The following is a 142404-nucleotide window of genomic DNA, read 5'->3' as shown; positions in this document are numbered from 1 at the left end:
CCTGGCAGGCTATAATCCATAGGGTTGCAAAGAGACAGACATGACTGAATGAATGAGCATTCATTCACACTCACTTTATACTTTAAACAATTAGGTGAGTTGTATTTAAAAAACATTGTGCAAATGTCAACTTTTATAAATAATTAATTGGGAAATGATTTTATATACTTACATTGTTGTTCTGTAGATAAAGTACTTTTAAGATAAGTTCACATCTGCTCCTGCTTAATTGCTTCAGTCATGCCTGACTCTGTGCGACGATATGGACTGTAGCCTGCCAGGCTCCTCTGTCCATGGGATTCTTCAGCCAAGAGTATCGGAGTTGGTTGCCACGCTCTCCTCCAGAGCATCTTCCCAACCCAGGGATCAAACCTGGGTCTCCTGCATGGCAGACAGATTCTTTACCAATGGACCAAGTTCACAGAGCATAATGCAAAATGATGCCATTACTCAATACATTGCATATTGGTTGTTAAGTTATTTGTGGAAATTATATCAGTATAGTAAAATGATTCTACTTCAGAGGCAGGTATAGAAAAGATTCCCAATATGATGAACAATATGTGAATTGAAACAGAAGAAAATATACATGGAATTGGGTACTAAGGAAATGTGTTTTTGTCAACATTCTATCCATATTGTTCTGAAATAAAGAACAGGTTCTTAAACATTAAAACACATGCACACAAACAAGGAGAATGACACAATCAATAAAACATGCAGAAGATATTCTTAAACATACACACACACTCAATCTGGCAGCAGCTGAAGACAACTAGACAAACTCTAGTGGGGAAGGCTTTCCATTTTCCCCAAGGAAAGGAACATTTCCTCCACTCCCCCACACCATCTGCATCCCTAACCTAGGTGCGGAGAGGGGAGGAACCTCCATGCTCACCAGTTTGTCTTTCTCATTTCAGGCGTGTCCCTGAGTTTTCAGGGGTAAGAGGACACGCTCAGGGGTGTGGTGGGGTGCTCGAGGCCAGGAGGGTGGCCTCAGGAGCAGCACTGCCACCTTGTGGCTGGGGATGGTCCCACTTCTGGATGTGCCACCCCCCCCCCCACCCCCAGGACCCTCAGTGGGGTTCCTTTAGACTCCTCAAAGGAACACACTCAGTAACTCAGCAGCATTCCTTCAAATTTCATTTTTATTGCTTTCTTAGTATAAAAGTAATTCACGTTCACCTTATAAATTTTAGAAAGTGGAAATAAAGTAAAAGAAAATAATAAAAATTATCTGTAAGCCCAACTCCCAGAGAGAAGCAAGATAAGGCCACTTGGGTGTATATTTCTCATTTTTCTTCTAATCTTGTTTTTTAAGAAAAAATGGCATTATACAGTACACACATATTTTTTTCATGAAGTAAATATGTTGTCCAAATATCTTTCCACTCATTGTTAAACATTGTTCTGGAACATTTTTTTTTCAATTAAGGAAAATTCCAAAAATGTAGGAAAGCAGAGAGCCTAGTATAATGTGCTTCTATATACAAATTACTCAGCTTCAGCTACTGTCAGCACATAGCTGACCCCACAATACTTTTGATGGCTGCATTATATTCCTTTCTTTGGCTGACTGGGCCATAGTTTATTTATACTACAGTACACTGTTAGTTGCTCAGTCATGTCCAACTCTTTGCGATCCCACGGAATGTAGCCCAACTGTCCATGGAATTCTTCAGGCAAGAATACTGGAGTGGGTAGCCATTCCCTTCTTCAGGGGATCAAACCTGGGTCTCCCACATTGTGGCAGATTCTTTGCCATCTGAGCCACCAGGCTCAGATAAATAAATAATAATAAATAATAATTTATTTAACCAACTTTTTATTGGTGAGCATTTAAATTATATCCAGTTTTACACTGACATACTGTTATACTGGGATGAACATCTTTATTGCTAAGTCTTTACAGAAATGCACGGTTATCTTATTGATTAAATTCCCAAGTCAAAGATGACATGAAGTTTTTAAGGTGTTTCTTATATTACCCAGATACTTTCCAGAGAGGCTGAATTGGGAACCTTTTTAAATATAAAAAAATTGAGGACATTTTCCCTCATATGATAGTGAAGAGAAATTGGTAGAGAAAATTTACAATAATAAAAAGAATCTACTACAAGTTCAGCAGTGTTTAAAAGGGAGTTTTATTTGTATTAATCACAATCACACCTACATAGTTTTCCTGCAAATTTTTTATTTAAAAAATCCAAAACCACAGAAAAGTTGAAAAAACAGTAATATGAGCACCCCTACACTTTCTACCAAGCTTTAACAAAGGTTACTATTTGATCATTTTGCTCTCTCTCTATATATATACATATATATATAAACACATTTTTTGCTGAACCTTTTGAAAATAAATTGCAAACATCACACCACTTCACTCCTAAATACATTAGCATGCATCTCCTAAAATAAGGGCATTTCCTTTCATAACTACAAACCACGTCACATCTAAGAAAACTAAGAATAATTCCATAATACAGCTAATACAAGTCTATATGGAAGTTTCCCCAATTGTCCCCAATTATAGCTTTAGGAAAAAAAATCAGATTGAATCCAAGCTTCTGAACTGTTGTATTATTTGATCTAGGTTAGCTACTCTTTTCTTTTCCAAGACATTGTCCTTTTCAAGACTGCAGGCCAGCTTTCTTACAAAATGTCCCACTCGCTGAATTTAACAATTGTTTGTTTCCTCTAGGTGTTGTTCAACTTGTTCCTCTACTCCCTGTGTTTTCCAGACTCCTCTACAATAGAGGTGGACTATACTTGATTATTATTTATTGGTTCTGACTGTATTCCATCCTTTCCTCTGAGGTGCCTGGCCTATACAGTACTCAAGTATTTGTTCGATTAATGAATGATTTGCTTGTATCTTTGTACAGTGATTTTCAAGAGCCAGTATATGGATCATTGATGACCTTGAAGATATATTCACTAGACAAGAGCAAAGAAGGCAACTAAGGACTCTAGAGAGAGATTTCCAAAAAGACAATTATATTTCATACAAAAAAACTTGCTAATTCACCTTACAAATTACTTAACAATTCCAAAGGAGAAAAGAGCAACATAACAGTGGAGAAACATAGTTGCCACCATTCTAACCATGTGATTAAAGTTAACATTTCTCAAAATAGGACAAACCAATGTCACTGTACTTCCTGCTGTGATATACCGAGGAGGGACACATCATTTCTGTGGTATTTTTCACAAAAATGCATTACCTGAATATAATCATGAGGAAACTTCAGACAAAGTCCAATGGAGGGACAGTCTACACAATGACTGGCCCGTATTTTAAAGAAAAAACAAAAAGCAGTGTCATGAAAGACAAAGAAAGGCTGAGGCGCTGTTCCAGACCGTAAGAGACTGAACAGACATGACAACTACGTGCAACATGTGATCCTGGGCTGGATCCTAGACCAGAGAAAAACACGAGCTCTTAGAAGGAGGAGGAGGAGAGGAAGGATGAGACCCACGGGGAGAGGGGGAGGAAAGAGGAGGAAGAGAGGAAGGAGACAGAGGAAAGAAAGAGGTGGGGGGTGGGGCTGCAGCAGTACCAGGGAGGGGAGGAGACATTACTGGGACAGCGGGCGAAAACTGAAGGTATGTAGATTAGATAACAGCATTGTGCCAAAGATGTCAAACTTCCTGATTTTGATAAGAGTATTGTGGTATTTCACGGTTAAGAGGTACTATATCTACAGCTTATTCTCAAACAGTTCCGTTAAGAAATTTGTGTATTAATAGCTACACTATTTTCTCTCTGTGTATGTGTGTCTGCGTGTGTGCGTGCGAGTGTATAAAATGACAAACCAAATAGGGCAAAATATTTGGTAACTGGCAAATCTCAGTGAAAAGTTCATTGTACTATTCTTGCAACTTTTTTGTAAGTTTGAAATCATTTCAAAACAAAAAGTAAAAAAAGCAAAATCTATTAGTAATCCTTCAATGATGTCATTCCCATATATTTAGAATTAAAAAAAGTTTGTTTATGAATGAAATGATAGTGATGGTAGATAGTAATTCTTATCAGTGAACTTCTTGGAACACTAAAAAGTTAGCCACTTCCTGTTGGCCCCTTCTCCAGCGTCTTTCCTGGTACAAAAAAAAAATGTCCTTAACTGTGAGAAGCACTATTTTAGTGTGTATCCCTGAAAGAACGGACTCCAGCCTTCATCCGGGGCAGGATACCCTGTGTTTTCAGTGTGAGCCAAAAAGAGCTCCGTGAGGCCACATGGGGCGTAAGAGACCTGCGCACACACGTCTTGAGCACTTATCCACAGCACACACATTCTGAGTGTCTCTGGAAATGGAAGTCCTGCCTCTTTTGGCATGTCCCTGGCTGTCCAGCCTAAGGTGTGATGGGGTGCTCCAGAGTTGACCAAAGGGGCAGAGTTAACATTACTGGCTATTTCTGGAGATTGCAAAGACAGAGCGAGAAAAAAATGGCAAGTTATAAGGGCTCTTAATTAAGCCCTCAGCCGCATGGAGATTGGACCTTGATGGAAAGGGTAGGATTTAGCCAAACCAGGGGACAGGGTGATGATCTTCCCTTACTACACTCAGCAGGTGCTCAGAAAGTGGCTATGTTGCCATCATCAACTTCAGGAAATGGGGCAGCTGAGACTCTGGATCAAACCAAACTTGCTTCCTTTACCAGTTCTCAGTGGAAATGTTTAGTTGACCAAAGAGGATCCCTTGATGTGCTGGGATGGTAAGCAAGCTCCCCTCCACTTTTATGGCAGGTGAGATTAAGAAACAGTGTTCCAAATATGCAGATGACACAATACTATATATAGAAAACCCTAAAGACTCCACACAAAAACTACTAGAACTGATAAATTCAGTAAGGTAGCAGGATACAAGATTAACATACAGAAATCAGTTGCATTTCTTTACACCAACAATGAAGTATCAGAAAGGGAATGCAAACAATCCCTTTTAAAATTGCAGCAAAAAATTAAAATACTTAGGAATAAACCTCACCAAGGACATGAAAGACATATACTGAGAACTACAAAACATTAATAAGTGAAAGTGAAGATGACTCAAAGAAATGGAAAGATATTCCATGCTCTTAGATGGGAAGAATTAATATTGCTAAAATGGCCATACTACTCAAAGCAATTTAATGCAATCCCTATCAAATTACTCATGACATTTTTCACAGAATTAGAACAAATAATTCTAAAATTTATATGGATCCATAAAAGACTCAGAATTGCCAAAGCAATCTTTAGGGAATAGAACAAAACAGGAAGCATAACCCTCCCAGATTTCAGACAATACTACAAAGCTACAGTAATCAAAACAATGTGATGTTGGCACAAAAGCAGACATATGAATCAATGGAATAGAACAGAGAGTCCAGAAATAAACCCACACACCTATGTACAGTGGATATTCAACAGAGGAGGCAAGAATATATAGTCTTGTATAAAGAGAAAAGACAGTCTCTTTACCAAGTGGTGTTGGGAAAGCTGGACAGCCTCATGTAAATCCATGAAGTTAGAACACATAACCACATCATACACAAAAACAAACTCAAAATAGTTTAAAGACAAACACAAGACATGACACTATAAAACTGCCAGAAGAGAACATGGGCAGAACATTCTCTGACCTAAATCATACCAATGTTTTCTTAGCTCAGTTCCTAAGGCAATAGAAATAAAAACAAAAATAAGCAAATGGGACATAAGCAAACTTACAAGTTTCTGTACAGCTAGGGAAACCATAAACAGAATTAAAAGACAACTTATGGACTGGGAGAAAATATTTGCAAATGATGCAACCAACGAGGGTCTAACTTCCAAAATATACAAACTACTCATACAACTCAATTACAAAAAAATAAACAACCCAATCAAAAAATAGGCAGCAAACCAAAAAAGACATTTCTCCAAAGACATACAGATGGTCAATAAGTACATGAAAAGATGCTCATTATTGCTAATTATGCTTAGCAGGTGGCACTAGAGGTAAAGAATCCACCTGCCAATGCAGGAGACATAAGAGACCTGGGTTTGGTTCTGGGTTGGGAAGATCCCATGGAGGAGGGCATGGCAACCCACTCCAGTGTTCTTGCCTGGAAAATCTATGGTCAGAGGAACTTGGTGAGCTATAGTCCATGGGGTCGTAAAGAATTACGACTCAAGTGACTTAGCACTGGATTGTTAATTATTAGAGAAATGCAAATCAAAACTACAATGAGGTACCACCTCACACCAGTCAGAATGGTAATCGTTAAAAAGTCTACAAATGAATTTTCCCTGTCAGTCCAGTGGTTAAGACTCTGCTTCTTATGAAGGGGGTGCAGATTTAATCCCTGGTTGAGGAACTAAGATCCCACATGCCACATGGTGCAGCCAATAAAATAAATAAATAAATTTTTAGAAAGTATACAAATAATAAATGTTAGAGAGGGTTTGGAGAAAAAGGAACCTTCTTACACTGTTGGTGGGAATGGAAATTGGTGCAGCCATTATGGAAAACAGTATGGAAGTTCCTCAAAAAACTAAAAATAGAGTTGCCATATGATCCACTAATCCTACTCCTGAGCACACAACCAAACAAAATTATAAGTTTTTGCATTTCAAAAAATACACGTACCTATGCTCATACACACGGCACTATTTACGATCATAGAAACAACCTTTATGTCCATCAACAGATGACTGGATAAAGAAGATGTGAGATATATATATACATTATATATGTATATATATGAAATGGAATATTATCCAGCCTTAAAAAAGAATGAAATAATGCCATTTGATTTGCAGGAACATGGGTGGACCAAGAGATTGTCACACTTAGTGAAATAACTCAGAGAAAGTCATATGCGCTATCATATCACTTCTATGTGGAGTCTAAAATATAAAACAAGGGCTTCCCTCATAGCTCAGTTGGTAAAGACTCTGACACCAATGCAGGAGACCGGGTTCGATTCCTGGATTGGGAAGATCCCCCGGTGAAGGAAATGGCAACCCACTCCAGTATTCTTGCCTGGAAAATCCCATGGACAGAGGAGCCTGACAGGCTACAGTCCATGGGGTTACAAGAGTTGAACATGACTTAGCCACTAAACCACCACCAAAATACAAAACAAATGAACACTTCTGCAAAGCAGAAACAGACTCACAGGAATAGAGAACAGACTTATGCTTGCCAAGGCGGATGGCAGATGGGGGAGGGAAGGATTGGGAATTGGGGATTAACAGATGCAAACTAGTATATATAGGAAGGATAAACAAGGTCCTCCTGTATAGCACGGCCTATGTTCAATATCATATTCAATATGTGATAAATAATGGAAAATAATATAAAAAAAGTATATATATGTATGTATATCTGAGTCACTTTGTTGTACAGCAGAAGTTAACACAACATTGTAAATTAACTATACTTCAATAAAATTAAGAAAGAAAGAAAAGAAATGGGGTTTCAAAATTTTGGCCACAAAAAGCAGGATCCTGAATGTGCTCTGTGGATCCTAGCAGGCCTGTTGGAAAAGAAGAGAAGACCCTGCCAGGCCTCTGGGCTCCACTGATAGCTCTGTGAGCAGAAGTGAGGGTACAGCTGGGAATAGAACCCAGAGCAGAACAAGAGCTGACGTCTCCCGTGGGGACACCAATGGGTCACATACATTCCATCAAGCTGGGTCATAAGTTCCTGTGCTGAACTTGGACAGTGATTCCAGATTCAAGGGAGGTGTGGTGGAGGCCTGAGTCAGGGACCATGATGATGGCTGGGGGAGGGCACAGTTTGGGGCACATGTTAAGGATGGGGATTAGTGGGGGGCGGGGGGGGGGGGGGGGGGGGAAATAGGGAGCCAGAAATAGCCACAGGGTTGTAAAAACTGGGAAACAGGAATCAGAATGGGGATGGGAGTTGACTACCTACTAGGATTATTGCTGAAGCTGCTGAGTGAGTGAGCTTGAGCTGTGATAACGGTCAGGGGTGGGGCTGAGGACGGATCTTGGGGAGACTGGGTCACTGGGGAAGACAAGGTGAAGTGAGGGGAGGGGCAGGGCAGGGTTGGAGGACAAAGAGGGCAACCCAGGTCCCTACAGATGCACACTCCACAGGAGAGGGTGTCAGAGCCAGGAGAGTTCACGGTGCTGTGCGTTGCTCAGTCACTTCAGCGTGTCCTACTCTTTGTGACCCCATGGGCTGTAACCCGCCAGGCTCCTCTGTCCACGGGATTCTTAAAGCAAGACTACTGGAGTAGGTTACCATGCCCTCCTCCAGGGGATTTTCTCCACCCAGTGATCGAACCCTTGTCTCTCCCGCCTCCTGCATCGGCAGGCAGCTTCTTTATGTAGTCCCAAAATAGAGGGGAGTAGAGGGGCGGGGCCAATGGCGGGTGGGATGCGACCACGGGGAGAGGTCAAGAACGCCTGACCTCCTCGGTGGGTGGAGAGCTGCTTTCCTGGGACCAGCCCGCAAAAAGCCTTGCCTCTTGTCACCAGCTGAGCTCACTACGGCCGCTGACCCTGTCTTACACACTCCTGTCCAATCCAAGCAACAGCCGGAGCGTCGTCTCAAACCTCCGGTCTAAAACACTGTCCCAACCCGGCAAAGCTTAGGCCCCAAGATAGACCCGGGTGGCCACCCAGCAGGCAGCCCCGCCCCTCCCGGCCTCCGGGTCCAGAGGGGCGCCCAGTCTCCGCCCTGTTGTCGGCAATGGAACCGGCAGTGCGAGATCCGCGCTGGAGCTGCCAGAAAGTTCCCGCCGGCTCAGCGCCAGAAGGCGGCGCTGCGAGCGGACAGGGCCGAGACCTTGACCCTGGCTCGGCCCCGGGGGAGAAGCGCGCGGGGCCGGGGAACAGGTCTGGGCGCACTCTCCGCCTCGCCCGGTGCGGAGTCTGGGCGGCTGGCGGGCGTGAGGCCAGAGTCAGGAGCAAGAGGCCGAAGCGCGGAAAGCTCGCGGAGCGCACAGGGGCCGGGCCACCCGCCAGATCCCAGAGCGGGACCTGGAGCTGCGCGGGGGCCGGGGAGAACGCACGCGAGTCACACCAGGCCGCTGCGGGGCGCGACAGCTGGGAGACTGCTCCGGGCTCACTGCCTAGCGCCTCCCACCAGCCTGAAGCTAAGCAGCAGAGAGTAATTTGCACCCCAAAGAGGGAGGTTTTGCTTGTCCGAGCAAAACAGGTGCCTGCTCTAGCCACATACCCACATTCGCGCGCCCACCCGAAGGCTCAAAGACACCTTTATTGTTAACGGAAACATTTGGGCTGGAGCGCTTACGCGACCCCACCGCGTGGAATCAGGCACGTTCTTCACCAGATGAGTACACACGCACAAAACGTGTGTCGTTTTTTAAGCGGGTAACCCAGATTTGAGTATTTGCAGACTGTCTTTCCTCCCTGTGCCACCCTTGAAGCAGGACTTAGCAATTACTCTAAGTTCTCTCAAAAAAGAAAGAAAAAAAATCCACTTACACAAGACCTTTAGTAAATCTTGCAGTGTTTTCTGTTGTTGTGACGGTTTATATGACAGACCAAGGAAAGAGGGGGTTTTACACATACAGCACAGGTGTAGAGTTTCACTGTCAGACATCTCTTCCCTTATTTGCCTTTTTGACTGTTCCTCATCCATTCTTTCTCTGAATCAATGAATGAAGTCGCTCAGTCATGTCCGACACTTTACTTTGCTACCCGGTGGACTGTAGCCCACCAGGCTCCACTGTCCATGGGATTCTCCAGGCAAGAATACTGGAGTGGGTTGCCATTTCCTGCCAACTCTTTCTCTGAGAGGCCTCTTAATCTTGCCCAGCACCAGGCACTCCCTCCAGGGTCTTCCCCTGGGCTTCTGCATCTTTTCTCCTTCCTCAGGCAGAGAACAGCTGGGTCATGCCTTCCCTAAACTGCTCATGGGAACACATGCTCTCACCCAGACCAGACAGCCTGCTCAACAAAGACCCTCTCATCACCAGCATTCATTCTCTGCAGAGATCAGCAACAATTTTTATCTCTGAAACATATGGCTTCTTCATCCAAAAATCCACATGGGGTTAGTATTTTTCCCATTTTACAGATAAGAAAACCGAGGTTTAGGAAGTTTAAGTAACTTCCTCAGTATCACATGTAATAGGAGCTGAGCCAGCATTCAAACCTAGGCAGTCAAGCTTTTTCTCTTGCCACAAGCAGCCTCTTAAAGGGGCAGTTTAAATAGCTACAGCTGATGTGACATCTTTTGGGGCATCTATCTCAGGTGGCACTAGTGGTAAAGAATCTGCGTGCCAATGCAGGAGATGTAAGACATGGGGATTTGATCCCTGGGTCAGGAAGATCCCCTGGAGGAGGGCATAGCAACCCACTCCAGTATTCTTGCCTGGCGAATCCCATGGACAGAGGAGCCTGGTAGACTATGGTCCACAGGGTCGCAAACAGTCAGACATGACTGAAGTGACTTAGCAAGCACACACGTGAGTATTTTTTGAAACTGTTGCGTATGTGGTGTCCCTTGCGTCATTCTGTGGTTATTTGATATGAGGACTTGAAGCAACGTTTCTCAGATATAGAAATTATGTCAGAAACTTCAATTGGATGACTGAGCTATCCACATTTATATTACTATGAATCACATACAAATGTAGCTGGGCAGCACAGCCCGTTTAATCCTCACAACTCCCTACAAGGTAGGGACAGTGGTAAAGTGATTCTACCTCCTCCAGTGTGAATTCCTTTATATCGAATTCTGTTGCCTCCAAATGCAACAGTCTCTTCTGGTGCTAAGGATGAATACCTGAACGAACTAGATGTCCTATACAGTAGCCATTACCCATGTTTGGCTGTCCAGCCCTTGTAACATGGCTGGTGTGACTGAAGAACCACATTTTAGATTCCATTTTATCTTATTCAATTTACAGGCAATGCAATTTGGATGCATTCCTTGGAAAACTATTTTTAAAGGGTTTTTTTGTTTTACTTATAATTTTTTGCTGTGCTGGGTCTTTTTTGCTGCACTTGGGCTTTCTCTAGTTGCAGCGAGCAGGAGCTACTCTTTACTGCAGTGCAAGGGCTTTTCACTTGCCGTGGCTTGCAGAGAATGGGCTCTAGGCACTCAGGCTTCATTGGTTGCGGCTCGAAGGCTCTAGAGCAGCAGCTCAGTTAGTTGTGATGCATGGGTACGGTTGCTGTGTCACATATGGGATCTTCCCAGACCAGGGATTGAACTGATATCCGCTGCGCCAGCAGGCAGATTCTTAACTACTTTAACACCTCGGAAGTCCTTCTTGAAAAACTTTAAAGCTTCTTTGGAGAAATTTAGATATGTGAACCTACTTTTTCAGCTGTATGTTTTTTAAAATCTAAATATAGATAAAATATTTGTAATGGAAATTTATCATACAAATTGAGATAATATAATGGCAAAATATACACAGAATTTAAGACATAAAAAAGAATATAAAAACTTGTTAATAAGTTAATATTGATTACATATTGAAATGAAGATGTTTTGGATATGTTGGGTTAAATAAAATATATTAATAAAGGAAAAAAAGAAAATTCTGACACATAGTACCTTACTTTTTTAAATTGGAGGATAATTGCTTTAAAATGCTGTGTTGATTTCTGTCCTATAACAAAGCGAATCAGTCAAAACTGTATATATGTCCCCTACCTCTTGAACTTCCCTCCCACATCCAGCCCCCAATTCCACATCTGTAGGTCATCACAGAGTGCCAGGCTGGGTCCCTGTGGGTATAACAGCTTCCCACTAGGTATCTATTTACACGCAGTAGTATATATATGACATGTAGTACTTTAAAATGTCTTTCCCATAATGCCACAGATATCAGGTTAATTATAAATACTATTTGTTGTTGTTCAGTCACTCAGTTGTGTCCAACTCTTTGTGACCCCATGGACTGCAGCACGCCAAGCTTCCCTGTCCGTCACTGTCTCCTGGAGTTTGCTCAAACTCATGTCCATTGAGTTGATGATGCTATCCAACCATCTCATCCTCTGTCACCCTCTTCTCCTCCTGCCCTCAGTCTTTCCCAGCATCAGGGTCTTTTCCAATGAGTCAGCTCTTTGCATCAGTGGTCAAAGTAAATGTTATATAAATACTACATGTATATACTACTACAAATGCTACATAAATACTCAAATGGCAATATTTATATACCAGGCATTTCTCTAAACACTTTACATACTCATTTAATAATTAAAACAATCTTGTAAGGTAGGTCCTATTATTTTTTCAAAGATATTAAAATTGAAGTTTAATTTACATAAAATAAAACATAAAAAATTTAAAGTACAATTGTATGATTTTTGATTAATATATATACTCATATAACCTTCACCTTAATCAAAATATAGAACATTTCCATCACTTCAGAAACTTCCTTCTGCCCTTCTCCATCTTTACCGTCCAAAGAAAACACTGTTCTGATTTCTCAGACCATAAATCCACTTTGTTTTTTCGAGAAACTTCCTATAAATGGAATCATAGTCTTGCTTATTTAGTATAACCCTTCTGAAATTCGCTCATGCTGAAGCATGTGTCAGGAGTTGTTCCTTTTATTGCTGAGTGGTATTCTGTTTTATGAATACATTACAATGTGTTTTCAGTTTCCTTGTCAATGGACATTCGAGTTGTTTCTAGTCTTTGGCTATTGTGAATTAAGCTGCTATGAATATTTGTAGACAAGCATTTCAGTGAATGCAGATTTTAGTTTCTCTTGAGCAAATACTTAGGAGTCAAATGGTGTATATTTAACTTTATAGGAAACTACCGAATAGTTTTCTAAAGGCTGTAAAGTTTGATATTACTATAAAAAAAGAGGAAACTGAGGCCCAACCAGATTAATCAATTGTTCCAGAATAGCTTGTCCAAGCGTATGTGTTCTAGAGTTTCTCCCATGGGGGATGAATTGAAGAAAGGGAACGCTGAGGCTGCGAGGAAACAGAATGCTAAACCCTGGGGATCCAGCCCAAAGCACAGTCTCTCTGCCCTGGTGGAGGGGCCGTGTACAGTCAGGGGCAGTGCTGTCCAGGCTGGGCTCTGGGGGTCCAGTCTGGGGGGTGTCAGATGACACCTTCCTCATCGCCCTTCTCAGCCCCGCTGGCCTGCACTGCTCGGCCAGACTCCCCCACCAGGAAGCAGCGGGCAGGCAGGGCAGTAAACTGCTATTTACACCGGCTCTCTCAGTTCTTGGGAAGCATGGGCTGGAATGCTTTGCCCAGGACAATTCTCTGTGGATCCTGTGGGTGGGGACCCGGATCCCAGGAGGCCCCTTAGCTAGTGGCGGGAGCCTTTCAAACTTGGTTTGCCCCTGCTGCTGCCAACCCCAGCAGTCAGCACAGCATGCTCTGGACTCTTCATGTCTTTTTCTCTTTGTTCCACTAAGTGATTTTTCAGGAAGCAGCTCACATGGAGAAGTGAGATCACATTTACATTGTAACAATCAAACATCTCAGCTGAATTATCTTCTGGCTGGAAAGACATCAACTTGCAGATTCTAACAATAGAGTTGTCGACATTGAAACAGGAGTGGAGGAAATAGACTTTTTATTATAGTGAGAAAATAAGATTTTTAAATGTTGGCATTTGACACAGACAGCCATCTGAACCAGAAAAATACCATCCAACATACAATAGGTAATTGACTGACTAGAAAGCAAACACATTTTCATCAGTGAGATGGAGACTGCCGTTTTTTTAAACCTGAAGATACACTCTCAGGAGGCCTAATTTACCTGGCAACTTCCTACTTGTCCTTTTGCTCTAATATTTTGATTTACTTGAAAGGAAGAAATGGAGACACACAACAGATGCTCATGACGAAAACAAATGAAAGCCAGGGATCTAATCAACTAGCACGTCTCCTCAGATTCTGAAGGGATACCTTGGTTAGATACTGTAGACGCTCAAGAAGAGGTGAGGACCATTAGTCACAATGGGGAGACAAGACTTGAGCGGAAGTCAGTGAGCCATACAAGACCATCTGTATCATACAGTTATGTCACTAGTCATGAAAATTCACATTTTCCTTAGACCACCATCATCCCACCAAAGCTGAATTAAAAGTTCACTGAGATCTTTTACTTCTAAAACTTTAACTTCTTGAATAGATAATACATTAACAAGGCTAAAACATCAGAAGATATCCGAAACGTTTTCACAAAAGTCTCCCTTCTGTGGCTTCTCTTAGTCTTCCGTTCCCATCCATTCTCCTCCACTGTTATTAGTCTGAGTTTCTTTACATGCCAATAAGCATTCAGGAATAATCTCTCTTTTACACAGTGTAGCATACTGTTCACACTGGTCTACATCTGACTTTTTCCTCTTAATATATAACTTGAGGATCTTTCTGTATCTGCTCATAGAGAGCTTCCTCATTAAAATTTTTTCCCCAAAATATGATAGTGTTGAGCCATAAATTAATTATCCAGTCCTCTTATCTATGAACATTTAGGTTGTTTCCAATACTTTTGCTATTACAAATAGTAATGGAATGAATGCATAGTGACAGTATACATGTCACTGTATGCATAAATGATATCTTTCAGGTAGACTTCTAGAAGTAGAATTGCTGGGTGGGAAGGTAAGTGCATTTTCAGTTTTGAGAGGTATTGTCAAGCTGCTCTCTGCAGATATTGTCCCATATTATCCTCCTAATTTTCCCCAGGCCCTTGCCTACAGAGTGTGTTATTGTAAGTTGAAAACCCTTAGTGAAATATGTTTTCAGTGTAGTTTTAATTTACACTTATTTTATGAATGAGGTTGAACATCTTTTCATATATTTTAAGGCCCATTGTGTTTCTTTTCTCTGGGTGGTCTTTTATATTCTTTGCTCATTTTTATTTTTTTTCTTTGCTCATTTTTATACTGGGTTATTAGTGGATTTTTCTTTTTGTTTTTATTTCTGAGTTCTTTATATAATAGGAAAATTAGCTTCCAGTTATATAAGTTGCAAATATATTTCCTCAAAGTTTACATTGTCTTTTGACTTTGTTTATAGTACTTTTGACATGTGGGAATATTTTCTTTTTAATGTTGCTAAATAGATCAGTCTTTTTGGTATGTATGGCTGTTGGAATTTACTCATAGTTAAAAATATTTTCCCACTTTGAGAGAGGAGCTTATTAAAACAGCTCAACATATTATATTTTTATGATTATTTACAAGACATTTACTGCATAAATTGATCTCCTCCCTCACCACACATTAGTACATTAGAGAAGCATGATATGATCAAAAGTGACTACTCTTTTTAAAAAATATTTGTTTTTTTTAATTACTTAGTTTATTTATTTGACTGTGCCACGTCTTGGTTGCAGCATGTGGGATCTAGTTCTCTGACTGGGGATTGAACCCCGGGCACTGTGCATTGGGAGCATGGAGCCTTAGCCACTGGACCACCAGGAAAGTCCTGTGACTACTCTTTTAAACAGAAAAATGTCCATATCCAGATATTTTTAGACATTTAAATTTCTTATATTCTAGTCTCGTATATAGAACAGAAAACCTTAACTGTCACATTCAAAGCTAGATAGCAGGTTCAGAACTAAAGACATGAAAGTGAAAGTGAAAGTCACTTAGTCGTGTCCAACTTTTTGTGACCCCATGGACTATACAGTCCATGGATTTCTCCAGGCCAGAATACTGGAATGGGTAGCCCTTCCCTTCTCCAGGGGATCTTTCTAACCCAGGGGTCAAACCCAGGCGGATTCTTTACCAACTAGCTATCAGGGAAGCCCAAAGACATGAAAAGATCTCAGTTTATTTTATTTTTTTAAACTTTTGATGTTTTATTTTTTCCCAATTATTTTTATTAGTTGGAGGCTAATTACTTTACAATATTGTAGTGGTTTTTGCCATACATTGACATGAATCAGCCATGGATTTACATGTGTTCCCTATCCTGAACCCCCCTCCCACCTCCCTCCCCATCCCATCCCTCTGGGTCATCCCAGCGCACCAGCCCCGAGCACTTGTCTCATGCATCCAACCTGGACTGGCGATCTGTTTCACACTTGATAATATACATGTTTCGATGCTGTTCTCTCAGATCATCCCACCCTCGCCTTCTCCCATAGAGTACAAAAGTCTGTTCTATACATCTAGTCTCTTTTTCTGTCTTGCATATAGGGTTATCATTACCATCTTTCTAAATTTCATATATATGTGTTAGTATACTGTATTGGTGTTTTTCTTTCTGGCTTACTTCGTTCTGTATAATGGGCTCCAGTTTCATCCACCTCATTAGAACTGATTCAAATGAATTCTTTTTAATGGCTAAGTAATATTCCATGGTGTATATGTACAACAGCTTTCTTATCCATTCATCTGCTGATGGGCATCTAGGTTGCTTCCATGTCCTGGCTATTATAAACAGTGCTGCGATGAACATTGGGGTACACGTGTCTCTTTCAGATCTGGTTTCCTCGGTGTGTATGCCCAGGAGTGGGATTGCTGGGTCACATGGCAGTTCTATTTCCAGTGAAAAGATCTCAATTTAGAGTACAATGCCCCCCTCAAAAAATTAAATTAAAGCACAAATAAGAGAATTCCCTCAGAGAAGGCAGTGGCACCCCACTCCAGTACTCTTGCCTGGAAAATCCCATGGACGGAGGAGCCTGGCAGGCTGCAGTCCATGAGGTTGCTAAGAGTCGGACACAACTGAGTGACTTCACTTTCACTTTTCACTTTCATGCATTGGAGAAGGAAATGGCACCCCACTCCAGTGTTCTTGCCTGGAGAATCCCAGGGACAGGGGAGCCTGGTGGGCTGCCATCTAAGGGGTCGCACAGAGTTGGACGTGACTGAAGTGGCGTAGCAGCGGCAGCAGCAAGGGAATTCCCTAGTGGTCCAGTGGTTAGGACTCTGCACTCTCATTGCTGAGGGCCCAAGTTCAATTCTGGTCAGGGAGTTAAGATCACAAAAGCCATGCAGCGTGGCAAGGAAAAAAACAAACTAAAAAAAATTTAAATGGGTTACATTTTCACATCAAAGGGAGAATTTCCATGAAGGGGATTGATGCCTATAATATATATATAAGTATTAAATATTTCAGAACTGAATACTCAGGTAAGGCAGTCATAACAAACTCTGGATCCACCTTAATCCATCAAAAATCAATACATATTTAGCAGGTTCCTGCTGTGGCATCACACTGCTAGGCACTGTGGGGAATATAAAGAAGTTGAGGGGTCATTGTTCATGTTTACTCTTCAACATTTCACATTATTTTTCACATATTTATGTGATCATTTAGGTATTAAGGTATATTTCTAAGGTATTTAGCTGGCAAGTCATCCAGAAACTTTGGCCAAGAGAGAGCAAATATGAGTAACCATGAGATTTTTGTTACTAAAATTAAAAAAAAAAGACAGTTGACATTTCACTTCTTCACAAACTTGAAGGGCATAAGAAGGAGACCAACTGCAGCCTCCCTTAAATTGATTTATCTTGTGCTTTCTCTTCAACTGTTCCCACAGTGCTCCACAGTGAAGAGAGGTAAAGTTTGGTCATCTTGCCACTCTACGCCTAACTCTTTCCATCTTAGGAATACAGTTTTATGATCATTGCCTTTGGTGCACTAGTATATTAATAGTATCCCTATAAAATGTAAAATGTAAATGTAAAATGGTTCTGCAGTATTTTTTTATTTCTATTATTTTATGCCATGCATTTTAAGTGACATCTAATGTGCTTGGGGGACAGTGATAATACATAAAAGTTTGTGAAGTCTGAAAATACATCTAGATTATTTACCATTTAGAAGATAGCAGAGATTGGGTACTTCCGGCCAGTGGCTAAGAGTCAGCCTTGTAATGCAGGGGACAAGGCTTGGATCCCCAGTTGGGGAACTAAGACCCCACATGCTGTGGAGGACCTAAGTTTGCGCACAGCAACTCTGAAGTCCACGTGCCGCAACTGAAGAGCCCATGAGCCATGACGGAAGATCTCAGATGATGCAGCAAATATCCCATGTGCCACAAGTACGACCTGATACAGCCAAATAAATAAATTAAAAGATAGGGAGCTGTAGACCTGACTTCAAGATCCTCTTTCATAGTGTAATATATTTCTAGGAAGGGCCTTCCCATCCTGGATCTGTATTTCCAGCTCCCCTTATGGGAGGGACTGTGTGCTGAATTTGCATTGGTGGAATATGAACAGAAGCTGTTGTATACCACTTTCAGGTCAGGTTTAAGAAATGTAGGTGCCATCTCCAAGTTCTCTCTTTGCTGATTGGCTGCAGAGAGTGACAAGGCCTTGGGAGATGGCAGAGCCATGGGAGGGGAGGAATCCCCTGGATCTGAATCACCAAAGGGAAGACAGATACCCACTGAGCAGGAACAGTAACACCAGGTTGTTATACGAGGAAGAAATACACTTCTGTTGTCTTTAAATCTCTGAAATGTTGGGGTTTATGTGTTATAGCAGGTAGTGTTACCCTAATTAAAAAAAAACCAAAACTTTCATATGTTTCATCTTTTTGTAATATAATTCCAGTATGGAATGTAGCTCACTCCTCTGTTTCAGCTATGTAAGTTTGGTCCCTCTGTCCTTATGGAGGTTATAATTTAGTGAACTGTTCTGTCTTTAGCCACGTTCTCATTTAGTGACCTGAATGAACAATAGGGCATCTAGAAAAAAACTTGCAGACAAAGCTGAAAGGGGTAGCATGATGTTCTTTGAGATACTCAAGATCCAGAATTTATCTGAACTGGTCAAAAGGAACAAGATGAAATTTAGGCATGCATTAAAATGATACACTTTCATAGACAGTGGTTTGAAACAATTGTAATGATTCAGACTTTATTATGAATTGGGATAGGTAATGTTTGATTAGTAATGGAAGAAAAAAGGAATGTGTAAGGAAAAAGTGATTCTTATGCTCTGAGCGATGCAGTTTACTCTCCAGTTATCTGAAAAAAAAAATCTGAGGCAGGTGTTAAATTGCCATCTATATACTTTAAGTGTATATGGCTCAGACATAGAGAGCTCCCTTCACTTGGAAAACCTTGCTTACTTGAAAACAACAATAAAGCACACATCAGAAAGACTGGATTTAAAAGATTAAAACCTACAGTTTTAAAAATTCATTGTGGCGGTAGTTCAGTCTCAAAGTCATGTCCGACTCTGAGAGACGCGTCTGTCAGGCTCCCCTGTCCATGGGATTCTCCAGGCAAGAATACTGGAGTGGGTTGCTATTTCCTTCTCCAGGGGATCTTCTTGATCTAGGAATCAAACCTAGGTCTCCTGCATTGCAGGCAGATTCTTTACCAAATGAGCTAACAGTCCATGGAATTCTCCAGGCCAGAATACTGGAGTGGGTAGTCTTTTCCTTCTCCAGGGGATCATCCCAACCCAAGGATCAAACCCAGGTCTCCCGCATTGCAGGCAGATTCTTTACCAGCTGAGCCACAAGGGAATCCCAAAAGTTCATTAGAACTCATGTTTACAGAAAAAAGGGGAACTCATTCTATGTCAGACTCTGTCTATCTAGGTGCTGACCTCAGCGGGGAAAAAAGAGTTCTGTGTGAAATTACCATAACAATAACCACTCATCTTTATAGTGCTCTAGAGCAGTTCTGTGTACTAGAAATATAAAGTGAGTCACATACGTACTTTTAATTTTTTAGCAGCCACATTAAAAAGAAAAAAGAAGCAGGTGAAATTAATTTTAGTAATAGACATTATTTAACTGGTCATCTCAACATATATTCCATATGCAAAGTTATTAATGAGATATTTTATTCTGTTTTCATGCCAAGTATTCAAAATCCAGTGTATATGTTACACTAGCAGCCCATCTCAGTTCACCAGACACATTCCAAGTATTAGTAGCCCCATGTGGCTAGGGGTTGTTGCATGAGCACAGTTCGAAAGAGTTCATTGCCTCATTTAATCTTCATAGAAACCCTCTTCCAAAGGTGTTATTATTCACATTTTACAGATTTAAAACTTTCACAGAAATTAAGTAATTACTCCAAGACACCCAGACATAATGGAAGAGTCAGGGCTGGAACCCACTTCCTGATGGGCAACGTGTCTTGGGTTAAGTGGGCTGACATGGAGTCAGATGGACTGGCTTCAGATCCTGACTCTGAAATTTGCTCAGCTCTGTTACTTCAGGCACATTTTTTTCACTCTGACATTTTATTTCATTAGCTGAAACCTGGTGATAATAAGAACACTTACCGGCTACTGTGGGGTTAAATAAGATGATGCCTGCAAAATGCTCAACGCAGCACCCACCCATGGCAAGGCTCCATGGAAGTTCATGGTTATCACCTTGAAAACAAGCCCAGTGCTCCTCTCTCCTTCCCACACTGCTTCCTGGAGCCTCACCTTCCATTCACCGAGGGTTGATTCTCAATGTGTGACTTCTACCAGGAACCAAGGTACTAAATGTTGGTTCTCACTCTACCAGCCTCTTCCCAATACATCACAGTTGCTTTGCTGTCATTTTTGCTGTTGTCATCTTCCAACAGCACAGGGTGAGATGGTTTAATAAACCCAGCAATGTTGGAAGCCAGCCACACAGTCTCATTCTGAGACCCCTCCAAAAATCCCCTCATGACTGCAGGGATTGCAGGAGTACCTGTCACTTGGTTAGGGACTGTCCCATCCCTTCTTCATGCCCTTTGAAATCTGCACAGCTGAAGGCAGGAGGTAGAATGTCCCCAAGCAGATGCTGGGGTGTTCACACAGTCTCCTCCCTCCCTGGCACTGGTATCCCCACTTATCTGCAGTGTTGTAACATGACCCCTTCCCCCAGAGCCAGGTTTAACTGCCCACAAGCCAGTAACAGTGTTTTTTTACCACCCTGAACGAAATACCTTAATAAAATATGAGGTTGGAGTATTGAACTCACAAGTAGTAATATTGTGGTGCTCACACATGAAATGCATGCTGGTTAGTGGCTGCCCTCCAAAGTGTTTTCTTGGTCATCAACGGGAATGGCTTTACTGAACACAGGCTCTCAAAAAATTGACACATAATGAAGTGAATCATAGTTCATTCACTCATTCAACAGATATTCACTGAGCCCCTACCATGGACCAGGTGTTGTGCAGGGTGCTGGGGAAGCTATGGTGGGCAGAAAAGAATTGCTGCCTTCAACGACCTTATCTTTAGAGGGGGATGTAGATAGAAATCAAATATAGAGTAACCCACTGTAGTAAGAGCTACAGATGAGAGGGAGCAAACCACAGAGAGATCTGATCTGGTCTGCAGGTCAGAGGAGACTGCCCTGAGAAAGTAAGGTCTGAGCTGAGGCAGCTTAGAGTAAGTGAGGGCCTGGAGGGATAGAGGAGGTGTCTTGGCAGAAGGGAAAGTGTAGCAAGGATTATGCTGGGGTCATCTCAGGTCTAGGATAACAGACTGGGTATCAAGACTCTCTATTAAACAAAGGTCCACTGTGTGTCCTACAGAAATGGCAAAGGGATTTTGGGATTCAAGGTTGGGCTCTGGAGTTTCCAAAATCAACTCTCCAAGGGAATTCCTGGCAGCTCAACGGCTGGACTCCGCACTTCCACTGTAGGGGATCCCATTCGATCCCTGGTCAGGGAACTAAGATCCTGCAAGCTGATTATCGTGGCCACGCCAAAAAAAAAAAAAAAAAAAAAAAATTCAACTCTCCTAAATAAGAAAGAGAAAAATGCTGTCCCAAACTTCTGAGAGAAGCAAGCTGGATGGGCAGGTAGGTGAGGGTTGGGCTACTTGGACACCATCCGGGGGCAGTGACTAGTCTCCTGCTCATAGGCCAGATCTTTCAGGTTTGTCCAGACTTGAGAAAACTGGACTTGGTATCAGTGGAGGAACCATCTTCCCACCCTTGCACTGATGGCAGCAAGAGCTGAAAGTCATGAGGGGCAGGGAGGTGGCTCTGGTCTCTTTTGTCAACAAGTGGCTGGAGCAATAAGGAAATAGCAGATATAGAACGTGGTAGGGGTGGCAAAGGCAAAGACAGCAAGGGCATCTTCCACTGAGTTTGAGGGAGTGGAGAGGGTGGATTGGGGTGCTGGGGTCTCACCCAGTGACTTCAATGTATTGGGGGCTTGTCACTAGAGACTACTGCATTTTTTAATGCCCATGTCTCGCCTCCAGGTTGTCAGGTTGTGAGCATATAAAGCTCAAAAAATGTCCAGATTTGGGACTTCCCTGGTGGCCCAGTGGTTGGGACTCCACAGTTCCACTGCAGAGTGACCAGGTTCAAGCCCTGATCTGGGAACTAAGATCCCAAAAGCCATGCTTCATGGCCTGCCACCCTCTGCCCCCGCCATCCAAAGAATGTCTAGACTTGGGAGCTGTGTCCCTCTTCTCCCCCCTTCTCTCTTCCTCTTCTCTTCCTTTCCCTTCCCTTCTCTTTTCTTCCTCCTCCTTCTTTTTCTTGGGGAAAAACCATGAGTTTTGGACACATTGAGTTGCAAGTGCCTTTGTAACATCCAAATGATGTTAATTAGCGGCTGGACAGGTAACTAGTTTGCAACTTAGAGGGGGAGACCTGGGTTAGAGATCTGTGTGTGAGCTCATCGACATACATAGTACTTGAAACACTAGGCATGAATGCAAGGTTGGGGGAGAAAGCAAGAGAGAAAGGGGTCCAGGAAAGACCTTGAAGAGCCTCAACATGCAACAGCTGAATGAAAATGAGTCCACAAGACAGCCAGAGCAGTAGGGTCAGACAGTGAGGAGAGACACACATAGAGGACGTTGTCCAGAAAGCTAAGGGAGGGTGTAGGAAAGAGAGTGTGGCTCCCCAGGGTTGAATGTTCCTAGGAAGTAAAAAATGGAGCCTGAAGATGCCCACTGGATCTAGTGGGTAATAGGTCATTTTTTATCTTGGCGGAAGATGTTTCTATGGAGCGATAGGGGCTAGAGGTTGGAAGTAAATAGTAAGTTGGGAAATGGAGACAACAGATATAAACAACTCTTTCCAGAAGCTTGATTATTCTGTTAGAGCTTGCAAATGTGAACTTGAATCCTGTGCATCAGGACTCACTAAAGCGAGTATCATATTTCAGTGGAAAGAGAGCCCTCGTTGGTCAATGGGAAATCCACATACTAACAGCACTAGTGTCCTTAATGAATATGTGGAGCATGGATTCTGGTGGGATTGCTCACTATATCGTGGCATCAAGACAAATGTTTTCATTTGGCGTATGCACCTGTAAACCTCAACAGCATGATCTGTACATGCAGATGGTTTTGTAAACAATTACTGATGGAGGGAGGTGTTTTTAGCCCATTGATCTACTAGGAACAGGAAGTGACAGGAAAAGAGACTAATCACAGTGACGGATGTGTGCATCAGAATTCCTGACTCACAGCATGCATCAGCACCCAGGTCTTACCACCACTGCCTATGACACTTCAAACAGCATCAAGCCCATCTTAAAGCCAAGGTGGGGGAGAGGGAGTCTGCTATGGAAACGCAGGCATGTGGCATTCATTCAACTCTGACGAATGTAAACTATAAGAGCAAGCGAGAATGTGGGACTAGATTTTTGGAAACTGAAACATTTACTAGAACCCACAGCTTTGATGCCTAAAGTCAAAGGCAGAGGATTATTTCAGTCATTTTGGACCCCAATACTTCAGACATTTTGACTCATTTGAAGACACTGACAACACTCACTTGGTTCAAAATCAGCATTTTTTTTTTTTTTTGATCTGTGTACATATGCCTCAAAACTCCTAACTCTAAATTCTGATACCCAAAGGCTCTGATTTAGAGGCAGATACTTGTTTTTATATTTTATCCTTTTTACCTGGAAAGAAGCAGATCCTGGAAAGTTGAGATACATGTCAGGAAAAGAGAGAATGTTTGAAACTTTCAAATCGGTGTTCATTAAGGCAAGTATCTTGACAGCACATCATATTGACAGCAGACATACCATACAGTGAGAACACTGGTACTCACTTAAAAACGGCTTCGGGCACACTTGAAACGTATTTATTCACAGAGCATGCATAAATTAAAGGGAAGGGTTTTCAAAAACAGTTATCTGACGGTGACAGTTATCTATGTTCAGACATCTGGTGCTTGTCTCTCAAGCCTGAGCTCCTCATTGGGTTTAAGAAAGATGCCAACACTGCCAAAATATCTCTTTCGCGCCACAATTCACTTTAATAAATACTGCTGTCTCCAAGTCTTCAGAGGAGGAGAACGAGGCAGGTGGGTGGAGGACTGTGTGGGCAGTGTCAGAGGACCCCCGGGGTCTCCTTATAACCAGGGAGAGGAGACAACCTCTTGCCTGGGGTGATTTTAGAGTGCCTGGGAAGGACCCTCAGGAAGGTGGGTGGGAATGATGATGAATTACGACCATAAAACTCCCCCACTGTGTAAGTCAGGAATCCCTCTAACAGGAGCTAGAGATAAAATGTAAATGCATATGGCTCTACAGGAGATAATTCAGAGATTTTAATTCACCCTCAGGTGGAAATGATGCTTCCAGAAAACCGACTGATCCTGAAGGAAGGAGCGTGGGAGAAAGACCAGGCAGGAGGGCAAGGGCTGCTTCAGGGACTGAGGTGTGAAGGAAGGCTGACAGGAGCTACATTCTGGCTTTGGTTCAGAACTGGGTCTGACTGGTAAAGAATCAGTCTGCCGTATGGGAGACCTGGGTTCGATCCTTGGGTTGGGAAGATCCCCTGGAGAAGGGAAAGGCTACCCACTCTACTCTTCTGGCCTGGAGAATTCCATGGACAGTGTAGTACATGGGTGCGCAAAGAGTCCGACACGACTGAGTGAACTTCACTTCGGGTCTGACTGGGAGGGAGGCACGGAGAGAGAGAAAGTGTGAGAGATGGGAGTGGGTTCTTTGTACTCTTGGGAGCAGGATGGTGGGCTTGTCAGAGAGCGGGCATTTCGAAAAGATACCACCCTTTGGCTGCCTTCTCTGCAAGCCTCAGGCACTTGGTTCACAAGGATGCCTCCAGTGTCTTTTCATCCATCTTGACAACTGCCACGTTGGCACAGGACCTTAAAATTTGCTGCAAGACACCGTTTTCGGATATGTTCAGAAGAATCAATCCTGTCCATCACCTTCACTTTCTGAGAAAATCAAAGTGATAGTTGGTGGGGACCAAACCAGATGTAGGGGAAGGACCCTGCTGAATTCTTCTATCTCTAGTTTAATAATATGGTTTTAACATTTGCACATATATTCTTAAACAACATTTGGATCTTAAGAGTTTGTATGTGTCTGGGTATACACGAACTTACCACGATTAGCTTAAGACTTTATTTCAAAAACAAAAACAAAAACAAAAACCCACTTTTTGGTGTGTGAGACACAACATAACCTAGTGTTTAAGGGAGTAGGTCCTGGAGCCAGATGGCCAGAGTTTAAATTCCAGTTCACCTGTCTGCTAGCTGTGTGACCCTGAGAAAATTACTAAACCTCTCTGTGCCTTACTTTCCTTATCTGTAAATTAGACATGACAATTATGCCTGCTTCCTAGGGTTGTTATGAAGATGAAGTGAAATCATACTTGGAAAGTCAGGCCAATATCTAGCATGTACTAGCACCCAATAAGTGTCAGCCACTTCTGTTGGTGGTTTAAGGTTTTGTTTCCTATGCTGCCGGTTCCCTAAGCCACAGTTCAAGACGTTCCTCTGTCTTCTGTACTTCTGCAAATCGGCAGCTGGTTATCTCAGGTTTTGTGGTGTTAGTGGCTGCTGTTGCTGACGGCCTAGATTCTTTAATTCATTGGGGATTGCAAAATGGTGATATTCTATCACTTTTTTTTTTTAATTTATTTATTAGGGTACTTTATCTTAAAAATGCTTCCTTTCATCTACTACTTGGTTGTTGTTTAGTTGCTAAGTTGTGTCCGACTTTTGCAACCCCATGGACTGTAGCCCATCTGGCTCCTCTGTCTACGGGATTTTCCAGGCAAGACTACTGGAGTGGGTTGCCATTTCCTTCTCCAGCGAGGCCCTTACTGCTTGGTTACCAAGTGGTAAAACTCAATAGAAAGGCAAAATAAATGCTTGATTCTTTTTAATTTACTAGTTTTTAAAGATAAGGGCTATCATTTTCTGAAGATGACTTTTAAAATAGCAGTACGAACTCATATTTGGACATAGCTGATTGTTTCAATTGGTTACAATGATCTTTTCTGAAGTTACAGTTGTCCCATCTTTGGCTGTGGGAATCTTTCCAAGCTGGCTCCTGTTCCATCTTTGGCTGTGGGAGTCTTTCTAATTTGACTATCATGACAAGTCTTTGATCACTCCCTTGCTATCCAATAAAACATGATGTCCAGGCTGGTCTTTTATATCTCCTATTCCAGAACTGGAACCAACTGTTTCTCCAACAAACTCTATTTTTTGTTGTTTTTATTTTTAGTAGAAAATGACATTTCAAGACTACAGTCTGGGTACTATAGATATTTATTGCCCCTGGATGGGTCATTGTTCCTAGGCCTCTTCAGCTGATAGAGCTAGGATGGATAGATCAAGTGATAGATCAATAGATTAATATAAACTATCTCATGAGTTCCTACTGATACTTCCCATTCAGACTCAGGACTAAAATATTTTCTGTTTGTTTGTTTTTGCTTTGGCTTCAGCTTGTAGGGTCTCAGTTCCCTGACCAGGATTGAATCTGGGCCAAGCAATGAAAGCCAAGAATCCTAACCACTAGGCAGCCAGAGAACTTCCCTGCTTTTTGTGTTTTTAATCTTAGGGAGTTTTATTAGTCATGGATACTTCAGTAAGAATTAGCTAGTGAAGGTGAAAGTCTCTCAGTCGTGTCCAACTCTTTGCAACCCCATGGACTAAACAGTCCATGGAATTTTCCAGGTCAGAATACCGGAGTGGATAGCCTTTCCCTTCTCCAGGGGATCTTCCCACCCCAGAGATTGAACCCAGGTCTCCCACACTGCAGGCAGGTTCTTTACCAGCTGAGCCACAAGGGAAGACCAAAAATACCAGAGTGGGCAGCCTATCCCCTTTCCAGGGGATCTTCCCAACCCAAGAATCGAATTGGGATCTCCTGCATTGCAGGCAGATTCTTTACCAACTGAGCTATCAGGGAAGCCCCCAAGAATTAGCTAGACCCTGAAAGATGAGAATAAGTTCTCAAGCAAGCTTATGCAGAAAAGGGAAATTTAGTATAAGGATACACAGAGCTCGAAGACGCAAATGCAGCCAGGCCTTGGGAAGGTGGTGGAACCAGGGACAAGAAAGCTATCAGAGATCAGGGCAGCCCTTCTCTATGGGAAGCTTCTTGCTTTTCTTTCATCTGATCTACTTTCTCCACTTCATCATCCACGTGCTTGGTAAAAGGTGTCCAAACACTTCCAGGCAGTGAGCATTTTCCTGTGTTACAAACATGGGTATTGGGGGTGGAGACTGGGGATGGAAAAGGAAGGGCCGTTCCCAGGCAAGAGGGAATCTCAGTCACATGGAGTCCATGTCATGAGGGGTATGAGAGCATAAAGGCTGTGGGCACAAGGGAAGGTGGCCGTAGCTTGTGAAAGAATTCAGGACTACTGGGTTTTCACTTAGCCTTTTCTGTATCACATCTTTATCTTATTCTTCTGCTCCAAGAAGCCCAGTTCTCAAGGACACAGGGCAGGATAAAATTAGAATATCACATAATTAATAACCTACTTTATCCCACTTCACACACACAATAGTCTCAAAGTAACATTAATACTATCACTATCAATGTAATTACTGAGAACAGTTAAAACTGGGTTTTTACATATGTTCTCTGCATTGCCCCACTGCAATAGCTGTCTATAGCTACACTGGGGCTTCCATGGTGGCTCAGTGGTAGACAATCCACCTGCCAATGCAGGAGACTTAGGTTTGATCCCTGGGTCAGGAAGATCCCCCTGGGAAGGAAATGGCTACCCACTCCAGTATTCTTGCCTGGGAAATCCCATGCACAGAGGAACTTGGGGGGGCTACAGTCTGTGAGGTTGCAAAGAGTCTGACACAACTTACCAACTAAACAACAACATAGATACATTATACAAGCATATGGCCTTCGTGCCCTGTGTTTTCTGTTTTACCTCTCATTCGTCTTAGTTGGACACAACTGAAGCAACTTAGCATGCACACCTCAGTCTTAGTTCTGTGAGTAACCCTGTATTTAATGTTCACACCAGTCCTTATGTTGATGTTTTTCTAGTCATTTTGATTATCTTAATTGTGAATTAAAAAAAAATTTTTGTTGCACCATACAGCTTGTGAGATATTAGTTCCCTGACCAGGGATCAAACCTGCAACGCTGGCAATGAAAGTGTGGAGTCCTAACCACTGGACCACCAGGAAATTCTCATAACCAATTTCCTTAACTGTGACTCTAAGAAAAAAAGTCTTTATTGAATTTGTTACAGTATTACTGCTGTTTTATGTTCTGGTTTTCTGACCATGAGGCATGTGGGATCCTAGCTCCCCAACCAGGGACCGAACCTTCACCCCCAGCTTTGGAAGACGAAGTCTCAACCACTGGACCACCAGGGAAGTCCCCAGTTGTGACGTTTTAAGAATATCCATCAAAATTATATTAGTAGAGTTTTCCAAAGAAACAAAACCAATAGGGTATTGTGCATGTGTGTGTATGTTTATGTGCATGTATGTGTATTTATATAAGGAATTAATCCAGGCAATTATGAAAGCTGAAAAGTCCTAAGATCTGCAGTTAGCAAGCTGGAGCAACCTAGCAAGCAACCTAGGAGAGCTGATGGTATTAGTTCCAGTCCAAAGCCAGCAGGCTCAATTCTCAAGAAAAATCAATGTTTCTGTTCAAGTTTGAAGTTGGGAAAAAAACCAATGTCCCAGCTACTCCAGGAGGGTCAGCCATTTTTTCATTCAGACCTTCAACTGATTGGATGTGGCCCACCCACATTAGGGTGGGCCACAATCTGCTTTAATCAGTCTACTGATTTAACTGTTAATCTCATGTCTGACCAAATATCTGTGGCCCATGTAAGCTGATATACAAAATTACCCATCGCAGAAGCAGAGGGCGGGAATACTTTTTGCTACCCCTAACATCAACAAGAAGTCATTCATCCTGCTGGCTCATTCACAAGGCCAGACCTAGTAATGGTGCTGGTATTATATGAAAGGCTGCAATTTAAAGAGCATTACATGTATTATCCCATCTCCAAACAAATCACAGTCCATATATCCAGAAACTGAGGCTTTGAGAAGTAAAGCAATTTATCCAATGTCATAGAGGTAAGTAATGAAGTGGGGATTTAAATAAAGATCTCCTTGATTTCCAACACTTTGCTCTTAACCACTATTCTAGATATCCTGGAGAAAACACGGGCTTATGAGGATAGAAGGTGACGCTTTCTATCCTGTGGTACACAGTTCAACTAAGTGATAATTACATGTGCTCCAAGCCTCACAATCTCTTTATGTATACTTTGAAAAAAAAAACAGATTTAAAATAGTAGATAAGTGAGAAACGAATAAACCTCTTCAGCACCAATTTTTTTTTTTAAGCCATGCTGTGCAGCTGGTGGGACCTTAGTGTCCCTACCAAGGATTGAACCCAGGCCCTTGGCACTGAAAGTGCCAAGTCCTAACTGCTGGACCACCAGGGAGTTCCCCGTGACCAATTTTTAGATTTGCTTACTGTAATGTAAAACTTCAGGAAGCTCATTTCTCCATTTCTAGAGTCCACAAATAGTGCTATGTGGGTTATGAAAGCTATGATACTTAGAATTGAAAGAGAAAAATAATTTTGGGACAAAATATACATGTAAAACAGCACACATGAAATATACGTACAGTTTAAAGAGTAATAAAATAAACACTCATGGACCCATCTTTCTACGTGAATTGTTTCTACTAATTTCTACTACTTTTGGAAATTAGAAGTAGATGGAAACATTTTGTACTTGTGCTTATCTATGAAAGTGAAAGTGAAGTCGCTCAGTTGTGTCTGACTCTTTGCGACCCTATGAACTGTAGATCTCCAGGCTCCTCTGTCCATGGGATTTTCCAGGCAAGAATACTGGAGTGGGTTGCCATTTTCTTCTCCAGGGATCGAACTTGGGACTCACACATTGCAGGCACACTACTATCTGAGCCACCAGGGAATCTATAGGAGACAGTCAAAAGTGCAAAGCTGATTTAAGAGCTGGTTTGAGCCTCTTTCTTTTCCAAAATGGAGTCAGAGGAACCCCAGACCTATGAAAAAAGGGATTCTATAGTCAAATAAGTTTGGAAGAACAGTGCATATTCCATCTCCACCTTCCACTCAAATCTGGAAGGGACATATTGACATATCAGGAATGCTTTAAATGTGCAGGAATCTTTTAAATTCTTGTAATTCTTTTAAAATCTTGTAAATTCTGAGAAACTTTGGATTTCCCCCAACATATTTGACCATCAAAAACTTTCATGTGGCCTGTTTCAACCTGAGTGCAACTTGTCTTCCTCTGGGGAAACGCCAGCACAGGCACCTGCTGATGACCAGCTTTCCTGACCAGTGATGCTGATGGAGCAGTCTGAATTATCAAACCTCTGGATTCCTGAGAAAAGTAGAGATTCAGGAGGTTGGGGGGAATAGGGACAGTCAGAGGACTCTAGTCAAGGAGGTGGGCAGAGGTGAGAGTCAATACAAAATTAGAAGTTTGCTTTGCTGGTCCAAGGCAATACCACCTTCAGCTGTGCAACTTGGGTGGTGGTTTCCAGGAGGAAACCATGAAAAATACAGCATAAGAGCCTGTTACTTGGTTTGTGTTTTAACCAGTTGGAGTCTCTTAGGTCAGGCTACTGTAACAGAAAGCCACAGACTAGAGGCTTAAACAACAAACTTTCATTGCTCACAGTTCTGGAGGTCAGGAAGTCCATGTCCTGGCAGATTTGGTGTCTGCTGAGGGCTCTTTTCCTTGCTTGCTGATGGCCACCTTCTCACTGTGAGCTCACATGAAGAGAGAGAGAAAACTCCAGTCTCCCCCTCTTCTTGGAAGGACACTAGTCACATCATAGCGGCTTCATCCTAATGAACTCATCTAAACCTAACTACCTCCCAAAGGCCCCACTTCCAAATACTATTACATTGGGGATTAGGGCTTCTACATATGAATTTTGAGGGGGCATAAATATTCAGTCCACAGCAGTTTCATTAACAATAATTGCCTGAATAATTATTGTACAAAATATTGTTGTCCTATTATATTTAAGAATACAAGCTGCTAAGCAAAATGTGTCAAAGCATTGTGAAGCTGCCCCCAATCAGCATCTGAACATGGACCTTTTTCTTACACAGTCTACAAAAATTAACTCAAATTGGATTAAAGATCTAAATGTAAGACCTGAAACTATAAAATGACTTAGAAGAAAACATAGACCAAACCTTCATGATATTGGAATGGGCAATGATTTCTTGAATATGGTATCAAAAGTACAAGCAACAAAAGTGAAAGCAAAAATAGACAAATGGGACTACACCAAACTTAAAAACTTCTGTGCAGCAAAGGATGCAATCAGGAGAGTAAAAGGCAACTTACAAAATGTGAGAAATATTTACAAAGCATATATCTGATTAGGGATTAATATCTAGAATATACAAATAATTCATACAACTCAGTAACAAGAACAAAAACACCCACAAAAGACCCAGTTTTAAAATGAGGAAAGGACTTTAACAGATATTTCTCCAAAGAAGATGTAAAAATGACCAAGAAAATATAAAAAGGTGCTCAACATCACTAATCATCAGAGAAAGCAAATAAAAATCACAATGAGATATCACCTCACACCCTTTAGGATGGCCACTATCAAAAAGAAAAGCCAAGCAAACAAACAGAAAATAGCAAGCATTGGCAAGGATCTGGAGATATTAGAACATTTGCATACTGTTGATGGGATTGTAAAACAGTGTAGCTGCACTAGGGAACAGTATGCAGTTTCCTCAAAAGAATAAAAATAGAACTACCACCTGATTCAGCAATCCCACTTCTAGGTATATATCCAAAATAATTTAAAATCATCTTGAAGAGCTATTTGCACACCCATATCCAGTGCAAATTTGCATGCATCAACAGATGCTGCTGCTGCTGCTAAGTTGCTTCAGTCATGTCCGACTCTGTGCGACCCCATAGACAGCAGCCCACCAGGCTCCCCCATCCCTGGGATTCTCCAGGCAAGAACACTGGAGTGGGTTGCCATTTCCTTCTCCAATGCAAGAAAGTGAAAAGTGAAAGTGAAGTCGCTCAGTCATGTCCGACTCTTTGAGACCCCATGGACTGCAGCCTACCAGGCTCCTCCGTCCATGGGATTTTCCAGGCAAGAGTACTGGAGTGGGTTGCCATTGCATTCTCCAGCATCAACAGATGAATGGATATATATACAATGGAATTCTGTTCCATTTAGAAAAGAAGGAAGTCCTGTCATTTGCCAAAACACAGAAGAACCTTGAGGATATTATGTTACGTAAATAAGCCAAACACAAAAGCTACATGATTCTACTTATATGAGGTATCTAGCATAGTCAAATTCATAGAAACAGAAAGTAGAATGGTGGTTATCAGGGGTTGGGGGGAAGGGAAACTGGGAGTAGTTTAATGAGCAGATTTCAGTCATGCAAGATGAAAAAGCTGTAGAGATCACTGCACAACAATGTGCATTTAGTTGACACTATCATATCGTACACCTGAAAATTAAGAGGGCAAGTTTATGTTACCTGTCTGTTACCACACGCCAAAAAATGCCTGTCCAGTAACCTCCTCAGATTCTGCGTTGAGTAATGTTCCTCAAGCAGTACCTTCCAGTCAGAGCCTGGGAGACTTATTTTCCAAGTTCCTTCTAGAAAAGAAATATAAAACTGACTTTTTCGGGTACTTCAAGAGCTAGAATGATGGAAGAGAAACCATCCTGACCTCAAGGAGTCAGGCAGGACAGTTCAGGGAGCTGCATTTGCAAGTAAGGACATGACAGCCCAGAGTAACACTGGTGGGGTGGGGAGGAGGTGATGCCAGAGAAAGCTGCCCCGAGGAGGGGCAGAGCTGGGGCCAAGAGCCACTCCATAGGCTGGTGTGCAGCCTGGAGACAGAGGAAGGTCACCAGGACAACTGGAAAAGCCCCCAGAGCAGCCGAAGGGCAACGTGAGCCACTCGGACTCTCAGAGAGGGAACCCTTAGTTCTGGGAATGACTCTGCCAGAATGAATGAGACTTGGACTCCAACAAGGGCTCCATACTATTTCAAAAAGCCAACACTGGTCAATTGCTCGATATTTAATCCTCAAGAGGGTCAAAGTTAATCACCATTTTTAATTCCTTTGAGGCAGACTTTAAAGTTGAACTCATACTTTTTTAGGTTTTCAAGTTTTTAGGTCCTACTATAGAAAAAAAAAAAATATATATATATATACTTTTATATATTTATACTTATATATATATACTTTTTTCTGTAGCACACACACACACATATATATAATAATGTATACTGTTGTTTAGTCACTAAGTTGTGTCCAACTCTTGCAACTCCAAGGACTGTACCCTGCCAGGCTCCTCTGAGATGTGATCCTCCAGGCAAAAATACTGGAGTGGGTTGTCATTTCCTCCTCCAGGGGATCTTTCTGACCCAGGGATTGAACCAGTGTCTCCTGCTTGGCAGGTGGGTTCTTTATCCCTGAGCCACCTGGGAAGCCCAATTTTATATATATATGTATATATATATAATTTTAAAACTATGGAACTATAGAAAGCATAACTTAAATGCCTTGCAAAGTAGATTAGGAAAGAAGGGATATTTCACATATACCATAAGCTTAGCCTGGCCTGTGTCCTTGACTTCATGACATAAGGCACCTCCCACGCTCTCCCTGCCCCCTCCCCCACAGTGATTACTGCTTACATCACGAGGAAGCCGTATCATGGGAAAGTCAAAACAATCCAAAGCATTCCCCGGAATAAATGCACCTTTACACTTCAGTCCTCACAATGTAGCCATTTTGGACGAATCAAGGAATCACACATTTGACATTTCCAGAAATTACTAGGCAATTTGCTGTTTAATCCTGTATCTGGGGAGCCTTTGAAATCGAGTCACTCTAATGCTTGAGACCCTAACTCAGTTATTCTTCAAAAGAAAAAGGGTTGAGTTAGAGAGGGAAATGTGAAGAGTTACCAATAAGTGCCAGGGCCCAGCATTCCGCACTCTTGAGGAACATACACCCCATTAAAAGAGAAAAAAAATTGCCCAGCTCTCTGGCATCCACTTGTTACTCAAGTAAGTATAAAATTAAGCAGATTTATGGGAATACTTATTATACTACTGTAAAAACAAAACAAAATTACAGGTTCAAAGAAAATCACAGCTAAAAACCATTCGAATTAAAATCATTCATTTTATGTGATAAATGATGTTGCTGCTGCACTGAATTCTGTCCACCCGACTATGATGCCAGCTGCAAAGATGCAGGTTCTCTGAGTTCAGCTTGCTTGCTTCCATCAATTTCCACACCATTTTTTTGTACTATCATCACCACCTCTGTTGTAAATGCAAACTTGGAAGCTGAGATGACACAGAAGCACTGGATTATAAGGTAGTGCTTCAAACCATCAGGAATATTATATGATAATTTGCTTAGGTCACCATCAAAGAACATTCAAAATTATTGACTCCCCAGAATACGTCTTTAGGTCATAGCCTGACAAAAATTTCCAAAGCCCAAACCTGAGGTACCTTTTCTGTGCCACAGCTCCCTTTGGTGGTCTGGTGAAGCTTCAGAATTGCACGTTGCATAAAAACATCATAGGATTGCAAAGGAAGCCAATTATATTGAAATTTAGCTATCAATATATTTAAAAATGAAATTATGGTATTAATACATGCTTCTTTATGAATATATTATTCACAGGATCTAGTGGCAGGTCTGATAACATAATTTCTAAGTAGTAATGAGTATAATTGATAGTTTATGATATCTTCAATGATGGTAAAGTGATATTAAAAATATCTGTGATGTCTCTAAATGTCAAAGTCACCAACTTTACTAATATTTCATAAAACAATGAATTTATAATATCTCATATATTTCAGAAGAGGTTAGAGAAAATAAAGATACAACTTTCCCCAAGATTACCAGCCTCTTGAAATCTGTCCTCAGACCTCTAAGGGGTCCCAAGGACCCTAGACAAAGACCCTTGGTCTAAATCTTACCCAAATAAAATGGTTAAAATTATATACACATATACAAGATTAAAGGCAAGCTTGGATGATTAAGGAGCTGCCCTGGCCTGGACCCAAACCCAGCACTCCTGGCCAGCAGGTCACTGAGCCTCTGCGGCAACACACCATGAAGAGCTGAACTCTCCTGGCATGAGAAGGCTCTTACTTCGATCTTCTCCTTTACCTTTTCTCTTTAAAGATTCACTGCAGGGTGAGGTATGTGGTATGTAGGCTCCTCCCTGGGAGGAGCCCCACATTTTACAGTGTACTTGTATGGATCCCAAGTCAGGAAGAAAGGCCCTAAAGAGATTCTGCTCATTTCCTATGAGGGAGGGGGTAAAACTTCAGGGACCTCCTGGTTGTTAGGCAACGGGTCATGAGGAAGTGGGGGCCAGAAGACCTCCAGGGCAAGAGACACCCAGTCAGTCACCTGATTGTCCTCTCTACCCACCCTCTGGCTGGGAAGGGCTGAAATGCCCTAGGATTGCTAGGCAACAGGATAGAATTCTCTGATGATGGTACCCAGAAATCTGTTACACCCTTGGTAGTCTGGCATGTGGTATGTGTGTATGATGTGACTCATCCCTTCCCTGGAGGTCTAGAAAGGAGCAGAAAAAAATCAAATTTCTAAAAGAACTCAAAGGGGAATTTGGGGTTCCAGCAAGGCTGACAATGAAGGCTAGGCTTCACCATAGTATGTTGAAGGCACCCCTTCCCTCATCCCTTTGGGGTGTCCTTCTCCTTCCCACACTATTTTGACATCCTATCAAAATCTGCTCTCCATTCATGGTCAAGGTGCTAAAAGTGACTAGTAAATAAATCCATTGTAAGAATCCAAGTGATGAGACTTCCCAGCTGCTTCCAGCAGTGTGGAGAACAAGCGCAGACTGAGAAACAAGCTCTCTGCATCAACCCCAGGTCAGCCTCTCAGTAACTATGTGACAGCCCTCTCTGACCCTCAGCCTCCATTTCTGTAACATAAAGAGGCAAAATCCAGCAGAGAATCACCAGGAGCATCAGACCTGCCCACCTGAATCTAACCAGGAGGAGCCTATCTGAAAATCTAAATTGAGGGACATTCTGCGAACAACGATCTGAATGCTTCAAAATGTCAACAGCATGAAAGACCAAAAAGGTGGGGGGTGGGGTAGGGGAGTGGGAGACTGTTTTAGATGAAAGCATACTAAGAAATCATGACATGACTAAATACAGGGTGTGAGCCTTGATTTAAGAAATAAAAAGTCAAAACACGTTATCCAGTCTAATGGGAAAATTTGAATACGGATTTAATACTGTTGTATAAATGTAAAATGACCCAGGTTTGATTGTAGTATGGGGTTACCTAGCAGAATGTCCTTTTCCTCAGGAGATATATGCTGAAATACTTTGAGAGTGAAGCATTACAATGTCTGTAATCCATCCTGAAATGGTTCAGGAAAACATACACAGAGACATAAAATAAATGTGGCAAAATGTGAACTGATGAATCTAGGTCTATGGGTGTTATCTGTATTATTTTTACAGCTTTTATGTAGGTTTGTACATTTTCAAAATGAAGAAGAGGTGTATAGACATCTCTTCACAGGGCCTGGCACAAGGAAGTAATTAATAAATTATGATTGACCTTTGCACCTACAAAGGGTTGATTTCATAAACCGAAAGAATGACCATAGAAAATGGAATTACAGGCTCTCGCATTGGATGGTGGTGGGACTCGGAGTGCTGGGGCCTCCCCGCTGTACCAGCCCCCAAGGGGTGAGGACAGTGTCCCTGACACAGGCGAGAGCTCCTTCTCTCACCTCTGGGAGGAGGATGTCCCAGCCAGCCCAACCCAGACCACTGGCTGTGTTCACAGCCTGGCCTTGAGACTTCTCCTCTAGACAGGATAAGAGATTAGACCTGGAAACAACACTCTTAATCCCAGGTTTGACGGCTGCGGCCCCCTAGATGTGGAGTGGATGATACTTTTGTGAGAGTGAAAAACGGATGCTCTTCTCTGGGAGATCCAGCCTGCGTCCAGGCACCAGTTATGTAATTGCACACAGCAGCCCTGATTAATCCCTTCTATATAACCCTGAATATTCATTGAAAGGCCTGATGCTGAAGCTGAAGCTTCAACACTTTGGCCACCTGATGCAAAGAGCCTACTCGTTGGAAAAGACCCCGATGCTGGGAAAGATTGAGGGCAGGAGGAGAAGGGGGTGAAAGAGGATGAGATGGTTTGTCATCTGACAGTCAGTGGACAAAATGTCCACTGACTCAGTGGACATTGAGAAAACTCCAGGAGATGGTAAAGGACAGGAAGCCTGGCATGCTGCAGTTCATGGGGTCGCAAAGAATCAGACACGACCGAAAGACTGAATAATGACAATGTAATGTTAGCTTTCATTTATTGAATGCCAGGCATGTTCTGTGACTTATTTTGAAACCTCACAACAACTCTTCAGGACAGATATCATTTTGCTCATTTCACTTGTGGGGGAAACAGTTCAGAGGCTGGTTTGATTGACCTAGCTAGTGAGTGTCTGAGCAAGAGAGCAAGCATCTGAAGCCAGGACTGCCTAACTCCTGAGCTCTCACCCCATGGATGGCCACTTGCCAGCCTTCTGTTGGTACAGAGTTCTATGCCATGTCAAACTCCTTTCCTGGTGTGGTCTGCAAGTCCCCATAACTCCACAAAGTAGAGAAGATGACAAGTGAGGAAAGTGAGTCTGAGAGAAGGGTTTGCTCCAGATCATCAGAGGCGTGTGGCCAAGGGTGGACTGGAATTCAGGAATCAGGTCACTCTGAGTCCTTAATACCCTAACTGTGCTCGTGCATACTCCGTCATGTCTGACACTTTACAACCCCATGGACTGTAGCTTGCCAGTCTCCTCTGTCCATGCAATTCCCTAGGCAAGAACACTGGAGTGGGTTGCCATTTCCACCTCCAGGGGTACTCCAAGGGACTCCCTCCCTATTAACCCCTAGAGACTCCAACCCCCTCTTCTGGAAGCTTCACTGGCTTAGGAACAAATGAACAGGGCCCCCTTTCACCTCTGCTTTAGGGAAGCCATTCGACTGTGGAAAGTTCCTCCCTTTGGGGAATTCACATGGTCACACTTCAACTACCAGGCTTCTCTCAGTTTTACTTTTCATGACATCTGTCTCTCATCTATTTTCCTGCCAATCCTGCTGGCACTACTTTCCGTCCTGCATCTCAGAAAGCCTAGGGCCTGACCCTGGGCTGCTTTCTCCACCTCACAAGGCTCTGCCTTTGCTTCCTTAGTGGAATCTCTCTCCTTCCTTCTAGTCCTCTCCTTTTAAGAAGCAATATGCTAGCCACCAGGTAGATGTTCACTGTGATTCCTGATTTCTCTTCCTACAGAAGTTCCTCTTCCTCTTTTCGCCTTGCTGCTGTTTATCCATCCATCCATCCACGTACCCATCCATCCATTCATCCCACCATCCATCCAATTACTTATCCATTTAGCCCTTCATCCTTCCATTCAGAATGTACACACACACACACCTATCCATCCATCCATCTATCCATTCATCCGTTCATTCATGTATTCATCCACCTATTCTGCTGATCTCCCACTTATTCAGCCTTTATTGAGCACCTACTACGTGCTACAAATACAAAGAGAAACAAAGTCTGACTCTTGCCTTTGAGAAACTCCCAGGCTATAGGGCAGGGGCAGACAAGTAACACCATGGGTAGAAAGCTCTCCTAGAAGTATGTACTAGGGACCATGGGGCTTCAGAGGAGGAAGGGGCTAATTGGTCAGTAGTCGAGAAAAGCTTCAAGGACAGCCAGGTATCTGAGCTTTGACTCTGAGTCTTCTTTGCTCTATCCTTCCTCTGCGCCCATCGTTCCCCCTGTCCTCCATCCATTCATTCTGTTATTTGTGTGCTTGGGCTGAGGGCAGTCTCAGTGGACAGAGCAAAAGACTCCTCCCCAGAAGTTTCACAAGGGCTGGGTTTTCCCTCCTGGCTTTCTTGCTTTAGTTAGGCCAGCCTTCTCTTTCATCTATCAGAAGAGCTCTCTTTTTATCACTGGACACTTGCACACACTTGCACTCAGGCAGCAGGAGTTACCCCCCACCTTCAGAGAACCAGCCTACCACTGCTGCTTTCCTGGCAGTTTCTGGGGAAGAGGTTCCTTATAGCTTCTCACTAGGCAGGTGGTGGGAGGGGAACACTGTGTGTGTGTGTGTGTTTGTGTATGATGGAGGCATGTCTGCATTTCCAGGGATCAGTTGACCCCCACTTTGGCTTAACTCCTCATTTGGAAAGCTTTGCCCCATTCCCCTCAACTAGCCAAACCAGCGTTCTTGGGCCTGCCTCCAGTGCACTCCTCCAGGCAGCCTGCGGACCTTGGCATCACTGTGCTCGGGGCCGGCCTGAAACTCGACTCCCATGGACTCTTCTGCCTTGATGGTCCCTCTGACCACAGCGCTTGGACTCTTGGGACTCTGCTAGGGCTCTGGTGGGGGTTTCAGATGCAGCTCAGCTCTCCAGGGCTGAGGACAGCAAAATGATCCAGTGGAGGCTTCATGACTTCCTGCCCCCTAGGCTGCTGTGAGATGGATGGCTCCCTCCATCTGCAAATCGTCCCTGAGGTGGTGGCCCAGCAGATCTGGTAGCAGCCACTGCGGGGCCAGTGGAAGAAGTAACATAACAGGCACCTCCTTCCTAAGCTCCTCAAGCCCGTTATGTGTTTCTATCTCCCAAGCCCAGCCCATAGGCTGAGGCCGGCAAAGTTTTCCTGCTGGCGGGCTGAGGAGCGGAAGAAGACCAGGCCCAAACTTGGTCCTCCTGATCTCCCATAAGGGCACCATCAGGACTAACACTGTGATTCTCTTTGTTTCTATGGGGACTCCTCTGCAGAAGGATCCGGGCCCAGGCAGTACAAAGAGCTCAGTAGGGGAGTCTACAGAGTACTTGGTACTCCTGGGCATGCAGGTCCCTAGAAGCTCTCTTTAGGGGAATTTTGCTTCCCTCTCAGGCTGTCCTGCGGCTTAAGTCCATCTGGATGAGACTATTGGGAGAAAGTCTAGACTGCATGCCCTGGGGATCCGGGGTTCCATCACCCAGACTCAATCTCTGGGTGATTCTGCTCTGAGCCTATGAGACATGGAAGCTAAGCAAAGATAATCATCAATATCCACCCAATCAATGACAATGATGCAGAACAAAGATAACTAAAACTTGCAGTGAGTTGGATAAATTTCAGAGAAAACATCATGAAAATTACAGTACGGGCACTTGGGAACAGTGATAGCACACATCTTCCAACACCCAGACGAAGAGCAGGGGCAGTAGTGGTCCTGCTATAAAGCCAAGGGATGACCACGGGGAATAGTTTAGTTCAAGATGCCCCAGACACCTAGAGGCTCTTACTAGGCCAGCAGCTGTTTTCTATTTGTGAAAAAGGTCGTTATGTCAACAGAACCTATGGAGACCAGTGCCCACAGATTGGAGTAACCAGGTCTGTGTGGCAGCCGTAGAAGTGCCCGGTTCACATCTCCTTTCAAGAGAACCTGCTGTGAGAAGAGGAATTGACTGATAGGTCCCAGCTGCTGCACCTTTCCATCAGCTATGATGTTCATGTCCCCCCATTTCTGCTCAGTGGAGGGCTCTTCCAAAAAGCAGTCTTGGCCTGGGACTCCCCACTAGCCTTGTTGAGACTTTCTTAGAGGGGCACTGTAATCTGAGACTCTTCCCACCCAATTTTTCCTTCCTGCTCTCCTTTCTCAAGGGTCAGGAGATACTGCCTGCCTATTTCTGCCCCTGTTCCTGCTCCCTTCCCCCTTCACAGCTGTTTTCTCCTATTAATCTCTTGCACATCTAATTCTGTCTTGGTATCTGCTTCTCAGAAGACCCAAACTTAAAGTCTACTATATTCACAGTCTGGATCTACTGGAAAGTAGATTCTCAGGGTGGACAATTCCGGAGAATTTTATAATAGCTGGAGAGGCCTGCAAACAGAATTCCTTGGGGAGTGTTGGAAGGAGCTTTGGAGGAAAAGGGCTCAAAAATTAGAGAAAACGAACACGATGCTTTGCAGCAAACGCAATGAGCTGGGTAACTTGTGATGCATGTTCATCTATGGAGGACCAAACACTTGATGGAGCTGGGTTTTCATCTCAGCCCCACCACCTCTTTGGGTAAGTCGTTTAGTCCTACTTTCTTCATATATAAAATGAGAACACTTTTACGTACCTTGTAGGGTTGTTGTCAGAAGGGAGAGGATGATGAGTTAAAAGTACTCCACTGCGCGGCTGGCACAGGTACTCTCAGTTCAGAGTAGCCATTGTGAATTCTTACTTCCCTTTAGGAAGAGAAAGAATGTCTTTCCTCGTGTTTGAGGCCAGCCAGGGACTGGTTCAATAAATAAATAAAAGCACTGGATTCACCCTGGGAGGGGGCCAGCAGGCTTGCTCTCCTTTTGGCTCCTGGGAAAGGTGAGGGCTCTGTATCCACCCAGGGGGAGGGTCAGTGGTTCCACTTGGACTTGGGTGTTTCCTGCAGAGGGTCTGTGTGATGGGTGGGACAGAGGTGGGAAGCAGAGGGGCAAAGGACCTTAGAATTTAAGGTGATATGGTTTCTAGGCAGTAGCTTCAGATGGATGAAAGATGGATCAGAACTGGATCCTGGAGGACCCAGACCCAGAAGGCCAGGCCCCTTTGGGTTCCTCCTCTTTCCTTTGTTCATAACCCTCAGCTGAGAGAAGTTAAGCCGCCAGCCTCATACTCCTGTGCCCAAGAGGACTCAGTGGTAGGGATGCAATGAGTTTTAAAGGGGGCTTTGCCTTCAGAGTCACCAGGCAGTGGCGGAGGGCTTGGTTCCATGTGGGGATGAGGGGGCACCCAGTGAAAGGGGGAATCCTGAGTAGACACAGCCCAGGTGTCTAGTCCTGAGAATGCCCTCGGCCCAACCCTGACAACCCACTGCTCACCACATACCCCCGGCTCTGGCCTGGGCCCCTAGAATAAGGCAAGCCCCACTAGGACTAGCCGCACCCACACAACTCTGCCACCTCCGTGGCAGCTTCTTTGAAGAAGTCCATTTTTCTGAAAGGAACGGTAGATCACCAATGGAGCTCCTCAGGGCCGATTCTAGGGAGAAAAAGGACAGAAGGTGGCAGCTCATCTAAGCAGGCCCTCTTTTACCTCAAAGCCTCCTCCCCACGCCACAAGGTTTCTGGTTCTGGATGTCAGGATGCTCTGTGGCCTGGCACCCTTCTCTGCCTAGTAGAGAGTAGCCAATAAGCTAACCACATCAAGGATGGCATCTCCTCCAGGGCAAGGACTGGCAACTGTCAGCTGGGCTGAATTGGGTTCTCTGCAAATGAAGGAATGAAAGAACTGCGGAGGTAGAATGTGTGTGAATGCCCCTAAATCCACCCACATCCTCACCCCCAACCCGCCTTCATCTTCCTTAACCTTTCCGTCCTCTCTTCTCTCTACACCCTCTCTCCTTTTGTCATTCTGCACACCCATGCCCCTACAATTTGGGAGGTCCCTGGGAGGGACTTCACTCAGGATACTTAACTCTCTCTGTGCCAGGTTCTGCATCTGTAGAACAGGCTAAAACCTGTAACACCCAGCTGTTGTGGGGTTGAAAGGAGATGAGGCAAACACTGCAGCTGGGCTCTATGCTGCAGGGCCTTGGGAGGGAGACTAAGGAGCTGCCTTGGATCTGGGACTGCAGGTCCCAGCCAAGGAGGAAGAGACTGGGGACAGAGTGGGGATGAGGGTGGGGGTAGGGGTGGGAGGTCCTGAAGGGCGGGAAGCTCAGAGAAGATCTGATGGGTTGGCAGAGGAAGTGAAGGGCCAAAGTGCCCTGCCCAGAGGCAGCTCTGATCTCCAGTGCTGAGCGGACACAGTGTTCTGGGTTCTCCCTGTCACCATAGGCCTCCGAGAGATCAGGTGTTCAATTAGCATTTCAGAGAACATCTATCGAACCAGGTGCTGGGTTGGGCCCTTTGACTCATTTTGTCTTTGTTACTCCTCACAGTGATCTACGTGTGAGATCTACGTAAGATAAGCATTATTATTCCCATGATACAGAGGAGCACACGGAGGGTCAGAGACATGGTTGGGCAGCTGGTGGGGAGCAGAGGCGGGACTCAATCAGTCTAGATGACTCCAAGCACAGTACTCTCTGTCCTGCATCAAGATGTCCACCTTGGTTCTGCCAGGCCATCTACCTTCTGCTGGTCCCTTGGGTTAGGTCCTGGAAATGTCATGTGGACAGGACAGATTCAGTCTCACCTTCAACACAATTCACATTCTCGGTGGGAGAGACTGACAAGTAACTGGGCAGATGTGGTGAGTGTGGTAGGTGCTATCTGAGGTAGAACCTCCAGGAGCTGAGGATCCCACACAGGGGATCAGTTAAGGCCTCCTGCTGAGTCATGGCAAAGAAACATGAGTGCCCAAAGAAGCCCCTTCCCCCAAATGTGGTTAGTCTACTTCTCCAAAGTCAGGCCAATAGCAAGGCCAGGTAAAAGTGACATCTGCAAGGAGGCCCTTCCCACCTCCCTCCCTCCCTCCCTCAGGCATCACCTCTCACCACAGCCCCAGGCCCCTGAAGTACAGCAGTTCCCAGGGGGGATGTATGAACTAGGACTAGAGCCAGCTCTGACCGTGAATCTCTCCCAGGGGCTCGGCAGGCCCTGCCTCCTGTTCTCCACCCCCTGGTGAGTCTGGGGGTCTCTGGAGAGCAGAAGGTGACAGAGTCACACTGATGCCTGTCTTCTACTACCTGATCATACTCCTCCCACATTGCTCACAACTTCCTCTGAATCTAAGTCAGCAAAAGCTGGCCCCTCCACTCAACCTCCTTGCCTTCCTTATAATTCTCAATGCCAGGAATAACCTCCCCCGGCTCATGCAATGATCCCCCTTTTCAACTGAGGGCCTCCTCAGTCAAGAAGTATGCCTGCCTAAGAGGAGGAATATCTTTACTTACCTTCAGGGAATAATCGTGTAGATGTGCTCGAGGCCTGGGGCCTTTCTTGATGGTGGCGCCCCAGAAGCTGAGTCAGTGATTGGTATGGCTTATAGGAAGCTCTCAAAGGCTCCGTGGTATGACGATGGCCCACTGCACAAGCCCTAGCAAGTGACAACTTTGTCTACTGCAAGCTTCCTCCCCTGTCCTGGGGAGAGGGACATCAGGGGGACTTGGTGGACACACAGGAGCTCAGAGGGAGAATCAGAGATACTGACCTTGTACACAAAATGACTTTATTAAAAAATTCAGCTATTAGGAAAACAAAGCCTTCTCAAAGGTTCTATCAAAAAGTACAAATTTTAAATAAATGCATCAGAAAAGTGGCAGCCAGATACACCAGCCACAGTCACAACCCTGGGGGATGGGAGAAAGTGCCCAGAGTCCCAAGAAGAGGCTGGGCACAGGGGTCTTTGGATGCTGCAGAGCCAGGTACTGGAGCTACCAGGTAGGGGCCCTTTCAGTTTACCTTTCCTTGGAAAAAATGGAAAGAACCTGGCAAGTATAGGAAATTCTAAGTCTGAAGCAGAACGATACAGAAGTCGTTTATAAGGCACAACTGACTCCAGCCCTAAGGCACATGAAATGGATGAATGGGAGATCAGAGCCATATGGCCCCCAGTTCCGGTCATGCTCCTGGTTGGCACCACCTCTGGGTTTGGCTACAGGTTAAATTAAGGTTGATCACTTGATCAGTAAAATCCCTGCAGGCAGGGCCATGGAGCCGGTCTTGAGAAGAGATGTATTGCTTCACTAGAAAAACTAGTATCTTGCCCTGGCAGGGCAAGAAGGATCACACTGGCTCCCAAGAAACGCCCCTATGGAGAGCACCAGGCCACCCGTCCAACCTTGTCGTCTGAGCCACTGTGGGCACCCGCCCTGGACAAGAAACTTCCAAGGGCAGTCCTTTCCAGCTAGGCATTTAGACAAAGAGAAACGCTGGAGCCAAGGTTTCACTGTATGGCAACACAGAAGCTGGCATTGTCAAAACCAGTCCCCAACAACTACTGGCCCACACCCATGGTCACTGGTGACAGGCCTCCCTGGTGACATTAGGCAGTGGGTAGGCGAAGAGGGAGAAGTCCAGGATGTACTTGGGCAGGACGTCCTGCAGCAGGGCCCGTGGGACACTGCACAGGTGGTAGTGCAGGCTTTCAGGGCTGGCTGGCCTGTACCAGGCCTGGCGAGCTGGGAATCGGACATGGGGCGGTGCCCGCACCCACTCCAGCACCTGATTGGCATCTGCCTCCAGCCGCTCATAGGAGCCCACAAAGTCATAGCGCACCGCGCAAGGCTGGCACAGGTGGTACACGGGCATCCAATGCTCGTTCATGCGCTCGGGGTCCTCATCCGCCAGGTATCTCAGGAACTCAGGGAAGGTGACATCGTCCCCCGCAGGGCTGGGCCCGGCTCCAGCCCTGTACCGCCTCACGATCTCCACGCCGTAGCGCTGCTGGTACTCTGGGATCTCGCCAAACTTGTTGCGGTAAGCAGAGAGAAGGCGCTCCAAGGGGTCCCGCACAAACAGGAACTTGAAGTAGTGCTGGAGGCGGTAGCGAATCTCATCAGGCCGCAGGTCGGCCAGGAACACCAGGTCGCTGCGGTGGTCCATCTTGAGGCGGACGTCCACGTTGTCCAGGACGCCCGCCAGCACCTTCAGAACCCGCTTCCAGTTGGAGCAGGCCACCTTCGGCACGTAGCAGTAGAGGAAGCGGTAGCGGTCACTCACGAGGATGTGGCGCAGCAGGGTGCGCCGCTGCCCCACCGGCAAGTCCCAGGGGTCCCGGGGCATGCCCGGTTGTCCGCACACTGCCCGCAAGGTCCGGTTCCGGACGTCCTGCCTCACCTGCAGGTCCGAGTCGCCCGCATCCAGGGACAGCCTCCCAGGCCTGGGGACCGTCCCGCGCCCGACCGCGTCCTCGCGGTTGGGAGGGTGCAGGGGAAGGGGCTTCATTTCGGCCAGGATGCCCCGCTCGATCATGAGCAGCAGCCCGCTGGAAGCCACGATCACCGCGAACATGAGCATGGACGGCAGCAGCAGGGGCGGCCCGCCCAGCCCAGCCCGGGCCCTGCCCAAGGGCGCCCGCCTCAGCGCCCGGCCCAGGGGCTCGGCGCCATTTGGGGCCGCCAGCGGGGTCAGCGGGCGGGGGAACATCGTGCTCCCGGGGCGGGGGCCTGCGTGGGCCCTGCTGATCCGAGGGCTGTCCGGGAGGCGGGCTCGGGCTGGGGGCGGGCCCGAGGGCTTGGACCCGCGGAGCCCGGAAGGGATCGGGGAGAGCAGCGCTGGCTGGAGGCCCCCGGCGCGCGCAGGGTGGCCCACTCCCAGGATGCGGCGCCGAAGCGGTCGGCGGGCAGCGGGCAGCGCGCGGGCGCGGCGAGGGACCTGGGCCGGATGTCCCGCCCGGCCGCTCTCCTCCCCCTGCCCCGCAGTGACACAGGCGCGGGGGCGGGCCCAGGCCAGGGGCGGGGAGAGGGGCGGGCCCCCTGCAGTGAGCGGGCTGGGAGGGCGCGTGCGGACCCCTACCCTGGAAAGGGCGCCTGAGCCAGGGTGGCTCTGGTCCTCCAGCCATCCGGCACAAAAGCTGCCGAGACCCCAAAGGCAGAAAAGACCGAGGCTGTGGTTCCCTCTCCCGCTCAGCGTGTGCTCAGGAAGCTGGACGGACAGAACCTGCACTCAATGCCCGGCCGCCACACCCTCTGACCCGGCCGAGCCCGTATTCCAACAGGTCTGGAGGGAAGGGGCCGCTGCACCCTTCTCCCCGCCGAGTCCCAAATTTCTGGAGGTCCCAGTGTGCTCCCTTATCTGCTGTGTCCTGGCTACTCCAATAAAAAGCAACTAGACTGTCAGGCAGTGACAATGGATCAGCTCTATGGTTACCCTTAAGATTTAAAACAGCACCTAGTCGTTAGTGTTTATCCATTGGGTAATGCTTAGATGTCTTGAAATGGAATCTTCTCCTCTCCTGTCTTCCCTCCTCCAGGCCTGAAGAGCTGGGACACTCTCTGGTCAGGGGCCGGTGACAAGTTGGTACCTCATGACTACCGGTGTGATCATCACACACTTGAACAGTGAGGAGCTGGGGCCACTGAGTAGCAACTTCTTGCCTGCAGCCAAACTGTGTGCTCAACCCCACCAGGCTAGCCATGTAGACTAGAGGCAGAGACAGGGAAAGACTTGGATGTCAGTGGACAGTTTTTACTGATCTGAACTGTATCCACCCTTCACTCTTACAAGTGGGCAGCCAATGAGGCTCGGAAACAGAGTAGTGTCCACAGTTGTTGAGGCAGGTGTCATCAGTGTTTTGTGTTCATTATCTCTAGTTGTCACAGCCACACTGCGCATTCCCACTGAGCAGCTCAAGAAACAAGACAGGCTCAGGGAAGCTGAGACTCTACATAATTGGTCTGATTCTAAAACCTAAATTCCCAATCACAATCCTTCTGAGGTTAATGGAGCACAAATGTGGAGGGAGAAAGCAGCTGACCCCAGAACACACTGTACTGAGGGGGCAATGGCAAAGAAGGTGCCAGAGGCTCTGAGTTTAGTGAGTGATGAGAGGAATTCAGAGGATGAGAAGTCCTCAGGAATGGGAAGCCTAGAGGCCTTCAGCTCCTCAGAGCAAACTCCCTACTCCCAGTCTGAATGCTAGAGCGCATCTCAGGACGCACCATTCACTGATTTAGAAGTTTGCCATCAGGGCTCACTCCTCACTAAACTGCTCCTTGTTTCCAAGAGCACTGAAGGTAGATTTCTGGTAGTGGGAATATTTCTACTGAAATCTTTAACAAAAAAGAAGAAGAAAAAGAAGAAAACAAGTACATCTTTTATGGGCTTCCCAGGTGGCTCAGTGGTAAAGAATCCATCTGCCAATGCAGGAGACGCAGGTTCGACCCCTGGGTTGGGAAGATCCACTGGAGAAGGAAATGGCAACCCACTAGCCTTGTCTAGGAAATCCCATGGAGAGAGGAACCTGGCGGGCCACAGTCTATGTGATCACAAAAGTCAGACACGACTAAAGTGACTGAACATCTTTTATACCAGGAGAGGAAAAAACAACTTTGAGAAAGTTTTGGCTAAATGGGTCACATGTGTTCATTTCTCTGAGCAGTTTTCTGTTAGCAGTCACAGTGAGGCAGTCTGAATACAGGAATAGCCACTTACTCTAAAGGAGTCCCTAGACACTTGTCTCCACACCAGTTTCCTGTCTGTAAAATGATAGGATACGCACACCTCACGGGACTCTTGTGGGTAGCATACTGAGGTCAGTGCTACAGTACGTCCACGGTGGTGTTCATGTCACCAATAACCTCTATGGAAATGCACCTACCCAGACGTGCTTACAAAATGCAGGAGATGGCTGAGCAGCATTAACTGCCTTCAAGGAACACGCCCCCGCCCCGCCCCCCCACCCCCCTTTAGAAGTTGTCCCACCTTGGACACAGTCAACACAGGCTTTGGGGCAAGGGCTGGACTGACTGAACCAATGGTCCAGGAGGTTTGAGTCCTTGCCTCATGATGTGGCCTTCAATTCCTCACGAGTGACAGTTTCAAGAGGCCAAGGCCCTCAAACAGTTTCTGCTGACCAGTTCTCCAGGGGCATGACGGAAGGTGATGATGATCGTAGTATCTTCACCATGCAACCACTTGGAGGCGAGTTCCCAGGTCACCAGCCAGGTGAGAACTGGCGACCCATGGATTTCCCTCAGCCCAGGCAGCTGGCTCCAGCTACCAGGATGTGAAGAAGTCAACTCCAAGCTGCCATTCCCCGTGTCCTCGCCTCCTGCTGCTCTCCACGCCCCCTCCCTTCCTCTGCCCTTGGCTTATTGGCCTCAGTGAGCCCCTGCACTGCAATGGTTAAGAAGGAGCCCCCCAAATAAAGAGGAGTGAGCCCCTCTGTGTGAGCCCACACACAAAAAGATGACAGGACACGCAGAAAATGGTCCTTTTCTAAATCAATACAATTTCTCAAATTTATTTTTTTCTTAAAGAAGTACTTCTAATCTCTGTCAAAAGGGAGGTGAGGAAAGGTCCTCCCTCCCTTGTAAACACTGAAATACAGATCTGAGAAACCAGGGTCGACACACACAAAAAGTGCATTTTACAAAATATCAACTAAAATATATTTTACATGAATTATGCTTCCACTGAAATTCTACCAGCTGCATTTTCAGGTTCGAAAAAATATTTCCACATCTAAGAGATTTCAAAAGCATTTAAGTCCTTGGGCAGTAGACCTCGCCTCCCTGGAGGAGGCCTGATCTCCTCCTGCTGGGTGAGGCTGGGCTCCTTAGCAGCCCCGACTCTGCCACCTTCTCTTACTGCCCCACCCTCCTGGACTGATGTCTTCCTCCAAACAGCTTATTCAGTAAGAGGGGACCCAAGTTTCTTCCCTTGGGGTTTGAGATTGGGCTTCCCATGTGTGAATTTACCTCTGAATGGTCCAGGCCTCACCTGAGACCAGTGACTAAAACAGGAGGAGCCTTCTGCTCAGGAACCAGGCAGGGCTGGGGGATTGCTGGGCGTGCCCTCAGGGTTTGCCTTCACCTCCTGCCCAACTGTCCTCACCCAGTGCCACCTCCTCAGCCTGTGGGGTCCATGTCTGCCCCTCTCTAGGGGAGGAGGACCCAGTGCTGCCCTCCTTGGCTCATGTCCACCAAGGTGGTGCCCTGCAGAATTGCTGAGCATGCACCCAGCACCAGGCCCAAGCCACGCACCCTCTCCTCGTCAGGCTCCTCTTTGGTACAAATAGGAAAAAACTAGGCTGCTCCAGCCCCCACAGAGTGCTCCAGGGCCAGGGCCTAGTCCTGGCAAGGACAGCAGGGGGGTGAGCCTCCTAATCTACTCTGGGGAGCAGTATGAGGTGAGAACAGGGCCCCTGGGCAACAGGAATAAACTAAAAATGCAGGTCCTTAGCTCCTAGAGTGAGTGGCTGCAGCTCAGCAGGTCTGTGGACTGATACAGTGTTGATTCTTGCTGGGATGTAAATTAGTGCAATCTACAAAAGACTAGGGAAAGGGGTGTCGGGGGCAAGGGGAGCCACAGCACTCCTTTGGTTTGATTTCAGGTGGGTGTGGCTTGAAGAGTCATGTGTGAAGTTCTGCAAGAGGTTTCCTAGAACCTCCAAGTGTAAGGCAAGAGGAGAAGTCTTCAATAAATCAGGTAGCAATTTTCCTTGCCCCCTGCCCCCACCCCCGCCCAGCTCCCTTCTGCTCTCCCAGACATGACAAAGCCCGCGTTAATCAGTTAACTTCTGGGAAGCCAGACCTGCTGGGTGGCCTTCACCAGGAGGTGGACAGGAAGCTGACTCCCACAAGGGGGCCACACCCATGACGGTGAGGGCTGGTAACTTGTCCCAGCACCAAGGGCTACTGCAAGGGCAAAGGAGGAATGCCAGAGAAAGGCCCCAAGTCCAGGAAGAAAAAGTCAACGCTCTGGGAGCCAGACGCTGGCTCTCCAGGCCTCAAAGGAATGGGCTCGGAGCTGTGCTAGAATCTGGGAGAGCCTGGTCCCAGGCTAATGGGGAGGCAGCGGGTCACAGTGGGTGAGGTAAGCTGGCTCCCATGCCCCCTTGAAGGGCCCAGGGGAGGATAAAGAAGGGCGTGGTTCCTGAAGGACCTTCCCCCAGTCCCTTCAGGGCCCATGCCCCTCAGGGAAGACTGCCTCTTTAGGAGCCTCTACCCATGGACCCCAGGGAGGCAAACTGGGCCAAGCTGAGGGTTCGGATGCTTTTCTTATACCCTGGCCTCCCCTTCCCTCCCGTGGGGCCCAACCCCACAGGGGCCCCTGCCCTCCCCCACAAGAGAACCACAGGCCAGCCACCTCGAGCTCCTGTGGCCCCTTAACCAAGTGCTGTGCTTCAAGCAGTGCCCCCTGCCCTGAGCCCCATTTGCCCGTGGGCAGCCCCAGCATGGGTGTGAGGCGGCTACTGGGGGTTCTTGAGGATGCGGCCATGGCGGAAGTCATAAACATGGCGGCAAAGAAACACCAGCTCAGGGTCTGTGTCCTCGGGCACTGTGCGGTGTGGCGGGGTGGAGTAGTCCGCAGATGGGGGCACCAGTGCAGTCTTTCGGCTGGGGAGCCCCTCGCCCCGGCGCTTGGCCATGGCACAGAATCTGCAGTGACACACCATTCACAGCTATCTTAGCAGGAAGACCAGTTCCTTCCCCACCCTGCCCAGAGAGCTGGACATCCCCTCCCGCCTCCACAAGGGCAGCTGCTGCCTCCATCCCTGTCCTGGGGCTTATGCCCTCTCGGCCAACAACCAGTCCATCTTCTTGGTCACTGGGGACCCACACCTTCCGAACCTCCCTACCAAACACCTGCCAATTCTCCTTGATTTCCTTCTGACAGCAGTACCGTAACCATCCCCACCCCTGAAACTCTGTCCCAATTCACTCTGCCTCAAAAGGGGAACAATTTTATTTCTTTTCCTATAAAAATCAGATGAAGGAAGCAGACTGGAAAAAAGTTCTAGGAGGTCAGGTCCAATGAGTCAAATCCCCTGGGGATCACAGGCAACCCACAAATAAGTCTGGGGAGCCTGAGGGGAAAGGCAAGCCAGAGGCACACGGCACCACCCACCTGCAGTACTCGGCAAAGGTCAGCACGTAGCACTTCTCTTCAATGCAGGCTACACTGTTCTGGTCTTGATGTCGCGATGCAAACACTTCATTCTGCAAAGGCTCAAGGGGAGACAGAAGGAGGTTGGCTACCAGGGTGGGAAGCACCTAACTCCAAGAGCAAGATGGACATGAACTCTGCTGGGACTCCTGACCCGAGATAGATTAACTCCAGCTAGCGCCCAGGAAGCCAAGGAGCTTCCCTGGAATTTCAGCCTAACTGTTCTCATCAAACAGCCCAGGGCATTCCTCCTAGGTCCTGTCCTTCTCAGGAGTAGACAGGTGCCTGCTCCAGCCCCTGACTAACATCAGCCTCCTGACCCCAACCCCAGCCCAGAGGAGAAGAGAGGAACTGGTGCACATCCTCCCGGTTAGAGGAAAAAGGTCCCAGCAAGGGAAAAAACAGCAAAAGGGAGTCCAGTCTGGGGGTGGAGCAGCCACACCCAGATGGCATCACCTCTCCGAGTGCAGGGCTTGGGAGACACCCAGGTGTGTCAGGAGAGTCTTTCCTCCCCTCCCTCTCACACTGCCGACACTAAAGGTGTGCACTCCCCCTTCCTGTCACCAGGACGTATATACTTGTTCCCATTCTGGCACCCCCTGCCTTGGGGGCCCCCTTCCTGCCCCCCACCTTTCAGGACAAAAGACCCACTGAAACATGAACTGGGCAGTGTTAGGAAAAGAGGCTACAACTCAGGCCCTTCCCCAGGTTCTCTGGTGTCCAAGGTGACAAGTCCAGGGACCAGACCAGCCAGGCTGCTGCCCCATACCGTGTTCTCCATGCCCCTGCCTCCCCGCCACCAGGCAGCTCACCTCGTGCATGCTGGGACTACGGCCACCCTGTAAGTGCTCTGGTCTGTAATACCACAAGAGGCTCATCATCAGCTCTCCTGAGGGAAACAGAAGCAATCAGGGCTTGAGCTGGCAACTCCAGAATGACTGAGATGGGCAGGCGTGCTGGCCACCTGCCCTGGAGGCTCATCCAACTTCAAAGCCTGGGCCAATCCTGTGAACTCCGGCCACCCCATCCCCTACCTTGGGCCAAGTCTGGTAACTCAGTGGCCGAGAATGCTGTTAGGCGTGGAGGAAGGAGAAAAAGGCACTGACAGGTGAGGCAGGGTGACGGGTGCCCAGTCCTGATAGCTGGAAAGGTTAATGAGCTGACCCAGGCCAAGCCCAAGGCTGTCTGCAGCCCTGAGCAACAGACAGATGCTGGCTTAGAGGGAGGCAGACTCTGCTAAGAATGCGGGACACTAGTGCCTGGCTGAACTCTAGGCAGGGGATACCTGATTCGGGGTTCTCCCAGAGGGCAGAGATCTTGGCCACATAAGGTGTGGACGTCTTTCGAGGGCCTGACTTGAGCAGGACAGTGTCCCGGACTCGGATCGTCTCTCCATGCCGCTCCACTGCCTGGTAGCTCTTTCGAATGGCTGGTTCCGGTTCATCCTGAGCAAAAAACCAGTGACACAAACAAGGCTTGTGGGGCCACTCTCAGCACGGGGAGCGAGTGACGTTGCTTCCCTCTGTGTCCTCAGAGCCGTCAAACCACTGAGGACGGCAGACTACGAAAGCGGTGAGCGCTCTGCCCCCCACTCCCTGAGCCTGGCTTTCGGGGCAGAGTGGGAGAAAGGACGATAATGAGAGCAGAGCTGAGTGACTCAAAACTTCTGGGGCTGTGTCTGAATGCCTCACCCCTGACAGCCGGCTTTCGCGCTCCAAGCCCCCAGCACCGGGCGGTCCTCAAGTTTCCTAATAGACAGTCTGAGTTTGACTCTTAAACCACCACAGTAAGTGGTGAAGCCTTGGGTAAATTACTTAATCTACTGCTAAGCCTGTCTTCTCATCTGTGAAATGAGGGTAGTTACAGGACCACAGGGCGCGGCGTACCTCACAGGGCAGTGACGGGGATGAAAGCAGATAATGCATGCAAAAACTTCACTCAGTTCTGGCTCCTCAGAAGTGCTCAATACACTTTAGCCGACATTCTTCTCATCATCCCAGACATTCCTGTATCACTAATTTCCTATGCCTATCCCCATTTCCCCTGTACATACTTATCCAAAAAGTCTCCAGGGAAGTCCTCTACTTTACAATCCAGGATGAGAGGTGAAGGCTCATCAGGAGGCCTCTCTGAGAGTCAGTGATGGAGATGGCAGCCACCAGCTGTGACTGTGTGTTCCTGACTCCCCAGGGCACAGGGCACCAGATCAGGAGGGGCTGGGGGAGCAGGCTGGGCCAGCGTGATCACTTCCCCAGGGTAAAACTGAGCTGGAACCCCTTGTCACCTCTCAGAGTGGCCAGAGACAGGGGTGCCTGGGACCCAGCTTGCTGCAAATCCTGTGTCCCTGCCACCACCCTCCCTTCTCCCCATTGGCTGGGAGCTGGTGCTCACCAAGACATAGACGGCCTTCTCGCAGGCAGCCCCGACGGGCACCCAGCCATTAGTGCGGCGGCGGCGGCGGCGGCGGGGGCGTGGGCGCTGGACACGAGGCTGCTTGGGGTGGCTGGGCCTGCGGGCGGCCTTGCTCCGCGCGGTGTGCCTACAGCTGGAGCCCGTGCGCAGACCTGACTTGGAGCCACTAGGAGGCTTGGCGCTCTGAGGGCACGCGCGGGCTACTGTCTGGGGCTCCGAGGTGGGTGTCTGAAGATGGGGGACGGGCTCTGCTGCAGGTGGCACGCTGGGCACAGGGCACCCCAGGAGGGGGTGGGCAGGTGAGGCAGGGTGGCCAGCTGCCGGGAGAGGAAATTCCAGCTGGCCCAGGGATCTGCAGCCTTCTAGGAAAATGAGAGAGGGAATCAAGGCAGGTAAGGACAAGCAATGAATCCCCAGCACCTCTGCTTGCAGAGCCTGAAAGTGAAAGTTGCTCAGTTGTGTCTGACTCTGCGACCCCATGGACTATACAGTCCGTGGAATTCTCCAGGCTAGAATACTGAAGTAGATAGCCTTTCCCTTCTCCAGTGGATCTTTCCAACCCAGGGATTGAACTCAGGTCTCCCGCATTGCAGGCATATTCTTTACCAACTGAATAATCAGGGAAGCCTGCTTCCATCTTGATTCTAAGTGTGAACCCAAAGGCCAATGCGGTGGCAAGTGGGTCAGAGGCCCTTAAGGTAGATGATCAGTGACTGCCAGGGGTTTTCCTTGACCTTGGAGACTGGCCCATAGACATCTCCATCTCCTCTTCTAGCCTGAAAGAGTGGAATGGGAACAGCATCTCTAGCTCTGACTTAATATTCCTTTTCTAAAGGCCTCCACAGTGCTTGGGAGCAGGGGATCTGAAGCTAGATGAGGATGTGAGTCCCTGATCTGCCACTCGCTAGCTGTGTGACCTCAGGCAAGTCACTTTACCTCTCAGTGCCTTGCCACAGAAGCAGTAGTTTCGAGTATCATGTAGTGTGTCCTAGGTATTTTTCTGTCAACTCATCTCATCCTTACAACAAGCCCATGAGGTGGGTACCACTACTCTCATTTTACAATTAAGGAAACTGAGACAGAGCAGTTATTGGTTTGTCACATGATCAATCACGTGGTTGGGAAGAACATTTCAGTCTGGCCTGAGTCTGTGCTCAATTAACTAACATGCCATATGGCCTCCCATATATAAAGCACCAAGAACAAGCACCTGGCACATGGTGCTTACTGGTGTCCCAGGGCAAAGGGCTAAGGGTCTTGGGTCCCACAGGTTAGGTGACTAAACCTAGGGAGTGGTATCTTCTCTTAGGAAGAGAAATAAAAGCCTAAGAAGCACCCTGTTCTCATTTCTCCAGAGCTCCTACTCACGCCAGAACCTGAAACAACCAGTCTAGCCAGAGTCAAGCGGTCTATTAAGTTGTTTTATAGACCCCTTCAAGAAGGGCTGTGGAGGAGAAGGCAGAAAGCCCTGAGAAGGCATGGCCCCTCACTTCACCAGCAGCACGGCAGATGTGCTGGCCAGCATGGCTCTGGTCATGTCATTTCTACCCGGAAGGGAGCCTGGAGAGGCATGTGAGGACACTCCTGCCAGTTTGGGGGCAGAGAGATCACTTAGGGCTGTCTCATCAGCTACAGCATGAGACTCTCAGGTGTCTGATCTTGCCGAGAAGGTACACACCAAAGCCACAGGCCCCAACAGCAGCATGTCTGTTCTCCAGGTGTTCCCACCTGGTCCACACCTAGCAAGGCGATGCTAAGTCTGAGCATTATTTCTCTTTCAAGGCCTCTAATGCCAGGATGAGACTATCCTAATACAGCTGGCCCCACCTACCAGGCCTGGTATCCACCATCCCTCCCATGGATACTGCACTTGGTTCGGAAGCAGATGGTCTGGGTTCCTGGGAAATAAGGAATTCTAGTTGTCCTCAAGGAAGGCAAAAGTGACATGGGAACAACCTGGCAAAAGTGCTAATTTCAACATCTAACTTGCTACTCAAAGTCTAAGAATGGGTATCCCAGTGGGGAGGCAGGAGAGACTGTCCTTGCCCTTTCTACCACCACAGTGCTGCCAACTGCCAAGTCAAGAAACCTCTATAGACAGCTGGGACACAGCAGGGCTGCTGAGAACTAAACATGGGCCGAATTTCCTGCGAATTTCCTAGGCCGATCACACAAAATCAGGGAAACCCGCCCTTCTCAAAATCCCTTGCTTTCTCATGCAGTTCTAGATGCCAAGGCACCCCACCCCAGTCCACAGCCCACCCTCCTGGGACACCACATCTCAGAGATGCCCTGGTATACCCCACCTCTAGGAAGGCGTACCTGCTGCAAAAGGCATTTTGTAGGGGCAGCCGCCACAGGCAGTGCCGATGTGGGTAAGAGACGTGGACAACATTTCACAGATGCTGTAGCCATTTGCTCCAGTATCCTCGTCGGAGCAATAGCGAGAACCCCACGGAGGGTGCTGGAAAGGGGTGCCTGCAGGCACTGAGCTTGGAGCCAAGAGAAGCCCCTCGTTAGGTGCAGCCACTGGCGACAGCTTGCCCTCAGGGAGCATGGGGCAGGAAGAGTAACCCCCACACTGCAGCCCGTCTTGGCTGCAGTACAGATAGAAGTTGCCCAATGCGGTGAGCTCAGGCCGACCATACAGGCCGTTGTAGTCAGCAGGGTTGCCAGGCATCGGGAGTGGGGAGAGTTGTGGTGTGGGGAATGAGGGCTGGTGCAGTTCCTGCTTGGGGGCAGGTGACTCCTCGCCTGGGCGCCCAGGCTCCGGCTTCAGGGCTGCCTGGCCCCCCATCAGCAGGGGCAGGTGTGGGCGCAGCCCCAAGGGGCTCTCCAGAGCCTTGCTCAGGGGCTGGTAAGGTGGCAGGCTGACGGGCCCACAAGGAGGGGCGGATGGCCAAGGCTCCTCGGGGCATCCTTGCCAACCTGGGCCTGCAGCCTCCCCAGGGCCAGCCCCCTGTCGGGCCTTGGGATAGTTCTTGCCATTGACCTTGGCCCACTTGGGCCTCAGGCCCTTGGGTGCCGGTGGCTCCACAGAGTGCCCATCTGCTTCAGGGTGGGCACGAGGTGGCCGCAGGGGGAGCTCCCGCTCCTGGCTCAGCTTCAGGAAGGCAGCTGCATTCAGGCTGGCCAGTCTCTTGGGAGTCGGATCACCATCTCTGCGGGCCCCTTCATCTGGTGCCGGCTCTGGAGACAGGTCCCGACTTCCTTCTCCGAGGTTCCCAAGCCGGGGCCGCTTCTTAGAGGAGGCCCAGCCTCCAGCGGCCCGGTCGCGGTCCCGGCTACGGTGGGGGTCTCCTCCTCGGCTACGGCGGGTGCCCACCAGGCTGCCAGTCTCCTCCCGCTCCAGCAGCAGGTTATTGAGGGCCTCGGCGTTGAGGGAGGCCAGGCGCCGCTTGCGGGGCTGTGAGAGGCCAGTGTCCTCGCTGGATGGGGCTGGGCTAGGGGGCTTGGGCAGGTCGGGGGGCAGCTCATCAGCCTCATCTGCGCTCCGTGGACCAGCCACACTCTCCAGGCGGGTCAGCAGCACTTTGCAGGTCTTGGGCTTCCCAGGAACTAATGGGCGCTTCCGCAGTGGGTAGTTCTTGCGGCGCCCTGTAAGGTGCTCTGGGCTCTCAGGAGGACCTGGCTCCACGCCCTCTGCCCGCTGTTCCACATTGCTGCCTTCCATTTGCAGGGGCTCCTGGCGGCCTGTGGGGCCCGAACTCAGCATGGGAAGAGACTTCCTCCGAGTGTGTGTCATGGAGTATCTCCAACCTGCAGGACAGAAGCAGGCAATGAGAGGAGCCTGCCCTGGTCTGCCTTCTCCCCCACTGAAGCCCTTCCAGCACCCGCTGCAATAACTCTGGCCTACCCTCACTGTATTTCCAGCCTGGATTTTCTTAGGACCCCTCTTCCAGAGTGCAAAAGTCTAGTGGGGTCAGGCCACCAGCAGCTGTGCATGGACTGGCTACCCCTCTCTCCTCTGAACTAAGCACCTGGGGAGCCTACGGCGTGATGCAAATCCAGAGTCAGAAGACAGAAAACGCTGGGGACAAAATTTGCAGCTGTTTCCACCTGTTTTTCTCCCACTGGATATTCATCCCAGGACAGGAAGAGACTCTGAGGACACTGAGCCAGGATAGGGGCTTGGGTGGTGAGAGTTCATCTAGTCCCTCAAAGACATGATCAACCCCTCCCCCTTTTCAAGGCCTCTGAGATTGGCCAAGGAGGATAAGGAGATGAACAGTGAGAAGCTGAGATGAGGAACCTGGCTGCTGGGCTGTGGAGAAGGCCAAGTCCAGTCTATGAGGACACCTGCCTGGCAAGTACAGTGGATGGCCATAACCTGGGTGTTGCTGCAAAGCCCCCTGAAGGGTGAAGGCCTGGCTGTGAGGAGCCTGGGAGGGGAGGTATCAGTCAGCCCCTGGAGCCAGCCCCACCTTAGTTCAGATTCCAAACAGCCCAGTACCTGGGGGAGGGATGGCAGTAAGGTTGGGGCCAGCATTCCCAGGTAGGAGACCCACGGACCACACTCTAGACCTGTGGTACAGCCTTAAAAGTCCACCAGCCACCAAGAGCTGGGAAAAGAAAGTACCAAAGGGAAGAATTGACTCAGGGGACAAAGCCGCTCAGCCATGTTAGTCCAGCCCTTTTTATCAGGACTCCCTCCAGGTAGGCAAGATGTCAGAAAGGGGCAGGATGGAGGAGAGAATCATAGGAAACCTAGAGCCCCAGGACAAAGCCCATGACCAGGCATCACCCCCTAAATGTGCACGGCAGACACCCCCACCTCCAACATACCCAGGGCCCCGAGTCTCCTCCTAAATGAAAAAGGCCAAAGTAGGCCGTGTACAGGAAGCTGGCATGGCATAGGCAATGAAGAACTGAGGGGCGGGGTGGGGGGTTGCCTCCCCGGCCCTTCCCCGCGTGGTGGTCTATTCAATCTCTACCTATACTCCAACAAAGCAAGGTGATGCCAAGTAAGGTGTCAGACTGGGCTCTGCCCTCGCCAGCATTCTGCGACCCCCCCTCTGGCTTTTCAGCTTAATTTCCCTACTGCTATTGTTATTCTCTCACTCCACCGGAGGAGCTGGGAGCAGTCCCGGCAGGGCCAGGATTTAACCCTGAAAGTCCCAAGCCTGAGGGCTCCCAGGGAGTCCAGAGCCCTTTCAGTAGCTCCTGTGGCCTTGGGCCAGTGTCTGGGATCACTGGGTCTCTTCTCTCCAGAGATAAGCCAGACTAGCTGAGAAACAGTGCTTTGAAAACCAGGCTGAGGGCAGCGTGGGTTTCCCTCACCCCTGAGAAAGAACTTGGAAAACTGGAAAAGGGAGGCAGCATGCCAGGCATTGCTCTGGCCACGTGCGGGGACCTGCATACCCAGAGACCAAGCCCCAGGCAGGACACAGAGTCACAGAAGGCAAATCCATTCATTCCTGAAGCACAGACTGCAGTGCTCCTGAAAAATTCCAGGCATCTGCTAGGCTCCCTAAGACTCTTGCTTCTCATCAGGGGGACCACCCATCCCTGATTGCTCAGCACGCTTATTAGCAATGCCTCATTTCACCTTCAAAAGCATCCCAGGTGCTTACAACCCCAGGCCCTTCCCTCACTGGCAGGGCACCCCTGTGCCGGAGGTGAAGGAGCAAGAACAAGAAGGACATCTGTATTTCCTGGGGAAGTCTGCACCCAGGCCTCCTCCACTCCCAAAAGGCCTGGAGAACAGTGAACAGACCACACAGCTGAGCAGGGGCCAAAGCCCCTCAACAGGCCCCAAGTTACCACAGCAATCAGCCTGGGAATGGCTGGTGGCCAAGGCTGAGGTCACCTGGCCTTTAAGGACATGGACATCAAGTGCAGAAGAATGAGGGGTAGATGGGAAAGGGAAAGCAAACAGAGGGAGGTGTTTTCAAGTCTGGTCAATGAAGAACTCTTAGCAGACCGAGGAAGGACTTGGTCTGTTCTCCACCCCTAGTTGGCTGGTAGACTGGCCACATGCATGGCCCAGGGATTCTGGGATACTTGGTCCCACTCAGTCTTTCCCTCTCAACATGAAAGATTAGGAGGGGAGCCTTCGACTTTCTGGAGCTGTCCCCAGAACCTGAGAACTTGTTTCCCGCAGAGGATCTCACTCTTGCATCTCCCTCTCAGCCCTCCAGCCCCTCAGGGACACTCACTGTCCCTGAGGCTAACGCTCCAGGGAAGCCTCTAAATCACAGGGTGCAAGTCACATTTCCAAATCAAGCATAAAGGCCTCCTGCGAGCCTCTCCTGAATCTGCCAGATCTCGCCACCCGCAGAACTCCCAGCTCTCATGTGGTGCCTGAGGCAGCCATGGCACTCCCCCACAACCCCCAGGACCAGCTGGGGTCTCTGCAGCCTACCGCACTCACTCCAGGCTGAAGAGAGTGAGTCATGCTTTGAAGCCACATGGACGTGTGAGAACTTCGGCAGCAGCTTTTCCCTGGGGTGGGGCTGGGTGGAGGGGGCGCCCAGCCTGCCAGGGCCCCTCTAACCTGTGGGAGGTGGGGGGGCAGCTCAATGGGGGAAGATCCCATTGAACCAGGAAAGCTTGGTTTCCGTTTTAGCCCTGCCAAGCCCCCTGCCATCTGTCTGTCCCACTTACAGACTAGCTCGGCGAGGAACTTCCTACCACTGCCAACACACCACCAGGGTGCCTAGGTTCTCGGACTACCTTCCTCTTCTTTGGGAAGCCCTGTCCTTCAGGGACAGGCAGTCTGGGCTCCCTTGGGAGAAGGTTCCTAGGAGAGACTCCCCAGGGCATATTACAACTTGCCGAGACCATGTCAAGCAAGCTCTCACTGAAGAAAACCAGTCTGACAGCTGCCATGAAGCACGGTGGCTAGCTGGTGGTCCTCAGAGCCGAAGACCCATTGAATCACGAGTGAATCCAAAATCACAAGTCTGCCTGGCTGGGTGAAGTCATCTCCACAGAAACAGAAAAGGGGGAGTTTGCCCTCAAACTGTAGCAGCACCTTATACCCAACCACCACCACCCACTAGGCCAGGTGGAGCACACCCCAAGGTACTGTGTGCAAGAGCAGATCAAAGGCCTGGAGGAGATAGGCCATGGGCACCCGAGGGGCATGGAGGAGGAGGGTGGGGGCCTGAATGAGCAGACTCAGTCCGGCTCACCCCTGCAAGCAGAGGCTGCACTGGGGTGGAAAGTGGCCCTCAGCCCTGCCAGTGGGTCTCCCTAAATTACCTGGCTCTAGACCACACCCCCACCTCACCCTTAGGGTTTCAGGACCCATGCCCCACCGCCACCCCGATGCTCTTCCTGAAACTTCTCTTACCACTGCACTTTAAATTCTGGCTTTTCAGTTTGGTTTATTCTTAATGGGACTAAATACCTGGGGGGAGGGGGTGTGGTCTTAGTTAGGCAAGAGCTGACCAGGTGGCCTCTTGGGTGAGGGTCAAGAAAGGCCCTGCCCCAAGCCACCTCCCTACAATTACACCTAAAGCCACGCAGCTGGCACCGAGCTAAGCACTGCCCACCTCTGCAATCTCTTTTGGAATAATCCCCATCTCTCAAAGGAATAATACTTTTTCATGGACACTCAGTTTCTTGAAGCTTCTATCAGAGAAGAAAAGCAGCAAGAGCACAAAGGCAAGCTACTGTTCTTTTAAACTCAGTTGATGTTACTTCATGGAAAAACAGAGAGGTGAAAGCTGCCGAAATTCTTGTGATAAAGCCAGATAAAGATTCGGCTGGTATCTCTTGAAGCCCCCAGAGCTGGTACAATGTAAAAGCCAAAGCTCTAAGTCAGGCAGACCTGGATTTAAATGCCAAGTCTGCCCATCATGAATAACTTACTTAACTTTGTTGAACTTCAGATTCCTCATCCCAAAGAGACACATCAGAAGGAACCTTACTTAAGAGTGGTGGTGAGAATGATACTAGTCACCATGCAGGAGCCAAGCAGAGTAGGAACCGGGCAGGACAACATCCCAGGGACCCCCCACTTTCGGATCCACAGACAGGGGAGGGCAGCCCAGCTGTGGCCCTCAAACCCCCACACTAGGAGTCCAGAGCCAGCGGGGGTGGTGAGAAATCTGAAAACGCAGCCTGCACCTGAATCCCGCCCTGCAACTGTCCCACTGAAGACACCCGAGAGCCCACCCCAGGGAACCGGGCAATGCCACTGCTTTCCCGAGAGAGACCCAGTGTGAGGTGAACTGTGAGGGGCTCAGTTCACAACGCAGCGAGAGGGCAGGGGCAGACACTATCCCACAGACCCTGAACAGCTCCAGGCCTCCAAGAAACAAGATAGGCGAGATCTTCAGACGCTGAAGACCAGGGGGATGGGGTCAGAGAGCATGTACTGCCTGCTGCCACCATCTGCCGGTGGCTTCAGCACAGGCATCCAGAGAGAGCAAGCCAGAAGTCTTGGCTCTGGCAGCTCAGAGTTCAAGCCCCAGGGTTCCACCCCTGAGGAGAGAAGGCCTCCCTGAGGCCCATTCAGCCTCACTTGCTGTGGGAACTCAATTCACTCTGCAGTCAGGCTGGGCTCCTACAAACACCTGGGTAGGAAGCACCACGGCCCACCAAAGGGAACTGGCCTGACCCGTCTGGATGCGGTGGTTTTACAGGCTGCCCCGGGGCATGGCAGCCATCTGAGGAGCGGGGTTCGCCTGCCCGGAGGCAGCAAGCCTATCTCTGGTCTGTCAGACCACCCGCTCCTCACATTTCACGCTGGGGACTCCTAACAGCCCAGAGAGGTGGTACAGGGAAGGTCCACCCCTACTCGAAACAGGGTCCAGCCTAGTCCCACAGCCCCAGCGTTGGCTACTCCTGTCCACTCTGACCCTCCCTGTAGGAGCGCCCAGACACACAGGTGTCCAGAACCTCCACGAACTTCTGGCTCTGGACACAAAGTCAGATGTCATGCATGTGTGTGTGCTAAGTTGCTTCAGTCGTATCCGACTGGTAAAGAACCCGCCTGTCAATGCAGGATACATAAGAGACGATAGTTCAATCCATGGGTTGGAAAGATATCCCTGGAAGAGAGCATGGCAACCCATTCCAGTGTTCTTGCCTGGAGAATCCCATGGGCAGAGAAGCCTGGCAGGCTACAGTCCATAGGGTTGCAAAAGAGTCAGACATGACTGAGCGACTTAGCATGCATACACAGGAATACAGTAACAGTAGAATAGGTAAAATCTCCTCTTTCTCACTGGAAACAGTCAATTCCTAGTCTTAGGGCAAGGCCCCTCCTTCAGGGAGAGGGCTCAGAGTAAGGCAGACAAGACCTACCCCTTGGATCTAGAGGTCAGTCTATACACACAGCCCCCTGAGCTGGACAGTGGGCAGAGAGCACTGTATTTTAGTCATGTCACAGTGCTCTGCTGTAAGAAACTCAAATCTGACAAATTAGAAGGTAATCACATGCAATACAAAACTAGTCTTTAGAGGCTTTCTTTTAAAGGCACATGTCCGTGCCAAAGGCCTGCCTTCCCCTAGTTTCTTTCAGGTGCCCTGCTCCAGTGTGCACCAGGCAGACCTCTCAGGGCAGGTGTCGGTCTAGCTAAGCCAGAGCGCCCGCCACTCACCCCCAGGCACATGGCACCGCTTGTGACCTTTGTTCATTCGGCCAACACTTGCTGGCCCCGTGCCACAACTCAGCGAGGTGAGACCCACACAGGGCTGGAAGCCACTTTATGCTGCCACTAATCCCAAGTAGGCTTGATCAACGAACAGCTTGAACTTCTCGAACCCTGGCTTCCTTATTGACACAGCAGAGTTGTGAGCATCCGGTTAAATAAGAATGGTATACAGCAGGCGATCAACACAAGCTCATTCTTGCCCCCTACATGTCAAGTGATCAGGCTAAGAGCTGAAGAAAAATGCAGAACAGACTGAGAAACTGGAGCTTGAGCTGGTAGGAAGACAGAGGATGAGTGTGTGAGAGGGCTGTGGCAGAGTGCTCAGAGCCTGGTGGAGAGAGCTCAGCTCCAAGGCAGCTTCCCAGGGGGCACACCCGGGCCGGGACTTCCGGCTTCTTCCTGAGGGTCTACTTCATGCCAGGTGTACCAAGCCCAGTGGGAAATGGGTAGCACTCTGGAAAATTTGCTTCACAAACATTTGAAAGGGCAGGAGACAAAGGCAACTTTCCCCAGACTGCCCACCGCTGGCTCCATACAGGATTATTCCAGGCTGAGGGACAGTGGGGTTCTGGGCTAAGTCTCCCGCAAACTCTCCCCCCTCAGACTCCACAGTGCCCAGGCCAGAAGCAAATCTCCCCCTGGGGCAGGACCTATTTGTTCCTGGGAGTGAAAGCGCGGAAGAGATACAGCAGGAACAGGGCCACGGAGCCTCAAGGCTCAGCAACAGGCCCACCAGGAGGAAACCTCAAGGACTGATGCCCTGTTCTCCAAAAAACACAACAGCTCACCAGCCTGCTCCAGGCACTTGCCCAGGAATAGCAAAGGATATGTGGCTGGTTCAACCACCAGGACACTCCAGGAACCAATAACTTAGATGTCTAAGATGGCTTGCCAAGACCAGAGGTGCTATCTCGTGTCTTGAATGAAGAAACTGGTCAGCCAGGCCAACATGGGAGCTTTGCCCTCAGCGTTCCCAGTGAAGTGCTGACCTCCTGAATGAAACAGCCGTGGGGAACAAGACCCAAGACCAGGCCTTCCCAACCTTCCGCCAGCAAAAACAGAACCACAGGCAGCCCCTACTAGAGTTACAGGCACCTAACCTGAATATCTCACTAATTAACTAAGTGTTTAGTGCCACTCCCATTATGCAAGCTCTGCCGGGACAGGTGGGGTCTGCCTTCCTTACCAGTAAATCTCATCCAAAGGGCTTATTAAGACCTTGTTGAACAAATGAAGATCTGGCTGCCCACCTGCTCCCCTTCATATAAGATTTCTACCCTAGACTGATGGCACCACTTGGAGCCTAGGACAAGAAACTCTGACCTCAAAGCTCTCCCTCATCCCCAGGAGTCCACCATGCCTCTTCAGTGTAATCCACAGTTCAATGGGCTACTGTAGGAATTCTCTCATGTTACACAGCACAACCTTCTTCCACTACCATCCTTCTCTCTCCCAACCTGCCCAGCTATCTCGGGGGAATATTTCTTTCATTCCACATCTTACAGTCACCATCACTCTCATTCATCCTTGCCACTCCTCACCCCCTGGGGGCTGTTATCATCTCATCCTAACGAGGAGAAAACAGAGGCAGAGAGGTAAGAGAACTTGCCCGCACTCCCGCACCGTCGAGGGAGGAGGCAGGGCAGCTGGTGTCAGTCCCCAAGTCCACGCCCTGAACCGCAACACAGGATGGCTGCTGAGTCACAGGCCAACAAGCCTGCATGTGCAATTTTGCTTTTCTGAGCTGTTTTAATTATTGGCATTAACACATTATTAGTTTTTCTTGATTTTTCACCACAAAGGAATTGAAGATGTACTATGATTAAAAGGCATTTATGTACTGGCTAGGGAACATATACATCATTTTACAGACTGTTTCTACAGAAGAGTCTGCTCAAAGTTCCCAATAAGTTCTTAGATGCACTTCTAAAACAAACCCATTTTATATCCTTGAAAGGGGTAGGGGCTGCAAAGACAGGTTTTCTTGATTTTATAGTAAATCTAGGAAAAGAATCTAGAGTCCCCCCACACATCTAACCATGTCTCTTGAATCAGATGAAATCTCCAGCACGAATTGCAATGAAGACTGAAATGTGGTCATCACACTCCAATCAGCCATCTTAATATTCAAAGACATATTATCTGACCTCTTGGCTACTTCTTTCGGCTGAATAAATTCAAGTCCTTCCAATTCTCCCTGATCATCTCTTACAGTCACTTCATCTATTTTACAATTTCTTCTACACTCTGTCCAAACTGTGTGAACCCCTCAAGGCACAGAACAGCTCCGCCCCCAATACTGAGATAGGCTTGCCAAACCTGACTCCATCTTCCATTCTGACATACACATCACAATATCCTGGCATCAAGCAGCACCCTAATACCTTTCCTGTGATATCTACAAAGACCCTCTAAAAACTAATAATTCAACTCTAGGGCATTCCCTGGCTGTCCAGCAGTTAGGACGTGATGCTTTCACTGCTGGCCTGGGATTCAAATCCTGGATGGAGGACTAAGATCCTCCAAGTCACATGGCATGGCCAATAATAATAATACACCTCTAAACCATCTGACCAGATGAAAACCTGATTAACAAACTGAATTTCCTCCAGACACTTCTAGACACGCAGCTGCAGTTGGAGAAGGGCTTAAGTGTGGGCCACCCCTCTCCTCTCCAGGCAGGAGCTGCATCTAAGGAGGGTGAAGGCCTAAACAGGCACTGAAGATAGGAGGGAAATAAGGGTGGTCAGCACCACTCAGGTGAGACCTGGGGGTCACCAGAGGCAACAACACACCAAAAAATGTAGACCCTGAGTTTCTGCCTAGCTTGATCCTGTTAACTAAGCCAAGTTACTTGTCATTTTTTTGTCCAGGTAACTTGGTTATTATGGTGCCTCAGAAATAAGTTCCTGTTTCAAACCTCAAGGAGGCAGAGAGAAAAAGCCATTCTTTTACTCCTGATGCTTGTAGAGGATCTCAAGGGTAGTGTTATTTTTATTATTTGGTGGGAGGCTGAGTCAGGTTAATAACCACCCAACTTTGCAGGTGTTTGTCACTGGGAAAAATGGAATCTGGATTAAAATCCTTCCCAAGACATGACACAAAGTCCTGGATATGACTTTGCCCTGAGGCCTGCTCACCAAACCCACAATCCTCAGACCCTCAGCTTCTAGACCAAGTTGCCTAGGGCAGGACAGCAATCCCTCCCTTGGAACCCCAGGGCCAGGCTAGTGCTCAGCCACTCTGCAAAACCAGCTCAGTGGAGTGAAGGGCACTGGTCTGGCCCTGAGCAGGCAGCCTGCAGCACCCCCGCCCGCTGCTGCTCTTCCTCCCTTCTCCCTATTAGCTGGTTTACTGCTCATTAGCAGCAGAACCAGGAGGTGGGCAGGGGAAACATAAAGGAGCTGAAATTCAAACCAGTCTATTTTACTCCAGTTAGGTGCCTCCCATAAAACCGGGCAGGATTTCATCACCCAGGACCTCCCTGTCCCTTGTTCCTTGGAGGTCGAAGCAGCCTGAAGGTGAAGCACTGCAGAATCTCAGGACCCCAGGCCCGGGGAGCCTACGCTTCTAATCACTACAAGCTCTTGACTCCATCTTCTCAGGGGGAGCTGGCCCATGAAGGCTGGGGACCCGCAGAGCAGAGCACTGGGGCTGCCCTCCGTGTCTAAGCGCACTCTTCTTGTCCCTCCAAAGTCCCCAGCACAATGGCAAGTTCACAAAGGAAGTGAGTCCTGCCAGACTATGCTAGCAAATTCCCATAAATGCTTGGGCCAGGGTAGTACTGCTTATGTAAAATGCTTCCCCATTGAGAGATGCTGCTTTATTTACATTCCTCACAACCCATTCATAAAACGGAGGCCCTTTAATGTTGGGGCTGTTCGTATAATGCTCCATAAACCCGGCAGCTTCAACTGGCAGCCTTAGTTCGACACAGGCTGCCTCTCAACTTTTTCCCCTTAAGATTTTTTTTTCCTCTCTAATGACTCACCTTGCGACAGGGCGCTCAGGCCAGATGTTGCCGGAGCAAGGCCAAGAGGAGTAAGAACAGATAAAAATGAAAACACACAAGTCCTCCTGAGTGCTGGGACAGAGAGGTGGGGAGGAATGAAAATAAATAAATCGAAAATCCCCATAGAACACCAATGTGAACTACTCATGTTGAAGGCTGAATCCTTTCCAGGTTTACTGAAACTTCCTTTACGGATGTCAAAATGCTGCTGAACTTAAGCCTCTACAAACCAGAGATGGTGTGGAGAAATTGTTTTTTTTTAACCCCAAAGGAAAAGATAGAAGAAGGCTCTTTCTGGTTTTTAATTTGCATTGTGGATGAATAAAAAGGCTGAAAATTTCTCTGCTTCTTTGTGAAAGTGTTCCATGGGCTGCTGGATCTAAGAGGGGCAAGATTTGCTCAGAGTGAAGAAACTCAGACGAACCTCAGAAGAGGAAGGGCTGTGTTTTAGGACACACAGAGAAAACAGCCTGAGCAGCTGAGAAGAGAGGCCAGGAGATTCATTTGGAGGTAGCCTGTCTCCTGCTACTGCAGAAGCAAGGAGAAGAGAACTAGTACGGATTTTTTTTTTTTTTAATTGACGGGGGAGCGGTCTGCATTGCCATGGCAACTGTGAGGGGTGGCTTTCCCGCTTAGAAGGGAAATGCTGGTCCATTAATCATCAAACTGGGGCACAAAAGGGAGGTTTGGGGGAAAGGGGGTGGATGCAGAATTTATTTTTTCCACTGTTTAGACTCAAATCAGTCACCAGTCCTCTCTCCCATCTCCCCATGGTCCAGGGTTGGTAGTAAACAAAAATGGAAGTTCCGAGAGAGCTGGGATCACAAGGTGTCCTTTCTGATGGGTCCAGTGTGGGGCTGATCATGCCTCCCATGTCAGCGATGCCCCTATAAGCATCTCCTCCAACATCAGTCCCCAAAGCCCCATTCACAGGCCAGACCAGGAATCTTTCTCTTCTGCTCTCAGAACGGCGTTTTCTCCCCTATTTACACCCAGGATTGAGAAGAGATAAAACATATGGATTCATTTAGCATGGACAACAAGGAAAATTGCATAAGAGCAGCAAAGCCGGGTGGGGAGAATGGCCTGGTGAGGTAGGAGGAAAACAGGATTACAGCCCTTTTCCAATTCATGTCTATATGGTGTCATGTGAGCAATCCACAGGACAGACTCTTCACCAGCTGGAAAATCAGAAGCAATCATTTGCTCCCCATGCTAAAGCACCCCAAACATGCCCTATGCATGTGCCTTAGGCAGAAAAGGTTGGAAACCACCAAGGACTCCATACTATCTGGAGTTCTGGGGAAACAGAAGGCAAGGTTTCCCCTCTGCTCCCACTCAACTAAGCAGTCAACTGCTTTTATTCATTCAATAAAAACGATGTGCACAGCACTGTATCACAAATCCTGGAACACTCACACACACACAGGTTTAATACTCATACTGTCCTTATCCTTAAGAAACTTCCAACAGACAAAAGCACTCAAGAGGACGCCATGTTATAAAACCCAGGGTCACAATCTTAGAGGCAAGCAACGCTGGCCTGCAGTGGTCTGAAATGAAGAATGAGTAGGGTTCAAGGCAAGAGAAGGAAGTGGCAAGGAACTCTTAACTGGGGACAACTGGGGAAATCAAGAGGCGCAAAGATGCAGGGTGATAAACCTACTCAGCACATCAGGGCTAGGGGAGAGCCTTAAGGGACACTGTCCAGGATGAAACTGCAGGAAACGGGGAGTCACTGTAAGTTTGTGGGTAGGGGAGTGACATAGGGGAAGGAGTGCTTTATGAAGAATGATCTAGCAGCTGTGTACAGAAATGGATCAGAAGGGCCAGTGCAAACAGGAGGGAAAGGAAGGCCATGACAACAACATAGGCCTGACATGGGAACAGCAGGGCAACAGAAAAGAAGAAAGAGAGGGAGATAGAAAGGAGAGAAACTCTTCACTGGCTAAACTCTACAGAGCAAACCCTTAACTACTTGATCTGACTTGCATGAGTCTCCTGTCAGGTGAGAGCCAAAGAAGGAACCATTGTTTTGGCCATTCTCCTTTCTGTTCTGGTGGCCAGACCAGGTCACCCCCTTCTGATGCCCCCAAAAGAAATCACATGCACGCTGGGTAACCCCGCAGAAGACACAAAGACCTTGAGATGCTTCATCATCCTCTGGATCTTAGACATACAATTAAATTCTCTCAGAAAAAAACTTTAAGTCTCCTGCATGAGGTAATACCTCCCTTTCTTTCCCACAAGCCTCAACTCCACCCAGGCTGGGGTCTAGACCCTCCTGGGGAGAGGGACAGAGGGTGGCCATGAATTAACTCCATGCTCAGACTAAGCAGGGGTGACAGGCTGCTTTCCCAAAGAGGTATTACACTCAACCACAGCTGGAAGCAGCTCATCATCAAAACCTTCCCGGGGTGGGACCCGGATTTTTAACAAAAGTCTACACTCTAAACACCGTGAGTCTGTTTTTGTGGTCCCAACTCTTCTACTAAGTATGGGATCCCAGGAGAGAGCACAGGAGCTCTGAGTGGGTTTTTACAACTGGAAAAACGGCACCCAGCTTGGTCACTGGTGGGGTCAGAGGGAATCACGGCTTAAGCCACTGGTTCCTAAATGTCCTCTAGTTGGTCAAGGGCAGTGGTGTTCCTCCAGAACACACAGTCTCTCTGGGGATCTTTTCTCTCTTTTTCAGAAGGCATGGGCGTGGAAAGGGTGGGAGGAAAGTCTCTCTGGGGATAGGAAACCTTTTTAACTTAATCATTAAATTCCTGCCTCTACTCAGCTTCTCCTTTCTCTCTGTGAGTACCTTTCTTAGCCAAAGAAAAGTGCTGAAGACGGTTGTCTAGGAGCACTTCTGGGAGGCATCTCCTAGTCCCCAGCCCCACTGGTCTTCTGCCCTCTTAAGACTAGTGACAACAGGAGACTGGGAGATGTCCCAGGTGGGATTAGCCTTTTGGGCAGACTTCTCGCTGAAACACCTCATTCCTGGCAGGCTCTAGAGCTCCTCACCGAACTGTCTCTTGGGCAAGTCCAGCAACCGGGTCGCCACTGGCCAAGCCCACTGCGTGCACACCCCCACCTCTGCCCCACTGGCTCGACCCCACTCTTTCCAGAACAGCAAGTCGATCCGAGACTAGAGTCGTGAGCCAGTGCCGCAGCTCCTCCCGGCGGTCGCCCCGGCCCCAGCAATCCCCGGGGCAGAGTCCGGCCCGGTCGCCCGCCCCTCGGGGTGGGTGGCTCGGACCCGCTCCCCTCCCCGACGCCACCACCTGCGCCCGCTCCGGCGCCGCCTTTGTCCGGCGCTTCGCCGCCAAGCGGGCCCCTCGGGCCCGACCTGACCTGGCCCCCGGCCCCGGAGAAGAGGCGGCGAGGCGGGCAGGGCAGGGCCAGGCCCGGCCGCGAGCACTGGGTCCCGCTGTCACTTGGAGGCGGTCTGACAACTTCGATCCCCCCGCCCCACCTCGGACTCGGCCGCCGCTTCGCACGGTCCTCACCGGGCCTCCCGCGGCCCACACTCGCTCCTCGAACCGGGTCCTTTCCTTCTTCGGCGCCTCCCTTCCTCCCAGTCCGTTCAGGTCGAGTCTATACTATCCCCCGCCCCGGCGTGGCCCCCATCCCCTGCCCCCCATCCAGCAATAACCGGTCAGCTCCCAGCGCGGGAGGGCGCCCCCCACCCTGTGCGGGAGATCCCGCGGCGCCGCCCCCGGCCGCGGCCCCTTGCCTCGGGGACCGCGATGGGGGGAGGGGGCACGGGGGGGCGGGGGCCTCGCCGCCCGCGCACTCGGAGACGAGCCGGCTCTGCCGAGGCCAAGAAACGACCGGCGTCCTCCCACCCTCCGCGGCCCGGGACGCCCGCGCCGCCGCCACCCGGCCAAGCTGCCACCCGGCGGCCGCCACCCACCCCACCCCCGGCCTGCGAAACGGGCGGCCCCCGGGGGCTGTCACCTCGAGGCGCTCCGCGCTCCCCGATGGCGGGACCGTGGCGCCGGACCCGGGGGAGAGAGGCGGCGCGAGCGAGCGGGCGGCCGCACCTGCTTCGCGTCGTCCGTCCGTCCGTCCCTTCCCGGGCTGGCGGGGGCGGCGGCGCGGCGCGCTCGGTGGGGCGCGCTGACGGGCGACCGGTCCTCTCCCCTTCACTCGTCTGCCTCCCTCGTTCGCTCCCGCCCGCCCGCTCGCCCCTTCCCCCTTCCTCGACCGAGGCCCCTAGCTCACCGGGACGGCGGCGCGGACGGCGCGGCTCTAGGCGCCCGCAGGCCCCGGCCGGGCTGGAATCCGGCGGCTGGAACCCCCCGGGGGCGCTCAATTCCCGGGCTCCACGCTGCTGCGTCAGCGCCTCCTCCTGGGGGCCGGGGCCGGGCGGGCGGAGCGGGGGCCGCAGCCGGGCGGGGCCGTCGGGGGGGGCGGGCGCGCCTGGCCGGGGCGGGCGGACGGCGGGGGCCGGACGGGCGGGGCAGGCAGCCGGACGGGCGGGCGGCGGGGGCCGGGCTCCGGGATCCGCTACGCCGCTCGCGGTTCCCCCACAAACTCCCCGAGAGCTGAGCCTCCGCCGCCCTCCTTCCTGCTTCCTCGTCCCCAACCAATCAGCAGCGCGCCCCTCTGCCAGCTCCGCCAATCAGCCGCCCCGCCCTGCGCTGGCCCCGCCAGCCAATCCGGCCCTCGGCTCCCCCTCCCGGTCTCCAACCAATCAGAACCGTGGGTCGGTCGTCCCAACGCAGGGGGCAGCACGAGGCGGCCGGGGGAGGCGGTGCGGGGAGTGGTGGGGCCTGGGGGGAGGGGTACGGTGCCAAGGGTGGTGGAGGAAGGTGGTTTTCTTTGCCGGCTTCTTGGATTTTCTCATCTCCGGAACATGAGCCAGTATCCCATGGTGACCCGACCCTGGAGCCCCAACCCCCTAGCTGATACCCCCCACCCCGAAATCTAATCTCACCCCCGCCCTGGCCGTCACCTCTCTACATCCCTCGTCCCCCTTCTCCTCTCCAACACCCTCTGGAGAAAACTGCGGGCCGAGGACCACCCCCACGCTCGCCAGCGGCTGCTGCCCCCAGGGCAAAGCTTCGGGAAGACCAGCTGAAAATCAAGCGAGGACAACCCCCCTTTCCTGCAGAAAGGGCCCCAGACTCCAACGAAAGGGCCCCGACTGCTGAGAAGCCCCTCCCGCCCTTGCCTCATCTTTCCGACTTCCCTGCCTGCCACGTCTCCTTTCCTTTCAAGCAAGGTCGGTCCTGGCTTGGTAACCCCTCACCCGCATCTCTTTTTCCTCTTTCTCCCCTTCACCTACCACCCCCCACTCCAGCTCCTAATTCACCCTCAGAAGCAGAGTGTGGAACCCTCATCCATTTGCAGCCGACAGCAGAGCCTGGTCTGTGAGTCCTTGACACCCACACACCCTCTTCCACCACCGCGGGGAACATCCGAGCTCTCCGGGGGAGGGAGGTGGGGGCGGGCAGCCTGACAGCCCAGGCTGGACTCCCTCCCTCGCGTCCCCAAGCGAGGATGGGACCAAGTGTGGACACTTACCTGGCTTCCCCTTCGTCACCGAATGCTGTGGCTCCGTCTCACACCCACAGACGTGCCTTTCCAAGCCCGAGCACGCTCCGCGGGGTCAGCGGGGTGGGTGGGCACAGCAGGCTGAGGTCACACGGAGGTGTGGGAGTCCCTGGGAGGTGCGGGAAGGGGCTGTGTCTTGGGCACCTTGTAGTGCCAGAGCCAGCAAAGGGCTTCACTTCAGCAAGCACTGGATGCGCACATAGTAGGTTCTTGAGAAATGCTGAGTCCACCCTAGAACAAAGCCTCATTCCCAATTCAGGCGGGGGAGGGGAGCTTTGGGAGGTAAAAGGAGGCGCAGCAAAAAGGATATTATCCAGTCACCAGAGCCTGGGAGTAGCCCAGGGAGAGACTGGGTGGAGGAACACCTCTGACAGCGAGAAGGACCCCAGTGCTGGGGCTCCTGGGCAAGAGGAGAAACCCAGCCTTGGCGTGGTTCTCCTCCGGCACCACACATTATGCCTAGCTTTCCTAGACTTTGAGACTCAGCTCTCTATGAAGATCAGGGCGGCCAGCCCCTATGGCTGGGAAATAGAACTCTAAAGACGGTTCATAGTCTGCCTGTAGAGCTGTCCATGGGGCCCAGACTGTCTTTGCTGTGTTGGGGGACAAGTTTAAAGGAGAAGGCCACTCAACAGGGTGTGAATGGAAGCTGAAAGCTAAGACAGTAGCACAACCTCTTCTCAAAGGGCCAGGTCCTTCTCAGACAACCGTCCCCTACTTCTCCTACCTCACACCCTTATGGAAAGCAATGTCTCTAAACCTATAAAAGTAGAACATCACTAAGGGATTTTCCCCCTCTGAGACTCCCAGGACAAAGATTCCTAGCGGTCCCCCCATTACCATCAGGCCAGCCCTACCCCCACATCATAAAATACACCCCCTGTCACAGTCTGTCCCTTAGGATGACACCCCCCACCCCTCATCAGAGCCGGATGGTAGAGGGTAACAGCAGAAATGACCGCTGGAGCTAAGCCACGCCATTCTAGCAGCCTAGAGCCAAGGCAGAAGAGGGGAAGGGACCCCCGTCAGCAACTCAGCCTGTGGTGACCTTGACTTCATGCCCACTAATGGGCAGAGATTGAGGCCAAGAGGTTCAGAAAAATGTACCTAGTCACAGGGAAGGAGACCCAAGTGGCACGAAGCCCCAGCTCGGCCTAAGAAGTAGTTGCAGGATGAAGATGGAGGACTGGACTTTCCCCCAGCATCTTGGAGTGAAGATCTAATGACCCTGGGCTGGGGGAGTGGGGAGAGTTGTCTTTATTTGGGGCCCTGGTAGGAGGAATAAAAGGGACCACTGATTGGAGAGGAGGCAGAGTGGTCATGAGAGCCCATTCCAGCCTACCCAGCCTGCCCAGCCTGCCCAGCAGCTGGAGGAATTCTACTCTCAAAGCCTCCCCCATGTGGGTGGCTGTCTCCTTTGCCCCAGGAGGCTCTGAATGAGCTATGGTTTGGAGACAGGCTGGCAAAAGGCACTTGATGTTCCTCCTATGCCAGTCCCCCAATCTACCTCTGTTCCGCATCCCCTTTGTCAGCGCTGGTCAACAAGCCAACCAAAAGGCCAGGGGCTGCACACCATGCCTGTTCCCCAAGGGAACTTTTGGTCTTCCTTCTCCTTCACCCCACTTCCAGGGACCTCTTCACCTAGGCTTCCTTCCTTTCCAGTCCCAGGTATAGAAGGGCTCCACCTCTTCCTCTAAACCTTTCCTGAATGAATGCTGCCCCCACCCCATTCCACCAAGGCTGTGCCTAGGCCAGGGGGACCCCTAACCTTTCATCACCCTGGCACACCCAGCAGCCCAGGGGGTCCCCCACTGAAAAGGATTTGCTGCTTCATCTGGAGAGAGGACTGGATTCAGCAGGTCTCTGGAGCCTGGAGCCCTGGAGGCAGGGACTGTCCCTGCCCCTTCAGACCCATCACTAAGGGTTAACTGCCTCAGAACGGGAGAGCAGTGAGAGGGAGATGCGGAGAGGGAAAACATCCAGGGCTGAGAGAAAACACGCTGCATACCCCTCCCCCACCACGTACGACCAGACTGACAGCCGGGACAGACTGGCTGCTCCGTCATCTCTAGTCCAGCCGCCAGGCACCTCCCCCACTGCCCGCCGCAGTCCCTACAGGCCGCCTGCCCTCGGTTCCAACCACCTGGCACCGGGCAAGGCACCCTACCGGGGCAGCGCAGTCTTTGCAGTGGTGGCGGTAACCACTTTCCCCCTCCATTCCACGCCCTGGTCCCATCTTTCCTGAGAGTGGGGCAGCAGCTCCCCTGCATCCCCCGCCCAAGAACGCCTGAACTCTTAGGAGTCAGGATCACTAACTGAGCTACCTAGTCCTTCAGCCCCATTGGACAAACTGGAGGTCAAGGTGCCTTAGGGCAGGGATACCAGCACACCATTTAAAAGCGGCCGCAGCACTTGCCCCCCTCCCCCATCTTGGGGGGGTGTTGGGAAATAAAGGAAGCTGGACTTTTATAGTCCTTTTTATCTGACCCACTCCTTCTTAAAGGGATCGAAACCCCCTCCTTAAAGGGATCTCCAGAAATTATTTGCCCCCAGGCAAATCCACGTGCTGCCGTCTGTTTGGACTTTACCTGCTGGGGCCCCTTCCCCTAGGGATAGGGGAGACTGTAGTGCTCTCCCTGTGACTCAGAGCTGGAGGGGCAAAGCCTCCCCCGCGCCGCCAAAGAGCCAGGTGTTGAGTGCCTAGCTAGGAAGAGGACCTCTGTTTCCTCTAATGGCACCCACTGCCACAAGATGAGGGGAAGGTCAAGGTGAGGCAGCGGCCCGTGTGGGCCAGTCTCTGCACAAGGAGCGGGGGTAGGGGGTGCTTCCTGCACCAGACCTTGGGGAACACGTCCATGGCGCGGTGTCCAGAACCCCCCTGTCCAGTGCTAGGCTCCAGATTGCTGGCCGGGGAAGTCTTTGCAGGCTGCCCTCCCGCCCCCGAAAAAAGCTGTTTCTTCATTCTCCTTCCTTCTCACAACTCCCGACTCCCACTCTCTTTAGGGCCCCAGGCCTTCCCCTTGGGGCGCCCTCTCTGCCCCTTATCCAAATTGCCTCCACCATAGCCCCCAACAGTTGCAGATCAAATCCCATTTCAGGTTCTTTCCTGTTCTTGTCGCCGAGTCCCAAGGGTTCGTGTCACCCCCGTGCGCCCTCCAACCCCCCCCCCAGCCAAGGGGGTGGGGGATGGGCAGATCGCGGCTCTTCGGAGCCCAGCGGAGCGGCATCCTCTCCCCGCCCTGCTTACTCGGCACCTAGTCCCACCCGGCCCTTGGGGCTCGAGAAGGGTGGATGTGAAGGGGGGAGGGGGTTCCGAGGGTACTCCAGACCGAGAGGGAGAGTCGGAAGCAGGCTCCCAATGTAGCCACCCCTCTGCCCCTCCTCCCTTCGCCCGCGGAGGGTCTAGGCTGCCGCCTGAGGGCTTCCCGGGCTCCTAGGACCCGCCTAGGCCCCCACCCTTGCCACTCCCGGGAGGAGAGGCTCCCCCAAGGACCGGAGCTGCGAGCCCTCCCCCCCGCACCTCCCGCAGCTGCTGCAGCCTCCGGCTGAGGTCAGGCTCCACCTCCTTTCTCCGGAGGGAGAGCGCGAGGGTTGTTTGTTGTTGGGGTGTGAGAGGCAGAAGGTTCGAGATCACCTGGCCCAGTGGGCACCGGCGCCGGGAGCGGGAGAGGGAGCGGGGCTGGGTGGGCTGCGTCCTGCGGGCGCAGACTGCAGAGGGTCAAGGACTCACCTCACCCACCCCCACCCCGCCGGTTCTGCAAAAGCGGCCCCCTCCGTCGTTCTAGTTCTTCCATCTAGCCACCCACTCGCCCTCGCCTCTGCCCAGCCGTCCACCCCTTGAGGGATTCTCGAGGGGCCAGAATGCGCCCACCCAAAGGGCTAGCCCTTGGGTTACCACGAGGAACTAGACCGATTTTTTTTTTTTTTTTAAATTTTCTGCTCTCCAGAAGCTTCCAGTCGGGGGCTGAGATGTGTTCGCGGTAGGACAAGTAGACAGAAAACAGCTTGACAAACAATTTCTTGACTGGAACACGCAGTGACTGCTGAGGAAGCCAAAGGAGGGGTGCCAAGGTCTCCCCTGGTGTGGAGCTGGGGTGAGGTGCGAGAACGTTCGAGAAGGGGCTAAGCCGTGAGCAACGTCTTTATGAAGGAGCAGGCATTCTCCACGGAGACCTGCCTTCTGTAGGGGCAAAGTTAAGGACGCCCCGGGCAGGGGTTCTGGCTTGAGCAAAGGCGCAGAGCTGTGAAGTAAGGGGTGAGTCGGAAGTTGAGGCCAGAGAAGCGGCAAGAGCCATGCGGGTTTGTAAGCCCTGCCAGTGGGCTTCCTCCCAAAGCGTCGCGCACCGGAGGCTTTTAAAGGGAAGGAAGGTCCTGGTCAGATCTGGGTATGCCAGAGGTCTGGGGTAGCAGAGCGGGGTGGGGGTGGGAGTGGGGGTGGTGGGATGTTGCCCCTCTGCCCCCCCCCCCCCCCCCCCAGCGCTGGCTTCTCAGAGGGATGTTTTATCTCTAATCTCCCCGCTCCCTTCCAGAAGCACTGGGAGGAAAAGGTCTGCCCTTGGGGAAGAGTCCTCTCAACGCGGCTCTCACCGCCCAGCACGGGTTGGTCTGCTCTTGGGGAAGAGGCCTCTCTCAACGCGGCTCCCACCGCCCAGCACGGGTTCTACCTTCGTTCCCCACTCCCGAAAGGGATGGGGAGTGTCCAATGCCTCCATCTCCTCCCTCACCCCTTCAAAGCAGCCCTGTCATTTCCTGGAGCAGCGGCAGGAGAGAAGCCGGCAAGCAGGGAGACCGGCTTTAGCCCCCTGCTTGCCACTAGGGACTGGAACTCTCAGGCAGTGGACATTGATGATAAAAACCCTACTGAGCTGGTTTCATCCTCATCCCAATCCCAGGCGACAGGCATGATCACTGGCACCATTTCACAGATTAGAAAACAGAGGCTTAGAGCAGTTAATGCCTGTCTCAGGTGGCACAGGTGAGACTTATAGCCCAGTTTGCCCGACTTTCAGGTCAGGGTTGGATCCCCTGGCAGCAGACCACAGCACTGCTTTCTATGAGTCTGGACAGCCATGCTGGGCTGTGTGCCCCTTTGAACCAAGACCATTTCTGGTATTGCCAGATAGAGTAGGACAGGGTGGGAGGTTATCAGTGAAGCTTCATATTATCGCCCTGCACTTTCTAGCTAGCCTTTCCCCATGACATCTGGAATCAAACTTTACAGGGCTTTTCTTTGGAGTCTCCAGAAAAGTGTGTTCCTAGATCTCCCCGGGCTCTCTGCCTCCGGAATCCTTATCCTCAGAGTCTCAAGCCTGACTTCCTGGGAGTATCTTCTGAAGCTCAGGTGAAGTTCTCCCAAAGCTTAAGAACACCTTACTCCTTAATATCTGGGACTCCCAGGGGCCCCACATTGCCTCCTGCTATGCCTTCCTGACCATCTGCCTCTTTGCCTGAGTCTCAGTGTTGAGACTATAAGCCCCTGGAAGGCAGGACTGTGGCTTTGACTTCCTCTTTATGGTATCCTGTGTGTCTTGCACACCCATGGATTCAAAGAAGGCATGGCATTATAGGTCCCTCAGAACCTAGCTCCAGTACAGCCCTTCTCCTTTCCCCCTGAACAGATCCACTCCGGGGCCCCAATTTGGCAACCTTTGAGCAGATTTTAGCAGGCAGGAAAGTTCCTTTTGACAAGCCTTTTCTTTCTTGCAAGCCTTTTAAAAAAGATTAAAATTAGGAATCAATGCTGAAATGTTTGGAGATTTCAAATAAAAATCCAGATTTACAGTTCCTCTTGGAAAATCAGAAGATCTGGCTACCTTTGGCCCCTATTTCCACTCGCAACAATAGGCTGGTGCCAAGTAGCAAATGCCATCTTTACAGGGCAGGTGTGCTCCAGTGTGCCATGGTTCCACCTTGCCCTCTTCCGGCATTTCTGTGTGGCTGATCCTTGAAAGTCTTCAGGTTGTGATCCTTGCATTGTGACTACAAAGACATAGGCGGGTGTCATGGTCCAGGCCTTTGGAGTGTCTGCCTCCCTGGGCCCTGCTGGGAGAGCCTCATTACAAACCGAAAGCCTGTTTCTCATAATACCTTTATTGTTGTTTACTGAGCACACTCTAAGACCCATGGACCCAGGCTGCAGATGAAATGATAATTTCAATGTGGTCCAGAGTGTGTGGACTCCTCTGGTGACTAGTTTGGAGAACATGGTGTCAGTTCAGTTCAGCTGCTCAGTCGTGTCTGACTCTTTGCAACCCCATGAATTGCAGCATTCCAGGCCTCCCTGTCCATCACCAACTCCCGGAGTCTACTCAAACTCATGTTCATCGAGTTGTGATGGTGATGCCATCCAGCCATCTCATCCTCTGTCGTCCCCTTCTCCTCCCGTCTTCAATCTCTCCTGGCATCAGGGTCTTTTCCAACGAGTCCATTCTTCACATCAGGTGGCCAAAGTATTGGAGTTTCAGCGTCAGCATCAGTCCTTCCAGTGAATATTCAGGACTGATCTCCTTTAGGATGGACTGGTTGGATCTCCTTGCGAGTCCAAGGGACTCGCAAGAGTCTTCTCCAACACCACAGTTCAAAAGCATCAATTCTTCTGTGCTCAGCTTTCTTTATAGTCCAATTCTCACATCCATACGTGACCGCTGGAAAAACCATAGCCTTGACTAGATGGACCTTTGTTGGCAAAGTGATATCTCTGTTTTTAATATGCTATCTAGGTTGGTCATAACTTTCTATCCAAGGAGTAAGCGTCTTTTAATTTCATGGCTGCAATCACCATCCGCAGTGATTTTGGAGCCCAGAAAAAGTCTGCCACTGTTTCCACTGTTTCCCCATCTATTTCAAGAGTACATCATGAGAACATGGTGTAATGCTTGGCAAATAGTAGGTGCCTAATAATGTTTGATGAGTTAGATAGTAAATGGCAACTGAATAAATTAATGGAATGGTTCCAAGAAACATGAAATGTCTGTGACGATCTGAGTGTGGGTCACTTGGGACCTCAGCTTCCTCGGGGTCACTGCTATCAGATCAGGACACTCATCCAGTCAGATGTCAAATGGGAGTATGTTAAGGGGATCCCACTTATGAGGAACCTGAAGACTGTGAACTGGAAATCCAGGGGTGTACCCACTGTGATTCTTTGAACTCAGACCTGCAGACTCCTGGGACCATGAGAAAACACAGATCTGGAATGGACCATGTCCTCCAAAACCAGGAGACTTACTGAAGGCGTGGGTAGAACACTCTACATGCATTTCTTTTTAACCTTTTTTGTTAATATTCTCAAATTTACAAATGAATAAGGACACTGACCTGAAGAGTCTAAGGAACAGCTCAAGAGCACACAGACTTGGAGTGGTTCCGAACCTTTGCTTTTTTACATATGGCACTTAGCATAAAGGGTTAACAGAGGTCTCACCCTTTGTGGGTCTAAAACCTTTGCTCTTTCCACATTTCACATAGTGAAGCGATTAAAGTATACAGACTTTTTTTAACCAGACTCCTTGAGTTGGAGTCCTGGCTCTATAGCTTTTTAAAACATGAGAAGTGCTTAGAACAGTGCCTGACCCTCAGTGAATCCCCTCAAAGCACTAACAGTTATGAATCGACTTCATCATTTCCCCATCCTGCCATGCTAGCCATCTGCCCTGTTTCTGTATTGGTATTGGAATGCAGTCCTGCAACCCCTGTTGGCCCCCCGCCCACCCCCAGCCTCAGCCCCCTCACCAGTCCCACAGGGGGAGCCCCTGCTATATGGTGCCCATGGCTGTATTCTGTCCACCCAACTGCAGTGGACAACTCTGGCCTCAGGTGGCTGGGTGCCTCTTTGCTGCATCTGGGGGAGGAGCCAGCTGCTTTCCCCATGGCTTTCCCACTTCACCCTCCCAACACCAGAGCAGTCTCCATGATTACAGCCATCTTCCTCTGGGTTTGGAAAGATTTTCCGTGGCATTGCTGATCACATCCCCCAAGCCTCCTTCTCCTGTAGGCTCCTAGCCATAGCCATGGACCCCTCCCTGCCAGTCTTCTGAAATCCAGAGCAGAGGCAGAATCACTGGTGGCTAATTGCCATCTTCCTTTAACCTCAGTGAACGCACGGGAGCCCAGGATCAGCTCCTCCCAGCAGAGTCACCTCCTGGAGAGGTCCCCAAACTAAAGTCTGGGCCACAAGGGCAGTGCTGACAGCACCACTGATACTTGGCACCAGTGGACCTGGACGTGATGGCAATTATATCGCGTCTGACTTGGACTGCCTCCCCTCCACCCAGCAAAGAAGAGTCCCTCTGAAACTGAAGAATCCAGCTGAGTACATGACCTAAGCAAGACTGAGCCAGACAGTAAATAACGAGGCAGGTGACAGACTCAGGCATGAGGTTTGACAAGCACTTCCCCTGATTTGGGAATATTATCCTAATTTTTAAACATCTTATGAGGGGATTTGCAAAAATCATGATTGGTTATATGGGCAACTCTTCTTTACTGAAATGCATATGGGGAAGTCAGCAACTTTCCTTTTCATTTGTTTCTGTCTGTTGGAGGGTGATCTATAATGACAGATAACATTTTCGGAGAGATTCCATGAGCTAAGTTCTTTATATACTCTCTTCCAATCTTCAGCCAGTCTTATGAAACCGGAAGGTATTATTCCCATTTTACTGATGAAGAAACTGAGGCAGAGAGGTTTGATAGCTTGCCCAGAGTCACACAGTTAATAAGTAGCAGAGTCAGGAGTCAAATCCCAGCCTTGTCACTTTTAATTGTTCCTTCATCTCTTGTTCCTCAAAGAGCTTTTCCAAACAATTCCTTATTCTTGTGTTTTCCAAATGTCTGTTAGCAACTAGTTTGAATTTTACACATGAAGCTGCTGTGAGCAACATTCATCTCACTATTAGACTGGAAGGCAAAATATTGTGAGTGTATTATCATATTTCTTTATAAAAAGAATATTCCTTTTGCAAAGCCTTTATCAAAAATACCCTTTCCTTGCCCTGTGCACTCATTTTGACACTGAAATAATGTAGTCTTTTAAGGACATCAGATACACCTTAACCAGCTTCCAACTACAGGCAAACCCAGCACTCTCTCAGTGTTTCAGGAAACTGCGAGTCATCATTGGCACCTCCCTCTCTCTCCTCAGCCACCATCCATATCTAATCCATCACCACAACCAGATTGTCATTTACCTCCACTCTTTGCACCTCCTCCCTACCCCAGCAACAGCAGCCGTGGCATCTGCTCAGACCAACCCCATCCCCCCACCCAATCCCGCAGCCTGTTCTCCACGCAGCAGCTGGAGGGATCTTTCCAAACGGATCACATCGCCTCCTTCTCCTGCTTAAACCCTTCTATGGTTCCTGCTAGCTGTCAGGATAAAATCCGAATCTGGAACAGAAAAGTGAGGCTGCTCCAGCTGGGAAGCTCTCTGATCCCTACCCGCATACCTCTTCCAACTGCACCCCTGAACCAGCAATGCTCCCTCCCCCCAAGCCTTGCTGGGCCAACTGAGGGTAAGGCCTGGGGTGAAGACCATGCCTGCACTGGGTCTTACTGTTTCCCCACAGCTTGGCAGGGTACCTGCACACACTAGTTCTCAGGAGCAGTTACTGAATGATGAATGAATAAATGAATGACTGGCAGAAAAAGCAAGCCTTTGCCTGTGCTGCAGCAGCAGCTCTGCGGTCTGCCTGCTTTGCCAGGTCACAGTGCTGGACTTTGATATCAGCTTAGAAAACTCTCTCCTGTAGCCACACTGTGTGTCAGGCCCTGCTGCTGGCCTTACACTCTCTCCTCCCAGCCCGGTTTCCTGTATGCAGGAGTAATTGTGATGTTACCTTGGCCTCTAAGTTTCCAACGTATGTGGGTTTTGTGATTTGTGTATATTCTTCCTATACGATTTTCTGATGATTAATTCAGTGTTTGGATTACAATACCTATGGGTTCCACAGGGAAGACTCTTTGAAATCTGGAGACAAAAACGTTACGGTGCTGGCTTTGGCAGTCCAGATGGCTTCGCAGAGAAGTTAGAATCTGTGGCCCCAGAATCCTGCTCTTTTAGCTGCTACTAAAAAGATTGGAGAACTCAGTTCAAGGCAAATCCTTGGGATTCCCCTGCCCTCTTCTGCCCCTCCCCCTGCAAGTCCGCTCTGGATGTTTTAGTTAAATGTGACTTCATTTAAATGAGCTTGGTAGAGGTTAACAGGAAGAGAGGTGGTCCCCTCCTGCAGCCCCCCCCAAGGAAGGCATTCATTATGCAAGTATTTAATGGTGGGTACCTCTGTTAAGCCAGGCTGCTGGGGACTCAGCAGCAAACCAGATTCGTAATATTTGGATGAGCAGTGCTTATGCTGGATCTTAAGGAATGGATAACAGTAGAACTGATTGGGGGGACTTCCTGGTGGTTGAGTGGTTAAGAGTCTGCCTGCCATTCCGGGGGACACAGGTTTGACCCCTGGACTGGGACTACCCCATGTGCTGTGAAGCAACTAAACCAGTGTGCTGTAACTACTGAAGCCAGTGTGCCTAGAGCCTATGCTTTGCAATGAGAGATGCCACTGCAATGAGAAACCCGAGCAATGCAGCTAGGGAATAGCACCTGCTCGCCGTAACTAGAGAAAGCCCGCAAGCAGCAACGAAGAGTGCTGCCAAAAATAATAATAATAAAAAAATAAAATATACTTTGAAAAAGAACTAATTGGGGTGATTAAGTGCTTATCAGTGTTTTCATATCTATCTCCCCAAGTAGACTGTAAACTCCTTTGGCCCCATAACTGTTCCTTGCCTTTGAATCCTGGCACCCCTAAATGAAGGTTGTTTTTCATTGACCTGGAGATTGGGGGGATGGAGAGATGGGTCACTCAAGTGTTCTGAGCCTGGGGTGCCAGGCTGAGGGGCAGGATGAGACTGGATAAGCTGGTCCATCCACCAACAGATGCTGGGAGTGGATGGTGGACCCCAGGAAACCCTTGCAAGATTCTGAGGTGCAGAGTGGTGGAGTTTCCATGAGGCTGCAGGGAAATGAGTTGACTGGCTTTTCCTGGTAATTGGGGCAGGCTGGGGTGGCAGGGAGTGGTGGGAAGGGGCAGATCAGAGAATCTAGTGGAGAAGAAAAATGGCTGAGTCACTTGGGGCTCCCATCCTCAGAGCAGAGGGGAATGTGGAAGTTTAAGGAATGCAGAATATGGGATACTTTTTTTTTTTTTAATATTTATTTATTTGGCTATGCCTAGTTGTAGTGCCAGCACATGGGATCTTTAGAGTTGTAGCGTGCAAACTCTTGGTTGTGGCATGTGGGATCTAGTTCCCCGACCAGGGATTGAACTCAGGCCCTCTGCCTTGTGAGCACAGAGTCTTAGTCACTGAACTAGCAGGAAAGTCCCAAATATGGGATACTCTGAGGCACCTCCAGGGCATCTTCAGGGTTCAGGAGTCCAGGATATGAGTCTCTAGTCTGCTTGGAAGTTTGAATGATCAGGTGGGGAGGGCCAAAAAAATTGCAGCATAAAACTCTGAAAGGACCCTAGGAATCAGTGAATGGGGCTTAGGGGTATGTGTGGCAGGATTTCAACACCTGGGCATCCTGCATAGGAGAAGACAAGAGAGGTCCCAGTTGCTTTCCAGTGAGGACTTCATCTTTCTTCTCTCTGGAGCCAGGCAGCCTCCCAGGAAAGGAGGGTATGCGGGCAGGTGGACCTTGCAGGACCTACCACAAGGTGTACTGTGCCCAGAGGCACCCAGGAGGTGGGGGCAGGGAGAGGTAGTGAGAGGGGCCAGCTCTTGCTGGATCTACATATCTAGGTGGTCATTCTTTACCTGAAACTGTTAACTGCTAGCTCTGGACCTTGGAAGTAGTCTCAGCATTGGAGAGCAGATCCCCTCTCCCCAGCCCGTGCAGTCATACAAAATTCACATCACTGCAGTCTTCATGAACAACCTTGCAATGGTCCCAACCCCACCCTTCCACTCTGGGCCAACAGCAGGAGTCTGGAAAGAAAGGGCTGGCTAGGCTGCAGGCCTAGGAAGGCCTTAGGAAGGATGTAAGGTCTCACATCCGTACCTCTTCTGATTTCAGATTCCTCCTCCCCTGATTTTAGATCTTAATTCATTTTACAATACATTTAAGTAAAACATTTTACTTTAGCAAGTAAAAGGACCTACCGTATACCCAACTTTGCCCAACCTAGCAAAGGTAAGGTAAGGTAAGGTAAGGTACACAGCCAAGGTACACAGGTATGGACAGAAACTTTGCTACTTTGTTCCCATAAATAGAACCATCATTTGGGGTGGGTCCTGGGTTGCCCTGAAAATACTCAGCTTGGCAGCGGCTGCCTCCTAAAACCCAAGCAGATGCACCCCAGGGACTCTCAAGGCAGGCCAGGCAGGTGGCCCCCATTGCAGGGCTTATCTCCCTTGGGCAGCTGCCAGCTCACGCTCCTTGCCTCCATTCCTGTGGCATGTCTAACAGCCTGTCTCTTGGTGAGTGCAGCCATGTGCGTGTCTGTATGTGTGCATGCGTGTTGCCCAGGGGGCACAGGGCACGGGTGTGTTTGGATGGAGATGGGCCTATCTCTGGGGCTCCCTGCAAGGCCCTACTTTTCTCTCCTTTCGTCCCTTGGTCTATTGCTGGTGAGGGAAGCCCTCTGTACTTCCTTCATTGAGCCCCTGTCCTCTGCAGAGGGAAGATATTTCCTGTGCTGAGATATCCGTGGGCCCGGAATATCGTTCCTCTCTCCAAGACAATGCCCACTTACCTGTTTAGCCTGTACTCATCCATGTCTTCCAGGGTAAAGCTGCATCAGGCTGCCTGGCAGAGTAAGTGGAAACAAAACTGTCCCTCTGAGGCTGGTCTGTGCTAACTCAGTGCTGGTCCAGGGCATGGACCTCCATAAAGGTTTGTTGACAATGGCTTATAGGCCTGGTCAGGAAAGCAGTGATGCACACTCTTCTGTTATCTGACTATTCCTTTTGCTGAAAAGAAGCTCATGGTATTGGCCATGGGGCTGGTGTGCCACCTCTACCTTGGGTCACTTCTGGTGGCATCACTGTAAAAAATACAGGCACACAACAGCTTTGGAAAACAATTCGAAATTACTTAATAAAGGTGATCACGTATACCTACAACATAGAAATCCCATTCCTGGGAATGTACCTGGAGACTCGCACATGTAAACCGGGAGACACATACAGAATATTTTAGAATAGCCCCAAACTGGAACCCACCCAAATGTCCATCAACACAAGAATGGATAATTAAATTGTAGTATTTTCACACAATGGAATATGATACAGGGCAAAAGTGACCAAATTAAAGCACCACTCATTAACAGGAATGAATCTTTAAAAACTACACAATGATGAGCCAGAGAAGCAAGACAGATGAATATATTTAGCACGAGTCCCATTGCACAAAGCTTAAACAGATGATCAAAATAATACTGTTAAGGGAGACACACAGACACAGGAAATCATAAAGAAAAGTGAGGAGAGGACTGTCACTAAATTCAGGATCGTGAGGCACACAGGCTCCTAAAATACTTGGAATGTTCTCTTCATTGGCCTGGGTGCTGGGTACAAAGGAGTTTATTGTCGTTTTTCACACTGCATATATACATGTTATATACTTTTCTGTATATATTCACTACTATATGTTTTGTTTAAGAAAAAAAATGAATGGTGTGTGTCCTGACTCTGTCCTCTTTTCATATCCAATCTCTACGCTTGTCTTCAGCTGGCAGAGAGGGGGCCAGGGTCCCTCATCACAGTTCCTTTCTGTTTCTGAGGGGGTCAGAGGACTATGGGAGGTGAGGGCCTTCCCTCTGCAGCTGGGCTTTGCTACTCCAGAGTGGGAAGGCCTGGGGGAAACAGGGCCAGGCGAGGCCGGCCGGCTCTGCTATCTCTGCCAACTCTGGGGATTAGGCCAGGGCTCTGGCCCACCTGTTGTTTCACTCATTCAGCATGAACATAGCCACTGAGCACTTACTGTGAGTACTGGGTGCTGTTGGGAGGGTTCAGATAAGTGAGAAATGGTCTTTGACCTCAAAGATCTGTATCATATACAGAGGTAATCACATTTACAAATAACTATGGTATCAATACAGGCAAAATGTGAGCTAAGTATCACATGACTTCTCATTTGCACTTTCAATAAATGTTTGTTGAACACCTATTATGTGCCAGAAACTGTGCTGGATAGTGAACATAAAAAGGCAGTTCAATCATAACCCTGACCCTTAAGTTCTTAGTCTAATGCATGGAAACAGACACAGATGAGATAAATAGGACTGTGGGGAAAGCCCCTGATGTAGAGATGCCCAGGAGAAGCAGGAAGAGGCCCCACTCAGGATGGGTGAGATGGGGACAGAGGACTGGGAAAGGTTGGAGAAGGGAGGCCTCCCTGAAGGAGGTAGTCCCTGAACTGAAGCTTCGGGGATGAGGAAACAAGACCAAGATGAAGGGCTAGGACATCCTCTGCAGAGGGATAAGCTGGAGCAAAGGTACAAGGTAAGAAGCTTCCTCAGGAGGACTGTTTCCAACCAGAATACAAGTACTCAGCGGGGATGTGAGAGGAGCAGCTGGAAGGGATGACCAAGGCAGATCAGGGTTGCATTTGCCTTGCAAACCTTAGATCTTAATAAGTGCTGGGAGCCACTGGAGGCTTTAGGGGGGCTTGATAGTTACCCTAGCTCAATACAGAGGAAGGGTTGAGGTGTGTGGATTGGAAGAAGACAGGCAAGTTGTCAGTTTGTTGTGGATTAAAGAACTATTCTGATAGGCTAGCTGTGTCTGAGAGTGGGTGGTGGGTGCAGGAGAGGCCATTTTCAGGAACAGCTCCTTGCCAGATTGACCAGGTGCATCACACGGGGCTCCCCTCTGGAACTAGTGTGGACAGAGGCAGGGACAGCCAGAAATGTGGATGGGGCTTTGAATCATCTGAACCCAGGGCCCCACACGCTGGCCTGCGGACATGAGGAATGTAGTGAACTTATAAATCAAACGTGTGCACTTTAAAGATCTATCTGCAATTAAACCAGTAAAGTAGCCATATCGCTTAAAAGCATGAAGTGAATTACCAACCGAAAGCTCTTGAAGATTCAAAAGGAGTTTCACCGTGGAATCGGGTGGAGGGGAGGGTTTGCAGTTTTTGTTTCTTTAAATTATCATAGTTCAAAAACCATTCACATAAAACAAATAACCCCCACCCCCGCCCAAACCGGCCTTTGTTCTCAATTTATGTTCTTTTAAAATTTTAAATTGATAAAAAGTGGCCTTTCTTGTATGAAGCCATACAAGATAGAGAATAGCCGGCTGTTGTTGAGCTCTATGCGTCTTGAAATACGAGGCTGGGAGCCGCCAGTCGCAAGCACCTTGCAGTTGTGGCGGGCGGCCGACAGGGGTCAGGAGAGCTCCACGCAGGGCTGGCGGAGCCGCGCCCGAGCCCGAGCTCGCGAGCCAGAGCCGAGCTCCGCGGTGCGCGCGACGCCTCGGGGGAGAAGGTTTGGCAGAGGGAGGGCTCTGGACCCTGTACCTGTCCTAGGCTGGGGTTCTCGACTGAGCGTCCTGGGTCTCGGTTCCGTCAGGCGGACGTGGACTGGGCGTCCGTCCCCAAATAAAAAAGAGGCGCTCCTTCTCAGTCCCCCACGCTTGGCTGACACCAGCCTTGGCTCCACGTCTGGGCGTGGCCGGTTCACCTACGGTTTTATCGCCTACGATGGGCAACTCACTCGGAAGCGGGCCCTGCGCTAACCTTTGTGTCTTGCACCGGGTTGTCATGATCAAGGAGTTAGTATGTCAAAATGAGACTTGAAATATAGGTGAAGAAGTGTCATACCAGGTTATATGAGTTTGTTCCTCAGGCCTCTGGAGGCGTGTCCTCCAGGCCCCAGCTCAGCTGCTCTTAAAAGGTTGCCCGTACCTCCTCATTATCCCTGGAGGTGTGATTAGGTCTGGGGCCCCTATAGGAATCCTTTTTTTTTTTCCTTTTTTTTTTACAGGTTGCCAAGTTCTGATAAAGGGTGTGCCCAGACCACACTTGGAAAACCATTCCCTTAGCTTCTGTTGCCGTCAGGACAGACAGGCAAGTAGGAAAACAAAGAACGGGATGGTCGTCAGCAGGGGAATTGGGCTGATAGTGACCTGCCTAAGACTGGAGTGGAAGGAGGCAGCCCCAGGAAGGAGTGGTGCTGGCAGCTGGCACTGCAGAGTTGCACAGTGTATGTAATCAACCCCACACTCCAAGAACCGCATGGCCCCTGCTTTCCCATTGTTCACAACTCAGACTTCACTTTTTTGGCTTTATTTTAAAATATTTTTATTTCACATATAGCATCTGGAAAATCATTGCTCTCCCCACGCTGGAGGCAGAGCTACATTATCCTCACTGACTGGCTGAAATACCCCATTCTGATGTCTTTGGGCTTCCAGCTACACTTCATTATTTTTACAAATTTATTATTATTTATTTTTTGCCTGTACCATGCACCATGTGGGATCTTAATTCCCCAACCAGGGATCAAACCTGCACCCACTGCATTGCAAGCGCAGTCTTAACCATTGGATTGCCAGGGAAGTCCCCAGTTACATTTTAAGCCCAGCAAGACCACCATTTTAGCCACATTCATCTCCAACACAGTAGGGAGCAGGGTGGGAAAGTGAAGGGACAGGGCCACAAGCCCCTCAGTGCAGGACTGGGCTGGGTTGGCAAGGAGCTGACAGCACCTGTCATGAGTGTCAGGCTGGGAACAGCTCTTGGCTACAGGCCAGGACTGAAAGTCAGAACAGGCGCTGCTGGGCTGCAGACCAAGAAAACCAGTTCTCTTTTAGGGACCTTAGATGAGGTGGGACAACCCAAAACTGTCACACCCTGACTGCTCCATCCAAGCAGCCATGCAGTGGGGCTCCAGGCTGGCATTCTCAGAACCCCTATTTCTGCTGATCTGGATTCTAGCTCCAGTTCTGATTTGGGGAAAACCAAATTGTCTTAATCTTTAAAAAAAAAAAAAAAACATGGGGATGGTTTCCAGCAATTTATAAGTTTCCTCTGGCTCCAAGACTCTTTCCACTCTGGCCTCCCTCCTTTCTTTAAAAATCACTGCAAGATCTGGAAAAGGGGGACTGAGCACTCCTCTCTCCTGTGGGTTGACTCCACCCTTGCATTTCCCATCAGCAGTGAGCAGGCTGGAAGCAGGGCCTGGATCAGCTGCACTCCAAGGACACAGGGCTGGAGCCAGACAGAAGGCAGGGACAAGTAGACTGCTTCTCCCCCAGCACACCAGTTTAGAAGCAGATGGGTTTGTTTCATGATATGTTTAATACAAAATGGCAGCAGCCACTGTGGACTGGTAACAAAATTAGCCATAGGGGGTCCAGAGAAATGTGCGCAGGCAGCCTCGGCTGGAGTCAAGCCAGCCAACCCAGGCCTGCTGCCCAGTCAGCTGGGGGCTGTCACATGGCCAGTGGCACTGGCAAGGTAGTGCTGGAGGCATCGAGCCTGGCCTTCACAAGCATGTGGACCTCTGCCCACTGTGAACTCTGGGTGGCACAGGTGTTCTGAAATGCCTGTTCCTAGAGGTCTGCCCCAGAGTGATGGAATTCCAGCTCTAAAAAATGAGGGACAGAGGAGGCTGCAGTGGGAGTGCCCACTCACACACTGCTGAAAGCTAGTGCCCCATAGAAACTGGCAGAAACAAAGGCTAGGTTTTGTGGGTATTTTTCCCCATAAAGAAAAGAGACTACCAAGTTCAAATTAATGAACTTGGTAACACTTCTAGTGTACTTGAGCAGAGGGTTCCCTGGCACAGGCTCATCCGAGGAAAAGGTGCTCCTCCTGGGAGGGGTAGCACCAGGCTCGGAAGTCAGAGAGCAAGGGCACAGTCACTAAAGCCCCGGAGAAGCCAGCCTGTTTCCTGAGGTGTCCATGTTAAGTCATTGCACACTTCTCCTGGGCTGGTGGGTGGGGCCTGCTGGGAGGAGAGCTGCGGCAGCTGTCCTTCCAGAGAAAGGCCTCAAGGTGCTGGGAAGCGGGGTGAAAGGTCTCGGGGTTAGTGGAAGTCTGCATTGAAAGCTCTGCCGATGACGAGCCGCCTCACTTCGCTGGTCCCAGCCCCGATCTCATACAGCTTGGCATCTCTCAGAAAGCGGCCCATGGGAAAGTCGTTGATGTAACCATTGCCACCTGCAACCATGCATGGGGCAGAGAAGAAGGACAATGAGAAAAGTGATAGGCAGTGGGCAAAGCAGGGGTCAAGCATCTAGAAGTGGGCCAGGAGGAGAGACTGATTGAAGAGAAGCAGCAAAAGGTGGTGAGAGGGAGGGTGGACAGGGGCGGGGGGTGTGTGGCTGGAAGGCCACTCAGAGTACTGAGGATGCCAGGCAGAGGCAGGGGAACCACTGGCAGACATGGAGAAGGGGGGGGGGGGGGCAGGAAACTACTGCATAGTACTTATTGGGTGCCAGGCCCAAAGAGGGGAAGTAACTTGCACAAGTCACAAAGCCAGTCAGTGGTAGAGCCAGGATTTGAATCCAGCCATCTGGCCCAAGCCTGCACTCTTAACCACTGTGCGGCAGTGAACTGAGGCTGTTCCACCTCTGAAGTGTCTCCTTTCCCCCATTTCCCAGTGACAGGACCAGGCTGGGAGATGAGAGGAGGGCACTGCTGAAGACAGTAGCAACTTGTGGCCTCTGGGGGTTTCCCATTTGCTTTTCCATGTCCTCCCCATAACTGTACTAAAAGTACAGTTCAGCTGCAGCACAGGGTGAGGAGTGGAGAGGAGCCTCTTCCTGGAGGTGGCCACAGGCTTTGGCAGTGGGGAGCAGGGGGCACTCACCCAAACACTGGATGCCGTCCAGGGCTACCTGTGTGGCACACTCAGCTGAGTAAAGAATCACCCCGGCACAGTCCTGTGGGCGGAGGCTCCGGGTTAGCGGGGTCAGCCAGGACCACGTGGTAGGGGCCCAACTCCGCCCCTGCCCTGGTGTGTGCCATCCCCTGGGGCCGGCTCTCACCTTGGCAGTGCAGTGGCCCTCATCACAGGCCTTGGCAACATTGTAGACATACTGACGACAAGCCATGAGGCGGGTGTACATATCTGCCATCTTCCCCTGCATCAACTATGCACAAAAGGAGGTCACAGGTCAGTGTGCTGGAGACACACTCCTCTCAGAATTGTTCCCTTGTCCTCAGTAGCAACCTGACAGCCAGGACTGGGGGCTCTTGGGCTCAGAGAGGCGATGGGACTTGCCTAGGAGGGCAGACACGGCAGCAGGCCTGGAGTTCAGGCCAGAGAGCTGCCGCTGAATCGCAGACCTGGTTGTCTGCCCACAGACCAGAAAGCGTGCCTTGAAATGTTACTCCCTCCCCACAACCAACTGGGCTTCACCCTCCAACCCTCCTAGGTTATTCATCTCAAACAAGCAGGGAGGTGACAGGAGACGGATTGCCTGACAGCTTCCAAAGCCAGGTAGCAGGCTGAGGAAGCCAGTGCTGCAAGTATTCAAACTCATTTTTGTTTTTTTTTATGCTACACCTTAAGGCTTGGTGGATCTTGCTGAGGCTTGCCAGATCTTAGTTCCCTGATCAGAGATTGAACCTAGGTCCCCTGCAGTATAGTGCAGAGGACTCAGGGAATTTCCTCAAGCTCATTTTTGGATGAAGAAGAGTAAATGCCCACAGCACATGCCCCATTTGCTCATTTGTTAAAACTTGAAACCAGAGAATGAGTACATCTTCACAAAACCATCCCACTCACCTGGAAGTGGCCTATCTTCTGGCCAAAGGCCTCCCTCATGTGCAGGTAGGGAATAGTGTGGTCGAGGACGGCCTGCATGATCCTGCAAGAAGGAGAGAAACACTGAGGAGGGGCTTTGCTGTCATCCCACTGCTGGTTGTGTGTGTGTGTGTGTGGGGGGGAATGCTAGTGTGGAAATGCCTGAGGTGGGGGGGCAGTCAGGTGAGACAAGGAGCTGGCATCTGAGGCAGGAGTCAGGAGCCTGAGGACGCTTGTCACCCCTGCCCAGTCACCGCACTGACTGCCCAGCACTTGTGTCCCTTCCCCCGAGAGCAGGTGGTGTGGTGGGACCCTGCAGAGACGTAACCCAGGCATCCTGCTTCAAGTTCTGAGCAACTAGTCAGGCTGGCTCCTCAGGTTTTTTGTCTGTCACTTAATGATATTTGCCTTCAGTGCAAAGAAAGCACATGTGACAGGAAAGGTAACTTTTTTGCCTCTAGGAGAGGATGCGCAGTAGCCGGGAGGTGGCTCCCGTGGGCCCCCAAGGGGAAGCGGCAGTGGGGCCACCTGCCAAGGAACTGTGACAACCCCCCCACCCCCATCCCTTGCACTCACCCAAGGGGCCCACCGGCCAGCACCAGCCTCTCCAGGTCCAGCCCACTCATCAGCACGTAGACGCCCTTACCTAGGTGGCCCAGGATGTTGGCAGCTACGGGGAAAAGTACCAGTCAGAGGGGAGTGAGCAGTCCATAGCCTCTTCATTTTTAGAAAAGCTGCTGGGTTTAGTAACAGGGCTCTCTCACAAGCCAGTAGAAAAATTTGCCCCATCTCAACAGGTTATGTTGAGATGGTTCTGGTCAATACAACCCTCCTTCCTCCCCAGTGAGGTCCATGGATGAAGCTGTCCAGGAGATGGGCCATTTGGAGCTGGTGACGGAAACTGCTGAGCACATCCCCACTCTGGAAGCGAGGACACTGGGTGGCCTGGGGGGCTGTGGGCAGGAAGCTGAGTGCAAAGGGTTGACACCCCTGCCCCATCTTTAACGCTAGTGGAGTTTTTTCTTGCTGACAGAGGAGAGTGTGCACCGATCACCCCTCCCTAGATGCACTTTATAACCAAAGTGCCTTCTCTCAGATGGTGGATCGCAGCAGGGAAGGGATAGTTTCTGGCTGAGGCACAGAGCCAGTCTAACTGATCAAGTCTGTGCCGTCCATCTCCTCAGAGCATCACGGGGCTGCTGGCTCTCCCACAGCATGGCACATTTTCACTTCAGGGCAGAAATACTCATAGACTGAACTGCCTTTCCTTCACCGAGTCTAGTTCCACCCATTTATTCAGATGGCTTTTCAGCGTCGTTAATGATTACCTCATACTGGCTCCACAGGCAAGTGTACCTATGAGGCAGTCCAAAGGAGGCGAGTGGGGGAGGGCAGAGCTTACCCTTCTACCCCAGAGACTGCACTGCCAGCCCCAGGCACAGTGTGTGTCCACACAGGAAACCACCCAACCCTGCAGCCACAGTCAGGCATGCAGCCGCAGGGGCTCTGGCCGGGAAGGACAACTGTCCAGCCTGAGACCCACACCTCTGGGCTCGTGGGCCAGGGCACAGTGGCAGGCCTACTGATGGCCACTTGTGGTTGGTGAGCTAACACTGGTGAGGCTCTCTGACTAAGAGTCAGGCTTTCTCAGCATGTGACGGGGTCAGGACAGGGACTCCCTCATTTTCACAGACTCACCAGGAACCTCGCAGTCTTCGAAGACCAGCTCACAGGTGTTGGAGCCCCTCATCCCTAGCTTGTCCAGCTTCTTGGAGGTGCTGAAGCCCGGCATCCCCTTTATGGGAATAAAAGGAGGTCCTAATTACAGAGCAACCCCCCCCCACCCCCGCCAGGAGGCCAAGGAAAAGGAAGACCCCTGGGAAGTATCCATCTTTCCATCCAGTCCCCATCCTTGCCTGATACACCAGCGTTCTACTCACCAGGCCCCTACTCTGTATGTGACTACCCTATTCCTGGAGAAGCCAGCCCTAACACCTTACCCCAGCCTCCCTGCTGTTGGCTGCATTTCCCCCAGTTCTCACAGGAGCAGTTTTTCTCCCAGTTAACTACCTGATCCCCAGGGCCCTTCTGACTCTTCCTGGTTGTGGTTCCTTTCCTCTGGGGAAGTCACTTCTAAGACACTGCCCCAGCCCACTCAGTTCCTTTGCCCCCTTGTCCCTCTGCCACTTGCACCTCATGGAGTCCCTACTGGGATCAACTCGATCCAGTGTGCTTTGCACGCATCGGATGCAGAACAGTCAGGCAGGTGCCCAGCAGGGGCATCTGCATCTGCCCTCCAGGAGGGCACATCACTTTCCTCTAGGAGACATGAGCACCTCGGCTCAGCCAGGAGAGTTCTCTTCTCGGCTGTGTCCTTTGGGCTACTCACTTTTCTTGTTCTCCAGTCCCTGTTGGACAATCTCCACCCTCTCCCCATGCAGGATACTGGAAACCTTTACAACACTCATTCTTGAAACTGTCCACTCCCCTGTCCACCCTCCCCGGGGCCCTGGCCTCCTCCTTAGGAACCATTAGGCAGCTGGTTCCTCCACTAACACTGGCCCCCCACCCCGCCCTGCTTCCTCTCCCTCAGTTCACCATTGTGCTTTGCTTACTCACTCTGACACATCTCACTTTCTCTCTCTCCTATTTTGTTTTTCTCTTTACCAAAAAAAAAAAAAAAAGGTTCAGTTCTCTCCCATTGCTAAAAGCCAACTGAAACTGCCAACTTTTCACTCTAACTCCTGCCATCTCCCCGGTGCCTCTACTGACAAGACTTGGAAGGTGCAGTCTCTGGTCCCGACCAGCATCCTCCAGACTCACCCCGCAGGCGGCTCACTCCAGGTACACCCCTGACACCCCGATGGCCCTCATCTTTCAGGACGTCCAGACAGCCTGGCTTTGTGGATGATTCCACTGTCCTCGGATTTGACCCCTCCTCCCCGGACTCCACGTTTTGGCTACCCTCGCTTCAGTCTCCTCTCTTGCCCCATTCCCATCCCAGGAGGGAGCTTGGCAGAGCGCACCACACTGATGGTCTGTGTGATCACTTGAAAGAGGTCATCGCTGGTGCCATTCTCAGCCTCCCACCATAACTCCCCCACATTCACCTTCTCCACAACGAAGGCTGTGATGCCCCGAGAAGCTGGCACAACAGTCACATCAGTCTTAGCGTAGACAACAAGGACATCTGCATCAGGACCATTGGTGATCCAGAACTTGTTGCCATTCAGGACATAGTGATCTCCTAAGGAGATTGCCGGGAGAAATATCAATAACCACAGATATGCAAATGACACCACCCTTATAGCAGAAAGCAAAGAACTGAAGAGCCTCTTGATGAAAGTGAAAGAAGAGAGTGAAAAAATTGGCTTAAAACTCAACATTCAAAAAACTAAGATCATGACATCGGGTCCCATCACTTCATGGCAAATAGATGGGGAAACAAATGGAAACAGTGAGAGACTTGATTTTTTTGGGTTCCAAAATCACTGCAAATGGTGACTGCAGCCATGAAATTAAGGGACACTTGCTCCTTGGAAGAAAAGCTATGACAAACTTAGCATATTAAAAAGCAGAGACATTACTTTGCCAACAAAGGTCCGTCTAGTCAAAGCTATGGTTTTTCCAGCAGTCATGTATGGATGTGAGAGTTGGACTGTAAAGACAGTTGGGCACCAAAGAGTTGATGCTCTTGAACTGCGATGTTGGAGAAGACTCTTGAGAGTCCCTTGGACAGCAAGGAGATCAAACCAGTCAATCCTAAAGGAAATCAATCCTGAGTATTCATTGGAAGGACTGATGCTGAAGCTGAAACTCCAATACTTTGGCCACCTGATGCAAAGAACCGACTCATTGGCAAAGACCCTGATGCTGGGAAAGACTGAAGGCAGGAGAAGAGGATAACAGAGGATGAGATGGTTGGATGGCATCACCAGCTTGTTGGACATGAATTTAAGCAAGCTCTAGGAGTTGGTGATGAACAGGGAAGCATGGCATGCAGCAGTCCATAGGGTTGCAAAGAGTCAGACGTGACTGAGCAACTGAACTGAACTGAAGGAGAGGAAGTTGGCTACTTGCACAAGCGGTGTGGACCTGTCTTAGCCAGTCAGTCCACCACCACTTCTGTTCACAAAAAACTGTCCAGCTGGCAAACGCTTCTGGAAACCCAGCAGAGGCACCTCCAGTCAACCCATTGGTCTGTCCCTCTGCCCATTTCAGCTCCCAAATCAAGAGCAGCCTCACCTTTCTTATCTGCTTTCAGCTTCATGGAGACAACATCAGAGCCAGCATTGGGCTCACTCATGGCCAGGGCTCCGATGTATTCACCACTTATCAGCTGCAAGAAAAACCCCAAAGGGTCTCATTATGACCTGAAGTACCCAGTAGGGGCTCACTGGGACCATATCTTGCCTGGTCACGTGACACCCCTCCAAGTCCTCTCAGATCCGGGTACAGGAAAAGTCCTAGAAGAGAAGCCCTGTATCCACAAAGCTGAAGCTCTCTCTCCTTTTCCCATCATTCCCTTTGCAAGGGAAGCTAGTCTGAGGCTTCTGTTTCTTAAAGTGCTCAAGTAAATGTTGTTCAGTGATGAATTGGGTGTTCTGGCCCTGTTTAATAATTTTTTTTGACTGAAGCATTTTAAAGCAAATCTCTGACCCCTTCCTAGCCCTAGCAGATTCAGGGCAGCCCGCTACAGAAAGCAAGTCTGACCAGCCCTCCCCAGTGGGAGAGGAGCTTCATGCTGGTGTGTTCCTCCAGCCCCACTTCCTCACCTTGGGGAGGTACTTCTCCTTCTGGGTCTCGTTTCCATTCCGCACAATTTGGTTGATACAGAGGTTGGAGTGGGCTCCGTAACTGAGCCCCACTGCTCCAGACACTCGGGATATCTCCTCCATCACCAGCACGTGTTCCAGGAAGCCCAGGCCAGAACCACCATACTGAACTGGGGGTGGGGGGTGGGGGGTGCAGGGGAGTGGAAAAGGCAGACCAGGTTAAATGAAGATACTGCCTTACACGCTGTAGAGGAATACTGTGACAGCACCTATTCCAAGTTCCCTCTAGCAAAGTCAATAGGCTGATGGCTGTGAACCCTGCTTGCAAGCTCACAGGACTAGTTTTAGTTTATTCTGCTGCCTCTGGTCAACTAAGGTGTGGTTCAGAAAACAGTCACTGCAACTCCTGATTTATCCTGATTTAAAAACAGGGCTGTTTTTAAAAATGATTTTATTTATTTATTTGGCCACACCATGCAGTTTTTGGAATCTTAATTCCCCAACCAGGGATTGAACCTGGGCCCTTGGCAGTAAAAGCACGGAGTCCTAACCAGTGGATCACTGGGGAATTCCCTATCTCAGACAGACCTCTTAATGAAGACAAGAAGACCTGAGCATCCACTACTCAGAGAGCTTAAGAAGTGTGTTAAGTCTAAATTAATTTTTAAGTGGTTACATCATTACTCATGATGTAAAATTTCTACAATCAGCTTAAAATCCTAAGAATTGTCTCCAAGTGGTGAGGGGAGGGTGTAAGGAGAATATTGTGGTCCACCTTTACTATAATGCCCAGTGAACATAGGCCAGAGCAGGGTGGGCCATCCAGGTTTTGGCTGGCAAAGCTGCAGGCTCATCTCTTTACTGGGCACTGTAAGCCAGGCCGGCCTTTGCATCAGAGGCTAACACCTGAAACAAAGCCCACCAGCTCCTTGCCCTCATCTCCTGGAAACAAGTAGTAAGGCCTATAGGGGACTCTGGATAGGCCGAGGGATAGTCTATTAAATACACCATCTGGCCACCTCACATGGAGGCTCAGATGGGTGTCCCTCTCCCCAACCACCCCCCAGTCTGCTTCCAAATGAGCTCTTGGGTCAAGCTGTGGGCAGAGGACACACAGGCATCCCCCACAAGGACACACTGCCCTGAGTGGTTCTGTCTTCACACTACTGGTAGGGCAGAACTTAGGGACTAGAGGAGGCAGTAAGCCTGAGGTATTAAGATCACTGCTTGATCTGGAGTTTTCTAAGCTCCCCAGATCATCTGAGGGAACTGCTTAAGTGTGCAGATTTCAAGAGTCTGGGTAAACCACACTTCTGATCTTTTAACATCACTGCCTAAAGAAACAGAGCAGTTTATTCTTTTCTGGGTGACTTAATGGGTACTTTCTCAGGTCCAAGAGGGAGGAGACTGGGTTACTTTGAGTAAGACCTTTCCTCTACTTTCCTTCTTCTTTGGGAAATGTGTTAAAGGACATGCAAAAAAAAGCTCTATAGGGAAAGAAACCACACTCACCAGGGGCTGTGATGCCCAAGACTCCCAGGTTACCCAGCTGCTTCCAAAACTCCTGCCAACAGAACCGAGACGCACAGTGGGTTGTGAGAAGGCAGCCAGTCACAGGTGCCAGGCACCTCTGGAACAATGAGACGCAAGGGCTCCCCAGAAAGGGGCTGCATTCTTAGGGGGCTTTTGTTCACCAGAAGACTGTGTGAGTCTTGCCAGGCAACAGTGCAATTCCCAGCCCAGCCCAGTCCAGCTCCCAGACTGCCCCCACCCCGTCCCTCTCAGTCTGGGCCTCACGACTTACTCGCAGGTTCTTGAACTCATTACTTTGGTCGATCTCCTGGGCCTGGGGGGCGAGATGCTCCTGAAGGAACTTAGCCACGGTCTGACGAAGCTAGAGGGAGAGAGGTGGATGGATGTTGCTGAAACAATACATAATTGCCGCTGAGGACAGTGTTTCCACTACTGAGGACAGCTTCAGAGAAACAGGACACAAATAGCCTCACCAAACAGCATCAAACTGAGAGGCCCCACTAGTTTATGCTTCCTTAGATGTGATCCTCACCTCTCTTTTTAAAGATTATTTTTTAAATATCACTCCCCTACGCAGATCATTCCATGGGCTCCCATTGTCTTTAAAAGACAACTTCTTATACATGTATATGTATAACTGAATCACTTTGCTATACACCTGAAACTAGCACAACATCGTAAATTAACTATACTTCAATTTTTAATTGTTAAAAAAAAAAAAGAGACAAACTCCTTACCCAGGACCCGAAGGCCCTGTGAGGTAAGCCCTGCAGCTCTTTCAGCCTTCCCCAGTACCCTTCTCATCTCCAGACATGCTCCCTTCAGTTCTTGGCATGTGTCAGGCTTTTTTTTTTTGCCCATTAACCTTTGGCTAAAAGAGATAATTCATAAAGCGATTAGAGCTTGTTCCTTGGAAGGAAAGCTATGACAAACCTAAATAGCATATCCTCATTGGAAGGACTGATGCTGAAGCTGAAGCTCCAAATACTTTGGCCACCTGATGCAAGGAACTGACTCACTGGAAAAGACCCTGATGCTGGGAAAGATTGAAGGCGGGAGAAGAAGGGGATGACAGAGGATGAGATGGTTGGATGGCATCACCAATTCAATGGACATGAGTTTGAGCAAACTCCAGGAGATATTGAAGGACAGGGATAACAACAACAAGAGATTAGAAACTCCTTCTGGCAGGAGACTCCTTCTGGCAGGAAATCTTGTGAACTGGGATTGAGCACTTGCTGCCTGAGATGATTCGAAGCTCGGACTGCTGCCTAATGCAACTGGATTTTTGGAATTCTCGGCAAGCTCAGGCACTTGCTGAGGACCACAGGAGAATTGCATTTCTCGGGAGTTCAAGCCAGTGTCCAAGTGAACAGTCTCCTTCCACCAGGAATAACTCTGGTTCTGCTTGATTTGTAACAATCTCTTTCAAGTGTTTTTCAGCTTTGTGCTTGACCCCATAGGTTGAAGAATTATAGCCAGACTCCCCTGTGCATTTCAACTCCACCCCCAACCCCAAGATGTGTATTTGAAAAAGATTTAATGGTGATGATTAACCAGGTTTGAGAACCACAGCCTTAGGCAGTTTTGAGGTGTAAGAGGCCTTCAAAGAGATTGAGGGCCCTATTGGCAAACGAGGGTAATCCTCTGCAGATTCACCAAAACATCCCCTCATGCTCCCCCCGACTCCTGTCTCCCAGGAGCGTTCCTGTCCTGGACCCCTCGCCTAACTTCCGCAACCAGGCCTTGGTGCCTCCACAGACCGGAGGCTCCGGTCCGCGGCCGCCCCCGCGCTGGCGCGCTCAGAGCCCCCAGAACAGTCATCGCTACTGGGTGAGTGCCAGGCAGAAGAGCGCCCGGGTGACCACCGACCACGGATAAGGGGCAGAAGGAGGGTGAGCCTCCCTACCTGCTTCTGCTCCTCGTTTAGCCCATTGATTGCATCGTCCACGGGCAACAGCGAGTTGGCCCGCTGCGTAATCCGGCCAGCAAGCGAATGCAGCGGCAGTCGCGTCCTCCAGCTTGCCAAGCGCCGACCCAGTAACCAAGCTGCAGTCGCCATCTCTGCCTTGGCCCTGGAGCGGGAGCACAAGCAGCTGAGAGCCAGACCTGCTAGCTCCACCAATCCCCGGCTTCGCTGCCGCCACCCAATCGGCGAGGGGGTGGGTCTCCAGCAGCCAATCATCCTCAGCGGCCCGCCAAAGGACAGGCTTTCAGGCACCAGCCAATCAGGCACAAACCCGGCGAGGTGGGTGTGCTTGGTGGGGAAGCTGGATCTGCCAGCGACTTGTCCGGGTTGCAATGTTTTTGTTTTTGTTTTTTAAAGTGGAAGAGCAGAAAGAGTCTTTTTTGAGTAGAGGATGTAGTATCCCCGGTGCTTTAAAAATAGCAGTACCTAACTGCAGACATCTGCGGGAAAGCAACTGTTAAAACCATAATCAGGAAATTCTCTGAACGTCCCTCAACGCTTCCACTCACCGAGGAAGGTTCGATTCCTGGTGGGAGAAATAGGATCTCGCCCGCCAGAGACCCGGGTTTGACCCCTAGGTGGGGAAGGTCCCCTGGAGAAGGGAATGGCAACCCACTCCAGTATACTTGCCTGGAGAATTCCAGGGGCAGAAGAGCCTGGAGGGCTACAGTTCATAGGGTCGCAAAGAGTCGGAGAAGACTGATTGACTAACACTCACTTTTTCACTTTTGCCGCTGGCAGGGCCAAAACAGTTAACAACCACAGTTCAGTTCTGTTCAGTCGCTCAGTCATGTCCGACTCTTTGCGACCCCATGAACCGCAGCATGCCAGGCCTCCCTGTCCATCACCAATTCCCGGAGTCCACCCAAACCCATGTCCATTGAGTTGGTGATGCCATCCAACCATCTCATCCTCTATCATCCCCTTCTCTTCCTGCCCTCAATCTTTCCCAGCATCAGGGCCTTTTCAAATGAGTCAGCTCTCCGCATCAGGTGGCCAAGGTACTGGAGCTTCAGCCTCAGCATCAGTCCTTCCAATGAACACCCAGGACTGATCTCCTTTAGGATGGACTGGTTGGATCTCCTTGCAGTCCAAGGGACTCTCAAGAGTCTTCTCCAACACCACAGTTCAAAAGCATCAATTCTTCTGTGCTCAGCTTTCTTTATAGTCCAACGCTCACATCCATACATGACCACTGGAAAAACCATAGCCTTAACTAGGCAGATCTTTGTTGACAAAGTAATGTCTCTGCTTTTTAATATGCTGTCTAGGTTGGTCATAACTTTCCTTCCAAAGAGTAAACATCTTTTAATTTCATGGCTGCAATCATCATCTGCAGTGATTTTGGAGCCCAGGAAAATTAAGTCAGCCACTATTTCCACTGTTTCCCCATCTATTTGCCATCAAATGATAGGACTGGATGCCATGATCTTTATTTTCTGAATGTTGAGCTTTAAGCCAACTTTTTCACTCTCCTCTTTCACTTTCATCAAGAGGATCTTTAGTTCTTCTTCACTTTCTGCCCTAACAACCACAACAAAACTGCAAACGGAAAAACACCGAATGCCCCATGCTTGCCAATACATTGTCAGAGCATATCTAGGAGAAGAACACTTGCTCTAGAGTGCATGCTGGTTATAACTCAGGAAAATTTGCTTTATTATGTAGCAGAGTTTGACTTTGACAGAATTTTATGGGAAAGGGGTTGTTAAGGAGTTGCTGTCTTCCAAATTAATATACCTAAGAACAGAAGTCAGGGCTTATTTTTAACAGGGGTGGGATAGGGGTGGACCCAAATCAGGTTGGGCTGCTCCCCACTGGAAAGACTTGTGTTGATTGAAAAGAAAGGATTGCTTTATTTAGAGGGCAACCTGGGTTGAAGGCAGACTCTTGTCCAAGAACCAGCTCTTCGAAGATTCTTCACTAATTGAATGTTTTTAAAGGGAGAGAGCGGGGAAGCTAACTGCAGTTAACCATTTGGGGCTGTAGGTAAGGAGATGGGGTATCAGAGTCTTCCTGATCTTCCACTATGTGCAGACTTTCTTCTCAATGGTTGGTGGTGAGGTAACAGGGTTATTCCAGAAATCTGGTGCTTAGCCTAAAGTTACTATTCTCCACAGGGGTGGCCTTAGTTCCAGCAGAAGAACTCAAAGATATTGTTAGGTATATTCCTTGAGGAGGAACCAGTCCCCTGCTTTGTTATTGTACTATAATTTCTTGATTGCGCCTTTGTTTCTGCCGTCCCTCATTTTTCTGTTTAGAGACTGTTTAAACATGCCCTTTGGCACTCAGGGAAGGTCTAGGAGGCTGAAGTCTCTTTACAACAAACAAAAAACAGGGACACAGAAAGGATTTGTACCCATCACAGGGTTCTAATCTTGGCTCCCTGTCCACCAATGCCAAATAGATATATGGAGACAGAGTTTGGAGGAAACAGAAAAGAGTGGCTTTATTATTTTTGCCAGGCAAAAGGGAAACACAGCAGACTAGTGCCTCAAGAACTGTGCTCCCCTTTCTTGGGAATAGGAAGAGGTTTTATATCCTCTTGGAGGTCTTGCTTTTTTTTTTTTTTTCTCTTGCAGAGTTTCAAAATGGCCACAGCTGGCATCAGACAACTTAGAAACCAGTCTTGTTTCCCTGAGGTTATCAGCCCATGACCTTTCTGAAATGCAAAATGCTATAAGAGAGTGTAGGGGGAAAAGAATGCCAAGTCTAGAGGGCAATCTATACAGAGTTAGAGTCATTAGCTTTGTGAAGTACAAGTCCAGCTACAAGTTTTTGCTAGTAGTAACAGATAAAGAATAATGGAGATTGTTTAACTCTTGTAGGCCTGTTTGGCTGGTGTGTGCCAAAGGCTGTTCACTCACCTCTGTTTTTGCTGCAACACCACTCCATGTCAGGGAGGCAGAAGGGAAGAATCATGTATGAGGGGAAAGAGGAGAGCAGATAGAATTCAGCTTCTGTCCCTTTCCCTCCTTTGCAGTTTTCCACTTCTGTGTGTGTCTGTGTGTGTGTCTTTAGGGGTTGGGGAGGGTGTCAATGCTCTTGAACAATTCATCTCAGATAGTTTAGTGCCCTGAATCCAGAAACAGTGTTGCAATCCTGCTACCTGGATATGGAAATTTAGACAAGTTTCTTGGATCTTGTCAGACTTTACTTCATTATGTTTTTTGTGGGTTTTTTTTGTTTTTTTTTGGCTGTGCCTCTGGAATCTTAGTTCACAGTGTGAGAGTGCAGAATCCTAACCACTGGACTGCCAGGGAATTCCCTTTCATTGTCTTTATTTTAAAAATTTGTTTATTTTCTATTTATTCCCTATTTTTTGGCTGCAATGCAGCATGCAAGTTTTAGTTCCCCATCCAGGGAAGGAACCCATGCCCCCTGCAGTGAAAGCCCAATATGTTAACCACTGGACTGCCAGGCAAGTCTCTCCTTTCATCATTTTTAAATGAAAATAATACCACCCATTGCAAAGAGGAATAAAGGAAATTACATATTTAATAGCAATGCTTTTTGATTCTTCTTACAGTATCCCATTAGTCCAAGGTTTCAAACACAGCTAAAAAGCCAGGTTCTGTCAGCTTATCCATACCAAAATGCTTTCGTTAGCTCACTGCCTTTCATATCAAACCCCACCCCGTACCCCACAGGTGGGGAAGATTTTCAGAATAACCTGATATCAATTGTGGTCGAGTTCTCTACATTTCCTGTGATCTGCAGACTCATGATTGTGAAAATCTTCCATGGATGCCTTCCAGTTTATCTCTTGGAGCCATTCCATTGCTTTACTTGCACTTTCAAGGACTGGTAAATGTATAAGCTGGTGTAAGTTTGAATATCCAGGCTTGTAAATTCTTACTATAAGATGAAATTGTTTAGCAAAACCCAAGGGATCCTGTGAACAATCTGGAAATTCCTTAGTTAAGGTCTTAAATTCTGTCCTAGTCCAAGGGTGTAAAGGTAAAAGCAGGTTCCCCTCTACGTGTAGGTTTCTCCTTAAAGGGGGTGACTATTACCTTAGGGGTGTCTTTGTCCTTTCCCTTTGATTCCACAAGCTCTTCCTTTTGTATGCTTTGATACAAAAGAGCCAAAGAAGGAGAAGAGAAAGGAGGAGAAGCAGTGATGACTTATGGGGTCTTTTCTAATCTAGTCACTGTTTCTGATAATTTCTGATTTGTCTCTTGCAATGAAGCCATTTTATCATTCCCTTACTTTGAGGCTTCCAGGTGCCAATTAAAATGTCTCCATTCTAGCTGTTTGAGCGTAAGCCTGCTTTTTCTAATTTAGTGTGCAAATAAACCAACTTAGGTAAATCAAAAGTGCCCCATTTTAGCCATCTCAGGAACAAATGATTTTTGGTGAGACCTTGCCATTAAGTTACATACTTGCAAGTGTCAGTTTCTTAGGTGTTATATATAAATCCAGGTGAAGTTCCTAGGTGGCTGCTCATCATCCAAGAACTGCTGGGCCCTTGAGGCACAGGTTCCCGTTATTGATTTGGTAGTCTGGGTCAGGTGTGAGATACCATCTGAACAATTTTCTGAGGACAGTGTGGTGGACTGGATGTGCACTAGCTTCCCCAGGAGTTACCCTTGGGTCAGTGCATCTCTGTCACATGTCTGTTTCTCCTGGTGACAGTCTTTAGACTGTCATGCGTGGTTGGAGCACTAAGTTATTAGCCTCTGTGGTGTCCCCCAGAGGAGCAGTATCTACTTAATGGTCATAGTGGGTTCCTAGCAGGTTCCCTTGAGGACCACTGCACATGGTGAGGATTGACACATCTGAGGGTAGCCTGTGGCCGATAGGAGCAAAATATCCCTTTGTGCTTCAGAGCTGAAGAACTCTGTCTCATTTCACTAACAAAAAATTTTGTTCAGACCATGTATCAATTTACCCCTTTTTTTCTTTAGTTTAAGTCTAACTTAACAAAAATCAGCCACATATGTTTTCCCTGGACTTTCTCTGCAGATCCCCCTGGGACCCTGCTTAGGAAATGCATGGGTGCCCCTTAAGATGAATAAAAACTTGTCCAGATCAAACTTTCAGGATCATCATGATACATACATAAGCTCTGGATGTATCAGGAGAATGCACCAGTGAGAGATAAGAACCAGTGAGAACCTGGTGAGAGATGCTGAGAAGCTAGTGAGGCTCAAAATACCCATGCTGGTACTGAGTGCCAATCTGAGGTGTCTTCTAGGTATCTTCTGGTGGGTGTCTCTGGTATCCTGCCCATTACACCAAGTGTATATCAATGAAAAATTAATCAAGAGTCAATCTATGAAAGAATTTTGAGCCAAATTTGAGGACTGTAACCCTCAAATTTGGGTTCTGAGAACTGTTCTGCCTGTGAGAAGTCAGTTACATAAACTTTTTGAGACAGAGGGCCATACATTAGATCTGGGGTTCCCAACCTCCAGGATCTAATGCCTGATGATCTGAGGTGGAGTTGATGCAATTACAATAGAAATAAAGTGCATGACAAATGTAATGCACTTGAATCATCCCAAAACCACACCCACCCTGCCCTGACTGTGAAAAATTGTCTTCCACAAAACTGGTCCCTGGTGCCAAAAACTTTGGGGACCATATCATTAGATGATGTGTTTACACAATCCAGTTTATGCAGTTTATACAGTCCAGATCAGTCCATTGTCATAGGCCATTGTGACACTCTTACAAGATCAAGAAGGAATGTTATTTTAAGGAATTGTCTTATTGATGCTGCGATACTGCTCTTTGCAGTTGAGCAGGTATTCCTGCCAATGGGGAAGGTTTTGCTGTTGCAAAATGCAGATACACAATGCACAGTAGAGAGGAGAGAGGAAGCTAAAGGGCCGAGAACATTTTTTTTAACATTCAATTTATTCTTATCTTGGGACTTCTGTGGCAGTCCAGTAGTTGACTGTGAGCTTCCAGTGTAGGGGACACAGGTTCCCCTGGCCCCGGGGAACTAAGATCCCACAAGCTATGTGATTCAGCCAAATATACAATTTTTCTTGTCTTGTTATAAAACTTTCTTTCATACAACCTTATCAAAAACTGCTTTGGTAGAGTAATGAGTCAGGGAGCCAGATTACTCATAGATGAAAGATGAAATCACAATGGAAATTAGAACATGCTTTTAAAGGAAAGACAATGAAAATAGGACTTAGCAAAACTTGTGAGATTCAACTACTTGGCCCTTAGAGGGAAGTTTATAGTTGTCAATGCATATACTGGAGAAGGTAAAAGTTGAAATGGATTTATCTATCCTTCTATTTTAAGAACCTAGAAAAAGAATAGTAAATTATAATCCCAAATATAGATGGAAATGAATAATTATTAAAGAGGATAACTGAGAAAATCAACATAAAAATTATAAGCCCTAACAAGACTGATCAAGAAAAAAGATAAATTGCAATTTACTAATGTTGAGAATAAAAGTGCAGACTTCAGATCCTTTATAGATTCAAAAAACGTTATTTTGAGCAATTTGTTCCATTCTATTTAACAGTGATGAAATGGACACATCAATTTATGTGAAGTTCGAGAAGAGACAGTACTCATAGAGGGTGATTTCCTGTCAGGATAGTGCTCATTTCTGGAGGGGGCAGTAATTTATTGACCTGTATGCTTAAAGGTGGTACACTTTGTTGAGCCTCATTACATTTTATTTTAAAATTCTAGTGGTGGTGGTTCTTAGTCACTCAGTCATGTCCGACTCTTTGGGACTCAAGCTGGTGGGATTCTCCAGGCAAGAATACTGGAGTGGGTAGCCATTCCCTTCTCCTGAGGATCTTCCTGATCCAGGGATCAAACCTGGGTCATCTGCACTGCAGGCAGATTCTGTACCATCTGCGCCACCAGGGTAAAATATACATAAAATTTGCCATATTTAAGTGTATGGTTCAGGGGCATTAAGTACATTCACAATATACTGCAGCCATCACTGCTATCCATTTCCACTAGTATCCATTCCAATTTTGTGAACTTTTAAATCATGCTAAACAAAAACTGTATATGTTAAAAATAACTCCCCCTTCACTTTTCCTCCCTGTCCCTGGTAACCTGTATACTTTTTGTCCCTCTGAATTTGCCAACTCTAGGTACCTTACAGAATTGTTTTTACCTTTAAGACAAATTGTAAGGCAAGAGAACAATGAGTTTGTGAGATTTTTTTGTTTGTTTGTTTTTGGCTGGGTGGCACAGCTTGTGGAATCCTAGTTCCCTGATGAGGGATGGAACCTGGGCCTCCTGCAGTGGAAGAGCAGAGTCTTAAACACTGGACTGCCAGGGAATTCCATTTATTTTTAATGTGGATTTTTTTAAAGTCTTTATTGAAATTGTTATAATACTTTTTCTGTTTTCTGTTTAGGTTTTCTTGGCCTTGAAGCATGTGGGATGGAACCCGAATCCACTGCACTGGAAGGCAAAGTCTTGGAATGATAAAAAAATTTTTATTTAATTAAAAAATATTCATTTATTTATTTTGAGAATTTTGACTGTTAATCGAAGGTAGGTATTAACTTGGAGGGAATGGAACTGGGTGCTTTGTTTTTTAAGGTGGTTGTAATTTGAACCCCAGTTAAAGTTGAGAGTTCCCAATTGAGAGGGAAATTGAGTATTGGTGGCTTGCCAATCAAACCCATCTTTGCATGAAATGTTCCCTTGGTATCTCTAATTTTCTTGAAGAGATCTCTAGTCTTTCCCATTCTGTTGTTTTCCTCTATTTGCACTGACCGCTGAGGAAGGCTTTCTTATCTCTCCTGGCTATTATTTGGAACTCTGCATTCAGATAGGAATATCTTTCCTTTTCTCCTTTGCTTTCTGCTTCTCTTCTTTTCACAGCTATTTGTAAGGCCTCCTCAGACAACCATTTTGCCTTTTTGCATTTCTTTTCCATGGGGACGGTCTTGATACCTGTCTCCTGTACAATGTCATGAACCTTCATCCATAATTCATCAAGCACTCTGTCTATCAGATCTAGTCCCTTAAATCTATTTCTCACTTCCACTGTATAATCATAAGGGATTTGATTTAGGTCATACCTGAATGGTCTAGTGGTTTTCCCTACCTTCTTCAAGTCTGAATTTGGCAATAAGGAGTTCATGATCTGAGCCACAGTCAGCTCCCGGTCTTGTTTTTGCTGACTGTATAGAGCGTCTCCATCTTTGGCTGCAAAGAATATAATCAATCTGATTTCGGTGTTGACCATCTGGTGATGTCCATGTGTAAGCATTAGCCACTTCTAAATTCACATCACCAGGATGGCTCAAGTCCCTCCTTGTTCAGGGATCAGAAGATTTATTTCCTATCTGTTTTGGAGTACAATCTCTGCCAAGCTGTGTTGTCTCTTTAGAGCTATCCTGAGAAATCTTATCCCCAGAAACCAGATTTTGGGGGTGTTCATTAGAGTGGCACTCATTTGTAGTTCTGAATAGGTATCTGAGATCTCCCAGGGGCTCACAGGTGTATTGAGTGTCCTCTTCTGTTTTCTTCCACAGCTTGACTCGTGAGTAGTGAATCCAAGAGTCACGTCCTGATACCTTGACTTCTGTGGGGGTAGAAAGTATTACAGCATAGGGGCCCTTCCATGTGAGCTGGAGTTGAGCCTTTGGGGACCCATCTTTCCAGACTTTAATTAGGACTTGAGTCCCTGGAGCATATAGTGGTGACTCCTTAGAGTCTTTTGGGTCCTGGTTCATACCCCATAAGCGTATATCCTGTTGGAATTGCCCAATGGCCATGAAAGACTGGAGAGTCTGAACTCCAGGATCTAGGAAGAGGTCATTGACATAAACAAAAGTTCTCCCATATAGCAACTCATAAGGACTAAGACCAACCTGTTCCTTAGGGGCAATATGGGTGCGGCAGAGGGCTATTGGTAAAGCCTCCTTCCATCCCAGGGAGGCCTCCTGGGTTATCTCTTTTATCACTGATTTTAAGAATTGGTTGCTCTTTCTACTTTTCCTGAAGACTGAGGCCTCCAGGTACAATGGAGATAATAAGTAATGCCCAATGCTTTAGAGAATCCTCAGGTGACCTTAGAAGTAAATGATGTCCCATTGTCACTTTGTAGTGACCTGGGCAGACCAAATCTTGGAATGATTTCATGGAGATGTTTTTTTTTACCACCTCCTCAGTCTTCTCAATCCAGGTGGGAAAACCTTCAATCCATCCTGTGAATGTATCTATCATGACTAATAGGTATTTATACCCTTGAGAAACTGGCATCTGGGTGAAGTCCATCTGCCAGTCCTCTCCTGGATAGGTCCCACATCATTGGGCGGGCTGGGCCAGCTGGGGTCTTCGAGCTCCTTGGGGGTTGTTTAACTGGCAAGTGGGACAAAAGGAGACCATTTACCTTATAGTTGTTTGGAGGCCTGTTTCTCTGAGGGACCTTTCTAGTAATTTTTGAAGGGCCTTTCCCCCTAAATGTGTGGCGGCATGTAAGGAGTTAACCAACTTCCATTGGAGGTTTCCAGGCAGAAAAAAGGGTCCCTCCTTTTAGAACCACTCCATATGATCTTCTTAAAAGCCCTCACTCTTAGCTTTAAGAGTCTCACCTTCAGTATATGAAAGAGTTTCTGGCAAATTAGTCTGTGGAACTAGGGTGGTAACCCCTTTTAGGTCATGGTTCTGTAACGCTACTCTCTTAGATGCCTGATCAGCTCCTTGGTTCCCTGATGGCACTTCCGTGCTCCATTTTTGGTGTCCTTTACAGTGGGAGACTGAAACCTCAGTGGGCAGATGGACTGCCTCCAAGAGTCTAAGGATTTGATCGCCATATTTGATTGGGGACCCTCGGGTGGTCAAGTGACCCCTTTCTTTCCAAATAGCTGCATGTGCATGTAGCACCAGTAAGGCATACTTGGAGTCAGTGTAAATGGCTATTCTTTTTCCTTTTCCCAGTTCTAGAGCTCGAGTCAGGGCTATGAGCTCATCTAGTTGGGCTAAAGTACCTGGTGGCAGAGGCTTAGCCTCTATGGTCTCAAAATTGGAGACTACTGCATATCCAGCTCTTCTTTTTCCATCCAAGACAAAGCTGCTTTCATCAGTGTACCAGATTTCCTCAGGATTGGTCAGAGGATCTTCCGACAATCCCTCTTGGGGTTTGTCCAGTGGTCCAAGGTTTCTAGACAAGAGTGAAAGGGGAGAGAGTCCTCGGGGGTAGGCAGGCGGGTGGCTGGGTTAAGAACCTCACAAGGGGATATAGTGAGGCCTGGATTTTCCATCAGCATTACTTGATATCTGAAGATTCTTTGATCAGACATCCATAAATGGCCTTTCCCATTTAGGAGTTGTTTTACTTGGTGGCTGGTAAAAATAGTTTGCCCCCAAAGGAGAGTTTTAAAGGACCTTCTATCATGATTGCAATAGCTGCAAGATTTCGAAGGGAGGGGGTCCAGCCTTGGGTGGTTAGATCAAGTCTCTTGGATAAGTAAGCTACAGGCTGGGGCTCAGATCCCAACCTTTGAGTTAACACTCCCAAGGCTATTCCCTCTCTTTCATGGGCATAAAGTTGGAATGTTTTTTCTGGGTCTGGCAACCTCAAGGCAGGTACCTGAATTAAGGTCTGTTTTAGTGTAGCCTCTGCCTTCTTTTGAGGAGTTCCCCACATCAATGGGATTGAATCATCTCGTCCCTTTAAGCTTTCATATAAGGGCTGGGCAATTAGACCGTAGTTGGGTATCCAGATTCTACAATTCCCAGTTAGCCCCAGGAAAGCTCACAATTGTTTTTGAATCATGGGGGAGGGCAACTGGACGATTCCTTGTACCCGATCAGAGGACAGCCTCCTAGACCCGTGTGTAATCTGAACTCCCAGTTAAGTGACCTTTGTCTCAACCATCTGTGCCTTAGCACGGGAAACTGTATATCTCCTTTCTACCAAAAAGTTTAGAACCTGAATTGCATGTTGTTGGGCATTTTTCTCATCTGGAGAGCAGATTAGTAGGTCATCTACATATTATAATATTTTCCCATTAGGTCCCAGGTCCAGATCTGGGAGATCCCAGCTAAGGGCCTGTCCAAACAAGTGGGGGCTATCTCTGAACCCCTGAGGTAATACTGTCCAAGTCATCTGTTGGTGTTTTTCTCCAGGGGCCTCCCACTCAAAGGCAAAAAGATATTGGGATTCTTCAGCCAGTGGTATGCAAAAAAATGTATCTTTGAGATCCAAGACTGTAAACCACTTGGCACTGGGTGGGATTTCTCCCAAGATTACATAGGGATTGGGTACTGTGGGATGGAGGGGGACTACAGCTTCATTTATGATCTGGAGATCTTGAACCATTCGCCAGGTTCCGTCCTTTTTCTTTACTGAGAGGATTGGGGTGTTGCATGGCGAACTGGTGGGGACCAACAGCCCACAAGCAAGGAATTTATTTATTAAAGGCTGTAGTCCCTCCCAAGCCTCTCTTTTGAGGGGATATTGTTTTCGGTTAGGAAACCGAGTGGGATCTCTGAGAACAATGATGATCGGTTCAGCTTGGTGGGCTCGTCCAGGAATCCCCTAGTCCCACACCTGGGGGTTAATTTTGTCCTCCCATAGTCTTTGCTCTCTCTCTATTGGAGGTGTGATGGGTTCCTCAGTAGTAACCAGGACCTGTAGAGCTCTAGGGGCTGAAAAGCTCCCCATCACAAGGGTGGTCCCCAATTTAGTGAGTATGTCTCTTTCCAATAAGGGAGTAGGACACTCAGGGACCACCAGAAACTGGTGAGAAAATATTTGTCCATCCCAGCAACAAAGAAGTCCTTAGGTGAATCTTTTAGTAGTTGTTTTTCCTGTAGCACCCAAAACGGTACAGGTTTGGAAGGAGAAGACTCCGGAGTAGGAGATCAATACAGAGTAGGTAGCCCCTGTGTCAACCAAGAAATTCTTGGACCTACCTGCCACATCCAGTTGCACCCTTGGCTCCAGCCTCGTGATGGTTATCTGTGACAGGCGGGCTGGCTGGAGCGGGCAGCTTCAGTCTTCTTGAACCATTGTGAGGGAAGGCTTGGCACTTGACCTGGAGGCTCTTGGGTCCCGAGGCCAGAGTGCCGCCCAATGTCCCAGTTGATGGCATTTGTAGCAAGCTGTTTTAGGAGACTTGTCACGGTTTGGACACTCTTGCATCTGGGCATGCCTTGTCTCTTTCCTTCTCTCCCTCTCCTGGGCCTTGGCCTCCTTCTCCTGTTCTCTGTTATAAAAGGTATTGGTGGCTGTCTGGACCATCTCATCTAAAGAAGCAGCAGGGTCCTGCTGCTGTAGCTGTTGTAACTTAATTCTGATATCTGTTGCACATTGGGACAGGAATTTGTCCTTTAAAATCACCTGTCTCTCGTAAGAGTCTAAGTCCAGATAAACTTTTGGAGGGCCTCTTTTAGCCTTTTCAGAAAGGCAGTGGGGTTCTCTTTGGGCTCCTGAGTTATTATTGAGACTGGGCACATTCCCACAAATAATAGGCTTCCTTCTGTTTCCATGGGTGGACTTCCTTAGGGGTGAGTCTTTCTGAAGCTTATCCTACCCAGAACTGTTGCAACCTGAGAGCCAGGCGTCCCCGGGTCAGGGTGCAGATCCCTAGGCAGGCTGAGGCATGACAGCCTCCTAGAGATGGAATCCCTGTGCAAATTGAGGTGTGACAACCTCCTGAGAATTGGGCCCCTGGGCAGGTTGAGGTGTGACGACCTCCTGGGATCCCTGGGACTGGCGGATCCCCAAACAGGTTGAGGCGTGACAACCTTTCGAGGACCAGATCCCTAGGCAGGTCAAGGCAGGTTGACCTCCTGGGACCCCCACACTGGAGTTGGGCATCCCCAAGAGCTCCAGCATGACCAGTGCTGGGTAGGATTAAGGGGTTGTAATCTTAACTCATTGCTGGTTTGCCCACCGTGGATGGGAATAGATATCATGGTGTAAGCTCATCCTACCTAGTACTGTTGCAACCTGAGAGCCAGGCATCCCTGGGTGAGGGTGCAGATCCCCAGGCAGGCTGAAGAGTGACAGCCTCCTAGAGATCGAATCCCCAGGCAGGTCAAGGTGTGACGGCCACCCAAGAATTGGGTCCCTGGGCAGATCAAGGCGTGACGATCTCCTGGGACCCCTGGGACTGGCAGATCCCCAAGCAGGTCGAGGCGTGACAACCTTTCGAGGACCAGATCCCTAGGCAGGTCAAGGCAGGTTGATCTCCTGGGACCCCCAGCCTGGAGTTGGGCATCCCCAAGATCTCCAGCGTGACCAGTGCTGGGTAGGATTAAGGGGTTGTATATTATACAGTATTTCCCTCCCAAGGCCAGCTATTTTCTGGTTGTCCCTCCAGAAGATTGTAGAGGCAACATTGTGGGCCCGGATGGGGCTGAGGAATGAAGCATGAAACAGGAGGGAAAGAGGCAGAGCATAACCTTTGAAAGAATGACACAGCACAAGGGCATAACGTAAACCGATTAAAATCAATTGGGTCCAAGTGACAAATCAAATTCAAGTAAATCTTAATCCCCAGTCTGTAAGCCAAAAGACACACCCAGAGGTGGCAGAAAGCTGTAAGGCACTTGTCTAGAGAGGGAGGACTGGGTGGTTTCCCAATGGCTGGGATGATCCTCCCACTCAGTAGCATATGAATTCAGCCCACTGGCAAAATCTAGCCCGAGACCTTGCCCACAGCAATGGCCCACTCCCTGAAGAGTGGGCTTCTCTCTGAATCCTAACAAATCTACCTCTTACTTATTGTTTCTCAATGAATTTTTGCAATGAGACATCAGAGCCTGAGCTTCATGAGGTCCTGAAGCCAGGAATCCTGGGTTTTGGCCGGGCTCGAGTACCAGGAGCGAGCTGAAGGACAGGAGGAAAAAGCAGTGGGAAAAACGTGCCAAGGGATCCTTTTCATAGCCTGCTGGAAAATCTGCTAAGTACCTGACCTGTGCTCACAGTTTTCATTGGCCTGATTCTTGGCACAGAGAAGAGTAAGGACAGAAGAACCCCCAACGGCTTGGGTAACAGCTACTGGGGCCCAGCAGATAGTGCCTTTGGGACATACCAAAGAGTAGCCTCTCCAGAGTCCCTCAATTGCGCCCACTGCTGCCTGCCTGTTGGCGGGGGGGTGGGGGGAGGGGAGGTTCAAAGAAACAAGAAACGAGAAATTGTTAAGGAATTAAGATTTCTTTAGGCATGTCCCTCCAGCCATAGGAGCGAGGCCCTCCTACCTTAACCGGAGGTCTTCTGGAATCTGAGACTGAGCCACGTGAGCTTTCTGCTGAGTTCGTTTTTCACGATTCTGGTTTCCAGCATGACGGGCCTTCCCCTGCGCTGGGTTTTCTTCACGTTCCGCTTCTACTGCGGAAGCTTCGCTCCTCCTGCTGCGCTTGGCCTCTTCCACATGGAGGTTGTTTCAGCCAGGTTAAAGCTGAGTCACGGCACCATAGACGACAGGCGAGTGTATGCTCCTCAATTCTTTGTCTCGTCACAACAAAGATTTGGAGTGACGGACATTAAAGCCCCCCTCGGCGCGTCACAGCTGTTGGGTCTTGGACACACCGTGTTATAGCTCTTAGACAAATCAGTGTTGTAGGAAGAACAAACGGAATGTAGGAAGAGCAAACATAACGCCATGATAGGAGACAGAGGCGGGAAGGGAAAGACCCTCCTCTGGCAACTAGGACGATTATCAGGCCACCCAGATACAGCCAATCAGAACTTGTTTTCAGAAAAGTCCCGCGCGCGCGAACATGTAACAAATCCGCTTCGCTAATTGACCCCTGCTTATGTTTGAAATTGGATGGCCTATAAATATGGGTAGAAAAACCGGGCTCGGGGCTCTCAGCCTGTGCGCCACTGCGTTGGACACAGCGGGGGCCCTAGCTCGAGCTAGCAATAAACTTCCTTCTTGCGTTTTGCATTGTCTCTTGGTAGCTTTCTCTCTTCCCGCTCGGGGATTCGGACATCGGGCATAACAAGTGTTACAGCTCTATTTTATTTAGAAGTTAGCAGGAGAATCCATCCTCAAAGCGTGAGGGCATGTCAACCCAAAGACGCAAAGAGAAGAGCGCCCCAGCGCGCGGGAGAGAGAGAGAGAGAGAGAAAGAGCGAGAGAGAGAGAGAGAGAGAGCAAGAGAAAGAGCGCGCACATACGTGTGTGTGTGTGTGTGTGGGGGGGGGGGGGTGGAGAGAGAAAGCGCTTCGGCTCCTCCTTTTATGTCCCCCCGCCCCCCGGGCCTGCCCTATGCAGACTGGGCTGAGCCAGGGCTGCTGTTTCTTCTACCTGAGGTCTTCACTCCGGTCCCCAGACCTTCCTTTGGTCTTCCTTTGTTCTATTTTCGCGGGCTTTTCCCTTCCTTGTCTTTTAGCCACCGCCATTTTGGACTCCTGTTTTCTATTCTAACTACCTAACACCTGTCTCCTGTACGATGTCACGCACCTCCATCCATAGCTCATCAAGCACTCTGTCTATCAGATCTAGTCCCTTGAATCTATTTCTCACTTCCACTGTATAATCATAAGGGATTTGATTTAGGTCATACCTGAATGGTCTAGTGGTTTTCCCTACTTTCTTCAATTCAAGTCTGAATATGGCAATAAGGAGTTCATGATCTGAGCCACAGTCAGCTCCTGGTCTTGTTTTTGCTGAGTTATAGAGCTTCTCCATCTTTGGCTGCAAAGAATAAAATCAATCTGATTTTGGTGTTGACCATCTGGTGATGTCCATGTGTAGAGTCTTCTCTTGTGTTGTTGGAAGAGGGTGTTTGCTATGACCAGTGCGTTCTCTTGGCAAAACTCTATTAGCCTTTGCCCTGCTTCATTCCATACTCCAAGGCCAAATTTGCTTGTTACTCCAGGTGTTTCTTGACTTCCTACTTTTGCATTCCAGTCCCCTATAATGAAAAGGACATCTTTTTTGGGTGTTAGTTCTAAAAGGTCTTGTAGGTCTTCATAGAACTGTTCAACTTCAGTTTCTTCAGCATTACTGGTTGGGGCATAGGCTTGGATTACCGTGATATTGAATGGTTTGCCTTGGAAATGGACAGAGATCATTCTGTTGTTTTTGAGATTGCATCCAAGTACTGCATTTCAGACTCTTTTGTTGACCATGATGGCTACTCCATTTCTTCTAAGGGATTCCTGACCACAGTAGTAGATATAATGGTCATCTGAGTTAAATTCACCCATTCCAGTCCATCTTAGTTCGCTGATTCCTAGAATGTCAACATTCACTCTTGCCATCTCCTGTTTGACCACTTCCAATTTGCTGTGATTCATGGACCTAACATTCCAGGTTCCTATGCAATATTGCTCTTTACAGCATTGGACCTTGCTTCTATCACCAGTCCCATCCACAGCTGGGTATTGATTTTGCTTTGGCTCCATCCCTTCGTTCTTTCTGGAGTTATTTCTCCACTGATCTACAGTAGCATATTAGCCTACTGAGATACCAATTAGAGATATCAAGGGAACATTTCATGCAAAGATGGGTTCGATAAAGGACAGAAATGGTATGGACCTAACAGAAGCAGAAGATATTAAGAAGGGGTAGCAAGAATACACAGAAGACCTGTACAAAAAGGATCTTCATGACCCAGATGATCATGATGGTGTGATCACTCACCTAGAGCCAGACATCCTGGAATGTGAAGTCAAGGGGACCTTAGAAAGCATCACTATGAACAAAGCTAGTGGAGGTGATGGAATTCCAGTTGAGCTATTTCAAATCTTGAAAGATGATGCTGTGAAAGTGCTGCACTCAATATGTCAGCAAATTTGGAAAACTCAGCAGTGGCCACAGGACTGGAAAAGGTCAGTTTTCATTCCAATCCCAAAGAAAGGCAATGCCAAAGAATGCTCAAACCACCACACAATTGTACTCATCTCACATGCTAGTAAAGTAATGCTCAAAATTCTCCAAGCCAGGCTTCAGCAATACATGAACTGTGAACTTCCAGATGTTCAAGCTGGATTTAGAAAAGGCAGAGGAACCAGAGATCAAATTGCCAACATCTGTTGGATCATCGAAAAGCAAGAGAGTTCCAGGAAAACATCTTTTTTTAAAAAAAAATATGGAACGCTTCATGAATTTGCGTGTCATCCTTGCTCAGGGGCCATGCTAATCTTCTCTGTATAGTTCCAATTTTAGTATATGTGCTGCTGAAGTGAGCACCAGGAAAACATCTATTTCTGCTTTATTGACTGTGCCAAAGCCTTTGACTGTATGGATCACAATAAACTGTGGAAAATCCTGAAACAGATGGGAATTCCACACCACCTGACCTGCCTCCTGAGAAATCTGTATACAGGTCAGGAAGCAACAGTTAGAACTGGACATGGAACAACAGACTGGTTCCAAATTGGAAAAGGAGTACATCAAGGCTGTATATTGTCACCCCGCTTATTTAATGCAGAGTACATCATGAGAAACGCTGGGCTGGAAGAAGCACAAGCTGGAATCAAGATTGCCGGGAGAAATATCAATAACCTCAGATATGCAGATGACACCACCCTTATGGCAAAAAGTGAAGAGGAACTAAAAAGCCTCTTGATGAAAGTGAAAGAGGAGAGTGGAAAAGTTGGCTTAAAGCTCAACATTCGGAAAACTAAGATCATGGCATCTGGTCCCATCACTTCATGGGAAATAGATGGAGAAACAGTGGAAACAGTGGCAGACTTTATTTTTGGGGGCTCCAAAATCACTGCAGACGGTGATTGCAACCATGAAATCAAAAGACACTTACTCCTTGGAAGGAAAGTTATGACCAACCTAGGTAGCATATTAAAAAACAGAGACATTACTTTGCCAAAAAAGGTCCGTCTAGTCAAGGCTATGGTTTTTTCAGTGGTAATGAATGGATGTGAGAGTTAGACTGTGAAGAAAGCTGAGTGCCGAAAAATAGATGCTTTTGAACTGTGGTGTTGGAGAACTCTTGAGAGTCCCTTGGACTGCAAGAAGATCCAACCAGTCCATCCTAAAGGAGATCAGTCCTGGGTGTTCATTGGAAGGACTGATGCTGAAGCTGAAACTCCAATACTTTGGCCACCTCATGCGAAGAGTTGACTCGTTGGAAAAGACCCTGATGCTGGGAGTCATCGGGGGCAGGAGGAGAAGGGGACGACAGAGGATGAGATGGCTGGATGGCATCACTGACTCGATGGACACGAGTTTGAGTAAACTCCAGGAGTTGGTGATAGACAGGGAGGCCTGGCAGGCTGCCATTCATGGGGTCGCAAAGAGTCGGACTTTTGACAATACAAGGTAAAATCAGGGAAGTAAGGAGAGAGAGCCAGAGACAGAGAAGAAAGAAAAGAGAGTAAGAGGGACATAGTGTAGGTACAGTAGTGAAAGTTAAAGGGCAAGATTAAGAAGATTATCATTTGCCAAGATACATTTTGAACTTTATCAGCAAGCATCAGTAATCACCCGGATTTACCTCTGCCAGACTTTGGTGCTGGCCATAGCTCACTTTAACAGCAATCCATTAAGACAGACATTATCTCTACTTAACAAGTAAGAGATTAGATTGAGAGAATTTGCAAAAGACCAGTTTTTAGTGAGCAGGCTGGGATTCCAACCCAGATCTGCCCTGATGGGAATGGGCTTCAAGCTGGTTTTTACATCTTAATTTTAAAACCAATTCTTAATCTGTCACCCTCGCTCAAAACCTTTATGTATGTAGATTCTTTCCCCCAATACCCAGATGCCATCAACTAATACCTGTAGTTTTCTTGTGTTTCAAATTTTTAAAATTAATTTTTATTGAAGTATAATTGATATACAATATTGTGTTAGTTTCTGCTATACAGAAAAGTACATCAGTTATATATGTATATACATATATTCACTCTTTAGATTCTATTCCCATGTAGGTCATTACAGATTACTGAGCAGAGTTCTCTGTGCTAAACAGTAGGTTATTAGTTATCTATTTTATATACAGCAGTGTGTATATGTCAATCCCAATCCCCCAACTTATCCCTCTCCCCACGCTTTCTCCCCCTTGGTAACCATCATTTTGTTTTCCACATGTGACTCTATTTCTGTTTTGTAACTCTATTTCTGTTTGTAACAAACATACCGTTATTGTTTTTTTTTAAATTTCACATATAAGTGATATATTTGTCTTTCTCTGATTTAGTTCACTCAGTGTAACAAGGTTTAGGTCCATCCACATCACTGCAAAGGGCATTATTTCATTCTTTTTTATGGCTGAGTAGTATTCTATTGTAGATATGTACCACATCCTCTTTATCCATTTCTCCATCAATGATGGACAGTTAGGTCACTTCCACGTCCTGGTTATTGTAAATAGTGCTGCAATGAACATTTGGGTTCACATATCTTTTTGAATTATGGTTTTCTCCAGATATATACCCAGGAGTGGGATTGCTGGATCATGTGGTAGCTCTATTTTTAGTTTTTAAAGGAACCTCCATGCTGTTCTCCATAGTGGTCAAATCTTTCTTTATACCTTTGCTGTCATGGTCCTAATACATTTGATTCCTGTTTTCCTGATGTCTTTGACCCTATTCTCTTAATCCTGCCATCCATCTTTCATACAGTGCTAGATTCATTTTCCCAAACATTCATTATGGTAATTACCTCCTCAAAATGTGTTAGTGATTCATTATTACCTAGATTCATGGTTCCCAGACTGTGAGCCATGACACCACTGGGCAGCAAGCTCCCTGGGATGCTACAGAATAAGCTTTTGGGGAAATCACAGTGATACATGTTAGACAACATGTGAACTACTAGCTTGAAGAAGGCCAATTTCAAGATTAGATCACGCAATATTCCTCTCAGTATCAAACAGGGAAGAAGGGTGGTAGTGTCCAGTTTGATTCTAAGGTCTGAGAAGCTTACGTGCCCAACATCCTGTTAGTAATACTTGCAGTCATTTAAAAATAAAAATACCTTTAGACTTTTGTGTATTCTTTTGTCAAATATCTATTAAGTTGTTAGAACATTAAGTGCTTATTGTTTGGATATAAAAAAATAGAACTTTTACATGTTTATTTTGGCATATCATAAAATATTGAGATACTAGGAACAATGAACTGAGACAGTTTGGAAACTTCTGGCCTGAGTGGTAAAAATCTACACCTTCTGCCTTGGCACTTAAGGTTCTTCAAAACTTCTAGTAACACCATGTATCCATAAACATCACATATGGCATATTACAAGTGTTCCCTTAAGCATCAGAACTAATCTCTTATCTTGAACCCTCTGACCAAACCAAATCAGTGTTCTTACTCAGTTCTTCAAGACTCATCTGAATATTCCCTCAAGTTTTTTTTTCAGTCTCTCATAGTTTTTTCTCCTTGGATGTTCCAATTATTCCTTCCTTGGGTTTGACTTGCTAGAACGCTCACAGACTCAGATCTGGTTTATTATAAAAGGATATAATTCAGGAACAACCAGATGGGGCAAGGGAGGGGGAAAAGGCATGAAGCTTCAAGGCCCTGTATGCACTCCTCTCCCCTAATCTCCACATATTCATCAACCTGGGAAGTTCTCAACCCTCTAGCTAGCCTCTCCAAGTATTACTTTTCTGTCAACTCCCAGGCTACCTCCTTCATCAAGCCTTCCCCAACCAAATTAACTCAGTTAACTACTATAGCACATAACCATATCACAGGACCCACTGTGTAATAAATTATTGCTTTTGTTATTCACCTTTATGTCACCTGTGCAATATTTCGCTGCGTGTACTGCAAGCATCTTTGAGGTTAAGAATGTCATATGACATTAAAGTTTCCCATAGCAACTAGCAATGTGGAGGGTGCAAATCACATGGAGCTTAGGTAATGCATGAATTTATTCAGGCTCCAGACCAGAATAAACACCCACACACCTCCACGTGTAGAAAATGGCAATGGAACAGAGGTTAGAAGGCACAGGAGAAAAGGCAAAAGTGCACAAATGCTGATTGCTGGTGCAAAGCAGAACTGTGGGCAAAGAGCCCCTGAGGCCAGGCCTCGAGCTAACAGAATCTGTACTTTGGGAAAGATGAGTCAGGGAGGGGCTGAGATAGGTTCATTCTTAGGAGTTAACTAGGGAGGCAGGACAAGGAGGTGAGGATCTCACAGCTGCATTTCCCACCCCTTCTCTCAAGAAGTAGAACTTTTAAGGGGACCAGAAATGCCAATTACAGATTTACTTGGATAAATAACCTTTTGGGGCTTCCTTGATGGCTCAGATGGTAAAGAATCTACCTGCAATGCAGGAGACCTGGGTTTGATTCCTGGGTCAGGAAGGTTCCCAGGAGAAGGGAATGGCCCACCCACTCCAGTACGCTTGACTGGAGAATTCCATGGACAGACGAACCTGGTGGGCTACAGCCCATGGTGCCACTAAGAGTTGGACACAACTGAGCGACTAACACTTTCACTTTGTTCTCAAATAACCTTTTAAACTATAAACATCCTGAAAATGGTTGGAATATCCAGCTCTTCTCACTGTGCATTATTTAACTGGGTTTCCCCCTCAAAATATTTGAGACACAATCAACTGTGTGAATGCTATATGGGCATGAAGGCAAAGAATTTTAGCCCTATAAATTAGTGTGGGATATTACTTGACTTGATTGGGTGCCTCTGGACAGTCCCAGTAATACTGAAGAATAGGGGGAGTTGATGAAGAAATTGGGAGGTGCAGGGAAAAACGGGAGATGGCTAAAGCCAAAGTCTGCCTAGTTTGACTAAGAAATGAAATATGGGGAATTCCTGGGAGGTCCAGTGGTTAGGGGCTTCCCTGGTAGCTCAGACGTTAAGAATCTGTCTGCAATGTGGGAGACCTGGGTTCAATCCCTGGGTTGGGAAGGTCCCCTGGAGGAGGGCATGGTAACCCACTCCAGCCTTCTTGACTGGAGAATCCCATGGACAGAGGAGCCTGCAGGCTACAGTCCATGGGGTCACAAGGAGTTGGACACGACTGAATGACCAACCACACCAGTGGTCAGGGCTCCACACTTTCACTGCCAAGGGCCCGGGTTCAATCCCTGGTTGGGGAACTGGGATCCAGTAAGAAAAAAAAAAGAAAATGAATTATGGCCGCGCCTTTGGTGAACCATGGGGGGAGGAGGGGGAGAGAAAGCCTGCTGTGGACTTCATTTGAATAACGATCCAGCGGGCCAGGTCCAGGATTGGTCACGCAAGGCAACAGCAGAGATGAATCATATTTAGGAATACAGGCAGCTAGTGACACAAACCTGGTGGAAGGAGTCTGGTACACACTGCTGCAAACAGGCAACACCCACAGAAGACTAACTAATGGTCATAGAAGAGGGGGTGGGGACGGGGGGCCAGTTACAGAGCACTTAAAAATGAGTAGAAGAAAAATACTCTGGGTTAAATAGAAGAAAACCATTCTGGGTGAAATTGTAACTTTGAACTTGCTAACAGATTAGTTCAATAGTATTCAGTGGCCATATTTAGATTAAAAAGCTAGTTTCATTTGTCAATGTTGCAGTCTGAATAGTTACAGAAATATTTATTTAAAAGTAACACTTTATAAAAAAAACACAGAAATGATTTAGATTAAAAGCTCCAAGTTGTATTGTTTCATACCTGTTATTGCTATCTATACCTTCACCCCATTATGAAGCCATTTCAGGTAACTTTCAGTTCATAAATTTACAGTGAGGTTACAGAGCCCAGCCAGGATGGGACAGAATGTGTTCCAAGTTAGGAAGGGACGTGACTCCTCAGTGATGTCTCCCATGAGCATGTATGCTTCACTGTTTCTTTCTGCACATCTTCTGGCTTCTCTGGTTGTGGCTGGTTTAGAGTCTCCTGATGCTAATGATGTGCTGCTTTTTGATCCTAGGAGGCTGATCCAAGCTTTCAGGCCCCCTCTCCTGTAGGCCCTAATTATGAACTGTGAGGTTCAGGAGAGCTGGACAATCTGAAGGCTGGGAACGAATGCTTGCTTAAGGGAGGAATTGCCATTCCAGCATCGATTGTCTTTAATCCTACTGCAGAAACTGTTTTCATTCTGGGGATGGTGAGTCCTAGAAGATCATGGCCAAGAAGCAGATGTCCTAAGTAGCTTCCTCTGAGAGTCTATCCCCAAGAGAGAGCCATGTGGCCACCTGCTTTTTATCATATTTCTAAGAGCTGTTCCATTTCCTCAAGGGCTGCTGTGAAATCATTTATTTGACTGCTACATAAGGTCTGTTGTTCAAGGAACTGGGCTCTCTCTTCTTCTTTCATCTTCAACTTTACCTTTAAGGCCTGCACGGAAAGACATTAAAAAACAAGAAACCCCACAAAACATTGACTCAGAAAAGACAATATAATAACCAGAACATTCTGTTCCATTGAGGAAGACCACTGGAATACTGACGCACACTATCTCTTTTTAGATTTATCTGTGTTGGCTTTAAGAACTGTCTTTACTACAGAATCTGTTATCTCAGCTGGAGCACTGAAATCCTCTAGGATTCCATGTAGTATTCCATGGTTCATCCAAGCAATTCAAAGTCCAGCCCCAAGAATCTGGGTTTCCTATTACAGGTTCCCCTGAGATATCAAGTTTCCACAGCATAGACTTCGCACAGGTGTCAACTCTCACCTGGAGGAATCTAGCATGTTGCACACTGTTTCGTGCCCTGTGGATGTGAACACTTCTAAGCATCTTTAGAACAAAAAATTAGTTGAAAAAAATGGTGAAATCAAAGACTTGGAATTTAGTTAATAGTAATGCATTAATATTTGTTTCTTAGTCCTGACAAATATACCAGGACAATGTAAGATGTTAATATTAGGGGAATTGAATTCTCTATTATTTTTGCAACTTTGTCACAATCTAAAATTGTTGCAAAATAGTTTATTAAAAATGAATAAACAGATAAATAAAAGAGTCCTCCAGAGACCCTCCTATTGTAGTAAGAAATGGTAATTTTGCCTTGGGGTGATGTCTGCCTCTCACCTGTAACTCTTCTATCTGCTTTTTGGCTGTTTCGTTAAAAAGCTTCAGTTCATCTTGCAAAGTTTGTAACAGCAGCTAAGAGAAAAGCAGAAGCAAATATAGTAGCAGATCTTTATTGAAAGGTGAGAACTTTTCTTCAAATAAATTCATCTCCTCACAGGAGTTGAGATTAGATGATCACTAATATCCTTTGCATTCGGTCATTTACTGAGTGTTCACACATGTGTCGGGCTCCTCTGAGAAACGGAGTTCACAGGAGGGACAGAGGACTACACCTCCACATGCTCCGTGCTACACAGGCCAATATGAACGAAAGGCAGTAGCCACTGAAGGGGTGACTAAGTTGCCTTGGGGAGCTGAGGAAGGTATCCATGCCTAGTATTCTAAGATGACAACCTATCTTCCTGGGGAAGAGATCACAGAAGCTCAAAAAGCTTTAATCCCAAACAAATTACCTTCCTACTTCCGGGAAGGAACCAAAGAGAGGACAAATTTAATTCAGGTTGGACCTTTGTAAGACACAGTTCTTAGCAAAGGAATAAGGGGGAAAATTTGATAAAGCATAGAACAGAGAAACCAGAAAGCTGTCTCCACTAGTCCACCCTACTATGGGTTTTAATGTAGTACGTTTTCAACTTAGACTCACTTATTTGTAAGCACAAAATCACCCTTAAGGAAAATATGCTATTTTGAGTACACACCCAACCACCCTCTTCCTGGATAACCAAAGGCTGCTTCATGGGCTTTGCCGAACATATGGCAGAGACCCATTTAGATCTGCAAGGCCCCACTCTCACTGGCCCCCTCGCCCCCTCACACCTGCCCCCTCACCATGGAGTCCATGTGATCTGCGGTGGAGTCCTGCTGTGACGCCAGGGTCTCACTGCCTAAAACCAGTAGAAACAACAGAGTCAGCCCTGCCTAGGGAATTGCAACTTAAAAGAAAATAAAAAGCCCTCCACAGGAGTATTCATGAGGGAAACTTCTCTGAGGGTCTGGGCCTGGACTCTCTCCCCTGAGCTTTCACCTCGGCAGGGTCCCCCATGCCTGCTCTCCAGAGCTGGATTTTACTTCCCCTTCCTCTCCAGGTATGGATATGGCCAAGACTTTCTCCTCAGCTCAGCAGAAAATTTTTCCAAAAGAAATGTATAGGTTTTGGGTCTGTTTACAGTACATAAAACTATTTCTAAAATCTTTATAGGCCTTCAACATTTTTAATGTAAAAACAATGCATATATATAGGCAATTAAAATCATGCAAAAATGTAACTATAATGAATATATCCTAAAATGCACTATTTTAATGGCAGTATTCAAAATCAGTACTCTAATTCAAAGAAGCCTGGACTCCTTCCCTGGGCATTCTTAAATTCCTCAACTCAGGCTCTCTGAAAGTCTCTGGGTAATCCCTTCTGCTGTTTCCTCTTTGTTATAGACTGCCCTCTAGGGACAGGGTAAGAACAAGAATCACATTTTAACCATCATGACTTAGATTATTAGCCAGCTTCAGTATCATCTCTCTCTCTCCACCCATGAAGATTCCGTGTGGGCCATATCCCTTGAAAGAAAGAAGATATTTCTGACCTATTTGCAAGATCATACCTATCAGCATCAAAAGAATGGCATAAAGTGTTCAGGTAAGAAAGAGATAACCCTCTCTACACAACATCTGAAACACTCTTGGGCAGGCAGAGTCAACATCACCAGAGACCAGAGAGGAGCTCCCTGAAGTCTTCAGGGCTTTGCTAGGCAACCCCTGCCCTGACCAGGTCAGCTGACACACAGCCCAGAATCACTCAGGAAAGGGTGCATGCACTGACTCCTCCGAAGGCAGTTCTTACCTGGGTTGAGGCCTTTGCTTTCTAAAATTGCCAAACAGTTGTCCTGAAACTTCTCCAGCAGCTCTACTTTTTGAGTCAGGTCCTTCAGCTCTCCCTGTTGGGGTGAACATGCAGGCAGGTCAGGCCCATCCCATTCCCCGGGAACAGCCACAGCACAAGCCCAGTGTCTTTTCTGCCTGCCCTCAGGACCAGCTGGTGTGGTCCCTCAGGTGTCCACACGCATCACCAGGGCAGCTGATGGCAGAGGTCTGGTGGGTCTCTTACCTGAGTTTCAATCAATTTCTGATGCAACTGCTTGTTGACAGCCTCTAAGAGCTGGTTCTTATCCTTGAGCTCTTCTTCCGATTTCTGTTTACTTAATGGTTTGTAGCTGTAATGATAATTGTACTTAGATGAAGAGGTGGAGGGGTTAAGAGTATGAGCTATGGAGTTACACAAACTGGCTGGTTCAAATTCTGGCCTCACCACATAGTGGAATATGACCTTCAGAGAGCTCTGTAACCTCTCAGGTTGTTACCTTATTTGTAGAATACCCTCACCTCATATTATTATTATTGTGAAGGATAAAGGAGAATACACGTGCAATTCATGGCAGAGTTACTGACCCATAGTAAACTTTAATCAGTAATAGCCATTATCATCATCAATACTGAATCTTTTTAAAGTTCTCTGAGTCTGTCTTAACAGTAGTTTGTCTTTAGAACTTTTAAGACATGCTCAAATAATAGATGTGGAATTATAACCCATTTCTACAAACTTTCCAGCTTATATTATTTCTGCCTTCGGGACTGTAATGGCCAAGCAAGCCTCAAGTACAGAAAGATGCAGCCTTCTCCAAGATTTTACCACCAGCAGTAGAACACTCATTTTGAAATTACTAACACATGCAGATTCTCCCATCCTGAGGGCTTCCTGCTCTTGTTAATGGGCCATCACTGGGTTTAAGCAGTGGCCCTGGCATGGAGCCCCCAAACTCCCTGTTACTCAAGATTGTCACATCACCGACTCTTGTCCTGACATTGGGTTTTAAGCCTGGCTGTGTCTCACCCCTGAAAATTCCATTCCAATTTCTGGGGTGGCACCAGACTCCAACATGGTAAAACAAGTCCCATGAGTGATTCTGAGGTACAACCAGAGCCCCACTCTGTATTAAGCCCCACTACCCTAAAGTGGTGGCCAAGTTTCCTGATGCTCACCTCTTTCTGAGGTTCCTTCTGGAGGTGTCTGTAGCCTTCACCTGCCTGGAGAAGCAAAAACAAATCAGGATGTTAACTAGCCTTACTGTGGTGATCATTTCACAGTATTTACAAATATCAAATCACTATGTTGCATACCTGAAACTAACACAATGTTATATGTCAACTATACCTCAATTAAATAATAATAACAAAGGAATCAATCACAGAGAATCATGGTACTGTTGTTACATATGTTGTGAACAAGGCAGAACAAAAAGAACTTGATTTTCTAAGGCAAGAACCAGAGGTTACATACAGTGCAGACAGTACAAGCTTGAGAAGCTCTGAGGCACCACGCACTTTTGTTTCCACCCAGACTATTGAAAAAGGCTTATGAATAGGGAATGGACTCCCTTCCTGACCACTTTGACAGCATGAGAGACCTGCTCCTGCTCAGAATGGTATAGCTACCTCATGTCAACCTGACTCAGTGGGAGCTGAGCACTGGGGGAAGGATACACACACACTACACCAGGCTGACCTGTGCTCACACCGGCAACTTAGGCTCACAACTAGCACCCACCTGCCATGACTACCACTTAGGGCTGGTGTTTGGCTGCAGTGCTGCTATTTGTACATGCAGAGCAAATGCTGAGAGAGGAAAAAAATATCTATCATAACCCTGGCTGCACCTCTTCTGAGCTGATCAACACCAAGGGTTCTGAAAAACAGCTCAGCAATGCTGTGATGCTTTGGGCCACCGACTACAGGCCAATCCATCAGACACCTTGTGCTCTCAAAACCCTAATTCTTGATACTGAACAATTTCTAACCAGAAGTTCTATTTGGATACCGATATTCTGACTCTCACCCATTCTCTCGTCTAGGTTTGATGACTTTTGTAACATCATTCTCTGAAGCTCCTGAATGAGGTCTGGAAACATCAACTTCTTTGGACTTAACAGGTAACTGGCTCTTAAAAGTGGCTCGAGTTTGTGCATCTGCAAAGGAAAACAAGAGGGTGAAACCTCACACATCATGAACAACAGCTGCCAACTCTATAAATCCTGAAGAATAAAACTGATGGACCAATTAGGAATAGAAACCAAAATTCTTTAAATGTGATAGTGCAGTGTGTTTGAGGGTGGACAGAAGCTTGACAATACAGCAAACCGAATGGCCAGAGGGTGTAGATGTGAAGCTGGAGATTCATATAAGCAAAGAGCACAAGAGGCAGTGTGGCTGCCAGCAAGGTAAAATACAGCTGGACCCTGCCTCACACAGCAGTTCAATGGGACTATCTCATTCTGCTCTTAAGCACTCTGCCTGCTCCCCTAAGCTACATGCAAGCTGATTCAAGCTTCAGGTGTTGCTTAGTTGTTTTGACCAGACTGGCTCACTAACTAGTTCTCTAAGACAGTGGTCCCCAAACTTTTTGGCACTAGGGACCAGTTTCCTGGAAGACAATTTTTCCTCAGAACAGGGGTGGGGTGGGGATGGTTTCAGAATGCTTCAAGTGCATTACATTTATTGTGTACTTTATTTCTATGATTATATTATCAGCTTCACCTCAGATCATCAGGCATTAGATTCTGGAGGCTGGGACCCCCTGGTTTGCAGATGTCTTTGACCTCAGCATCTAGGAGAGTATCTGGCATATTAGCAAAAATTCAAAACCTGCTTACTGAGTAAACAGAACACGTCACAGTTTCACAGACCATCTCTAAACTAGCTCCTTTCGTCATCTTCTCCTTTTCCATGCTGGCCTTTACCATCCATTTTTGTTTATCCATCTTTAAGTTTAGAGTTTCACATAGGTTCCTTATTTGGCATTCTGTTCTGATCCCGGTAGGCTATTGCCAGATAACCAGAGAAATGGCCCTGACATTCCACTCTTCTTCCCTAGAAGAGGGCATCTGCCTCCTAGCCCTTATGCTGCCCTCCACCACACACCTTTCTACCACCTTCATTCCATAGCAAATCCAAGTAACTAGTTCTAGAGTTAAGTACTCACCCGACTCCATCTAATACATGCAAAGGATTCTTCTACTTTATACCAACTTTCACTTTGTTTATTGTAAAACGGCTCCTTTTAAAACCTGTGTCCATACCCTGGTTTCTGAGAAAATTTCACATGCCCCGAGGCAACTACGCCTATATGTCACAATCACTGAGCCCGCCTAGAGCCTGTGCTCTGCAACAGGAAAAGCCACCACAATAAGAATCTCCCACTCTCCAAAACTACAGAAAGACTGCACAACCAAAAATAGAGTTTGACCTATCTTAAGTTGAAGAAATCAACAATTAAATCAAGATGAAGAATGATGTACAAAGCACTGGATTGCAGGCATTAGGAAACTTTGTGTTTGATAAAGATTTATTTTGATGACTTTAGCTGCACAACAGTTTGGAATAAATATGATTTCTCAGGCTAACAAATTTTTTCATTTATAGGTACACTCAATGGGCACTGACATCCTATTTTCCACACTCTTTCACACAAAGCAAGTATTAAAAGGGTTCTTTCTGTTATCTGTCCGAAGTAAAAGGTAACCTTGGGTGAATGAATTTACCTTCTCCTCTCTCAGGTATTAATAAGTCATACATGATAAGAAATATCTCATGTAAAAAGGTATCAACAGCAAACTGATCAAAATTAACACTCTTCATTGACTAGAATTGGTTCCAATAACCCATATTTGTTAGAACCTAAGGATGGTATTATAGGAAAAATTTAGCAGGGTTTAACAAAGACTATCTTCTTAAAATGAGAGATGCTAAGGCGGGAACTGGATGGCTAGTGCCAAGGATGGAAAGACTAATTTTTCACTGTATATCATTTCCAAACTTTGGATTTTTAACATGTGTATATGTTACCTGTTAAAAAAAAAAAAAAAACAAACTAAAAAACAACCAACCCTTGCCTAACATCAAAAAACCTGGAAGGCAGCCTAAAAATGTTAAAATATTGAGGTTACATATGACTGTAAAGCTGGGACAGAGAAAGAAGCAAAAAGATGAAAACTTCCAGTTTGGGTGGGGAGATGTCAGTTACTCCCCACTGCACTAAAGACACCACTTTCTAAGGGAAAAGCAGTGTAAGACTGAATCCAGTTCCTCCATCAACTCCTAAGCCCTGCTGATGACAGGATTGCCATTCAGGTGTTCTGAAGCAATATAAGACAAACAGAATCCTGTAAGGCCTTTGGAGAAAAGCCTATTTACTTCACAGGTCAATCCTACTACCCTCATCAATCAGTTGCATGGAGTCACCTGGGAAAGGATCCTAACTAGCTGCTTCAAAACCTTCCACCACCACCCGGTTCTCCTGTTTGAAGCCAATTCTCTGCTATAATCTCTAGATTACACAACTCGACAATTGCAGAATTTAGATGATTTCAACTGCAAGCTGAGTAACACAAAGCAAAATGGCAAAGCAATCAAACATTGCTTTTAATCATGCCTCTTCTCCCAAAGTTCTGGAGCATTAGTTAGGCCTGATCCCTCTCTCTCACTTTATTCAACAAATGTTTGCTGAGAATGTACTATATAAAGGACACTGTGCAGTTACAAATGGGAACCAGACAGGGTGTGAACCCTACTGCTTCTCCCTAATTATCCTGCTTTTTCAATGACTCTCGTCTCTCCCTGACAACAAACCCAGTCCCTCCAGACAGCCCAAGTCTGGAAATAAAACTGATACGTATAAAATGGATCCCTAGCTTACTGTGAATAATATTGTAGAATAGTCAGCAACTTGAATCTAATTGGTGAATGCTGCAGAGTTTGGTCTGAAGAAGCAGGGGGGTGGGGCAAGTCTAAATTTCTACCTTACTGCCCTTCCCCTAACTCCCATCATAAACTAGACAGCCCGGCTCCTGGGGAGTTACTAGGCTGTTAAAGCCGGTAGAATGCCCTCCCTTGCCGGTGCCACCCATTCCCAACCACAGATTTGACGCCCCCAGACTCCTGGCCTGACCACCCCAGGGCCGGTTCGCAGTGCCAGGGGGCAAGGGCCCCGTGGACACCCACCTGCGGGCAGGCCGCTGCTCAGCACACAGGAGGGCTGCAGGGTGTACACTGTCTTAACCACGCTGGTCATCGTAACGAGGCGGCACGGCTGGGGCCTAGAAGTTACAAAGTGAATGGTTACCCAGGGCTGGGCCAAGGAGACCAAGCAGGCGGAAGCCCCAGGAGAGCGCGACTCATGAGAGCGAAAATCCTCCATTCCCAGCCCATCCCATCGACTTCCCACATCCAGCCCAGTTTCCTGCCCCGTGAGAGCCGAACCCAGGTGCCTGCTGCTGCTGCCCGCACGCCTCGTCGCTCTGGTTCAAAAGATGCTCGGCAATAACTGCCGAACCACAGACCGCGTCTGCCGCCTGGGTTTCAAAGGGAAACTTCCGGCGATCGGGCGGAAGCGGGTGTGGTGCGCTCTCCGTAGGCGGCCATGTTGTACGGCATCCACTGGAGTGGGCGATGTCTTCGGCGGCTGCCATACTGTACGGAAGATCTGAGTCGAGGCCAGAGTTTGAGCTTCCTCCCGTTGGGTTTAGAAGTCCCCAGGTCTGGGCGAGGGAAGGGAAGTGGTGTACTTTGCCGTCTTGAATGGAGCTATGAGCCACTGGCGTCATATTCTGGCCTTGAGACGGAAACGCAGTCACGTTTAGGGTCCTTGTCACAATCCTTCTCTTTATTTGGTCTGTGATTGTTAGGGATGGTGCATGATGCCGGAAAGCCAGGAGCACAGAGGGAGATTGGTAGGAAAAAAACCTACACGGTGGAGAGTGGCAGATGAGATTTGGAGAGGGCTTGTGAGCTGAAATACCTGAGACACGTATTCTCAGTCCTAACTTTTAAAACACTTATCCAGAATTTAAGCTGAGATTCCAAGCTACTCCTAGCCAATGGGGCAGAGTTCTTTAACATTTAGTGCGCTAATTCATTTCATTCAACAAATATTCATTGAGCACCTGCTTTGTGTCAGACCATAATTCTAAGTGGGTGGGTTGGATGAGGACAACAAATATGGAGACTAACTTGGGCTGTGCCCTCCTGGAGTTTACAACCTAGGGACCAGCAAATAATCATACAAACCTGTCAATTATATCTCAATTAAACTAGAAAAAAATATGTATTTATCAACTACAGTAAAACTATTAGGGGAGAGTACAATGTGCTGTGAGAGAAAAGCAGGGAAATCTAGTTTAAATTGCAGAGTCAGGAAAGACATCTTATGTGATGTTTGACTAAAAGGAGGGGGGGGGGGGTAGGAATTAACCAGAGGAGGAATTCAAAATCCCAAGGTAAGAATGGGCTTTTCTTCAGTTCAGTTCAGTCACTCATTCATGTCTGACTCTTTGTGACCCCATGAACTGCAGCACACCAGGCTTCCCTGTCCATCGCCAACTCCCAGAACTCGCTCAAACTCATGTCCATGGAGTCAGTGATGCCATCCAACCATCTCATCTTCTGTCGTCCCCTTCTTCTCCCGCCTTCAATCTTTCCCAGCATCAGGGTCTTTTCCAGTGAGTAGGTTCTTGGCATCAGGTGGTCAAAGTATTTGGAGTTTCAGCTTCAGCATCAGCCCTTCCAATGAATATTCAGGACTGTTTTCCTTTAGGATTGACAGGTTTGATCTCCTTGCTGTCTAAGGGATTCTCAAGAGTCTTCTCCAACATCACAGTTCAAAAGCATCAATTTTTGGGCGCTCAGCTTTCTTTATAGTCCAACTCTCACATCCATATATGACTACTGGAAAAACCATAGCTTTGACTAGACAGACCTTTGTTGGCAAAGTAATGTCTCTGCTTTTTAATATGCTGTCTAGGTTGGTCATAGCTTTTCTTCCAAGAGCAAGCATCTTTTAATTTCATGGCTGCAGTCACCATCTGCAGTGATTTTGGAGCCCCCCAAAATTACGTCTGTCACTAGTTCCATTGTTTCCCCATGTGTTTGCCATGAAGTGGTGGGACTGGCTCAGAAAGCTGAGTGCCAAAAAACTGATGCTTTTGAAATGTAGTGTTGGAGGAGACTTTTGAGAGTCCCTTGGACTGCAAGGAGATCCAACCAGTTCGTTCTAAAGGAAAGCAGTCCTGAATATTCATTGGAAGGACTAATGCTGAAGCTGAAACTCCAATACTTTGGCCATCTGATATGAAGAACTGACTCATTTGAGAAGACCCTGATGCTGGGAAAGATTGAAGGCAGGAGGAGAAGGGGACGACAGAGGATGAGATGGTTGGATGGCATCACCGACTTGATGGACATGAGTTTGAGTAAACTCCGGGAGTTGCTGATGGACAGGTGTCGGGACCAGCTCAACAATGAACTGACCTGAGGGAGCAGTACCGCAGAAGAATAAGGAAAAATAAGACTCAGAAATAAAGTGAGGATCAGGGGGCTGATGCCATTCATAGGCAAAAGCCCAGATCCTAATCCTTGCATACCTTTTATTGTTAACATCTACTTCCTTGTACAGGCTCTAGAGATTTCTGTTCTTTACAATCAGGGATTGTAAAGATCAGGGATAAAGATATAAAAGGCACAGTCCTCAATGTCAAACCTTCAGACCTTTCAGGACTCTGTTTAGCCCTTCGGCCAGTGACGCCCTTTCTCAGCCACTCCCTCAAGGCTGTGGTTACGGAAACATTCACTAATGGTTTTCCATCAGTCACATCAGTACTTCAACAGCTTGTTTTCAAGATATTTTTCTACGATGTACTTTTTACTGCTCCGAGCCCTTCGCCTGGGGGTGATAAGAAAGTCATTTATTTTTCAAAGAAACCCTATTAATTATAGTAGAGGCCTGTGCATAGCCTATTCTCTACAACAGGGAGGCCTGGTGTGCTGGAGTCCATGGGGTTGCAAAGCATAGGACATGACTGAGCGACTGAACTGAACTGAACTGATGGGACTGGATGCCAAGATCTTAGTTTTCTGAAAGTTTAGTAAGCCAACTTTTTCACTCTCCTCTTCACTTTCATCAAGAGGCTCTTTAGTTCTTCACTTTCTGCCATAAGGGTGATGTCATCTGCATATATGAGATTATTGATATTTCTCCCTGCAATCTTGATTCCAGCTTGTGCTTCATCCAGTCTGGCATTTCACATGATGTACTCTGCATATAAGTTAAATAAGCAGAGTGACAATATATGGCCTTTACATACTCCTTTCCCGATTTGGAACCGTCTGTTGTTCCATGTCCAATTCTAACTGTTGCTTCTTGACCTGTATACAGATTGCTCAGGGGGCAGGTAAGATGGTCTGGTATTCCCATTGTTATGCCCGATGTCCGAATCCCCGAGTGGGAAGAGAAAAGGCTTCCAAGACAATGCAACTCGCAAAAAAAGGTAAGTTTATTGCTGACTCGAGTCAGGGCTCCCGCCGCGCGTCCAACGCAGTGGTACTGGGTCAGAGAGCGCTGAGCTCAAGCTGTTACCCAATTTATAAGGTGTGCATAAGCAGTTGGTAGCTGGCTTAAGCCGATTGGTTACATGTTTGCAAAGTAATCTTATTGGCCCAAACCTTCGCGGGCTTTTTTCAAACTTGGGCGTTTGCGGGCTTTTCAGCTTTCCCCTGATAGGTTCCCTTTTTCTTGCTAGGTGCATGTTGATTGGCTGGCTCCTGGTTACGTGATGGGGGCGGGGAATCCCACCATTTCACGGGAAACCAAAACCCAGGTCCAGGCCGCCTGCCAGCCCCAGCAGCCCCACACCATCTCTTTCAGAATTTTCCACAGTTGTTGTGATCCACATAGTCAAAGTCTTTGGCATAATCAATAAAGCAGAAGTAGATGTTTTTCTGGAACTTTCTTACTTTTTCTGTGAGCCAATAGATGTTGGCAATTTGATCTCTGGTTCCCCTGCCTTTTCTAAATCCAGCTTGAACATCTGGAAGTTCTTGGTTCACGTACTGTTGAAGCCTGGCTTGGAGAATTTTGAGCATTACTTTGCTAGCATGTGAGATGAGTGCAATCGTGCGGTAGTTTGAGCATTCTTTGGCATTGCCTTTCTTTGGAATTGGAGTGAAAACTGACCTTTTCCAGTCCTGTGGCCACTGCTGAGTTTTCCAAATATGCTGGCATGTTGAGTGTAGCACTTTCACAACATCATCTTTTAGGATTTAAAATAGCTCAACTGGAATTCCATCACCTCTGCTAGCTTTGTTCATAGTGATGCTTCCTAAGGTCCACTTGACTTCGAATTTAAGAATGTCTGGTTCTAGGTGAGTGATCACACCATTGCGGTTATCTGGGTCATGAAGATCTTCTTTGTATAGTTCTGTGTATTTTTGCCACCTCTTCTTAATATCTTCTGCTTCTGTTAGGTCCCTACCATTTCTGCCCTTTACTGCGCCCATCTTTGCGTGAAATTTTCCTTTGTATCTCTAATTTTCTTGAAGAGATCTCTAGTCTTTCCCATTCTATTGTTTTCCTCTATTTCTTTGCATTGATCATTGAGGAAGGCTTTCTTATCTCTCTTTGCTATTCTTTGGAACTCTGCATTCAAATGGGTATATCTTTCCTTTTCTCCTTTGCCTTTAACTTCTCTTCTTTCCTCAGATATTTGTAAGTCCTCCTCAGAAAACCATTTTGCCTTTTTACATTTATTTTTCTTGGGGATAAAGCTGGAGAGATAGGAAATCAAATGGAAATCAAAGTCTTTGTAGGCCAAAAGTAGAGAGATTTCTTTTCTTTTCTTTTTATTTTTATTTTCTTTTTTTTTCCATTTATTTTTATTAGTTGGAGGCTAATTACATCATTACAGTAGTTTTTGCCATACATTGAAATGAATTAGCCATGGATTTACATGTATGCCCCATCCCAGTCCCCCCTCCCACCTCCCTCTCCACCCGATCCCTCTGGGTCTTCCCAGTCCACCAGGCCCGAGCACTTGTCTCATGCACCCAACCTGGGCTGGTGATCTGTTTCACCCTAGATAATATACATGTTTCAATGCTGTTCTCTTGAAACATCCCACCCTCGCCTTCTCCCAGAGTCCACAAGTCTGTTCTATACATCTGAGTCTCTTTTTCTGTTTTGCATATAGGGTTCTCGTTACCATCTTTCTAAAGTCCATATATATGTGTTAGTATACTGTAATGGTCTTTATCTTTCTGGCTTACTTCGCTCTGTATAATGGGCTCCAGTTTCATCCAGAGAGATTTCTTAAGACTAATTAGAAGTCATTGAAATATTAGAGCAGGAGAGTGTCATTCAATATATAAATATTTTTGGCACACTGTGTGGCTTGTGAGATCTTAGTTCCCCAAGCAAGGGGCAAACCTGGGCTGCTGGCAGTAGGAGCCCAGAGTCCTGTCAGGCTAGTGTATGCTCCTCGGTTCTGTCTCATCACAACAAAGATTTGAAGTGAAGGACACTAAAGCCCTCGGCACGTCACAGCTCTCGGGTCTTGGACATACCGTGTTATAGCTCTCAGGTCTCTAACAGACCGTGTTACAGCTCTTAGACAAATCAGTGTTACACCTCTATTTTATTTAGAAAATAGCAGGGGAATCCACCCTCCAGGCGTGAGGGAATAGCGTTGGGGGGACGGCGGGGAAGAGAGAGCGAGCCCTTTGGCTCCTCTTTTTATATGTTTTTTCCTCCCCCCGGGCCTGCCCTGTGTAAATTGGGCTGGCCAGGAGTGCTGTTTGTTCTACTTGAGGTTCTCACTCAGGTCCTTGGACCTTCCTTTGACCTTCCTTTGACCTTCCTTTGTTCTATTTTCGTGGGCTTTTCCCTTCCTTGTCTTTTAGCCACCGCCATATTTACATTTATATTTTTAAATGTTTCCTTTGGTTACTCCATGGACAATGGATTGAAGGGGAGCAAGAGAGGAATTGGAGAGACAGTTGGGAGGCTACTCTAATCATTCAAGTGAGAGATTATGGTGGCTTGGATGGAGAGAGGCAGACATATTTAAGACCATTTTTGGAGGCAGAATCTCAGGACTCAGTGCTAGATTGCATGTGGGAGAAGGAGGGCTGAGGGGTAGAGAGATCTTAAGGATGACTGCCAGGCTTGAATAATCTTGTGGGTAGAGTTGAGAGAGTTCATTCTTAGGTAGGTTGATAAAGAGTCTAAGATCCTCGAGGAAGAAGAGGTCTGGGGCCCTCAAGGAGGAGAAGGGGGTCCAGGGCTCTGGAGGAGGAGAAAGTGACAAACTTTTTTCCCCCTACATTGCTTTGTCTTAGTCCCATAAAACGTTTTTTCTTAAACTCCGAGTTGTTGACAATATTTAAGACTAACTTTCTTTAAGCCCAGAGCTAATGATTATTAGCTTATCATTAAAGCTAACGGTTATTAGCTTCCTTGATGAATCAGTTGGTAAAGAATTTGCCTGCAATGAAAGAGACCCTGGTTTGATTCCTGGGTCAGGAAGATCCACTGGAGGATTAAATAGGCTAACCACTCCAGTATTCTTGGGTTTCCCTTGTGGCTCAGCTGGTAAGGAATCTGCTTACAATGCTGGAGACCTGGGTTCTGTCAACTACAAATTGGCACTTACCAAGAGCATTGCCAGTGACTGAACAACGAAGGCACTTGCCATCTGCCCCTACAGAGACTGAACACCATGCTGCTATAGCTGTTGACCTTCAACAACCCCTGAGGGAATTCAGGGTGGAGTGAGGCACTCTGTGCTCCAGGGAATCTGCTGGGGCAGGTCTTTAGATAGTTGGATATTTTTAGGAACAGATTTTATGACCTCAATCCTTGCATCTCAATCCTCAATCTCCTCATATCTAGAAATGCACTAAATCCCTTCATGGTGACATCAGATCCTCATGAATAACAAAAAACCATTTGTAAAAATTAGTGCTTCATTGTATTGAACTCCCCCTTCACCAAAACCTTATATATTGACCTTCCGCCTCTGCCACTTTGGAGCAGTCTCTCAGAACTATCTGAGATGCTGCCTCCTGGGCTGCAGTCCTCATTTTGCCCCAAGTAAAACTTAACTTGCAACTCTCAAGTTTTACATCTTTTTTCAGTTGATAGTTTGATCCCTGGGTTGGGAAGATCCCCTGGACAAGGGAAAGTGAAAGTGAAGTCGCTCAGTAGTGTCCAACTCTTTGTGATCCCATGGACTGTAGCCTACCAGATTCCTCTGTGGGATTTTCCAGGCAAGAATACTGGAGTGGGTTGCCATTTCCTTCTTCAGGAGATCTTTCCGATCCAGGGATTGAACCCGGGTCTCCCACATTGTAGGCAGACGCTTTACGGTCTGAGCCACCAGGGAAGTCAGAGAAGGGAAAGGCTACCTATTTCAGTATTCCGACCTGGAGAATTCCATGGACTGTATAGTCCATGGGGTCGCAAAGAGTTGGACAGGACTAAGTGACTTTCACTTTCACTTCAGTGATTAAATAATGAAACAACTCATCTTGTTCAAAGGTATGTTTTTCCTTAAGCTCTATACTAATGATTATGATTTAGAAAAGGCAGAGGAACCAGAGATCAAATTGCCAACATCTGCTGGATTATCAAAAAAGCAAGAGAGTTCCAGAAAAACATCTATTTCTGCTTTATTGACTATGCTAAAACCTTTGACTGTGTGGAACATAAAAAACTGGAAAATTTTGAAAGAGATGGGAATATCAGACCACTTGACCTGCCTCCTGAGAAATCTGTATGTAGGTCAGGAAGCAACAGTTAGAACTGAACATGGAACAACAGACTGGTTCCAAATTGGAAAAGGAGTACGTCAAGGCTGTATGTTGTCACCCTGCTTATTTAACTTATATGCAGAGGACATCATGAGAAACACTGGGCTGGATGAAGCACAAGCTGGAATCAAGACTGCTGGGAGAAATATCAATAACCTCAGATATGCAGATGACACCACCCTTATGGCAGAAAGTGAAGAACTAAAGAGCCTCTTAATGAAAGTGAGAGGAGAGTGAAAAAGTTGGCTTAAGACTCAACATTCAGTAAACAAAGATCATGGCATCTGGTCCCACCACTTCATGGCAAATAGATGGAGAAACAGTGGAAACAGTGGCAGACTTTATTTTTTGGGCTCCAAAATCACTACACATGGTGACTGCAGCCATGAAATTAAGATGCTTACTCCTTGGGAGAAAAGTTATGACCAACCTAGACAAAATATTAAAAAGCAGAGATGTTACTTTGCCAACAAAGGTCCGTCTAGCCAAGGCTATGGTTTTTTTCAGTAGTCATGTATGGATGTGAGAGTTGGACTCTAAAGAAAGCTGAGTGCTGAAGAATTGATGCTTTTGAACTGTGGTGTTGGAGAAGATTCTTGAGAGTCCCTTGGACTGCAAGGAGATCCAACCAGTCCGTCCTAAAAGAACTCAGTCCTGAATATTCACTGGAAGGACTGATGTTGAAGCTGAAACTCCAATCCTTTGTCTACCTGATGTGAAGAGCTGACTCATTTGAAAAGACCCTGATGCTGGGGAAAATTGAAGATGGGAGGAGAAGGGGACAGCAGAGGATGAGATGGTTGGATGGCATCAGTGACCCAATGGACATGAGTCTGAGTAAACTCTGGGAGTTGGTGATGGACAGGGAGGCTTGGTGTGCTGCAGTCCATGGGGTTGCAAAGGGTCGGACACAACAGAGCGACTGAACTGAACTGAATGATTATGAAACACAATGTATCTTGCTGGAGTGGATGTTTCTCCTTCCTAACAAGAACATTCTGATTAATCTTTTTATTTTATCTTAAGTGTATGTTGTGAGAGTGGGTCTGGTGAGACTTTTCTATTGTTAGTTCTAATCTTGTTAATTTAAGATGTATGTTGTAGGAGTGTGTCTGGTAAAAGTATATGAAGGCCTTGATAAGACTAGGAATGGGGCACTCTCTGTTCCCCTTCTGATGTCTATGTCAACATAGAACTTCTGCCACACAAAAGTTCTGAGTGATCAAGCCTGGTTCCTGGTCCCAAAACTAAATCTTCTTCTTCAGAGATCATGAATCCGACATTATTCACTGTAAGCTACCAGAGTCATTATTTTGTGTTGCAGAGAGATTGAGAGTTCAGTTTTGAACATGACAAACCTGAAATGCCTTTGAGACATTCAAGTGGAGCTGTCAAGTAGGCAATTGAAAATATACCTTTGAGCCCAGAGGAGAGCCTGGATTGGTTATGGGCATATATATATATATACACACACATATATGTACGTACATACATATATACATATGTATATATGTATTTAAGGCTTCCCTGGTGACTCAGACATTAAAGAATCTGCCTGCAATGCAGGAGACCTGGGTTCAATGATCCCTGGGTTGGGAAGATTCCGTGGAGAGGGGAATGGCTACCAAATCCAGTGTTCTTGCCTGGAGAATTCTATGGACAGAAGATCCTGGCAAGCTATAGTTCATGGAGTCACAAAGAGTTGGATACGACTGAGGGACTAACACACACACACACACACACACAGACGTGTTTAAAACTGCAGTATTGGATGAGATTACCAAGGGAAGAAATGTACAGAGAGCCTTAGGACCTAGGACATTGATGCCAGTACTCAGAAGTTGCAATGATAAAAAGGTGCCGAGCCAAGAAATCTGATAAAGAGGTGCCAGAGAGGTGAGAGGAAAACAAAGAAACAGTGGGGTCCTAGAAGCTAGGAAGGAGGAAGTGGTAAACTGCTGAAGAAGCAAGTGATAAACTATTGAAAATAACTCGAGACTTCCCAGGTGGTCCAGTGGCTAAGACTCCAAGCTCCCGGTGCAGAGGCCCTGGGTTCCATCCCTGGTTGGGGAACTAGATATCCTACATGCTGCAACTAAGAATTCACGTGCCTCAACTAAAAAGATCCCGCATGCTACAAAAGACCTAGTGCAGTCAAATAAAAATAACTATTACAAAAATAAATGAAAGGGCAAGCAAGATGAGAATTTAAATGGATCCATTTAATTTATCAACAAAGAAGTCATTGGTGAGTACAAAATCCTGTAATAAACTCATGCATATGTTTTCTCATACACACACACAAAAGTCATTGTATTAGGAAGAGGAATTCTGGTGGACAGGCTGGAGTGCAAGCTACACTGGAGCAGACTGAAGAGGACATGAGATATGAGGAGGCAGAGATGGCAGATGTCAAAGAGAGTTTGTGAACGGAGTACAGCAATTGGGCAGTAAC

The 142404-nt window shown here is 47.8% G+C and overlaps 4 protein-coding genes, 1 long non-coding RNA gene and 1 other non-coding gene across 12 annotated transcripts; all 6 read right to left on the bottom strand.

Annotated features, from left to right (window-relative positions):
• Nucleotides 1-44361: 44361 nt before the first annotated feature.
• CHST14 (carbohydrate sulfotransferase 14) lies at nt 44362-46554 on the bottom strand. The gene has a single exon (XM_020872341.2). The coding sequence runs from the start codon at nt 46295-46297 to the stop codon at nt 45167-45169; it is 1131 nt and encodes a 376-aa protein (XP_020728000.1). The 5' UTR covers nt 46298-46554; the 3' UTR covers nt 44362-45166.
• Nucleotides 46555-49083: 2529 nt separating this feature from the next.
• Nucleotides 49084-73416, bottom strand: BAHD1 (bromo adjacent homology domain containing 1). 7 transcript variants are annotated; one of them, XM_020872357.2, is made up of 7 exons: nt 73316-73416; nt 56498-57934; nt 54155-54537; nt 53049-53208; nt 52576-52652; nt 51725-51825; nt 49084-51255 (listed from the first exon to the last, which is right to left on the bottom strand). In XM_020872357.2, exons 2-7 carry the CDS (start codon nt 57918-57920, stop codon nt 51066-51068), a joined length of 2334 nt encoding a protein of 777 aa, XP_020728016.1. In that variant the 5' UTR covers nt 57921-57934; nt 73316-73416; the 3' UTR covers nt 49084-51065. The 7 variants fall into 7 exon arrangements, with proteins under 7 accessions (XP_020728016.1, XP_070325111.1, XP_070325115.1 ...); XM_070469010.1 differs by lacking the exon at nt 73316-73416 and adding an exon at nt 72011-72356; XM_070469014.1 differs by lacking the exon at nt 73316-73416 and adding an exon at nt 72011-72356 and having other exon boundaries at nt 54155-54534.
• A 16207-nt stretch (nt 73417-89623) lies between these two features.
• IVD (isovaleryl-CoA dehydrogenase) lies at nt 89624-101517 on the bottom strand. The gene is made up of 12 exons (XM_020872329.2): nt 101326-101517; nt 99688-99777; nt 99396-99447; nt 97884-98053; nt 97354-97447; nt 96219-96355; nt 94807-94903; nt 93685-93778; nt 93091-93172; nt 92348-92452; nt 92170-92242; nt 89624-91517 (listed from the first exon to the last, which is right to left on the bottom strand). The coding sequence occupies exons 1-12, from the start codon at nt 101476-101478 to the stop codon at nt 91384-91386; spliced, it is 1281 nt and encodes a 426-aa protein (XP_020727988.2). The 5' UTR covers nt 101479-101517; the 3' UTR covers nt 89624-91383.
• Nucleotides 101518-111272: 9755 nt separating this feature from the next.
• Nucleotides 111273-115734, bottom strand: LOC139035494 (uncharacterized). The gene is made up of 3 exons (XR_011488078.1): nt 115552-115734; nt 113260-113552; nt 111273-111502 (listed from the first exon to the last, which is right to left on the bottom strand). It is a non-coding gene; the product is annotated as an uncharacterized lncRNA (long non-coding RNA).
• Nucleotides 115735-118389: 2655 nt separating this feature from the next.
• On the bottom strand, nt 118390-118496 carry LOC139035838 (U6 spliceosomal RNA). The gene has a single exon (XR_011488542.1). It is a non-coding gene; the product is annotated as a U6 spliceosomal RNA (small nuclear RNA).
• A 5306-nt stretch (nt 118497-123802) lies between these two features.
• On the bottom strand, nt 123803-132908 carry KNSTRN (kinetochore localized astrin (SPAG5) binding protein). The gene is made up of 9 exons (XM_020872372.2): nt 132570-132908; nt 132312-132406; nt 129151-129280; nt 128298-128342; nt 127366-127471; nt 127102-127195; nt 126093-126148; nt 125262-125336; nt 123803-124564 (listed from the first exon to the last, which is right to left on the bottom strand). The coding sequence occupies exons 1-9, from the start codon at nt 132776-132778 to the stop codon at nt 124433-124435; spliced, it is 942 nt and encodes a 313-aa protein (XP_020728031.2). The 5' UTR covers nt 132779-132908; the 3' UTR covers nt 123803-124432.
• Between the last annotated feature and the right edge of the window lie 9496 nt (nt 132909-142404).

The sequence above is a fragment of the Odocoileus virginianus genome, chromosome 6, assembly GCF_023699985.2.
Source record: "Odocoileus virginianus isolate 20LAN1187 ecotype Illinois chromosome 6, Ovbor_1.2, whole genome shotgun sequence".
Taxonomy (NCBI): domain Eukaryota; kingdom Metazoa; phylum Chordata; class Mammalia; order Artiodactyla; family Cervidae; genus Odocoileus; species Odocoileus virginianus.
The sequence above is the reverse complement of the archived record's forward strand: the minus strand, read 5'-3'. Positions and strand labels throughout refer to the sequence as shown.

Coding starts and splice junctions, on each gene's coding strand:
- CHST14 (XM_020872341.2), bottom strand. CDS start 46,297: ATGTTCCCCCGCCCGCTGACCCCGCTGGCGGCCCCAAATGGCGCCGAG.
- BAHD1 (XM_020872357.2), bottom strand. CDS start 57,920: ATGACACACACTCGGAGGAAGTCTCTTCCCATGCTGAGTTCGGGCCCC. Junction 53,209..54,154: donor AGAAGGCCGTCTATGTCTTG/GTGAGCACCAGC, acceptor TTTTTTGCTCAG/GATGAACCGGAACCAGCCAT. Junction 52,653..53,048: donor CTGGGAGAACCCCGAATCAG/GTATCCCCTGCC, acceptor TGTTTCCCTCAG/GAGAGCTGATGATGAGCCTC.
- IVD (XM_020872329.2), bottom strand. CDS start 101,478: ATGGCGACTGCAGCTTGGTTACTGGGTCGGCGCTTGGCAAGCTGGAGG. Junction 99,778..101,325: donor TAAACGAGGAGCAGAAGCAG/GTAGGGAGGCTC, acceptor CTCTCCCTCTAG/CTTCGTCAGACCGTGGCTAA. Junction 99,448..99,687: donor ATGAGTTCAAGAACCTGCGA/GTAAGTCGTGAG, acceptor TTCTGTTGGCAG/GAGTTTTGGAAGCAGCTGGG.
- KNSTRN (XM_020872372.2), bottom strand. CDS start 132,778: ATGGCAGCCGCCGAAGACATCGCCCACTCCAGTGGATGCCGTACAACA. Junction 127,472..128,297: donor AGAAGGAACCTCAGAAAGAG/GTGAGCATCAGG, acceptor TTATCATTACAG/CTACAAACCATTAAGTAAAC. Junction 125,337..126,092: donor CAGATCACATGGACTCCATG/GTGAGGGGGCAG, acceptor CTTTTCTCTTAG/CTGCTGTTACAAACTTTGCA.